The 109,076-nt window shown below is 43.0% G+C and overlaps 4 protein-coding genes and 1 long non-coding RNA gene across 6 annotated transcripts; 4 read left to right on the forward strand and 1 right to left on the reverse strand.

Annotated features, from left to right (window-relative positions):
- The first annotated feature begins 2,660 nt into the window (after positions 1 to 2,660).
- LOC117731842 (copine-8-like) lies at positions 2,661 to 57,271 on the forward strand. The gene is made up of 20 exons (XM_034534350.1): positions 2,661 to 2,764; positions 13,316 to 13,356; positions 19,567 to 19,613; positions 20,652 to 20,755; positions 28,519 to 28,558; positions 33,426 to 33,502; positions 39,857 to 39,920; positions 41,356 to 41,459; positions 42,304 to 42,408; positions 43,307 to 43,348; positions 44,136 to 44,211; positions 46,865 to 46,921; positions 47,384 to 47,445; positions 47,849 to 47,895; positions 49,675 to 49,856; positions 51,912 to 52,039; positions 53,894 to 53,996; positions 54,995 to 55,052; positions 55,670 to 55,743; positions 57,059 to 57,271. Exons 1-20 carry the CDS (start codon positions 2,682 to 2,684, stop codon positions 57,269 to 57,271), a joined length of 1,707 nt encoding a protein of 568 aa, XP_034390241.1. The 5' UTR covers positions 2,661 to 2,681.
- A 13,771-nt stretch (positions 57,272 to 71,042) lies between these two features.
- cpa4 (carboxypeptidase A4) lies at positions 71,043 to 77,783 on the forward strand. Its single transcript, XM_034534338.1, has 11 exons — positions 71,043 to 71,110; positions 71,882 to 71,963; positions 72,746 to 72,880; positions 72,961 to 73,059; positions 74,023 to 74,124; positions 74,228 to 74,329; positions 74,927 to 75,037; positions 75,113 to 75,203; positions 75,292 to 75,491; positions 75,973 to 76,057; positions 77,596 to 77,783. The coding sequence occupies exons 1-11, from the start codon at positions 71,043 to 71,045 to the stop codon at positions 77,781 to 77,783; spliced, it is 1,263 nt and encodes a 420-aa protein (XP_034390229.1).
- An 876-nt stretch (positions 77,784 to 78,659) lies between these two features.
- smc1b (structural maintenance of chromosomes 1B) lies at positions 78,660 to 90,651 on the forward strand. Of its 2 annotated transcripts, none has more exons than XM_034534287.1 (25): positions 78,660 to 78,768; positions 79,153 to 79,341; positions 79,722 to 79,834; positions 80,526 to 80,729; positions 80,988 to 81,226; positions 81,481 to 81,739; positions 82,355 to 82,495; positions 82,738 to 82,820; positions 82,963 to 83,170; positions 83,736 to 83,921; positions 84,052 to 84,243; positions 84,819 to 84,990; positions 85,197 to 85,342; positions 85,480 to 85,596; positions 85,945 to 86,051; positions 86,144 to 86,285; positions 86,495 to 86,640; positions 87,376 to 87,529; positions 87,781 to 87,879; positions 87,982 to 88,138; positions 88,310 to 88,464; positions 88,772 to 88,923; positions 89,723 to 89,792; positions 90,330 to 90,440; positions 90,541 to 90,651. In XM_034534287.1, exons 1-25 carry the CDS (start codon positions 78,660 to 78,662, stop codon positions 90,649 to 90,651), a joined length of 3,762 nt encoding a protein of 1,253 aa, XP_034390178.1. The 2 variants fall into 2 exon arrangements, with proteins under 2 accessions (XP_034390178.1, XP_034390179.1); XM_034534288.1 differs by having other exon boundaries at positions 84,819 to 84,965; positions 85,205 to 85,342.
- On the reverse strand, positions 87,210 to 92,911 carry LOC117731860. Its single transcript, XR_004609561.1, has 4 exons — positions 92,773 to 92,911; positions 88,730 to 89,830; positions 87,758 to 87,924; positions 87,210 to 87,505 (listed from the first exon to the last, which is right to left on the reverse strand). It is a non-coding gene; the product is annotated as an uncharacterized LOC117731860 (long non-coding RNA).
- borcs5 (BLOC-1 related complex subunit 5) lies at positions 91,907 to 95,176 on the forward strand. Its single transcript, XM_034534358.1, has 4 exons — positions 91,907 to 92,360; positions 92,857 to 93,000; positions 93,516 to 93,673; positions 93,910 to 95,176. The coding sequence occupies exons 1-4, from the start codon at positions 92,303 to 92,305 to the stop codon at positions 94,141 to 94,143; spliced, it is 594 nt and encodes a 197-aa protein (XP_034390249.1). The 5' UTR covers positions 91,907 to 92,302; the 3' UTR covers positions 94,144 to 95,176.
- Positions 95,177 to 109,076: the final 13,900 nt, after the last annotated feature.

Consider the following 109,076-nt stretch of genomic DNA (forward strand, 5'->3'; position numbering starts at 1 on the left):
TGTGCCGGTTAATTGAGTTAGTTTCGCTCCTCAGGTGGTCTTTGTCATCCGGCTCTGACACCGGCCTCCGCTGCAGCGACACACCTCTTTTACCTGTCGATGATCAGGGGGCAGAGGAGAAAGAGGGTTGCAGGTATAGTAATGATCTAATGTGCGGCCCAATAGTTAATTGTCAGCTCGACGATTTCACTCTTTCACGGGCATCTTTAACTGTTCCAAAATTAACATAGTTCCTGAACTTATTTTCGTATATTTAAGTCACACTGTTAGTTTTATTACATTGCGTTTATAATCCGAACGAAGATAATTGCATCTTCTCCCACCCACAAAGATAACTCACTTGGCTCTCCAGGGAACGGTGATATTTAGATATCGGAAAGCCAACTTTCTGTTTTATTTGCCTTATTGCAATCATTTTCAAGAATGGTTGTGAGGTATATTAGCTTGTTGGATAATTAGACCTCATCCACTTGATTAGAGGAGCTCATAACATTAGTGCGAACAAGTAATTAAATAACAAAAAGTATCTTTGTTTTTTTATTTAGCAGTAATTATCAACCCACTGCTGGGAAAGAGATAATTGAATTGCACGCCTCAAATCCCACTGAATTAAAAGACAAAAATAAGCAATTTATGACGTCGCTGTTCCAAAACAGTCCTAAAAGTGTGCTTTTAAATGCATGAATCCCAGCTCCAGTGGTAATCAATGAGTTTATTGATCAACAACCTTATCAACCATTGTTTTTCTAAACATCTACTACATTTAACCTTAAGTAAAGTTTCTTCCCAGCTGTCTGAAAGTTGCTCTCTTCCGCGGGGCCTCCAGAAAGCAGTTTTTTCCTAATTGGCAAACAAAACAATAAAACCTGCACACACACATATTGGCTTTGCATTAAAGTGTAAACTGCACCCCCAGGTCTGAGCCCCGAGTCCGTCCACGACGTTCATTTAGAAAAATAACGCAGCGTCGACAAACACGACGGCGACAGAACCTTTTTGGAAAAATAACGATACGTGTGGTATTGGGCACTTAATTTGATGGATTTACTGTACATTGGACACGCAAAGCAGACAGGAAGTACACCCGGCGGCCCTGGAGCAACCCAATTTACGCCAACGCAAACCCCCTGGCGTCTCCGGGGGTGGGCCCCTCTTTGTAACCAGTATAATGGTAGTGTGAAAATATGGTGGAATTAGCCAAATAAACAACGTAACGCTTCATCTACTACGCACTTACAGTGAAGGAAAGCACATGAACAATAAATCACCGTATTTATGAATGGGGCTGATAGCTTAATTTCCGATAAACAGAAAGAAAAGGTTTGTGCTGTGATTGTAACGCTACACTGTCGTTATGCTAAAAGTAAATATGATAGACTTCATGGGTAAAGGTTATTAGCTGATTTGGAGGGCCTTAACCTCCTTTTAATTCGGAGGTAGATTAAACTCAATCACAGAATTAGCCTGGAAAGAATAAGGGTTGATTTAAACTAGCCAGATGGCTTTTTTAAAGACATTTTTAACCATGAAATGTTTTTTTTGTTGTTTTTAATGAACTTTGTAAGACATTTCAATATTAACACCAGCATGAGTGCATGGTGTCGTCAAAGTACAGTCATATAATCTAGTCCATGTGTTTAAGTGTACAATTACTTCGAAAGAAAGTATCTGTATTGTTAAAATTATAAACAAAAAATATCGGAATCCTATCGAGTTAAAAACATTTGGTTTAGCTCATTTGGTTTAGCTCGTTTGGTTTAGCTAGTTTGGTTTAGCTAGTTTTTGAATCCGGCGAACGTTAAACAAAGATGGCCGCCTGCCGCAGACGACTTGAACAAAAAAAAAAGACGCCGGAAGCTCGTTAAAAACCTTTTTATTGTGTAAAGGACGAATAATACAAATATGTTTTATCATCCAGATGATTGGAAGAGCACTCTGAACATGTCCGCAGAGCGACGGTAAGTTTTTTCAACAGCCAATAATATATTTTATATAAACCAACAACGGTTAGCTTATCGAAGGCTAACGTTTACTCCGTGAGCCCAACGGCTGTCAGCACGTATGACAGACAGCCCCGCCGAGACGGGTCGTCTGTCCAGGGGGGTTGGTTGGGGGTTTACCGTGAGCTGACGTTCATCCGTTTTTTTAAATGTGATTTTAACTCGTAAATTCCACAGCCCCGACCTTCTAAACTAATATATTACACGCCACACTAAAATAGCCTCACATACAACGCCGGTCTAAAGAGAAAGGGGGTACATATATTAGTATAAAAAAAAAAGAAGTGTGTAAATACTGCACACTCCCACTTCGTGTGTACCCTCCGCGTATGTTAATGTGCGTGTGTACTTGTGTCCTCCCTCCCCTTCGCACAGTCCTCTCTCCTCCGGAGCACCGAGGCGCACAGAGACGCGACTCCGGCGCGCTGCAGCTCCTCCGCATCCCTCTCTCTCTCTCTCTCTCTCTCTCTCTCTGTCCCTCCGGTGCTTCGGCTCTTTTCCCCAAAACAGACGTCTTCATATCTTCTCGTTGCAAGGGTTCTTTTTCTTCTTCTTCTTCTTCTCTCTCCCCCACCCCTCTCCATTTCCTCCACCCTCTCCTCTCCTCTCGGTTCCTCTCATGCCGCCGCTAAGGCGCTGGATACGGGGCGGTGTGTGAACACGGCAACGCGAAGCAGCTGGATGAATATGGCGTGCATTGGGGACGCGGACCCTTTCACCGCGGCGATACCTGCCACCAAAGTTGAACTCACGGTGTCTTGCAGGTGAGTACAAACTGCTGCCCCCCCCCCAAAAAAACACACACACACATACACACACAGTCTGCAGCTGTCGGAGACGTTAAAAACATGTTTTTACGTGTGAAAATGTTCAATAGTTTTGATGGTTGACACTTAAACTGTCGGTCACATGCGCTGGATGAACGCAACGGGGTCGTCGTCGCTGTTTGTAATGTGTTCATCCCTCTTTGAGGGTCAGTTTTCTCTTTAGTGGTGGAAGTTGAATCATAATTCACTTAAATGGGGAGTTTGAAGGGCAATACCGCTGTTAAATGTTTATTATTATTCTTTTTTGTGTCTGTTGTTGGCAGCAGTTTGCCTTTTATAGGTTGATGCCAAATGTCTTTTCTCCTGCTGTTTTTAATATATCAATGCCACATGCACATCTGGGAATACATGTTCCTTTTCCGTGCCTGGTAATGATAGTAATATTCCTTTAAAAAAAAATAAAATAAAATAAATATATATATATATATATATATATATATATATATATATATATATATATATATATATATATACACACACACTTATGTTTTTCTTCTATTTGTGCATGCAGTTTGGGTGACTGTGTGTTTGGGTGTGTTTGTGGCAGTTTTACTACTGAAGCACCATCCTTTCTTCTTCTCTCTTACTGTAGCACTGATAGTAGAGGGTTGTCCTGTAGATGAGGGAGGGAGGGAGGGAGTATTTTCTGGATGCTGCAACTGGCCAATTAGACTCACCCACTGTATTCACCCCTAATTACAGATTATGTATGTTGTTTTATCTATCCTAATATCTATCTATCTATCTATCTATCTAGCTGTTTGATAACTGATTAACTGTCACTTTTCAATCAAAAACACCAATTTTTGGTGGTGGCAGCTTGCTTAAATTTGAGGATTTGTAATTTGTAATACAAACTAAGGTAAAACAACAACAACGTGTTTTGGTAAGCGACTTATTCTTCTAATGTTCTGTCAATATTAACACAAGCATTTATGTTTTGTCAAAGTACAGCCATATCATGTAAGTTAAATCTTAAAATTCAAACAAAAGTATCGGCATCATATCGAATTCAAACAGTTTGGTGTTGCCCATCCCTAGTATCCAAACCTAGCAAAACAAAGATGGCCGCCCGCCAGATAGGACTTAAAATGCGCACTTCTCCAACCTTTTGAATAATTAAAAAAAAACTTGGGAAACCGGTTAAAAATATCTTCTTTCTTATCGTGGAGCTACATTTTGTCGACATCTAGCGTTTAAATAAGCATGTGCGATGTGGAAATACTGCAATTTATTAAACCATATTCTAAAAGATATATATATATATATATATATATATATATATATATATGTATATATATGTATATATACGTCAAAGAAAGAAGCAACACAATCCTTCCACACATCCAGAAGCTGGAACCGGAGAATGTTGGTGATTCAATTTCTGTGTGATCGAGTCAATTATTCAATGAACTTGTTTTTTTCTCTACCTCGGTGCTCCTTTGAATTGATTCTACAGAGATGAACAACAGTCTTTCAACAGATGTGTTGCTCATTTGGTGTTTTAATGATGATGATGATGATGATGATGATGATGATGGTGGTGGGGGCGCTGGAGAGCGCTGTCCTAACTCATTCCTCGAAAATCTGTCATATATGTGTTAAGTCAGTTTGAGACTTTATTTTATTTTTCATTAAAACCGCGGTTGAATTATTAGTGACAGAAAAGGAAACGACAGCCTTTCTTATGGCTGGTTAATCGTTAAAGTCATTAAAAAAAAAAAAATTGAAGCCAAATGGGATTTTTTTCTTGTTAGTTTTCTTTGATAGAAAATCTTTGATCGTCACCAGGAGACAGTTCACGATATCATAGCTGCTTCTGAAGCTTCCCATCTCAGTTGTCGGGGGATTGGATTGCTATTTTTGAGCACTTCAAGGTGTTCCTGTCAATGTTGGCTTAAAAGCTGACACTGAAATTGAATCCCTGGGAAATACAACGAGAATATCTTTTTTTTTGTTGGCTATTGGCTGGACTGAATAATCTATTAAAGCAACTTCAATTAAAAATAGTTTTAAGGCTGTTTTATTAAACAAAGCATCAGGCAATTAATCAGCAGATTGACGGATCAGAAAATGTTCAAACTATTCACACTACTAACGATCATTTCAAAGTTTCCTCTGTGTAAAATAAGCATTATCGAGTTAGAACTGATGATTATTCTATTGTTTATTTTCTGGAAATTTTGATTCTGTAAAATGTCTGAAAATGTATCAAAATTGCTAAAAAAAACAAACAAAAGTGATGTCTTTAAATTTCTGTTTTTTGTGTCACCAACAGTCCAACACCCAAATAGATGTAGTTATATAAAACAGAGAAAAGCTGTTAAATCCTCAACTGTGAAAAAGTTGGCAATTAGTTTGAAACATTTCTCAAGTAATTAATCAAATATCAATTTTTTTTTCATTTTTAAAGCACCATTAAACCCCAAAAAACTATCATCACTAATATACATTAACGCTGAAAACATAGTATGACATCAATATTCATTCTATAATTTATATTACAGGATTTCGGTGTAGTCAAAACCTCTTTTATTTGATTATTAACTGTTATGCAGCTCCATAGGTTTAGGACTTTAGTCGTGCTTATTTTATGATATATTCTTCTACTGGAAAACAAGGTCCTGTTATTATGAGACAGATAAGGAGCTGAAGAACAAAGACTTGAATTATGTTTTCACTGACCTAATAATATCAGCCAGCTGCTGCAGGAGAGTGAGCTGCTGCTGCTGCTGTTGTTGTTTTATGTCGGCCGAAGATAAAAGCCCGATAATGACTTGAGAGAAGAAGTCAGCCCGGTAATGACCTCGGACATTTTTATAGATCAGAGCCCGTGAAGATGTTCCCTACAAAATGACGAATCCACCATCTGGACAAAAAATAAATAAATAATCGTTTCGAAAATGATGGCATTATGAAAGGAAATAAGAATAAGAAAAAAGTTTACATAAACACCCACACATCCAGGTTAATAATGTAGAAGAAACACGTAAAAGAAAGAGAAGTCTGCACACTAGAAAATGCTCCCGCCAGCTCTCTCCTATTAAGAGTTATGATTCATCTACGCTTTCTTGCAAAGTGCCATTCCTATTCAATCATAAATGTATTCGATCTGCCGCATGTGTCCGTGAATAGGAAGAATTATAGATAATGGATGGAAGGGCCGCGCGGTGACACACTGGGGAAGACTTTTCTCTTTAACGCTTACGAAGGTTTTTTTTTGAGTCACCACATTGTTTCTTTGGCACAGCTTTAAAGTCACCGTTCACAAAAAAGAGAGGAGCAAACTGGCTTTCACCACGGGAAGTTGTGGAGCCCAAAAAACAGTGTCCTCCTCACTACTCGGGATGGGTACTATTTCTCCAGCAAGAAGTAAGCGTCACAGTGACCGCCACAGGATCTCTGGAGTGACGGGCCTCATGTCAGTCGCTGTGAGTAGCACAAACATCCCACTGACCTCCATTGTTTTGAGTCAGCTGGCAGGAATCTCCGTGACAGACTGAGACAATATATTGAAAAAATAGTGCTTTAAAAGCTTTAAAATCGACTTACTTATGACAGAAAACCCTTTTTTTTGAGGGTCTTATGAAAGATGATTGGAATGCCCGCTTTGCATTGTGGGAAATGTAGTATTTAGAATGTTATGGGAGTATACGACTCATAATTAGGGCCTAAAAGACAGGTCTCGTCGATTTTGTACGTTCCTCCTTTTTATTTTAATCTGCCGCTGTGCGTAAAATAGTTATTTTCCAACACATTTGTGATGTTATTGACTTCTTGCCTACAGCTCCAGTGTGGAGAACGTTTCCGACGCCGAGTGAGACCGAAGTGTTGTTGTTGTTTATCTAGCTTAATCCTTGTGCCAAATGTTTAATAGTTACCCGAGTGCAATTTTTGTAAACGAGAGCCCATTCCCGTTGTGTGATTATTCATTCAGGATATTTTTTATTATTATTTCCAAATCCCAAGTCTCAATAGTCCTGAATTGCTCTATTAACGTTCGTACTTTCAGTGGCATGAAATTATCTAAACGTAACGATAATCGGGTTAATTGCAATAATTTCTGGGACAATAAAGCGTATTGTGACAGGCCGACGCGTACCTCTACTTTAGGGAAGTGCCACACTCACTCACTAAAGGCGCTCTGACAGCTGGAAGTCTATCTCCACTCCAGCAGCGATGTGGAAGTGTACTCCAGGGTGTCACTGGGACATCAGTGTTGGTTGTGGTCTGAGGTGCAACAAACAGAGTTGCAACGTTCAGTCGGAGAGGGCTGAGAAACACTGCTTTTCGAGTGAGAAAATCAAACTTATGATTATAATTTTTTTTTGCATATCCGTTCATTGCTTTTTTAAGCTGTATTTTTGCACGATAAAGATCAGGCTATTCGGTGGGATTGTTTCTGAGTCGTGCGATCGAACACGTCCAACTCTAGAGCGTAGTAAAGTCAAAATCTGCCATTTAAATTGCGATCCCGACTACGGATAAAGTACCTCATGCAGTCCCGTTTTTTCCGAGCGCCCCTTCCTCACCAACACCAAATTCACCAGCCCCGAGCGGGTGTGGGCGGTGTGATTTTTCCCACTTTGATGTTCTCCGCATGTCGGCGAGAGCTGCCGAAGCATTCGGACGAGATGGATCACCATCTTTCAGCGAGAGCCCTGCTTCACTCAATAAACCCAAACCCGTGGCCCGGCACTCACCATGTGTGTAGTCGAGCAGAAGAAGTGACAGATTGATTAACTCAAGTCCAATATTGTGCGTCTCTGAGAGGCGAATCCCCCGGTCTGCTGCAACAGCAGTTTGACTGATGAGTGCCTATCACTTCTGATCACAAGGCCTCGATGACACACACACACACACACGCACACACGCACGCACACAGATGGTGTTTCGTTTTTTGTACATGGATAGTAAGCAGCAGTGCCAGCCAGGCCTCTGGAGCTGCAGGCGGTCGTTCCCTCTGAGAATGTTTGTGCACAAAGTGGATCGCTGGTTCACGCCGATGTGGCCGCCGCCGCCTGATCCGAGTGGTCCACAGCGGAGAGATAGCCGTGACCTTTCGGGCACAAAAAAGGTAGAAAGCGTGTCTAGTCGAAGAATTGACGCGCTGCGATGTGGCTGTATTGAATCCGGACGCCGACCCGCTGGGAGGCCGGTCGATGTGTCACGGCCGATGTTGTGCTCTCCACGAGGAAGAGGGAGAGGAAGAGGGAGAGGAAGAGGGAGAGGGAGAGGGAGAGGGAGAGGAAGAGGAAGAGGGAGACAGAAGGACTTGTTGGAGCGGAGGCAGAATGTTTCTTTTGATCGCTGCAGTAAAAAGCAGGTTTAACAGACAAGATAAGGGAATAAAAGAAAACAATCACAGTAGGGCTGCAGTGTAGGATTATACCAATGTTATTTAATGTATCGATTATGTTTTTAAATGAATTGTTTCGGACATAAAATGTCAAAAAATGCTAATTGAAAGTTGACAGAGCGTATGTGCTTAGGTATTGTGCTCTGCGACATTATTCCTCCACCCCCTCCCAATAAAACAACACAACAACAACACCTGCTTTGTTCTTGCGGCCAACGCAGCGAGAGCAGATGTTTTTAAAGCATCGTTATTTTGTGAATGCGAGTAACTCGATCGCAAAAAAAAAAAACGCCACGGAGCCAATCGGTCTGCGGAGCGTCTGTTGGATCGTCAAGACTGCGAATGACCCGGGGAACGAGTTACACTTTCATTCTTCTGAAACTAACCAGAAGCTCTTTGTGGGTCGCTGCTAAACGGCGCTACGGAGGAGCTGCTGAAAGAAAGAAGAAGAAGAAAAGTGAGTTATCGTAATTTGGGCCGCTGATTTAGTCCACTTACAGTAACAACACTCTCGACAGACCAGCAGTAGCTCATTGAGACCGGAATTTAAAACACTTGGCGCACGATGATTGCAACATTTTGAACATGCAGACACAATATACCTATTTTTAGATCAGAGTCAGTGTGGTTTACACTTCCCTTTGATATAATTATCTCAGATGTCGCAGTTAATAATGTTTTTTAAATTTTTTTAAAGACTCCTTTTTTCACTATCACAGTATTCCAGTTTGTACATCCATGGGTACAATGGAAACCAGCACTGCTAATAGCTATTCCGGCATACCGTTAATGGTGGCAATTTGCCAAATAATTGGGGTTGTAGCGCCCACAGCTAACTATGCGGCGTACTTCCTGTTTACATTCCCACGCAGCCTTCCAAATACAGGAACTGTAGTTTGGTGGGGAGTTGGTTATGTCTCCCATCTGAGTGGTAGGAGTTCTGCATCAGGAGGTAAAGCTTATTATTAGAACTATCAACTAATCATGGATCAAACATGTTTCCTCACCTCCAGATTACACAACTCCTTCCCCGTTTAGGTGTAACGGAGCAAAGAGCATGAAACCAGCAGCTCAAAGTCGGTCTCGTGAGGCGGCACCAGTCGGGGTCGTGACGAGTGGACGCATTAATGCAAAGGAGTCGCTTGGCCTTAATTAAGACCCCAGCCAGCCACCGTAGTCTCTCACCTGGTGACCTCACGGAGCAGACGTGGCTCCGTGAGGTCACGGAACCAGCTCACCTCCTGACCCCTCGTTTTCCTACGCTACTCATCTTCGCCTCGCCCACTTTCCCTCCGTCTCGGTGCCGGCTGATTCGAGACTTTCCGCCGATTGGTCGCGTTTGACACCCGTCTCCTCTGCACAATACGGGAATGCGGTTGTTGTGCTTTAACCGTAACATAATCCACAAACTGTCGACTTTGTACGCACAGCGTTTACGTTGTTGTGTGTGGTGAGAAAATGTGCGTTCACAGTGGTGTAACGTAACTAAGTACATTTACGTAAGTACAGTGCTTAAGTAAAACATGTTTACATTTCACACTACTTTATACTACTACTACTAAATATTGTACATTTTCTTACTACACTGCATCTATTTGACAGCTTTAGTTTGTTACTTTGCAGAGTTACATTTTTAATAGAAAATAATAAATCACGATGTTTTAAGCTACCCAGCTGTGATAAAGTAAACTAAATAAGCTCCGCCTTCACCATGCTGCTACAGTAATGAAAGATGACACATATCAATGCATCACTAATTATCATCTAATGCAATATGATTATGAAATTACTCATTCTGCATAATGAGTACTTTTACTTCAAGTACCGGGAGAATATTTTAACCTTCTTGCTCAAGCCAGCGTTTGAATGCAGTACCTTTTTTAATTGTAAAAGCATCGCTTCCCTTCTTCCAAAGTTGCTCTTCATTAACTTCCAGTGCTGATGTCGTGACATTCTCTTGTGGACGTCGGATTCCTTTAGTCGTCTATTTGATGCGCGTCACCTTCCCCTCAGCACGCACGACTCTGAGGAAATCGTTGAGGCTTAAAAGAGTGTCTCAGGTGCGACAAAGGTGGATTGATCGGAACAGCTAAAGAGTTTTCTTCCGACTCAATTGACCCTATTGATCCGGTGCTATCCTCCCAGCATGACGACGAGCTGGCGCTGTTCATTACTGAGGAGTAAAGGGGGGGGGGGGTGGGAGACAACTGTCACCGCGCTAACGGTAAACAAACCTGCACATTGGCTGGAGGGCTGAATGTCAAACCGGTGGACTCGGCTTACGCAACGGGAGTGACCGCCCACGCTGCCATCCGGAGCTCCCCGGAGAAGAAGGGTTTTTCTCTCGGAGAAGGTTTTCCTCGCTGCTCCTTCTCCCACGGAGAGGCCGGCACTCACACCGCCGGGTTTAATGCTTCCAATCCCACTGGAGGGGGGGAGGGCGCCGGCGCCCTCGGGCTAAAAATGTAGGCACTCACGTCCATCTCGTAGGGATGTAGTGTCGGGCCGGGGTGGGAGGGAGGCTGACCGGTCGAAGATTGTCGGTGGTTTGATGTGTACTCATCCTTCGTGACAGGTATATGAACAAATTGGGTGGTGAAAATAAATAGAATATCTTTTCATTATCTGATTTAAAAGGTTTGAAGGTATTTTAAAGCCAAGATACTATTCGATCATTCGTCGAAGATACTTGATGTAAAATATATATATATATATATACATTAATAATTAACAAACCACCATTAGAAAACTTTGGATGCAGTAGTCCCTTTTTTTTCTTTTCTTTACAAGACCACATCTTGGAAAATGTCATCTTTATCCCCCCCCACCCTCCCCTCGGCTCTTCTTCCTCACATACAGGTATTTAAAGCGCCAGCTGCCATGTTTAGGTGCCTGTGATGTAACTGTTGGGATTTCAAATGTAATTCTGGTGTCAAGGAGGGACCGCTCTCGTAAATGTTTGATGAACGACGAGGCACTCTGCTCGGACCGCCCAGACGTTTTTCCAGGGCTGCCCGCGGTGGAAAGGGCTTTTTAAAGAGTCGCCCCGTCTCTATCGGGGCCAGGTGGAAGCTCGAGGGTGCACACGATTCGGGGTGGGATGGGGTGGGGTGGGGGGAGGGGAGGTTACCACATCCGTACACGTGTGTGCACTTTTGCCAACACCCGTCTTTCGTGCACTCCTCGCACTGGTTTTCTTCCTTCCTCTTTCCTTCCTTCAGTGGCTCTTGTCCCCGGCCTCCGCTCACACCCCTCTCGGAGCCAAACACAGTACTGTATTATTATTATTATTTTTTTTTTTTTGTTGGACATTTATCCCACTTGGCAGGTGAAGTCGCCCACTTCTCACTCCCGCACAATCTCTCAGACTCTCCGCCAGTCATGAACGCCGGCCGCGATGTGACTAGGCCCGATTCCATCGCTTATTATCATTTATTTAAGGTCTCAAAGCCGGGGAAAAGCCGGTGGGCGCGCCCTGACAGCGAGGCAGCCGAGCGTGGCGTTTTACCATCTGGGCCACACTGGGATCAGCACAACACGAGTGCCTGATCTAGATACATCACTAGCCATCAACGGCTTCGAGACACTCGCCGCTTGTCATACAGGACGGGCGACAGAACGCCGGCCCCTGCAGCTAGCATGATAGCGGGAGCCTCTCTCCTTCGCTCGTCTCCGTCTTTCCCTGTCGGCGGAGCACAATATGGGCGGAGTCAGGGGCTGCCGCTTAAGATGATGCTCACAATCTCCAGATTAATAATCAAAAGCCGGGGAACTCTCCGTTGCCGCCGACATGGTCGTGAGAAAAAAAAAAAAAGAAGTTAGTTGTGGGATCTCGTGTGAGATCAACGTACATTCATGCCATTAAAAAAAAAAACATGCCCAATACGACGTGTTCATGTTTATTTGACAAGAGCTTTTTGTGGCTGTGCACATTTTCACTGTGGCTGGAAGTAGCATGAAATGCAAAGAGTGCAAAGGATCTGATTTTAGATATGCAAAAGCGTTTGCAAGAAATAATCCTCATAAATCCTCCGTCTTGTGTCTTCATACAGACGTTATCGCCGCGTCAACGTCTCTGTTACCCAGGGCACCGTGCAAAGGAATGCCCTCAGGAAAATCCATAATTTATTTGCATCATGGGTCGTGTAGTACGGGGGACTAGAAGGGAGGACATGTCTGGTTCCGTCAGTAAGGAAATGTGTTCTTTTCTTTTCTTTGGTTGGTCTTTCGTCGTACTGTTTAACTTGAAGACTTTCCCGTTATTGTGTCCACCCTCACCCTGTCCGTCTTCTGATTCAAAACGCCACTTGAGACACATCTTGCCTGTGCTACCTTTTGGTGACGGTGGTGTAAAATTCTTGGGGTAACGTGTCCCGCCTGACTTGCAGAAGGCCAATGCGCTCGTATTATTTTATCTTTCTGGGTTAGCTCCATGAAAGCTTTAATGCGGAGTACAAGAGTACAAGCCGAGCCAGCAAGTGAAGGGTTCCCATCGGCCCTCTCGGGTGTTGTCCTCCACGTCCTCCTTGCTACCGACCGCTGAGACCAGGACACTGTAAGCAAATGAGTTAAAAAAACAACCCTCAAAATGCCGCCACTGACGCAGCAGCCCGGGTTTCCCTTCCCGGAGCCCGAGCTGCCCCCTCGGTGTCTTTCTTCTCTGGTCCCTGGCAGCTGTGACTTGTCTTCCTTCGCGTGCATATTTTAATTCTTTCAGAGCTGTTTAACCGCGGAGTACCTCAGTGGTGCCGAGCATCTGCTCTGCGATGGGACCGCACGGTGCATTTATCCCTCCCCGTGCAAAGACTTGGAGCGTCATGTAAATTTGATGCGAGGCCTCCGCTGTTGTTTTCGGCACCCTGGGAGTGCAAAAAATAGTGCAAAATAGGTCCCATTTTTTTTTTTGCTGTGTATTTTTTAAATATACATGGGCTCCACTTTACAGCTCAATGTTACATGTCTGTTTAATGTTTCTGCCTCGGCGACCGGGATGAAATGGCTTTTGTTGATCCAGTCAGGGGAAGTTTACGGTCTAACAAGATAAAGCTAATTAGGTGAGAATGTAATGATGTAGGAACCACGTGCAACCGTTTCTGATGTCAATGCGTCTCTTTGTTTTTGTTTTTCAGAAACCTGCTGGACAGAGACACGTTCTCCAAGTCTGATCCAAGTAAGCTTGTCTCTCTCACACACACACACACACACACACACACACACACACGTTCTACCTCGCCTGTGTGAATCAGGAGACATTTGCACATGTCAGGGGTCGTATTCGTCACTGTTCTCTCTCTCCCAGTGTGAGTGAGGGGAACCAGATCATCCTCACACACAAACCAGCCACTTCCCTCCCACATAATAAAGCACACACACACACACACACACACACACACACACACGTTCACACATACACACTCCTCACTCCCATGACAGCAGGGGTTCAATTTGGTAACGGGGTCCAGTGGTTTTTAAAGGCCCAGATCCAACGGTAATAATCTGAAACAATAATTAATGGAGAAACACAACGTGTTGGATTTGAAGATGTTTATTTATTTTAAACACGCAAACGGAGTTCTCATTTTAGAAATTCATCCAGCTGTCGAATCCAATTTTAATGCCACAAAACAGGAAAAAGACAGGACTCACCTTCACTGCCCCAAAAAGAGGGCATAAAATAGTCGGGCAAGGTTTTGGTATACTCGCCCTTTTTCAGGTATCGACAGACGTGACCCAGCACCACACGGTACAGACACTTCTCCAGTGTAACGAGTCCTGCAATCGATCTGTTTCTGCGCCCAGATTTGGGGGAAAAAAGGACGTTTAGTAAAGTGTTTGTCGAGTGTTTTTTTATTTTTTGCGCTTGGCCCCCCTCCTCTTCCTCCTCCGCTACAACCCATACAGCTGGTATTGCCGACAGGCTCTGAACAGAGAGATGCCTGAGCCGGCGAGCAGCTCCTGGTGCTAACAACAACAACAACAACAACAACAACAACAACAACAGCGACTGACAGAGCAAAGAGTCTCAACTCATACAAAGTGGTTTTGTTTTGTTACAGCAGCCGCTACACAAGGATGCAGGCTACGTATTTCTTTTTCACCACCATGCCAAAAACATTTAACGCGTCAGTGTAAACCGTTGAAAATGATATATGTTATTGATATGAATGGAATTAACAGGTGTTACCTTTAGTCAGGAAGGGATACAGATCCCTATTCCATCCATAATATATACTTGATATTGCTGTCAAACAACTGTATAAAGATCATGTGTCTTGCCCCCCAAAAATATTTTACAAGATTACAGTGAATGCAACATGGGCCTGAACGCAACATAATGCAACTAAATGGAAGCATATTCTTACTATATATCGGCCAATAAAACTGTACTTCACACTATTGATAGTCAAACTGTGTAATTAATCCGTTCAGATCATCAACAACAATGTTCCGTTACACCGCTAGTTCCCAGTAGACCACGAGAGGACCAACGACTGTGATCCTATTGCACCAGAGTGGCGTCTGGCAGCGTGTCTGAGGTCGATTGTCGTACCTGAGCTACCGTGAGCTGTTTTATTGAGTTTCCTTTGAGAAAAAAAGGCTCCGAGTGAACCTGAGTTCTCTCCGGCAAGCAGTTACGCAGTGTACTGTATACGCCTCGGGCTTTTATTGTGAAAGGTAAGATCCCAGCCTGACTAAACGCTGAGAATAGATCGATCCTCTCATACTCACGTACCCAGGCGCACATGCACACGTGCGCACGCAACCTTGAAGATTGTAAAGTAGTTCCTGGCTGTTTTCTTGCATCTGTCGTGCCGCTTTGTTGTCTGTAACAGACTGTGACAGTCCTGTCTGTTAAAAGCCCTATAAATATAAAACAAGAAGGGAGGAAAATACTCAGATACTGAGGTAAAGATAAAGTTGAAATACATGTATCTTTTTTCTTTTTCTTTTTTTACCCTCTTTTCATCTGGGACCATGCATTTTTGTCGCTTTTTGTTTTTTCAGCACCACCTCTCTCCGTTCCCCCAAATCATATTTGGCACTTTGCCATCCGGGTGCTGTACGGTGAAACCCACGTTGTGTGTGTTTTTTTTTTATCGCCGCCGCCGCCGTGCGTGAACTCATAATTGATGAGCTCCCTGAGAGTCACGGATTGGGCCTTTTAAGTGTCAGACGGTGGGGAGACGAGGACGAGTGTCGCAGCCCGCCCCCCCAACATTCATGCAAGGAGGCACTTGTGCTGCGTCCATGTCTCTGCTCTGCTGACAGCACTGGCCCCAGTCACACAGCATTAGACCGCCTCAGCAGAGACCCACACACACACACACACACACGCACACGCACGCACAAATACACACAAAAAGTGCACACATTCAGGGCCTCGGGCAGGCTCACGCACCATATTCATATTAGCTTATAAAGCTGGGCAACAATCCAGTGTTGTGTGCGTGTGCGTGTGTGTGTGCGTGTGTGTGTGTATTTCAGCCGCTGCAAGAATGTGCTTTGATCAGTTTGCTTAAGCAGATTGGAAAAGGGCATTTAGAAAACAGGAACATTGCACCGTCGGTATCTCCGACATTCGAAACAGAAACCCCCCCCCCTTCCACCACCACCACCACCACATCATCAGAATTGAAGATGGCGAGAGGACGCGCTGCACTATTCGCGGGCACTATTCCCCTCCCTACCACCCACCGCGCTATAACGCAGAGACCATGTGTCATCGGATGCATCATTGTGAGATTACAGGACGACTGTACATTCATCCAGCTGAGCCCCGGCTCGCATGCACACCGCCCACAATGCATCACACATACGACCAATCCAGCATCCATCCAGGCTGACAGGCTGACAGCCAAAACACGGCAACAAGTTTGAGCACCAGACGCACGGTAATTAGGACCTTCGTTGTGTTTGCTTCTTGTTTTTTTTGGGGCGTTTTTTTTTTCTTCTTTCGCACAAACTGCGATTTATTTTTGATTTATTATTTTTGCTCGACACGACTGTGAGAGTCGGGAGAAAACAACAACAAAATCTTATTAATATCATAACTTATCTGGGCTCAGCGGGCGCTTCACTCTAAAAGATGGAAATGTCAGTTTTTCAGGGGGGAAGGGGGGGGGGGGGGGGCATTCATCAGATAGGATGATTTTCACTCACATTCACGACTGTTAATGAATCCATGATTAAATCAGTCATGTCATTTCATCAGTAGGTGGTAGCTCATACATTAACTCAGGCATAAATTTACAATTAATTAATGCTGTAATTAATGATAATGCATGTCGCCTCCATAATCAGATGTCACGAGATCAACTCGAGATCTTTTTTTAGAGAGCCTGATTGCCTCGCGTCTTTTTTTCTTCTTTCTTTCTTTCTTTCTTTCTTTCTTTCAAGGACCCTGATTTTAGAGTTTTTATGCTCCATTTAAAAAAAGATTTTCGTCCCCCGAAGCTAAGTTATTTTTAATTTATTAACGCTGCTGTTGTTGGAAACGGCGTCGACGCGTAGAAGCAACGATCTGTTAATTACAAACACGCTTTTTCTTTCCTCGCACTTCACAATGTAAAGCTTGTGTAACTATAATTGAGACGCCCCCAAATCATGTGGACAATTTAATTGAAATCCGAGGGGGGATTCCCTTCTCGCCATCGGCTACGGCATAATGTAATATTTTTTAATTTAACGCTACGGCCCGACTATCCACGCACTAAAGGTCTTAAAAATAGCATTGACGTCTTTTGAGGCGTTATCTTTTCGGACTATTTCATCGGGCCCCGGCGCGGCAACTTCCTGTTGTCTTATTGTCACCGTGAGGTTGCCAGGCAGCGTTTCTTCTTCCCTTCCTCCTCCTCCGTGCGTCTGCCTCCGACAGGCTCCCATTGATACCAGTAAAACTGACAACCGTGCAACACAACGGGACGCTACCACTGGTAGGAAGAAGAATAAGGAAGAAAAAGTAGAGAGAGTTTGGGATTTAATCTGGAAGCCGTCTGCAGAAAACGACCCTTTAATGTGCGACGGGCCAGGAAATCAGTGTCTTGGGCTGTGTCCAAAATCACTCACTCATCCCCCACTGCTCGCTGTCTAGGGAACGTCTACGTCGAGGGTTTCACCGCGAGCTCATCGCCAAAATGAAAGAAATCCCTGTTTTCAGACACACTTTCTATCCGCTGTTGATTACATCACCGCCATCCTGATACATACAAAGTACTTTGTGGCCGTTTGTGTTGTGATGCCCATATATACATTTGTATATACATTTATACATGTATATTTCTATATATATATATTTTTTTTTTTGTGTCTATTTCTGTGTTTGTACGTGGAGAGCAACGGGAAATCCAGAGTCAAATTCCTTGTATGCGTACGCATTCATGGCCAATGAAGCTGATTCTGATCCCTAACTCCTTTTCTTCAACGCAATGCATGATGGTATATATATATATATATATATATATATATATATATATATATATATATATATATATAGCGCCTAGGTTAGTGACCATTGGTTTCATACTGTTTTTCCCGATGCCTTGTGGGATACTTTGAGTCCACTTTAAAGGGGATGATGATAATTCTCACTTTATATTCGGAGGGCACAACGAAATTGTCAGCTCCCAAAATAGTCAATTTTTGGTTGTCATCCTGGTTGTTGCAGGATTCAAACCTGCGAACCGCCGAGCTGCAGCCCGGGCCGTGGGTTCCGTCGTCGTGGTTACTTAGCTCTCAACGCGGCAGACTAATGGCGGTTGTTGTTGTTGTTTCTTTCAGTGCTGTCGTGCGACCGGATAGGACAAGGACACACAGAGGTTGCCGTTGTGGCCTTTTAGAGTCAGCAGATCATTATTGCTGGAGTGGAATGGGTTGGAAAACGGGTGCCGCTCATGTCCTCCTCGTGGGGAGTGTTTTCAAAAGATTACGCCCAGATAGGACGAGGTTAACACGAACCATACATCGCAGAGCCGCTTGACGTGTCTAATTATCAGTGTCTGGATTGCTTTCTCCATTAACAACTTTATGAAAAATGTATCCAACTGGGTTGGATTGCACCCACTATTTGTAAATCCATTACTGATTTTCCAAAACTCTGGGGGGGGGGGGCGGGGTCATATGCTCCCCGGGAAGAAACCACTGTACGTTTTTTAAAGTTTAAATCCATCAATCTGGTGCACTCTGAGTCAAATTTAGAAGCTGGATCCATGAAGGACTTTGTGCTCTTGTTTTAGCAGTGGGGGAAATGTATATAAGTATATTTACTCGAGTACTGTAATTGAGGCACTTGTACATTTTATGTCACTTTATACTTGTAGCGTTGCACTTTGACCTTCACTACATTTATTGCCACAGTATTTAAGCAATAAGGTACGAGAGGCAGTACTTGAACAGGACATTATTGACGATAACGTCCTCGAGGACCTTATTGCTTTTATAATACGGTTGCCTGCGACATTATAAATAGTAAGTAAATAGTAAGCTGCCTTTCAGCACAAAATAGCTGTAGCCACCAAAACGGTGTGTATCGCGTTTCAGTAGCCGAGAGAAAATAGTCCCCGTGTGCGTTGCTGTTGCTATGCAACAGACAAACGGCATTGTGAACGTCGCGTTTGTTAGCCTAGCTAGATCTCGCACCATCTCATTCATTCACATTGCTCATTTTATAAAAGTTGCCATTAAAATAACAAAGATGACAATGCAATACAATAATATTTAATTTAAAGTAAACAGTAAATAGTTGACATTGGTTGTATTGATATAAATAGTGATCGCGTCACACTCAAGCTTGGTAAACGAGACGGGGGTCCGTGATGGGTTTCGGAAAAAAAAAGCGTCATTTCACTGCAATTTTAAAGGATTTGATCTTTAGTTTAATTATGTAATAGTTCACGTCTAAACGTCAGCTGTTCCGCTGCATTTTACCAGTAAAAACAGATTCCCAAGTGTCCGGTCCTTGGGGTTTTTCTTCTAGATGTGAGTCGCTGCCACATGACAGATGTGTGTGTGAATACAGTGAACGCTGCTAGAATGCAAATGTCACCTTAGTGCCGGCTGATTGCGGCAACCGTAATATAAAAAAAAATTAAAAAAACACTCCGAGACTCCCTCGGACGGAGACGCTCGAATGTCAGTAGGGAAAACTTTCCTCCCCCCACACAGACACTCGCTAACCCCATCCTCCCCCATCCTCCATCCCTCTCTGAAATATCATCATGCTGCAAGGCAAAGTTCTTGTGACATTTAATTAGGTTTTTTTGCCTCTCATCTCGGGGTCCGGGGAAAGAACACCATCTCCTCTGACTTCTCAGCGTTCAATGAGTCTAACCCTCTCTTCTTCTTCTTCCCCCTCCCCCTCCTCTTCTGTTTTCTAATTCAACAGTTTGCGTGCTGTACACTCAAGGAATAGCCAACAGGGAATGGAGAGAGGTGAGTACACGGAGGGGTGGAGGGGTGGAGGGGTGGAGCGGGGGTGGGGATCATTTATAACCAGGGAAAGCTTCCAAGGAGCTTTTGGAGGCTCTGGCCTCGTGAGCCTTACAGAGCTTGTCCGATGATAAAGGTTGTTTTATATTTGCATCCACTGGATCAATGCCTTGGTTTGAATTCATCACATTTTCACCCAGCTCACTCTTTTTTTTTTTTTTTACTGTTTTTTTGTTTACAACTTAACGATCCAGGCGTCTTTTTTTTGTTTTTTTTCAGAAGAAAGTGCAGGCATGTTATGCCGTATTATTCACGTGAACCAGATTAAGTGAATCCCGTGAGAACTAGTGATGCAAATCATATTTATTATGTTGTTGTTCTCTCTCACTTTGGGATGATTGGATTTCGGAGCAGGTTTAATTACCGCCGGGGTCTCTTTCAGATCAGGAGCCCCATTTCACAAAAGTGGTTTCCGAGCACTACTTACATGCAGATTTCAGGCGGTGGCTTCGCATTTCACGAATGAGAGACGCTCGCCAGTTGCGAGCCCTACAGGGTCGCAAATTATTGCAAATTCTGTGAAAGGTTTTGGAAGAATTAACACAAAATAATCTATGAAACCATTAGATGTGTGGATGGATGGATAGTTACTTTATTAATCCTGCAAGGTGACCTTATTTTTTGCAGGTGAATCAATATTAGAAACAAAATCATTGGCTGGACGGAAACCGTAGAGAAGGTGTGGTTATTAATATCCGGCTTTACTTTAAAGTTGGTCCTGAGTGTGGCACTGGGGGAAAGGTTGTGTTGTTGCCCTCATCAAAGTGGTTTACCATCTATACAGTGGCAGTTTTTGACATTTCAGACCCAGCTTCATAGTGTAAATTATGAGCTTCAGGTGAATTTTGTATTGGAAATGTAGCATTTAGCATGTAGCATATTTGCACGGTCTCAAGGGAGTTTTCTGTATTAATGACAGGACTATTCTTCTGCATTATTTTGATGAATGTGTCTTAACCAGACTTCTCGTTTGTCTTCCAGTTTGGCCGGACAGAAGTCATCGACAACACCCTCAACCCCGACTTTGTCCGCAAATTCATCCTGGACTATTTCTTCGAGGAGAGGCAGAATCTACGCTTTGACCTGTGAGTCGACAACTTGACTTATGCGCGTTTGTGTGTGTGTGTGTGTCTTTGTGTATTTTGTGTGTGTTTTGTGCAAGCGTGGGTGCTTCTCTCTGTGCGTGGAGCAAAGTTGAGCTCAAGACTGAAATATTAATGGTCTGCGCGGAGGGAGATGTAGAAGTCTTCTCCCTTTTAAATAAAAGACCAGTTTTCATGGCACTTTTATTTTTTTTCTCTCCACACTGTCTTTTTCCATTTGAATTCATACAATGCGTCGAGACTAAATAGGGCCGTGTGCTCCCAGTGAATTACACACATCGTTGTGAATCCATCGTCAGGTATTAAAAGACGAGTTATTGGAATCCTCGAGCACAAAATCAAGTTATTGTAATCCGTTCAAGGCGCTAAAAATCTGTCGGTTGCATCATACACACGTTTCATACTCAACATCGCTTGTGTTATGAGTTTTGAGTCGTGTTCAGGACTCAGAAAAAAAAAGGTACGTCGACACGAAAAGCAGCAAACGACCTCCCTTCCAACAGCAGATGCAGGAGATCGCTCGGCCTTAATCCTTTTAGACCTAAGTGCGGCTTTTGACACAGTTGATCATACAATTTTAATTGACTGCCTAAAGCACCGGGCAGTGTTTCCCACAGGATTGTGTGAGACTATGGTTTGTGGACCGCAGACCCTCTGTGGGGAGCGGGGTGGGGGGGGATGCTCCTCTGGAAGAAAATGGCGTTTTTTAAAGTTAAATCCTTAAATCTGGTGCACTTTTGTAAACAATGTCGTGCTCTTGTATCTAAACACATTTACTCAAACCTGCACTGTTTGGCTTTACTGTACCATAGTGTTTCCATTTTATAACTTTATACTTCTAGTCCACTATATCCCAGTACGTTTAACCTCATTACATTTATTTGACTAAATCAGTTACTAGTTAATTGATTGATGAATGCATCAATCAATTATTATAATCCAAATATTTAGTCCTGCCGTAAATATATTATTTGAAAAGTGCCATTCTGCATAATTAGTATCCTTTTACTTTTGGTTCTCAAGGTATATTTTGATGCTTATGTACATTTTGAAAGCAGGACTTTTACTTGTAACCGCGTATTTGTTCATAATAAACACATCGGTTGAATAAATAGAGGGTCAGCGTTCCCACTCGTTGAGCGTGAAAATATTTTTGGGTTCATTATGAAACTGTGGCGATACAAAAAAAAGAACCTGCTCTGTTCATACATAAGTCTTCACCCATGGGGTCCCTCAAAGCTAATGTTGAGGCCCCATCATGTCATCTCCCCCCCCCCCAATACATTAATATTAACACATTTCAAGGTGTGTTTCCATTGATATTCAGTAGATTCACAGTTGTATGAGTGTGTGTTGTGTGAGGAAACAGAGACGTAGATATCAAGACGCAAACACACGACTTTCACCCAGGACACCGGTGTTTGTGTCCTGTGTGAAACCATAAGTCAACATATTTATACGAGCCCCAAAACACAATATTTTGAGAAAACTTACCAAGTAGTTGCCTAAACCTGCACGTAGTATGCAGTATCGAATCATGTAAAGGGCCATGAGAGGTTCAAATACTGTAACATTGATATATGCAAATGTTTGTTTGAGAGACACATGTTGTGTCTAGAAATGTTGAAATGTAGCATATTTGTTTGTGTGTGTGTTTTTGAACGTGATAGCTCAGGAACGCCACGAGGGAATTCCTTCACATTTTGGCACAAACATCCACATGTGCTCATGGATGAGCTGATTGGATGTTTGTGGTCAAAGGTCAAAGGTCCCCATGACCTCACAAAAGACAGTTTTGGTCATAACTCGAGAATGAATATGTTCCTTATGTCAATTTGACAAGGTTAGGTTAGGTTATTATCTAATATCTGCATGTTCTCGCGTCCACATCAGAAACACCTGTGTTTTTAAATCTGCTGTTAACATTTAAAACAGTCCTATATTTCCTCTAAAAGTTGAACTGTCCAAGCAATTATGATTATGTGTATTTTTTCAGTTTTATTCCCCGCGATAGCTCATGAATTATGGAACGGCTCTTTTGTTTGTTTACTTGTCAACCACATGCTGCTTACAAGCTGTAGGAGGTTACAGTGAAGGTCAAGGAGAGACGCGAGCTGGGGGGTGTGTGTGTGTGTGTGTGTGTGTGTGTGTGTGTGTGTGTGTGTGTGTGTGTGTGTGTGTGTGTGTGTGTGTGTGTGTGTGTGTGTGTGTGTGTGTGTGTGTGTGTGTGTGTGTGTGTGTGTGTGTGTGTGTGTGTGTGTGTGTGTGTGAGAGACGAGCAGTGCATTGTATTTAAGTTGTATATACTGTGTGAGATAAAGTCTTGTGCGTACCAATTAGGCATGTGTGTTTAAGTATGTAGAGGGTTATTTATGTGTGCTTGTGAGTGTATGGATCTGAGCATATGTTTGTGTTGACTTTCGCCTTCATAAGACGTGTGTGTGTGTGTGTGGGGGGGGGGGGGGGGGAATTCAAGCCTGTTCAACTCATTGTGCTTGGCAAGGCAAGTAGGAATTATTGGTGTGATGTTTTGCATATGTTAGTTTGTGTCTGTGTGTATGTGTGTGCACATGGCTTCATTGTGTGTACGTGTGTGTGTGTGTGTAACCAGCTGAATGTATATTCCTGTGTGCTGGACAAATGTAGTGCAGACTTTTTCCAGAGTATCATGCAAGATGTTTAAATCTGACAAGCACAGTGGGCAGAGGGGATGGAGGATGATGATTCTGTGTGTGCGTGTGCGTGTGTGTGTGTGTGTGTGTTGTGCGCTGTGCGCAAGGCCTGGCCGACTCCCTGTGGGGCTCGTTGTGAGTGGGTGAGCATCAGGCCTCGGTACTTCCTGCTGGGCTGATGGCCCTACAGTCCCTCATAGTGAGGACATTGCTTGTCCCTCCTCTTGTCTGCCTTCAGAAAAAATCTCTGGCACGCACACACACACACGCACGCACGCATTTCCCCTTTTGCTCCTCATGTTGTGCTGCAACACACATGCTGCTCATTACAGAACCAGTGGTTGAGCCTCTGTCATGAGGTCTGGAAGTCTTACTGTTGCCCATGCAGCTCCCTCCTCCATCCCTTCATTACCTCCACCTCCCTCACTCCCACTCAGCGCTCCACATCGCTTTGGGACATCCACACAGCCAGACAGCGCCGCTGAACCATCCCATGCTCTCTTTACCCAGAAGACCCCCAAAGCAACGACACACTTTTGCTTCCTCTGCTGCTACCCGTGGAATCCTGTTAACCCCCATCTCACCGGCGGCCATGTTCAGTGCTCCTCTTTTCTTTTTTTTCTTCTTATTGTAACTTGAGAGGCTCACTGAAGCCGGTGGGAGCTCTGCGGGTGGATAGTCCTCTAATCAAGTGTGGCAAATTGGATCAGATCTTTTTTTTTTTTTAAAGACGTGAAATACACTCCCAAAAGTATTAAAAGAAGAATTTAACTGTAATAAATGAGTTTATTTCACTCGCGTATTGGTAATCAGGAAACCTTTCTTTATTTGATTCAATTTGAATTTCATGAGAACCTTTAAGAACCATTAAGAAACAATTTTTTTTTTTAAACCAAGTGAATGTTGCAGATTATTTATTTTATAGTGTGTATATAATATAAGCCACTCTAATGTAATAGCATTGCATTTTGATAGCTAAAATATTTTTTCAGTTCATCTTTAGTCTTATACTTTGGTTTCTTTCTGTAATAATAATAATGATGATAATAAGGATTAAATAATCAATGAGCTGAATCAGAAACGATGAAATCCAAACCTAATTCAATGCCTTAATTTCCTGTGACTTATAAGTATTGAAAGACAACAATGTAGGTCAAAATGTATTTCAAGCAACAAATAGTTAATTTATAATTTGAATTGTCGAACATCTCACCATTATTTACTATTATTTGCTTGGCCATCATTTGTCGTCGTTAGCAGGTTTTCACCGAGGCAACAATAAGTGGATTTTCCCAAAGAAGCAGCTGCGTGACCTACATTTTCCTCTCTCTCTCTTTTAGTGCAATACTTTTTGGTAACATACCACTTTCAGTGAAACCTGTCAGGACCAATTACAGCGCGGAATATGTGCTAATAAAACATTTGTGCAGCATCTTGTATCAGTCGGTATGACAGGCTTTTGTCAGGTTTTTTTTTAACATTTTTTTTTATGAAGCTGTTAGGAGACGGAGCTCAAGTGTCAGCGCTCTGTCCTCTGTTGTTTGCTTGCCTCTGCGGCCCGGTTTGTTTGTACGCCGTCATTAGTCATCATTGCTCAGTTCAAACGCAGCTCTGAGCAACACACACACGCACACACACACACACACACAGACACACACAGACTCACACTCGGCAAGAGAAATCCTGTCTGGCCCAGTGCCGATGCAGAGTGATGTCATCCACATAAACACACACTCAGTCACACACAGCAGCAAATGTGCACTCACGAGGTGCCGTGGGACGTGCACTCCTGCTTGTGTGTGTGTGTGTGTGTGTGTGTGTGTGGTGGAGGGGTGAACATATATGCTTACAATACATCTTTTACTCTGTCATTTTATACGACATACTGTACATCGCACGTCTGTCCGTCCAGAAAGAGATCCCTCTCTCTCTCTTTCTCTCTTTCTCTCTTTCTCTCTCTCTCTCTCTCTCTCTCTCTCTCTCATTATTAAATAACATTACATGAATCATTCATGAACATTTGGGAGTGACAGAGGCAACGGGCGAATAGAACATGAAGCGCACCTGTGCATTTCGCCGTCGGCGCGTTGCGTAACAGCGGGGTGTTTTGTTGCTCTTATGGAATTACATTAGTATAACATCACTGCATTGGAACCCCCCCCCCCTCACACACACACACACACACACACACACACACACAAGGCCCCCCACCTTATGGCATGCTGTCTGTACACATTCTGCTGCACACACGCACACACACACACGAATATATATGGTCACACACCTGAGACGGCCAGATAGGTGAAGTTGACAGGAAGTAAATAATAAAAGAGTCACATATCTGTCATTACTTTTCAATAAAAATATCCATTCATTCAAATTGGCAACTATAAGTTGTTGTTGGACAACTAAAAGAAAAATGTTGTGTTCTTTAAAGGGAAAAACACCCATTGCACACATCAAATACACTGCATGCGGGAGAAAGAACCTCAGACTGACCTGTTGCATTGTGGGTAATGTAGAAACCAGGTTTTTTTTTTTGACAAAGAAGAAGAATGTGTGGAATGAAAAAGATGATATCTCCGCCGCGTCGACTTTCCATTGTGAGTCAGACAATGCTTCAGGAGTCGAGCAATACGTAATGAAATCATGAAATCAGCTTAACTTCCACGTTTTGTCAATATCAGAATCTTATCGGACGTTTCTTTTGCCAAATGTAATATAAATTGTCATTCTCAAACTAGATTCTGTATTCGTAAACATTTTTTTAACTCTGCCAATCAGGCGATAACTTCTGGTTGTGACAAGTAAGGCTGAAAGCGCCTTACACTTGCATTCTCTCCTCTGGCCATCAGGGGGCGACTCCTCTGGTTGCAACAATAAGTCTGATTGTATAGAAGTCGATGAGAAAATGACTCTACTCCTCACTTGATTTGTTACCTCAGTACATTGTAAACATAGTTCCACGACTTCTTCAGTACACAATGACGTTCTTTGAGTAAATTGTGAACTTACACTCTTTCCCAGTGTGTGTTCAGTTGATGAGTTAATTAATAAACGTCTTGTTCAGTGTCGTGTCACCAAAAAAAAAAACGAGATGGCAAACGCTAAAAAACAAAATGACGAAAGCTAAGATGCTGAACTTGAGGCTTTCAAACCAATGTGTGTCGTCATGGTGCCCACGTCCACTTCCAATTCACAGCCCGTGCTGCCGACTGTCCTTTCCTGTTACAAATAATCAATCAAATTTGTCAAATTAGTTGCCAATTGCGTTGACACGTGCCAGGAACGTGACTCCACTTGCCAGCAGCTCTCAATTCACTTACACGCAGAACAAATATTGCTCCTCATAGATAATCAGACATAACATAAAGGTATTGTGTCAGCAATTGGAAATGAATATAGATAACTAATCAAATCCTATCTTTGGACAAGTGAAAACTGTACATACAGATTTGTGGTCTGGTTTTACTGCTCTGTAGCTGCTATGATATAAATACATATTTGGAATAACCTTTCGGGATGATTGACTATGCACCCACCCACCCATACATCTATTCATTGATCCATCCATCAAGCCATCAACCACCCATCCATCCACCCATTCATCCGTCTCCATCCACCATCCATCTATCTATCCATCAATCCACCCATCCATCCACCCATTCATCCGTCTCCATCTATCTATCCATCAATCCACCCATCCATCCACCCATTCATCCGTCTCCATCTATCTATCCATCAATCCACCCATCCATCCACCCATTCATCCGTCTCCATCCACCATCCATCTATCTATCCATCAATCCACCCATCCATCCACCCATTCATCCGTCTCCATCCACCATCCATCTATCTATCCATCAATCCACCCATCCATCCACCCATTCATCCGTCTCCATCTATCTATCCATCAATCCACCCATCCATCCACCCATTCATCCGTCTCCATCTATCTATCCATCAATCCACCCATCCATCCACCCATTCATCCGTCTCCATCTATCTATCCATCAATCCACCCATCCATCCACCCATTCATCCGTCTCCATCTATCTATCCATCAATCCACCCATCCTTCCACCCATTCATCCGTCTCCATCTATCTATCCACCCATCCATCCATCCATCTATCCATCCATCCATCCATCCATCTCAATCCACCCATCCATCCATCTATCTATCCATCAATCCATCCACCCATCCATCTATCCATTAACCCACCCATCCATCTATCCACCCATCCATCTATCCACTAACCCACCCACCCATCCATCTATCCACCCATCCATCTATCCATTAACCCACCCATCCATCTATCCACCCATCCATCTATCCATTAACCCACCCATCCATCTATCCATCCATCCATCTATCCATTAACCCACCCATCCATCTATCCACCCATCCATCTATCCATTAACCCACCCACCCATCCATCTATCCACCCATCCATCTATCCATTAACCCACCCATCCATCTATCCACCCATCCATCTATCCATTAACCCACCCACCCATCCATCTATCCATCCATCCATCTATCCATTAATCCGTTCATCTATCCAAAATAGTCCAAAATCACAAATGTTCAGTGCATGAAACACAATGTTTTTGCCCGGTGTGCATCCATTTCTTTCCTTTTGTCCCCACTTTCATCATCAGTGTGATATGTTGTGATACATTTTTCAGTGCTACATCTCCTCAATGATCATTTCATTCGTCTTACTGCTTTTTAAAAAAAAAAGTTATATCTTTTATTCAACTGCTACTAAAACATTCATATTTAAAATTGCAAAAAGATGTGCTGGATAAAGCTTTTAAAGCTTTTCACCTTTAACAATACTGAGGCCACTAACGTCGTTGCACCCGCACATGCATGACATCGGATCACCGGAGCCTTCGGTGCCTTAACCGCGAGCCTCCTTTAAACCCGAGCGGCGTTTAGCGGACAAGAGCTTCGCATTAATGGAGGCGACGAGGCAGAGGGGCTTTTGTCACTGACTACTAATTTGTGTTTTTCAGCCACAGACCTGCTGCTCACACCTTTTCCTCTCTCCTCCTCTCTCTGCAGGTACGATTTGGACTGCAAGAGCGACAACCTCTCCAAACACGTGAGTGTCTCCTTCGCCTCAGCTGTTCAGCAATCAGCCGGGCATTCATGGAGATATTATGCAGCCAAATGTTTACCCTTCCAGTACATAAGCAGCCTCGTGTGAATCAGAATGTCAGAGGTAAGAAGAGGCTATTCAGAAAGATATTTCTGGGCCCACGACAACGACGTTCAGAGGGTGTTTTCTGTCCTGCAACACGATAATATATGAAAATATGAAAAACTCAATAGTTTCCTTAACTACAGGAGGGTGAAACTTGAAACTTCTCTCACATACAAAATTGTACAGGAATAACAAACTATACAAATTAATAATTTTTTTCCACGAAATATCTTTGGCTACTTTTTAGCAGTTTTTATGTTTCTGATTCATTATAAATCCAATAAATTCATTTTAAAAGGAGGCTAAATGAAGAAACTCCCAGGACAGTTTTCGTTATATTCCAGTCAAGACCACCATCTCTAACGTCATAAAAGATCTTTTAATCATTTAATTTTAGAGTAGTAATTGTGCTCCATGTAAAGTATCGTCTTCATGGTCTAATTAACTAAATACATCTCGAACAGGCATTTGTTCGGTTGCCGTTTGTCCATTTCTACAATATATATTTTTATCAAATATTTCTTGTTTAAGTTATTCACAAGTTATGGCAGCTTTTTTTTTTTTTGCGTGCACATTTTAAGTCTCAAATTTAATGGACTTTTTTTTTACTAGTGTGTAATCCGAGTCATCCACTAATAATTAAAATAGATGCTTCATGTGTTTTATAGTAAAGAGATTAAAATAAAAACATGTTGCAGCACAAAAGGGAGAAATGGCTCATCAACAATCATCCTCTTAAAATGTATTAAAATGTACCGACATTATCCCCGGGAACTGATGTCAAAGCTCTGCGTTATATAAAATATATAATACTGTATCATATCTATATAAAATATTCATAATATTAATACATCGTAGAGGCTGATTTATGATTATATTACTCAGCATTCACACAGCGTCAGACTAGACTGTTGGCTCCAGTGGCTCCTGAACCCAAACTGCTGTCAGAACTTTGATTTATTGCCTCCATGATTCTCATTCCGGAAAGACGGCGAACAACAAAGTCGCAAAGAAAAACAACAATAACCTTGCAACAGAAAAAAAAAAAAAAAAAGACCCCAAATCCACAGATCACAAATATTCATCACACGACCTACTGTGTTAAATACAGTAAATGTTAATGCAGATCTGCACGGGATTAAGATGACACACAATTATTACAAATCATATCAAACTTAAAACACATTCACATGAGAGACGACTGCCAGCTGACTTTAATAAAGCGATGAGATTATATCAGAGACGTTTTGGTGCTCTTTTTCTCACGAGGGTGCAGTTTTTGCAAACACCGTGCACTCGAGCCGATGATGGATTACAGGTTGAAGTGACTCCCGAAGGGGTCGATCTCACGGGGGAACCAACAGAAACCATTGTTTTCCTGCCGTGCGCTTCACTGGCGCCGTTTAAAAAAAAAAAATCTTCTACTCATCAGCCTCAGGAGTCACACTACTCGTCACGCTTGGACCAGGCGGCCAATCGAATCGAGCAAGAGGCGGGCTTTACTACTTTACCACTTCGCCCCTGTGTCGAGGCAGGTGGATGTAATGGGGCTAGTTCGCTTTTGGACTGTGAGGGAGCTACGGAGCGCCTCGTTTTTGTTTTCGGCCAACCGACTTGCTTTGCCGGGGTGCGTTTCTTTTTTCTTTCTTTTTTTTAGGCCGGCGACCCCGCGGTGAATCATCTCGTGCGCGACCTGCTCCAAACACCATTTTCTGAGCTCGACCTCCTCCTCGATTTTGAAAAACCTGCAACCTCCGATTTCACCGCCCTTCAGCTCCATCCCCGGCTCTCGGGTTCAAACAGAAGCTCCGGCAGACACCCCCCTGCTCCAGTTCCATCCCCCCCCCCCAGCGCTCTTCCTATTACCCCGGCCGACTGCAGGCAGCGCTTCCTCACCGGCCCCGGCCCCGACGTGCCCCCGGGCCCTTCCACTGGAAGCGCTGAGCAATGTGAGCGCAGCGACTCACTCTCAGCATGAAGGCTGAAGACGCTTGGATGCCTCCTGTCGTGGCTGTGGATGTGTGGGATCGGAGATCTGGCATGCAGCGATGGCTCCATTGTCCGGGCGCAGTCCATCCCCAGTCACTATAAATAACAGAAAAATAGAAATAAATAAAGAGTCGCACACGAGTACTGTATAGCTCTCTCCCTGCAGCCACAACGGCAATCGTCTGAGGATGACTCCTTCGTCCCTTCACAGCAGATGTTTTCCCCGTGCCATATGGTTTGCGTACCTTGCGTGCATCCATGGCTGCGGGAGAAGTTGTGCAGAGACGGAGCACACAGAGAAAATCTAATTAACGTCTGCGTATCCTGTTTGCCAGCACATGAAGTGGATGTTGCTTTTTTTTTTTCTGTTCCATTCTGACAGACGCTTGTCACAGCCCCGTGCACAATCCTTTATTTGATACCGCGTTATCCTTCTCACAAACGGTAATCTCATTTCAAAGTCTTTTATTCATTATTTGAAACTCGATGATTAGCAAATGAATCCAGGCAGACAAATCGCTTCTTTGTTTGCAGGCAGTAATTAAGTTAAACTCGCCCGCTCGCTCCCTCACGACTATTTGGAAACTGTCAAGGATTTTAACTTTTTATTTCGCTTATTAAATGTATACGATCGCTCGGCAAGCAGCTAAAATAACCTTTTTTAAAACGTTGTCTTTCGCGTGTGACATTTCCAATCTTAATTGGACTGTTCAAAAATGACGTCACCGGGCTTGGAACCCAAGACGGTGGTTCCCAACCTGAGGTTCAGGACCCCCCCTCCAGGGGATCTGAAGGCACATCTTAGGGGTCGTGAGATGACGCCACACACATGTATCTTGCTTTCTTCCTCCACGAGATGCTGAATGGCTTTGTTCTGCTTTTTTTTCCTTCTGGGTACTCCGATAAGTTTAGAGGGGGAGAAACACTCTGAAGGTGGAACTATTCAAAACTCAGAAGCACAGAGCCTCCAGGCAGCGTGCGTCGCACTGGCTCCCTCGACAAAAAAAGGGCCAATGGGGGATTTTCCATTTTGAATTATTGCAGAAAATAAGCTCCGTTGTAAACAAAAGTTAGTGATACGTATAAATGAACACCCCTTTTTGTGATTTTTGAAGCGTGACTAATGTAATCTGCAGGGGAAGAAAAGCAAAACGTCAGGCTTGAGACAAACTACGCCGCGGTCACATGACCCGTCACCGCCACTGAGCTAAAGGCAGACACGTGTTCAAATGATGAAGCTGGTTAGTAACCACCTTAAAGTCACGTGAAAGCGTCAGAACTCGTGAAACACCTTTTTTTTGCTTCTAGTTTTCATTCCAGCAGCATTCTCTACTGTATGCATCCTATTGAGGGGCATTAACAGAATATATATATATATAGATATACACGTGTGTGTGTGTGTATATTAGATGCCTATGGAGCAGAGGAGACTGCAAGAAGGACTGTAGGGCTTGTGGGATTCAGCTGTGATCTCTTTCACTTGGAGAAACCCTCCTAACCTATTTTGTTTCTTCTTCTTCTGTCTCCTGCCACCACTGAGCCTGTTAATCTGAGGCGGCTCAGCCTCTGGCCTCTGATATCTGAGCAGGCGGGGCTTCGCGAGCTAGCGGCACAGTTCTTATAGAAAAAGGCCAGAGCGGGTTTTTTTTTTCCTTCTGTTTTTGTTTCAAGACCTCGGCTGGAGGAGAAATCTGCTCAGCACCGGCAAAGATGTTTGGAGCAGCTTTCTGCCCGCCGGACTCGACGCGGCTCATCTGTCAAGCACTTTGACACACACACACACACACACACACACACACACACACAGACTAACGCACACACAATCTGGTCGGGGAGGCCTCAGTAACAGTGCGTGAACAATCCCTCCTCGCCTGTAAACATACTTTCCATGCCCACTCCCGTCTCTCCACTCTCTGCTCTTCTTGTTGGCCAGAGGCTCCTCCTCCTCCTCCTCCTCCTCCTCCCCAAACCGAATCCTCCCTCGTGGTCACCCTGCAGTGATCAACAAGGACACGGGATCCTCTGCATGCCAGGCGTAGCTGTCGATGTGTAAAATATGAATGAAAAAAACAGAAACGAGGCTAAAAATATGAATTCTTCACGACAAAAAACATTAAATTCAGAGGAAGAACTTGAAATACTAGCCAAGTAGCTGCAAATCGGAGCCTTCTCTTGTTGTGTCCGTTGAGCCTTTATGGTGCTTGCATGTACTTAAATGGATGTACTTTTATTTAATGAAATGTCCACACATTTGACATTTCTCACAGACAAAAGATGACAAACAAGAACATTTTGTTTCCTGTGACAATGTTGACGGAAATAATTATTGAATAAAATGTCAATATAGTTGCTGATATAGCGCGTGCATTAAGTGGCAGCATCAAATAAAACGATCATTGTGAAATAAATTTAAAAAAAACTACTAACCTTTTGGAAAATCTGAATATTACTGAATTTGAAATAAAACTGTTGGAATGAAATGGAAATGACAATAAACCTTTATTGTGGAAATACGCAGGAAGCAATGAGATCATTTTATTTTACGATAAAGTCATTAATTTAACCTGAAACACTAAACTTTCTGCAAGCGGCGTGTGTGTGTGTGTGTGTGTGTGTGTGTGTGTGTGTGTGTTAACATGGCTCGTTTGTATCAAACATCTATGCTGAATGAAGATATAAAAATCAATGATAATCTTTATGAATATTTCTCCCCTGCTTTCCCACCACTACACGTTCCCTTTGCGTGGGCTCACTCGTATGTGTTCCACACGTGCAGGACTTCCTGGGCCAGGCCTTCTGCACGCTGGGCGAGATCGTCGGCTCCCTGGGAAGCCGCCTGGATAAACCTTTGATGTAAGTAGACTCGTGCACCAACAAACAAACAAACAAACGGGCACAAAGGCGTGTATTGCATTGCTCTAATCAGGGGGGAGCCACTATCATTAGGTGAATGTTAAAAAAAAAAAAAAAAATCATTTCAGATTTTTACATTCTGCTCCATTCGGTGGCGTGAATTGAAAATCAGCGAGTTATTTTAAGATCACTTTGAAGTGAAGCGGAGCGGAGGCCCCTCGTGAAAACGAGCCAAGATGCTGATGAAAGCGTACACGGGTCTCCATCAGCCAAACGAGATGAATAGTTAAACAGCGGCAGGGCTAATGACAGACGGTAAACACGAGCCGAGACGGGTTAGACAGCGAGTAGTGAAAAGGGACAGTTGGCCCAAAGGGGGGAGATGTCAGCCGTGAGCTCCCAGCTCGCTTTTCTGAAGAAGCCTAAACTGAACTGAAGCCTCAACTGGAGCATAAAGAAATAATCAGGGGCGTTTTCATCCGAGCGCATGTCTTGATTTCTGATCTCCACGTTCAACGAAATGAACCTGTAGCCGTCGCATTAAGTGTATGACTGATGCCGCTCCTCCCGTGGTTGGTATGGGGGAAACATCCCGCAGTGCGCAGGAAGTCTCCCTCAGTTTGCGATCAACAAACTTTGACCGACAATCACAGAAAACACAGCATAGCTTCTTCTCCCTGTGCTCAGTGAGGGCGCACGGCTCAACGCTAACGAACCGGGCCGACGTCCAGGCTTTCCGCCAGCTTCTGGTTGCCGAAAACTGAGAAAAAGAAAATGTGTTCGCCGTGTATTTTTTTGGAGTAATTAAGATGCTTGTTTTTGCTCAATAATGAGAACGTGGCACGAAAGAATAATTTTTAAAAAAAAGCCTCGTCGCGATAACCCGGACAATAAACCTGCAGCCCAACAGCTCGATTTGCCTTCGACATTGTCTGTAAAGAAACGGATGCTTTGTGCACGCACGGCTTTGTCTGGTCCCGACTGCAACGGGCAATATGGACATGGCTCTTTTTGTTAAGGATTACAAAGGTATCCAATCTGGGGTGCATGTTTTTCTGGCCCTGATTTTTGTATGTGTACTATTTTCTTGACATGTTTTGAAGTGGCAGACTGAGAGAGAGAGAGAGAGAGAGATCCACATTATGTTTAATCAAAGGATTAAATCTTGAGGATCTTTTAATAGAAAAATATCGTGAACTATGTATATTGATAGTTTGCAAGTTTGTATTTGCAAATCGTGTGACCAAGTAAACAGGGCGGTGCAAGAGTTTAATGAGTTCAAGTCTAATGATACAGTACAAAGAGTAAAACTATTCAGGGTTATTTAACGCCTAAAATATAGAGATACCTGATTAAAATATTGTATAATTGTTTATTAAGACATGAAATCAAATCAAATGTAAAAAAGATAATCGAACACAGTCCAGACTGTAATCACTGAATACCAATCAAACCAAGAAGGATGAAGACGTTTACGTTTTGTAAAGAACACAAACTGATGTAAGAAAGCATCTTGTGCTAAATCCAGTGAGACGTATGGCAAGACATTCGCAAACAAACAAACAAACAAACAAACACACTGAGGGGAGACATTTTACTCTCAAAGCCATCACGGGCTCCTCATAAGACGCCGAGCTGTCAGACAGAAAAGAAAACAGACAACTTTATGATGTCGGCTCTCTGACACACAACACAACACAGCACAACACAGCACAACACAGCACAGCACAACACAGCACAACACAACACAACACAACACAGCACAACACAGCACAACACAGCACAACACAGCACAGCACAACACAGCACAACACAGCACAGCACAGCACAGCACAACACAGCACAACACAGCACAACACAACACAGCACAACACAGCACAGCACAACACAGCACAACACAACACAGCACAACACAACACAGCACAACACAGCACAGCACAACACAGCACAACACAACACAGCACAGCACAACACAGCACAACACAACACAGCACAACACAACCGAAGAGAACAATGTTGTTGCTGCTTTTGTTTTCTCCCGAGGCAGCGAGCCATCAGTAGTCTGACCCTCGCCTCAACCTCTGTCCTGCAGTGTGTGCGTGCATGTGTGTGTGTGTGTGTGTGTGAGTGTGTGAGAGACTGATAGAGACAGAGGAGAGAGAGAGAGAGAGAAAGAGAGACAATGTACTGGCGTCTATATTTATTTGTGTGTGTGTGTGTGTGAGCGTGCATGCTTGTAAGCGTGTTTGTGTGTGAGCGTACATGCTTGTAAGCATGTTTGTGTGTGAGCGTACATGCTTGTAAGCGTGTGTGAGCGAGCGTGTGTGAGTGAGTGAGCGTGTGTGTGTGTGAGCGTGAATTAATTTGTGTGTAACGTGCATGCTTGTAAGCATGTTTGTGTGTGAGCGTGCATGCTTGTAAGCATGTTTGTGTGTGAGCGTGCATGCTTGTAAGCATGTTTGTGTGTGAGCGTGCATGCTTGTAAGCATGTTTGTGTGTGAGCGTACATGCTTGTAAGCATGTTTGTGTGTGAGCGTGCATGCTTGTAAGCGTGTTTGTGTGTGAGCGTACATGCTTGTGAGCGTGTTTGTGTGTGAGCGTATATGCTTGTAAGCATGTTTGTGTGTGAGCGTACATGCTTGTGAGCGTGTTTGTGTGTGAGCGTACATGCTTGTGAGCGTGTTTGTGTGTGAGCGTATATGCTTGTAAGCATGTTTGTGTGTGAGCGTGCATGCTTGTAAGCATGTTTGTGTGTGAGCGTACATGCTTGTAAGCATGTTTGTGTGTGAGCGTGCATGCTTGTAAGCGTGTTTGTGTGTGAGCGTACATGCTTGTAAGCGTGTTTGTGTGTGAGCGTACATGCTTGTAAGCGTGTTTGTGTGTGAGCGTACATGCTTGTAAGCGTGTTTGTGTGTGAGCGTGCATGCTTGTAAGCGTGAGTGAGTGAGCGTGTGTGTGTGTGAGCGTAGATGCTTGTTAGCATGTGTGTGGTGAGCGTGTGTGTGTGTGTAAGCGTGCATGCTTGTAAGCGTATGTGTGTGTGTGTGAGGGAGTGAGCGTGTGTGTGTGTGAGCATACATGCTTGTAAGCGTGTGTGTGGTGAGCTTGTGTGTGTGTGTGTGTCTGAGCATGCATGCTTGTAAGCGTGTGTGTGGTAAGCTTGTGTGTGTGTGTGTGTGTGTGTGTGTGTGTGTGTGAGCATGCATGCTTGTAAGCGTGCGTGTGGTGACAGTGAGTGAGCGCGTGTGTGTACATGCTTGTAAGTGTGTGTGTGTGGTGAGCGTGCGTGCGTGTGTGTGTGTTTGTTTGTTTGAGCGTGCATGCTTGTGTGTGTATGTGTGTGTGTGTGTTTGTTTGTTTGAGCGTGCATGCTTGTGTGTGTATGTGTGTGTGTGTGTGTGTTTGTTTGAGCGTGCATGCTTGTGTGTGTGTGTGTGTTTGTTTGAGCGTGCGTGTGTGTGTGTGTGTGTGTGTGTGTGTGTGTGTGTTTGTTTGAGTGTGCATGCTTGTGTGTGTGTGTGTGTGTGTGGTAAAATCAATGAGCGGCTGCAGCTGAATCGGCTGCAGAACGACACACAAGAAACATGATGTAAGAACGTGTTTCTGTCGCTGTGTTACGTAATCGCCGCGGCCTGCAGTCATCCACACAGTTTGTTTCATCCCTTTTTTTCCTCCTTATATTTTTAGATAGTCTTAATTATTCTATGATGCTTATTTGTAACTTTGTGCAACGTGTTGTGTGTGTGTGTGTGTGTGTGTGTGTGTGTGTGTAGTCCGCTGCCGCTAAGAAAGAAAGAAACACGTCTTAAGTCAGAAGCTTCACGCTTTTCTGCTCAGTCGAGTGGAGGCGGATCACAACAATAAAGAGCACAACTGAGATGACAAACACATCTCAGTTGTGCACACACACACACACACACACACACACACACACGGTGAGATTATGTCACGTTTCGCATCTGATCGAGATGAGCCTCAGCGACTCGGAGAACATTTCACATCCCGAGTCACGGAGATTCTGTCATTAACTTTTGTTTTCGTGTCACGCTCACAAACCAAAGCAAAATGTAGAGCTTTATAAATAAACTATGAACATTTGACAGTCAATTTATATATATATATATATATCTGTGTATTTAATTGTTACATTTAGTTTGGCACAGTTTGGAAAGCAACATTAACTACTTGCTGTGTAAAGACATAGAGAATGAAGTAAAAAAAGTATGTTAAACTAGTAAAGCCCGCCTCCTGCTCGAGTCCATTGGCTGTGGCAGGACTCCACGCCTGGCGCTGAAACGTTGAGAATATTTAAATACGCACGCACAAAACTGTGATCGGCTCCATTTCCTGTCTCATTTCCCGAAGGACACACGCACACATTTTTTTTTACCTCAATTTGAAAAGTAGAAAGGAAATAGGAGGGAGGAAGAGGAAGTAAAGGAGGCGCCACAATGGCTTCTGGCCGGGAATCGAACCAGGGAGCCCGAATACCCGCTCAGCAGACCGAGGGCGTACACTACGGAGAGTAATAATATACATAAAGACGACTCAACACAGTTGTATTTATGTAAACATTTAATGTATGACAACATGCAGCCTCGTCCTTATAGAGGGGGGAAATATATATCTGCTTTAATATGTGAGGTGTGGATTATCTTAGTCTAAAATCACATTTAACATGTGTGTGTCTCTCTCTCTCTCTCTTTGTGTCTCTCTCTCTCTTCATCTTCCTCCTCTCTGTCCATCTTTCTTGTTCCCATTTGCCTTCCCACTCTCTCTCTCTCTCTCTCTCTCTTTGTGTCTCTCTCTCTCTCTTCATCTTCCTCCTCTCTGTCCATCTCTTTCTTGTTCCCATTTGCCTTCCCACTCTCTCTCTCTCTCTCTGTCTTTGTCTCTCTCTCTCTTCATCTTCCTCCTCTCTGTCCATCTCTTTCTTGTTCCCATCTGCCCCCCCACTCTCTCTCTTTCTCTGTCTTTGTGTCTCTCTCTCTCCATCTTCCTCCTCTCTGTCCATCTCTTTCTTGTTCCCATCTGCCCCCCCCCCCCCTCTCTCTCTCTCTCTCTACCTACTCGTATAGTGAATTAATTTCTTCCTCCGTGCATCAAAGGGACGGCGGTCCGTCTCAGGTGACCGGGTGTGGGGGTGTGGAGGGAGGGAGGGGGAGGGGGAGGGGGGTATCAAAGCCTCGCATCAATGTGCCATCAGATTCTCTCCACGTCTGTGGTTGTCCTGGACGGTCTTTATCCAAATGAGATTACGTCTGCCGCCTCCTCGCTGTGAATCAGGCCCCGCGGTCCGTGGCATTCATCATTCGCTCTATTTTTAGTGGTCAGTCTCCCTCGGCTTTATTGGCCGAATATCACGCTTCGCCAGCTCAGGACGTAAACAAACATCGCAGCTGAAATGTCACCGGATGCGGTTACATTATGATGATGAAGTGTTTATTCTGCATACATGAATATTTATTTTTGGACAATCAGGCAAAAAAAAAAAAAAATAATAAATGTGAGTGGAAGAGGGATTTGATTCCAGGTCTGCATGGGGTCTCACTGTTTTAAAAAAAATATTTAAAAAAGTGTCTGTTTGCCTGAAACCGTCACGGTCGGTGGACAAATGCTACACGTAGAGAAAGACATTATTTATAACCGTGGATTGAGAACATTAGACCCCCCCCTTCCTCCCCCGTCTGTGCCACAAAATGCAGTTCCAATGCTCACGCACTCGTAAAGTGCTTACACATACAAATATCCATCGAGATTGATCTTTTAATATACGCGCCTCTTCGTTTTCCACCGCGGGGGGGGGGGGGGGGGGACTCTAAACAAGCCGGGAGCCGCTCCACTGAAGCCGTCAGCTGATCTTATAGCGACCACGTAACGTGTAAACATGCGGATCGCGCCTCAACGGTCGCACTGCGAACATCAAAGCGTGCACGTGGCTTTTTACAAGCTGTGAATGAAGAGATATATATATATTTATTTGATGTTCTTTTTATATGGTTAGGTTAAAGAGTTCCTTGAGAATCTCTTTCAAATCCAAGCAATATTAATATCGTATACCTGAAATATGCCGAGACTGAATCAAATCGTGTTGAAGTGGGATCTTGTGAATCGTAAAAAGGACATCCGTTCAGCGTGTGCAGCAATAATAATCTATAATAATAATTATATATATCGTGCACGTGTGAGATGCAAAAAGTAAAAAATTAACTGTAAGAACTGTTGAACTGCTCTTGATATAATTTCCCTGTAACTCCGTCGTTTGAGGCCTTTGGCTACTTGGATGTCTGGGGAATATTTTGTTGTTGTTGTTGTTTTTTAAAATTATTTTTTTCAATCTCTTTTCTTCTACAGCGGGATCCCGGGGAAGAAATGTGGCACCATCATAGTGAGAGCAGAAGAACTGAGCAACTGCAGGGTAAGAGTCTGTTCGGTTCCCCCGACGACTCATTTGAAGTAGAACTTTCAGATACTTTCCTCCATTTAGGCCAAGCGTCTGTTTCTTTAATATCTTCCACGGTGACACGACGCAAGACGCCGAAAAGCTATTTCACACTAATACAATACATCCCACCGTTATCTCATTTACATCAAACTAGTGGAATCAATAAATCCAATTTATTTTGTCACAAACCGCACATTTGCCTCGGAGGGCTTTACAATCTGTACAAATACGACATTGTGTGTCCCAGGGAGGCGGAACAGGAAAAACTCCTCCCAAAAATCCCCTTTAACAGGGAGAAAAGAAAGTAATAACCCAGAGATCTCTCGGGGCTGTATGTGTGCGACTGCATTGGTTGTTGCCAGGTGTGCCTAATAAACTGGCAGCTTAGTGTATTCATAAATACAGCATTATAAATGTCAACGCTCTTCTTCTATGCATTTCAGCACTGGTACTGTATTGCTCTTAAGAATGCACCAAAGACATTAAATTAGACATTACTTGAGTAAAAGTAAAGATACCTTACTGGAAAAGTCACCTATGAAAAAAAAAAAAAGTAAATAAAAGTACTTAAAGTATCTGATAAGTACTGTACTTAAGTATAAAAAGTAATTTTCTGATATTAAATGTACTGTAAGTATTGGAAGTAAAAGTAAATGCTGTCAATAAAAAAGCAAAGGGTCAGGAATTAGAAGTTTTCAGATCCTTTATTTTCGATAAAAGCACCAATACGACATCTCGAATTCCCCATTACAAGCTTTCCACAACACAATAATTCTACCTAAATAAAAGTACTGAGGTATTATCTTCCAAAATGTTCTCATTCTGCAGGAACATGGTCACGAACAAAAGTTCTGCTACTCAACAGTTTGGTCCGTTTCTCTTTTGCTCTCTTATTTGAAATATTTGATGCTTTTGGATCCCCCGCTCAGCGTCTACGGCCTCCCAGAATATCCCAGAATGCATTGCAGCAATCAGAGAAGTTGATCACGTTTCGCCGTTGGCCCCCCGGAAACGAGGGATAGTTGCTCCATTAGAAGCTGGAACACTGGAATAAATTTACCTTCGCAATCCCTGCATATCATTAATTATACATTCGAGAGGATATCATGGTAATAATCATTTGCAAGTTTCAGAGTGTCCGAGGGGGTCAAATTTAAGCCTGAAAAAAAAAATCTTGATTTTAATCTTCTAATGTCTGTTTTTTTTTTCAGGCTGGTGAAGATCACATTTTTAATATCCAGCTAGTGGGTTGAAAAATGAAAAAAAATTTATACAAATACAGTGCGTTCCATCATTTACATTGCAATATTTACTGCGATATTTAAATATCGAATTACCCCCCCCCCCCCCCCCCAACATGTAAACAACAGCACCCAATGTTACTGATGTTTACTCCCCTCCGCTCCAGGAGTCGGTGATGCTGCAGTTCTGCGGCAACAAGCTGGACAAGAAGGACTTCTTCGGAAAATCGGATCCTTTCCTCGTGTTTTACCGCAGCAACGAAGACGGATCGTAAGTTGATGAGCGGTGGTGTTTCCCACACACACAAACACACACATCAAGTAAACATGCCTGAAATGCATATAGACTCCCGAGTGTGATTTATCACGCTCCAAAAAGCGCCCATACAGCGTATATATATATATATATATATATATATATATATATATATATATATATATATATATATACGGGATGAACTGCCTATGCGACGTTACGTAATTCTCGGCGCTGCGCGGCCGTCCAGACGTTAACAGGACAAAGCAGCCGAACGAGGGATGAGCAGAGATAATGGGACAGGGTTGACGAAGAGGAACATCACGGCAGGAGAGGATGGAGAAGATGGAGTTAAGTGAAAAATGTGTGCGGAGGTCGCACTCTCTCCATGCCCCGCAGACGCTTTTATTCAAGTCGACTTCAGTGTCTCGCTGCACACACACACACACACGCACACGCACACACGTTCTCTCTTCCTTGTTGCAGCTGGGTATTTACTGATGCAGCCTAAATGTTCAGCCTGCCGGGCGCAACGGCAGCAAAGAGCCGGACGAGGTGTCGTCGCCTTGGAAAGAGAACAGGAAGCTGTTGTTTCAGCCGGAAATCGGGCTTCATGAAGCACGTTTAGCGTCGATGAACACAGATGTTGTTTTTTTAACCTTTTTAAAGTAGTTTTTGCGTACACGTCTGCTCTGTTAAAGCTTCTGGGTGAGATATTAATATTTAATATCACTAATTATTATTAATAGACCGGATAGCAGCCTGCTGGTATGAAAACTTTTTAACAGTACAATTAGAAAATGAATAACTTGAAGGTAAACGTGTCCTCTGTTAACAGCTGTGTACGTCTCCCTCTCAGGTACACCATCTCCCACAAAACGGAGGTGGTGAAGAACAATCTGGATCCGGTGTGGCAGGCTTTTAAAATCCCCGTCAGGGCGCTGTGTAACGGAGACTACGACAGGTACGCCGGCGATGTTTACAGCAGGACCCAAAGATTTATACACACTTTATATATACATACTAGTTGACAACCTTCTTTGACTGTAGAAATGTATTGTTGCATCTCAAGCGTTCCTCCCGTTGGATAAAGAGAACACTGATGAAAAGATTAGACCTTCGGCTAACGTTACACTAACAAGTGCTGACACCTTTTAAGGAGAAACTGGGGCTAAGATCTAGCAGTAGAACAAGTTAAAGTAGTTCCTGTATGCACTTGAACTAACACGGCTATGACAAAGCACACTGCGTCCGCATCAACAGAACATCCAGTGTTTGATGTTGATCAAAGAAATTTAGCATGTAGAAAAAAGATATTCAGCTTAAAGATCCAAAATCGCCAAAATCTTCCAATCTTTCAGTTGAGGAAGTTCCTCTGAAGGCTCGTTGTTGATCCAAACTCGGCTCCTAATTATGTCCCCGAAAAAAGAGCAGAGTGCATATTAACAGAAAAAAAAAAAGAGAACATGGACGCCTCACGTCAGCTAAAGTTTGTACGACAGTAATTTTTAATCTCTCTGAATCTTTCCCATCGATACCCGTCGTGAACGCCCGTCACGAGGCATCGCTTTGTTATTTCATTCTGAGACGGATTTAAAAAAAGGGACCGGGCGGCCTCTGTGGTTTTATCTTTTATCTAATTCTTTTCTTATTTGCCTGAGTTACACCAGGGTATACTGATAACTCCCCTCTCGCCGCTACGTAGGCCTGTACACTTTCTCCCCTCCTCCCCCGTCTCCCTAAGCCTTCCACAGACCCTTTTAAGCAGAAAGGCTGTAAATCAGTGGCGCTAATTAGTTTTTTAATGGGATTCTCCTTCCCCCCCCCCCCCACCCCCTCCTCCCTCTTCTCTTTCCCTACAGGAGCATTAAGGTGGAGGTGTACGACTGGGACAGAGACGGCGGGTGAGGGGCAAACAACGCTCTTTTTCTTCTTTTGTCCCGTTATACACTTAATGTCCGCACATCTGCCTGGTATTATCACTTTATTGCCACCCCGCAGTGGAGTAAACACACACACACACACACACACACACACACATACACACATGCACGCATTTGCAACAAGGCCCCGGAGCAAAGTGCGCGGTAATTACTTTATCCTTCTCTTCGCGGCCGTTGTTAAGACGCGACGACGAGAGCATTTTGGGATTAAAGCCACAGATCGCTCTCTAAAATGTTTGTCCTCGTGCACCCTCTTCAGAGCCGATACTGGGGAAGAGTGTCTCCGTGTGACAACCCTCCCTACTGCTTTAAATATAAATTAACTATTAATACCGCTTGAACGGTCTCTCGACAGATAGCTTCACAGAGTCGGTCGGCGGAATAGAGACGATGTTTATCTTCTGGAGCAAGCCGGAGCCCCTTTAGTTCATTTTCACAGGCGGCTTCGTGGCACTTCGAGGGCGTTTTAGAACAAAAAAATGTGTGACCCTGATTCCAACCGCGCTGATTGCCTCCGTGAAATTATGAAATTGGTTGCTACGCCCACGCCTCCGGTATCCAAGGAGCCGGTTGGTGATTCTTGATTCCTCCTGTACGTTCACACGGGTTCTTGTTATCACAGGCTTTTATTTTTGTATTCACGACAGTGCTCCTCACTGTAGATGCAGAACGTGTAGGACAAAATGTGACTCTGTGTGTGTGTGTGTGTGTGTGTGTGTGTGTGTGTTTTGTTGTTGTTTTTATACAGCCACGACTTTATTGGCGACTTCAGCACCAGCTACAGAGAAATGTCCAGAAGCCAGTCACAGTTCCACATCTATGAGGTGATGCTCTACACACACACACACACACACACACACACACACACACACACGTACACACACACACAGACACACACACTCGTACTTCTATCCTCGTGAGGATTTATTATCCTCCAGATCTTTTCCCTTACTCTTAACGTGACCCAAATACAAATCCTCACCTTTTTAAAAAACGAGTCTCAACCCCCAGACAGCCCCCTCTGACAAAGAGAGGACCAGGGACGTGGAGGCGTTAGCACCGTTAGCGCCGTTAGCACCGTTAGCACCGTTAGCCGCTCAGTCAATAAGAATAATTAGACTCGATTTATTATTCATACATTGACACCTTTACTGTTCGGTTGATCGTGACGTGCCACAGAGATGGTTAACGTTTTACTTCAAACTCAAATGCACCCTCGTTCAACGAAGACAAGCAACCAGCTCTTTGACGACACGTGTAACAAAAACCCCCCAAAAATGGTTTAAAACAATCTGCATTTCTCGTGTTGTGGAAACTTCAAACGAATGCGCGTCTCTGAGGCTGAGCGATGAACCCGGGGCTGCATGTCGAGTGTTTTCCAGCGGCAGCTTATTAAAGAGAGATCAACTTCAGGTGAAAGACGATACTTATTTATTGAGGTGAGCAAACCCGAGGAAGACGCATTAAACTCCGTTGGCTCGAGGAACACGAGTAGATCCCCCCCCGATCGGCCGGATCGGAGCGGGAAGAAGTAATAAAAATGTACCAGTAAAGAATTAAAGGCCCAGTATGAGGAAAAATATCTTTTTCAAAGCTTCCTTTAGAATGATAACTACAGACACTCGTTGTTTTGCTTCTTTTTTTTTATACATCTATCTATACACTACCGTTCAAAAGTTTGGGGTCACTTAGAAATGTCCTTATTTTTCAAAGAAAAGCACAGTTTTTTTTCAATGAAGATAACATTAAATTAATCAGAAATACACTCTATACATTGTTAATGTGGTAAATGACTATTCTAGGTGGAAACGCCTGGTTTTTAATGAAATATCTACATAGGTGTTTAGAGGCCCATTTCCAGCAACTATCACTCCAGTGTTCTAATGGTACATTGTGTTCTTAGAAGACTAATGGATGAGTAGAAAACCCTTGAAAACCCTTGAAAACCATTGTGCAATTATGTTAGCATAGCTGAAAACAGTTATGCTAGTGAGAGAAGCTATAAAACTGCTGCAAATGGAGCATTCTTTGATGAAAGCAAAGTTTGAAGAACAAAATTAATATTTCAAATATAAATCATTATTGCTAACCTTGTCAATGCCTTGAGTATATTTTCTATTCATTTTGCAACTCATTTGATAAATGAAAGTGTGAGTTTTCATGGAAAACACGAAATTGTCTGGGTGACCCCAAACTTCTGAACGGTAGTGTATATACTGTATGTGTATATATAAATAAAAACCCAGTTTGCTAATTTTTTTCTGCGTATCAGCGCCGACATTCATCAAATACAAAAAACTCTTAATCTGTCGGTCTTCCCTTCCTGTTTGCAGGCGGTGTCCAGGCACTATTGTAAAATGTGGGCGTGCAGGTTATCTGCTCGGCTTGCCTTCAAATCTTCTGAACTTTTTGGCGTAGCGCCGCCCACACACATGCCGCCCATGATCCCAGGACCAAGGTCCAGAAGAATAACCCCCAAAGACGTGCAACATGTCGGAGAGAAAGACATTTATTTCCCACTGTAATGTGGATAGATTCTCCAGTTGCCTCGGCGAGGGAGGATGTGAACAGCGTACATAAACCACTGAAACGCGAGTACAGTCTGATGCTTGTGGAATGTGTCACATTACCTTGACCCGGTCGACTTTAATTTAGGGCGTTTTTCCAGATCCTCATACTTATTCAGCAGTTTTTTTTAAAATATTGATTTGGAATCGTTGGATGTTTATTTAAACTTTTAAGACCGGCCGTTCCGGTCTACGTTTCCATTCAAGTCCGTACGCGCTGACATGGAGTAACACATCAGCAGTTATATACGTTGACTGATTCACAGGGTGCCATGCCCTTGAGTTGAATATATATACACATATATATATATATAAATATATATATATATATGTGTATACGCCAGCAGCGGTTCCTCAAAAGTGTGTCTTCTTCTAAAAGCTCGCTGACCTGGTCCGTTTTCTGCACACAGCTGAGCGCGAGCAAACCATTAATCACTGAAGGTCAAGAGTCCGTGAATGTGCTTATGAAGCGCACACGTGTGAAATCCTTCCCCTTTTCAATTCAGCTCGCTTTTGATCCAGACTCCTTCAACCGCGACTCAACTCTTAAACGGTCATTTTTGTTAAATCGTTTACCGGCTGTCGGCCTTTACGCGTGAGGAGGAGGAGGAGGAGGAGGAGGAGGCAAAATCTGGCTACGGTCACTTAAAATTTAGGCAAAAAGCAAGAAACCTCAATGGAGCTCATGTCGCGTGAGAAAATCTTTTAATCGCACAAGTAATCGCACGTCAATCGAGATCCCGAATTTTTTGGGCTTCCGACAATTAAACGAACGCGATCGACTGGTGTAAAAAATCAAGCGCTTCCCAAACGGCCATTGAGATGTTTTGGCTTCACCGTTGGACACAATATGTAACCGCCCACTGAGAGACGGCCACGTGGACTTTGAAGCTTCGCTTTTCATCCACAGGTTCTAAATCCAAAGAAAAAAGGAAAGAAGAAGAAAAAGTACCAAAACTCGGGAACGGTGAGTCGACAGCTCCGCATTACATTACATTACATTAACTATTTTAATATGATTTATTTATGAATGTATTTATTATTTATTTTTTTAAACCCAGGCGATCTGAAATATCCATCACAGTAGCTATTGTGCATTAGGCCCCGTTGTCTTTTCATCCTCAGATTTGGTACCACACACACACACACACACACACACACACACACAGAGACAGACACTCACTATTTTTGGGTCGTCGAACGTCGTCCACTGGCGCTCCGGGATGAAGTACCAGTGCTAATAACAATTTAAAACAAACATCTAATGGGATAAAAGTGGCGACGACATTTCGGATGAACTACAACCGTGAACTTTTAAGTACGAGAAAATATTGAGAAAGCATGAAGAAATGTTGAAAAGTCCGACGCCTAAACGATGCCCGTTGCTTAAATGACCACATGGTTGACTGTCCCGGTCCCCGGCCTGCAGGTCACCCTCCTGTCCTGCCTCGTGGACACCGAGCTCTCCTTCCTGGACTACATCCGAGGCGGGTGAGTGAAACCATTCTGCACACCGGCACCGCTCTCGTGGTTAAAATCCAAGAGTCGCTCGGTGCGTCGAGTAGACGAGTAGACTTCGGTGCGTCGAGTAGACTTCGGTGCGTCGAGTAGACTTCGGTGCGTCGAGTAGACTTCGGTGTGTCGAGTAGACTTCACTCGACACACCGAGAGGCTTCAACCGCACCGCAGTTTTACTATTACTTTTTTTATTTTTTTTAATCTCGGCTCCGATATTAAGAGCGACAGCTGCCGCTAACCCGCTGCTTAATTGGCCTCTGCTGCGTGCTTTTGAAACACGCCGCGGTGTAATCTAGCGTGATTGATGGTTCCACGTTACCCCCCCACCCCCACCCCCCCCCCTCCCCTCCCTCATGTGATTTGTCTCCTCTTGTAGGACTCAGATTAACTTCACAGTGGCAATTGATTTCACGGCATCAAACGGTAAGTGTTTAAAAAGCTTTTCTCCATTATCAATGAAATCCCTTAAGTGTGCTTTGCTGGTTAATGCACTTTATTTGATGTGAACTCTTTCGCGATTCCTTATCAGTCTGTTTTTAATTGACTTATTGACTCGTTCCCTTTTTTCCCCCTCTGTTTTGGAGACGGCAAAGTTATGTGAACATTATCTATTACGACTTCCCGAGGAGCTCAGGGGGTTTAATTTTTTTTTGTGGAAGTTTTCTTCAAACACGACTCGTACAATCTGCTCGTTACAGCCCACGCGCGTTTTTTTTTTTTAGAATTACGTTTCCCAAAGACGTTAAACACGCCGCGCATTTGTCACCGACAACAATTTAATGACAAAACAAACGGAAAAACGAGCAATTCGGCGCAGAGGAATTTGTCAGCATTGAGGGATGTTCTCATTTTTATAATGTAGTAAGTTAATATAATACGTAATGCAATTCTGGACGCATTGTTATGTCACAGAAGAGAAATGGCATCAAATCCGTTTTCCACATCCTCGAGATAATAATAATAACAACGGTGATATGTTATTAGTTTTTCGTCGGGCAATATGCAAAATAATTTTCAAGACTACCAATACGTTGTTAGAATATAACGACTTTGTTCTTTCTTTTATAATACTGCATCCAACAGTTAATGAAAAAGGCCCGTCCTAGTAATGGTTTTCCTTTTATTGTAGAAAGAAAAACCTCACAAAAGAATTGATATCCTATAATAAATATCGTCTTTGTGACATTTTTATTCTTCCGTGCCATCGAGCTCTGTTGTTGTTGTTGTTGTTGTTCATTCATTAGCCACACACCATTATGATGAACATGGGAGCTAGGCTGGTACCAACATGTCATTGTTTTACACGATGACATCGTCGCCATAACAACCAGGACTAACGTGGTCACGTGAATGTAACGTTATAACGGCTTCACGCCAACAAATACGGATCGAAGCAGAACAATCCGTGAGATAAAAAAAAAAAAAAACATGTCGAGAATTACATTTTTTCCATAAATTGTTGTCTTTTTGACAAATCCGACGCAGCCACCACTGGTATCTTAAGTCTTCAAATTGTGTAAAAAGTAATAATACTCGTGTAGCCCGATCTCTATCTGCAACTGTGCAGAAATACCTGCTTTAAACAGAACGAATAGACATGCAGAAAAAGAAAGAAAGAAAAAGCTGTGAGGCATTTAAATATTGATTTTAGAATTAAAATGTCAACGTTATGAATGAAGCTTCAAACCAGTCGGTCTTCAGAAAAGAACTATTGGATGAAAGCTCCAGACACCTTATCCTTTAATGACATCACTCTGGTTACAGTTAATTGGATTTACTCTCATGTCTTTATCAGACGGACTCTTGTTTTTACCATTTTTAGCGTCCTTGTTTTTATAGTTTAGCTTAAAGAGCAGCTACTTGCATTCATGGCCAAGAAAAGAGTTTTCAAACAGATGATCTTGCATCATTTCATTCATTTGATAGGATGCTCGTCATCTTATTACTGTTTTCAATGTGGCTTCATGTGACTTAGCTCAGTCTTCAACACTGCCCGCTGTGGTTCGAGGCCACCGATTGAGATTATTTCTGCCTCCTGTGCAGCTGTGCCCCTTCCACCCACTCACCTACCTTTTTTATTTATTTTTTATTTACATTTTAATATGAGTCACAGCCCAGGAGGAAGGGGGGGGGGGGGGTGGTGGTGTAAGCAGGCGTAATTACACTTTGATGCTGATGTGTGTGTTATTTCGGGGTTCGCAGGCAACCCGTCCCAGCCCACCTCGCTCCACTACATGAGCCCGTACCATCTCAACGACTACGCCATGGCGCTGCGGGCCGTCGGCGAGATCATCCAGGACTACGACAGCGACAAGATGTTTCCTGCTCTGGGATTCGGCGCCAAGCTCCCGCCAGACGGCCGGGTCTCGCACGAGTTTGCCCTGGTGAGGAAAAAAACGACTTTCTCCCATCATTTCATACCTTTTTTTTTTATAGATAGTGTCTGTGTGTTTTTCCCTACATGCACCTGCAGAAAACCTTCAAAACACCTGCTCATTTATTCCGAATGTCTCCATAGAGTTGTGTGGTAATCCACCTGGTAGACGTGGACTCATTTCTTAATGGATCATTTTAAAACTTTGAGCGTTACTCTGGGAAACGTGTCAAATTTTGACTGTCAATCGTGGTTCGGATATTTATCGTCTTACGTCACATCAGCGACCAGATCTTTGGAAATGGAGATTTCCTTTGTGACATAAAGCCATAGGGCTCATGTGAAATGTGTGGCGCTAATTTCTAACATTGAGACGAGGAAAAAAACACGCCTGTCCGTCTCAGTCAGAGCTCCTGCGACTCGAGCGAATCTCTCAAAGACGTAAACGTCCGATCTATTCATCTGTTGTGTGGAAACTGTCAGTTTGAGTCTCACTGAAGTGACACGGATTATAACAATCTTATGCCAATCTTTTGATATATCATATCATATGGAAATCATGCACACAGTATACGCAGTAAGGAAGTGGGCTCTAGACGTCCTCAGCGCCCCATAATCCTCTCCCCTGGTCCACTGTCTCCTTCCAGATGTTTGCAGCCATTACAGAAAAAAAGATTGTATTTCTCCGTTGGGTTCTTTCTCTAATGTTGTGAGACGTTTAAAATAACAATCTAAACCTGTTCAGTTGTATAAAAAAAAAACCACAAAAACAAAACGAGCTAAATACTGGACCAATAAAAGTCGCGGTCCACTTCTACACAAAAACATGGTAAATATGGATGATATGGTCCAAGTTGAAGGAAATGAGACACACTGTCACGAGGTTTTTGTCCTCTTGTGACCTCCGTTGACATCAAATCGTTACCAAAATGCCTCTGCCGGTATCCGTTCCTCATTCAGAGTTAAAAAATTGGGAGCCGTCTCGCCTCAGGACATCCTCCACCGAAAGGCTCCAACCGGAGAATTAAACTGTCGACATTTCCCCAAAGTACGTGTAATATATTCCATGTAAGATTGGATTATATGTCCTTAAGGGCCCCGCGACCCTCTGGTGCCTCTTATACCAGGTAAGATGTTTTGATAGTATTGGGGTATTATTGATATTTTGGCCCTCGGGTGGCCAATTTTGGTGTCTCTGCGTATGCATGTAATCCTTTTATCCTGCTATTTGCAGCCGAGATATGCCTTTAAAAAAAAAAAAAAATGTAATTCCATCCCAGCCTTTTTTAGGGATATAAAATATACAAATTTATATATCTTTTTCTTTCCCTCCTTCGGGGTGATGGTGTTCTTATTATTCCTTTCAGCCACACAGTCTCAATATCAAAATAAACTATACTCAAGCGTTAACATGCGCGTACCGTCGGCCCCCACAAGAGACGCGTTATTCTAAATGCCCTTGAATACATTCAACGCGTTAAACGGCTGACGTTAAGCCGGATGTAAACTGTCGCCGTCCCGAAGGAGAAGAACGGATAAATAATCTTTGTACATTTTTTTTTGCTATTTTAAGTGCAATCAAACTCATAAACAACAGAATCAGACCGTTGTTTTGCCTCCTATGAGGAAGTAAAACAAGGACAGAGTAAGATTAATAAAGACCGAAGGCTCTCCCGACTGCGAAGAGACGTTTTTGATGCCGACGTCGTCCCCGATTCCACAGGGATTAATAGACAAAGATAATCCATTTAGAATCGGCACTTTATCTTCAAGCTCACTCATCGGCCGTGAAACGTGATACGGATTTGGCCATCGTGAATTTATGTGTCACATTACGGGATACAAAAAAAAAAAAAATCCAAGGACATTAATATCTTCATTCTTTAATTGGACGAGAAAAAAAAATGTAGTCGCTCTCAAGTGTCTTAAATTCATGTATTTAACTTCAGGGTCCAAGGAAGGCGACGCAACAAGAAATTGAGACATATTCCACATCTTCTCCAGCACTCATTTACGTGTTTTTTCTTTGTGTGTGTGTGTGTGTTGTCTTTCCTGTTTTGTGCAGAACGGCAATCCGCAGAACCCGTACTGCAGCGGCATCGAGGGGGTGATGGAGGCCTATTACCAGAGTCTCAAGTCCGTGCGTCTCTACGGACCCACACACTTCTCCCCTGTTATTAACCACGTGGCCAGGTAGGTCCACTGTCATCACAGCCGGGCGCCACTACAATGCCGACACTTAATTCACAGTTCCACTTAGGAAATCTTAGCCGTGTGTGTGTGTGTGTGTGTGTGTGTGTGTGTGTGTGTGTGTGAGATCTGTGACACAAAGGTAGGGGGATTAAAATAAATATGCGAATAGCTCCGATCTCTGAAGGGGACTCACGACACACTGTTCAGCTGTTAAAGAGGCCGCCTGTTGCTTTTAAAGGCTTAGGGAGGGGAATGAGCGGAGGGCGCTGCTTCTGAATCCTGCCTAGCAACCGAGCGGAATAAGACCAGCTGGCTAACAGCACGGAGAGTTTCCAGAACACGAGAGCTAGTTAGTTGAATATAGTTTAACGCCACGGTCGACACATGTTGACTTTGTTGACACGTTTCGCGAAGCGGCCTCAAGACGATGTGTGTGAGATGATTGGTAGATGGGCTGCCTTCAGGGTCAGGACCATGGCAACCAAGGAAATGAGAAAAAGAAACATCAAATACCCAGCGGTGCTGCGAGCAACAGGAAATGTCTCACCTCCCACCGTTTCACCAATAACCAGTAAATGAAACCAGCGCTTCACTATTAGAAATAAGTCCATTTACAAGAGGCACGTGGGCCTTAAGAGTGCAGTTGCATTTTTATTGGGATAAAACAATAACAATATATTGTAGAGCGACCCTCCACCTTCTCCGGTGTCACGATCCTCCAGATAGATTGTAACCATCTCTTTTCACACCTTTCATCTCCTTCTCTCGCTCCCTCCTTCTCCGTCCGCCCACGCGGCCTGAGAATAGCTGCATTGTTCCGCGCTCACGTCTGACTAAAACCCGGGAAGACAATACTTAAATACATATATATATATATATATATATATATATATATATATATATAGAGAGAGAGAGAGAGAGAGAGAGAGAGAGACGTCAGATTCCTATTTGTCTGACGACATGTTGTCCTTGTCACTGCAAACACTCAACCCTGGTTTTTATTGAACGTAAAAACGTTATGAACTAGTTTTAAGCTAGAAAAATAGACCCGATTCCAAAGTGTATCAGTCTTATTGAAGCATTATTCAGACGCCAATACATCCTGTTTAAATAAATGTTATTGCTTTAAATCTTAATTATCCCAATAACTATAAGAAAACAAGTTGTACACTTTACACGACATTGTCTGGGCACAGCACCGATACGTAGACTGTAATTTACCAACTTTACTCTTAACATTTCTACTTAATTAATGAATGAAATAAAACTTCCTCCTCTGAGTTATTTTTCCTTGTGCCTGGAAGTTTACTCTCAAAATTCTTTAGTAAAGAATGTAAAGAATTCTTTGCCCCAATACTACTAATTAGACCATTTGTCCTGAATAAAGTAAGTTTGTTTTAGTGACCACTGAGGGGTGATCCCCTCACATGGGACACTGTGTCATATATTAATAAATATAGCTCCAAAAACACTGGGGTCCTCCACTTCCCATAATGCAACAGACCCTCCCTGAGTGTCTTTAAACTCTGGGCCTGCAGTTTATTAACGCCGGGCTTTTATTTTCTCAGACTTCTGTGACTCGAGCCCCCCTTCCCAGAGAGACAGAAGATATTATACGGTTTTCAAAGGTTGCGTTGAACTCCACCGCCAACACTTAATTGGTCTTGATGTGTTGAATCAGCGGAGTGCCCTTTCTAAATGATTTAAAGAGGTAGATGTCAGCAGGAAAAAAAAGAAGTCCACATCCACCTTTTAATTTGAATAACATTTTAAAAGAAGAGCCTCTGCCTTTTTTTGTTCTCACTTGACCTTTGACCCCCAGCATCTCTCTCTCTCTCTCTCTCTCCATGCCAGGTATGCGTCGGCGGTGACGGACGGCTCCCAGTACTTCATCCTGCTCATCATCTCCGACGGCGTGATCACGGACATGGCGCAGACCAAGGAGTCCATCGTCAATGTACGGTACCAGATTTAGTCTCCGTCTATGTCCTGTATGTCTGCGTTGGTAAGACTCTGTGTTGACACGGCGTTGTTTACATGCTTTAACAAATAAAAAATCTGTGTACTGTACTCGTACCTCCTTACTGTGAAACATGGGCGGAGCCCTGGAGGTCCAGCTGGGATCAGATCCTCTAATGGAGTCTAATAAAGCAAAACAATGAGAGGGCAGGATATGAGGAGCTGTCCTTCACTTTTAGTGCCTCCCTCTCTCCCTTTCGCTAATCTTCTCCCTAATAAGGGGTGCGAGGAGACGAACCCCCCGCTACGTTCAGCTCTAATAACGGTAATAACTCTGCTTTCTAATTAGAGCGATCAGAGTGGATTCTTTTTTCGTTTTATACATTTGGAGCCTCGGTGCTCTCGCGGCTCCTCGCTCACACATCCTCGCTCCCCCTCCTCCAACGTGACGTAACGTTATTGTAAAGTCAGATTCCAGAGTAATTATTTACTAGCCCGCAGAGGATCCACGACCCCTCTTTCATATCTCGAGCAATCTGGGGCGTTCATCTAATACGCAGGGGGGCGAGTTATGAAACACTAAAACCTCCATTCATCATCACTCCAACTGTACTCGGGCCGAGATTTAATAAACATTATTGGGCGTTTCGGCTGCAGCTCGGGGGGGGGGCGGGGGGGAGCCGAGGAAGATGTAAATGGAGGAAGCCGTCAAGCTATTTTGGGAGATTTATACATTTGTGGATGCATGAAATTAGAAAAACTTCACCCGGACGAGAGCTTTATGAACCCCCCCCTCCCCCGTCTGTCTGTCTTAACAATGTCGCTGGATTCTGTCATTGAGCTTCCATTAGCTTCCAGTTAGTAATTCGCAATGCGGGTTATTTCGCTGACGGCCTGCGGAGGTTCAGATAGCGAATGGTGAAAAAAAGAAAGAAAGAAAGAAAGAAAGAGCGCCTTTTGATGAGCCTGTTTTGTGTCTCCTTCCACCCCGAACAGGCGGCGTCTCTGCCCATGTCAATTATAATCGTCGGGGTCGGACCAGCAGAATTTAACGGTAAGCAGAGTGAAGATCGTGTGTGTGTGTGTGTGTGTGTGTGTGTGTGTGTGTGTGTGCTCTGTCTATTTGCATGCAGTAATCCTTCCCCTTCATTCTACTTCCTATCTTGCCTCCCACATGGTTCAGCCCTTCCTTGTGCAGCTTGCCCCCCCCCCCGCCCCCCCTTCTTGTTCCCCTTCCCCTTAATTTCCTCTTCTGAATCCTTCTTTCCTTCTTTGTTCTCTCACCTCCCGTGTTGTCATTTTAATTCACGGAGCAGAATCCGTATCTTAAAAAAAAACAAAAAAACAAGCTCACTCACGATAAGCAATTAGCCGGCAAAGTCAACAGGATTTCCTTTACGCTCCCGCTCGTGGAGTCGTTGTGCGTTCCCCCCGTTGTTGTTCGCATCGTTGGCTCACGCTTTTCCGCGCAGTCGTTTTTCGCAGCTCACAGCCCCGATGGCTTCACGCTCAGGTGACGCGAGCCCCACGTGTACTCACGCCGCGTTTGGCATCGACCAACACTCGGAGCAGGATGTAACCCAGTTGGCACGCTAATGGCTTCACCCCCCCCCCCCCCCCACACACACACACACACACACCTGACCGATTATGCTTCTTCTCTTCCCCTAGAAATGATCGAGCTGGACGGGGACGAGGAGAGGATCTCATCCCAGGGACGCTACGCCGAGAGGGACATCGTTCAGGTACGGAGGAAGTCTTCGGAGAAATGTGGGATTTAGGATTAATTGAGGAAAAAAGGTCAACGTGCTCTTGTTCTCAAGTCGGCCATTTTTATATTTCTTCCTCCCGCTGAACTACATCCACGTCCTTTTCATTTGTTTTCTTACTGTATCCTCTCCTCTCATTTTATATCCTCTTTTCTTTGTTTCCTCTCCTCCTCTCCTCATTTCCTATTCTTTGTTTCTTTTCGTTTCCTCGTTTTATCTGCTCTGCTCTCCTTGTCTCCTCTTCTTGTTTCCTCTCCTCACCTTGTTTCCTGTTCTCTCCCCATCTCTCACAACTCAATTTTCTCTCCTTTCCTTATCTCCTCTTCTTGTTTCCTCTCCTCACCTTGTTTCTTCTCTTCTCTTTATCTCCTCTTATGGTTTCCTCTTCCTTTTTCCTCTCTCCTCTTCAACTCCTGTCCTCTTGTCTCCTCATCTCCTCTTCTTGTTTCCTCTCCCCTCCTCACCTTGTTTCCTGTTCTCTCCCCATCTCTCACAACTCAATTTTCTCTCCTTTCCTTATCTCCTCTTCTTGTTTCCTCTCCTCACCTTGTTTCTTCTCTTCTCTTTATCTCCTCTTATGGTTTCCTCTTCCTTTTTCCTCTCTCCTCTTCACCTCCTGTCCTCTTGTCTCCTCATCTCTTCTTCTTATTTCCTCTCCTTTTCATCTCCTTGTTTCCTGTTCTCTCCCCATCTCTCACAACTCAATTTTCTCTCCTTTCCTTATCTCCTTTTCTTGTCTCCTCTCCCCTCCTCACCTTGTTTCCTGTTCTCTCCCCATCTCTCACAACTCAATTTTCTCTCCTTTCCTTATCTCCTCTTCTTGTTTCCTCTCCTCACCTTGTTTCTTCTCTTCTCTTTATCTCCTCTTATGGTTTCCTCTTCCTTTTTCCTCTCTCCTCTTCACCTCCTGTCCTCTTGTCTCCTCATCTCCTCTTCTTGTTTCCTCTCCTTTTCATCTCCTTGTTTCCTGTTCTCTCCCCATCTCTCACAACTCAATTTTCTCTCCTTTCCTTATCTCCTTACCTGGTTTGCTCTCCTCTCGACTTCCCTTGTTTCTTCTCTTTATCTCCTCTTATGATTCCATCTCCTCTCCTTCTTTCCACTTATTTTTCTCTCTCTCCTCCTCACCTTATGTCCTCTTGTCTCTCCTTATCTCCTCTCCCTTGTTTCCTCTCGTCACCTTGTTTCTTTTTATCTCCTCATCTCTCTTTAACACCGTCTCCTCTCCTTTCCTTACCTCCTCTCGTGGTTTAATTTCCTCACCTTGTTTCCTTTCCTCTCCTCCCAACAGTTCGTTCCCTTCAGAGACTACATTGACCGACGGGGAAACCACATCCTCAGCATGGCTCGCCTGGCTAAGGAAGTGCTCGCCGAAATCCCGGACCAGTTCCTGTCCTTCATGAGGACCCGGGGGATCAAGCCCGGCCCCTTGCCGCCTCCTTACACCCCGTGTCCTCCGCCGGCTCTCCACCCGCTCCTCTGCAGACGGGTAAGCCGAATCTAAAGGCGGAGGCCGCCTCGCTTCGACGCCGGGCCGGCCGACTCTACTGGTCTCTACTCTCATCTCTCTGCTTCTTCTTCTTCCTCCTCTTCACTGGAAGCTCTTGAGCACGCGGCGACCTTTCGCCCCTCCGCTCTCTTTCATGTCGGGGGAAACGATTTGGCCGCGAGCCCGACGGGCCGTGGCGCGGATTAACCCATCGAGTGGGACGCTTCCACTTTTTTTTTTTTAGAGGACGGGACTTTCCCCTCCCCCCCCTTTAGCGGATGAAGGTGTGTGGGGGTGGGTGGGGGTTTAAAGGGGTCGCGTGGTGGCGGTCTGAGACCATCAACCTCCACCGGGAAGCGTGGACAGGACAGAAAAAAAGACCACTTGAAGCTGTCAGATCGAAAACACTGATCGATCATCTGCTATTTCTATTTCCACTTCCTCTATCTTTCACAAAAATCATATCCCTCGATGTTCAAATGTTTACAAAAATTGAGGACCGGACTTTTCAGGAGGACGTTTATACCAATCAATGTGAAAGACTTTTCAGATTCCTATTTTTTTTTCGGTTTTGACTTTGTACAAAAAAAAAAAAAAAAAACATTTTAGGCCCCGGTGCCACATTCTCCAATACAATGTTCTTTTTGTTTTTTTTAAAATAAATTAATGGAGCATGTGCTAGTTTTAAGAGAAGCATGCACTGTTGTCCTGCACTCAGGGCTTTGTCTCTTCCCCCCCACCCCCCCTCCTCACAGTCACCACCACTGCCATGTTCCATTAAGAACAAACCCATCACCCACCTGATATCTTCCCACACTCCCCGACCTACTGCTCCGTCCACCGGCCTTGACTGGAATGGAAGCTGTGCTCCCTGGGGGAGGTCGGGTCAGGTCAAATGCAGGCAGGGACTTGAACCGGCCTTATACTCTTTTGTCGGATCACATTCACAGGCACCGTGTTCCTGCCGTGGGTTCTGGAAATGTGGAATCTCAAAAAGCCCAGAAGTAAAAAAAAAAAAAAAAACACAACATCTCACAACCGAACCTGACTGTGTGTTTACGTTTACGTTACGTCTTTTATCGTTCTTCAGAAGCATTTTTTATTTATTTTATTTTCTCATGTCTCTCTACCTCTCGCAAAAGATTTAAAAAAACAACAACAAAAAGGTTGTTTAAACTAACACGACGTCTGTAGAGTTCACGGTTTTACTTTTTCTCACGTCGTGAAGTATTTGCCAAACTGTAGGTGGAGAATTGAAGCACTTTGGTAGCTGTCAGATCAGGTGACTCACACACCTTTTTTGTGTTTCGCAACCCACTGTGAATATGTGCACGGAAAAAACAGTGAACCAACCATCCAGAATGGAAAGGTGTTTTTTATTTTAGCTGCTACCCGTATGGATCAAAGTAGTGACTGTGAGCACAGGTTTATTTTTATTTATTTTGACTTCCATAATGTCAAACAAAAAAAATCATTTATAGTCCATGAAGGTGTTAGTACAGTAGCAGGTTGCAAAACACCTCCTTAAAGGAACAGTCACCATAAAACCAAACAACGTGGCTCTGAACACAGATTCAAAACACTTCCAATGGATTCTTGTGGCAGTTTCCCTTGTTTCCCTTTTCTTTAATTTAAATAGATTCCAAATGGAAGATCAAGGATGTCCAACTCATTTTAGATATCAGTATCTTTATGTTTTTGTTTCGCTCAGTTGAGAAAAACTTGATGGCACGTACTTCCACCTCAACACAGCTTCCATTTGTTGACAACATAGTTGGCTGTTTACGTCTGTCGAGTAGAGCTACGTAAACAGTATATTGCCGTTTTTTTTTTTTTTTTAACCACCATTGGAATCCATTGTATCTGTCGTCTGCATGAGAGCAAAACACAAACTTTCCAGCGTCTACGGGTGTCGAGTATTTGATATTCTAGTTGTTCAGGGGGAGGGAGGTATTCCTTTAAAAAACGGGGGAAATACAAATTCCTTTTAAGAAACAGGCGAAATACGTATTCCTTTAAAAAACGGGGGAATTATGTATTCCTTTAAGAAACGGGGGATATACATATTCCTTTAAACAACGGGGGAAATACGTATTCCTTTAAGAAACGGGGGAAATACGTATTCCTTTAAGAAACGGGGGAAATACGTATTCCTTTAAGAAACGGGGGAAATACGTATTCCTTTAAACAACAGGGGAAATACGTATTCCTTTAAACAACGGGGAAAATACGTATTCCTTTAAACAACAGGGGAAATACGTATTCCTTTAAACAACGGGGGAAATACGTATTCCTTTAAGAAACGGGGGAAATACGTATTCCTTTAAAAACGGGGGAAATCCGTATTCCTTTAAAAACGGGGGAAATACGTATTCCTTTAAAAACGGGGGATATACGTATTCCTTTAAGAAACGGGGGAAATACGTATTCCTTTAAGAAACGGGGGAAATACGTATTCCTTTAAGAAACGGGGGAATTATATATTCCTTTAAAAATGGGGGAAATACGTATTCCTTTAAAAACGGGGGAAATACGTATTCCTTTAAAAAAACGGGGGAAATACTCAAACTCAAAACAGGTACTTGCACTGCCACTTTTAGCCAAGTTTTGGGGGCGAAACTCAAAGGCAACCTTGCTGCTGTTTTGCCCCATTTGATGTGTACATAACAAAACTTTTACAGTGTGACTTTAAGCGAAGCACAAACCATTTCCTGCCAGAACACCACTGTAACCAGAGGCCCCTTTGAACCGGACGTGTGAAGAACACCTTCTTTACTACGAACTGTAGATCCCATCCGAACTTTTTAGGGCCCTATTCAGTCGAGGAATCAATGTGGGGAAAAGGTTTACAACATTTTTTCTAAACGTACGCCTCAAAAATCATCCTATACTTCTTGGCTGATGATGCTTAATTACAATATCTACTTATATGAACTGCTTGTAGAACATTTTCTCAGATATTTATACACTGTACAAATTTCTGCCTTTTTTTGTGTATCGGTCAATATACTGTATATGTAATGCTGCTTCTTGACTGCTAATATATAAGTATTACATTTTCTACCGAGGCCTGTAATCATATTTAAATCATGACTAACAGGCCTTATTCGTGTTTATACATAGGTTATTCATATTTAAATCATGAACGACAGGCCTGTATTTTTTATAAGCTAATGGTTAGACGATAATGTTTAAAAGTACAGTACGTAGCAACATTTTCCTGTCAAATGTAATAATGCATTGTTAAAGGGAAAGTTCATATGTTTTTAAAAAGAGGGGGGGGGGGTTGTACGAGGCGCTTATTCACCAGACGTGGATCAGCCCCCAGTTCGGAGAAACAGACTTGAATACCAGCGCAGGAGCAGAGAAATGTACCATCAGTTAAACGCTATAATTAGAATGTTTACTTTGCACTGAGAGCCCTTTATGAACTGAAGCTGTTATATATGCTGTCTTCAAAGCCACTAGGCTCCGTTTACAAAATCCAAACTCCAAAGTCACACAATTAGCATCCCCCCCCCCCCCCGCCCCCAAAAAATGAACACTGTGAGTGGAGGAATTGATCCCTAAAAGCAACTCACTTAAAGAACATTTACACTTCTTCGCTCCCATCTTGTTTTCTCCAAACTGGGGGGGTCGTCATCGACCGCGTTTAAAAACACCGACTGTGGACGAGCACCCCGATGCAACCCCAGTTCAGTTTGACTGAATAAGGTTCCTAGGGGGGGGGGGGGGGGGTCGGGTGGATTTTGTACTCTTCAGGGTTGTTTAATGACCGGATTGCACAATGTAGCACTGGTCTCAGGTCTGGTGCAACACCAGACTGAGCCAGCTCAGATCAGATCAGGCAGGAACAGTCCTTTTATTTATATATATATATATATATATATATATATATATATATATATATATATATATATATATATATATGTATTCTGTATATACTCTGTGTATGTTGGCTCCTGAAACACAAGGCGGGACCCTTTCATTTATTTATCACGACACGATGTCAACTTCATCTCACACCCACACCCACACCCTCACATGTACATCAAGTACATGTATTTATATATGAAACATGCATGACACTTACATAACAAGGCCAGGGTTGAGTGAAGATTAAGCTTCTTTTTCTCAGAGAAACAGCGGTTTTCACAGACGTGACATTTACAGCGTGAGTATTTGCAGCTTTTAAGAGTTCCTCAACTTTGGCATACACGATATTGTTATCTCAGACTGAAGCTGACAGGCCATTAGTAAAACAGTTCGATGTACTCGACGTGGAAATAAATAAACGGTAAATAAGATGCTATGATAACATTAGTTTGTTCTAACGCCCCGCCCCTTAAGGGATTGAGAAGCTCAGCCACTCCACACGACCCAAAGTATTCTTTGTGGTTGCAGCATGAAGGCGTGCAGAAGCCTCTCTTTAACACCCCCCGACCCCCCCCCCCCCCCCCCTTCCCCCCGGGACGAGGAAGTGAAAAACACTGCGTAGTGGGGGAGTCGTAGCACAAACCCGTGGGTTCTGTCACGGTGGTGTGTGAAATCGCTGTTCCTCTGGTGTAGGAGTGACAATCAAAAGCATTTATTGTGCTAGGAGACAACAACCCTGTGCCGCCGGTGGACAAAGTGAGCTTTAAACGGCGTCCGGCTTTACACCTCGCTGCCTCCCCCCCACCCCCAACCGCTCGTCGTTGCCGTGACAGCATGTATTGGAACGGCCACGTAACATCTTCACACGTTCAACATGAAAGTTGTTTACTGTACCGTGTAATATTTACAAAGTGGTTTTCAATCGAATGCTCGTGATGAATATCCTGTTTTACTCTGATGGTTGTTTTTTTTTGCATGTGTAGATTTTTTTTTGTTCTAACAGAGATGCATCAGTGGGTTTAAAAAATAATTGTAATATGACATCTTTACATTATTTGAATTTTTTTTGCCTTAAAAGTCTCACTGATCAATTTTGGAATTGTGCGATGCCTTCAGATGCTTCTTTTGAGGGACTCGTTTCCTCTTCTTCTTCTTCTTCTTCTTCTTCTTCTTCTTCTTCTTCCTCTTCTTCTTCTTCTTTTGGTACGCTCACGCACAGCCATTCATCAGACATCATCTCATAGCATTGTTCTCTCAAACCCGGCAGGCTGAAGTGATGTGAATAACAAGAGGGAGAGCGGATCCGCTTAGGAGGATGTCGTCCTGCCTCAAACAGCCATCTTTAAAGTTACTACCGATCTGCATTTTATCTGAACCCCCCCCCCCAAAAAAAATGTAATTTATCCATTTTTCATCAGCCCTCAAAAACAGTGATTCATGGCTTCTGCATGATTCTTGTGATTACACTGATCATTGATGAATAACATATACTTAATATCAGTTCTTTGGGGTTAGTGATATTGTCAGACAGCACAGGTTTTACTGTTCTAATGGAAGCCACTAAAGATTGATTTAAAAATGACTGTTTCTGTATGAAGTCTTTAAATAAATATTCATATCAAACTTCTTTTTTTTTTTTTTGGTGTGTTGTCTTTAGGGGATCACTGGATCTTCAGAATGTCAGGACACTATATAAAAAAAAAAAGAAAGTAAAACCCGGTTTTGTATCTAAGGATGGTGGCCGTCTTTAAAAAAAATGTTTTTAGTGTGTTAACCGACAAAAACAACTCTGGTTTAGAGACGCTCTCCGCGTTGACGGGCACCTGTCCTGGATGACGATGCCAATGAAAAATGGGTTGAAACGGCGCCAGCGCACTGGAATAGATGTACTTCACACACATTGCACCTTTTTTTTTTTTTTTTTTAAAGTGAGCGTCTCGATGATCTATTGCGTCGTAAACGAGGGTGACGGGCTGTCGCCGTCCAAAACACGCCTCCGAATGTGGCTGAGAAACGCAGCCTTCCTTTTTGGCCGGAACATCGGCTGATAATTATTTTACATGTTTTTTTTTCAACAAATGCCACAAAAAGACCAACACACTACATACACAATAATGGGAGGAGGTGAACGAACTAGTGCTCATCACTCGTTAGTGCTTTTGGGGTGATTTTTAAGTAACAGGACGGCACACACACCTGATACACTCCACCAGGTGTGATGGCCTCCAGCTGCATACAAACCTTTTTATGTTAAAAACTCATTTTTAGAACTAATACTAAAAAAAACGTGTCTGCATTTAAACTCCCACGGGTTCTCTAGTCTAGTGAATCCAAAGAGTTTAAAAAAAAAAAAAAAGTTTTTACCTGACAGCCAGACAGTCGGTGGAAGTGCTGTCACATCGAGCCATCTGGAGCTCACACATGAACGATCCCTCAAAGGCTTTCCACCTTTTTTTTTTTTTTACATCGCATGACGCTGACGTTCTTTGCACCATCACATTTGATGGAATCCCTGCTTCATTATGTACTTTGTGGTGCATGGAGAGAGTAAAAAAAAAAAGAAAAAAGATGGCGCTCGTGCACAAAAGCATCGCGCGTGAATCTTTTTTCTTTTTTTTTTGAGTCATCTTTTATTTAAATTCGGTGGTTTTTCGCTGAACCCGCCCGCCCCGCTCAGAGATGCAGAGGCGACGTCGTGAGCAGGTGCACAATCCAACGGTCCTTTCTGAAAACTGGAGGCTTTTCTGCTCTTATTATCTGGCAAAGTCTCTCATAATGGAAACTAAACAATCGACTGACGCTGTTGGGAATTGATCTGACGCGCTAACAGCGTGGGCTTCTTTGTAAAAAAAAGAAGAAGAAAAGTGACAGTGTGCTAATTACAGCCAGTAGACTTTTTCTCTCTTCCTCGTTCCAGTCCGGTCCAAGATTTTAATGAGGTCTCACTGCTATCTGCTCTGTGTGTTTATCTGCATGTGACTTTTTTACTTTCACGTTGAACTATTTTATTATTACCGCCGCCTCCCACTTGAAGCTATAATCTGAGATTTTAATTAGCATTCTAAAGCAAATACGCACGCACGCCAAAAACATGCAATAATAATATATATATATATAATAGCACATGCAATTAAAAATTCATAGAAAATATATTTGTGCTCTTCTATGTTAGTAACATTAAAAAAATAATAATGACAGGACATATGCAGCATTAAAACAGCTGCAAAACAAAGAAAATATAAGAAATAAAATGTGTACACAGTAAGTAGTGAAATTAGAAAACCACAGTTCAAAGTTTGGGAGGCCACTGAGGGGCCAGAAGTTCATTTATACACTCTGGCGTCAGGCCATGTAAGGTTTTGTATGCGGTTAAATGCAGTTAAAAAAAATGTTTTGCACTCAATGAAATTAAAACTTGGGTGATGTGTGAAAAACGTATTTCTTCTGGTCAGTGGTCGGGCAGCTGAACTACATCGTTGTACAACTTGTTGGGGAGCTCGACTGTAAGCAAGCGAGGCGTAAACAATAATCGAGGCGTGAGGGTACAAAAGCACAATCATCCTCTCTGGTCCTAAAAGACCGATTTACGGTATTCCTCAGTTGATAAAACATGGCTGGACTAATGTGTTGCCGGATGACGGTCAGAGCCTCCAGAATTAGATTTTCAATGTTTACGGCACATCCAATGGTTTCACATCATCTAAGCAGCGACGCGGTGAAGCCAACTTTGCTGTCTGTAGGGTTTTGAATGAGAGAGATAGCGCCGTGTCGTCTGCATAGCGTCGGCATGGAAAGAGGTGTCGTGGTCGCAGATTCGATTATATTCGATTTAGAACAACTTTATTAATCCCCAGTGGGGGGAAAAACTCATTTGCCACCAGAAACTCATACAGACAACAATAGACGAGCTATGTTAATCATCTCTTCCCTCAAGCACGATCATTAACGGACCGATGAAAAAGTATTAACATCGATCTGCTCATCTATCTCCAAGCAACGAGGGGATTAAAGCTTATTTCCCAAACTCCCAACTATTCCTTTAATAAGAACAATGTGATCGATGGTAACAACCGCTGCACTCGGGTAACAATAGTAACACAAGCAGTAAACATAAAACCACAATCTGTGCAATAAAACATACACATAAAAGCATGTCTATAAAAATGTCTATACTATGCGATACTTGCAACAAAAATGTACATCTGGTACGTTTGTGGAACTAAATCAAGGCACAAAGTATCCGTCCACGTAGCTTCTCATAAAACAGCTCAATTAAAGTTGTATAGCTCCATCAGCCTTCGCGTCATCTCATCTAACCGCAAAAAAGTCTTTTTTAAAACGCACCTCTCAGGGAATCGCACATCCCCAAGCTTTCCTCTCTACAGTGACCGCCTGCATTGAGCACCGAGACTCTAAAGCAATAAAGCAGACTTGAACAAGCTCAGCATGATTATAATATCACTTGAGTCGATACGGGGAGCAACTCGAGTCTCCGAGCTGCCGTTTTCGGGGCCAGTTTTATTTCCCTCGCTCCCCCCTTACAAGCTCATCAAATGCAAGATGCCCGCACGCTGGAATAGGGCGGAGATGAGTAATGGAATAAGGAAATAGTGTGTAAAATTTTGATGACATGCACCTCAAAAAAAAAAAAAAAAAAGCAGACAAACACACACCGACCCTGCAGGAGGCAGCGTCTGTCCGCTCGACTCAGAGAGTACAGGGATGGAAACATTCCTGTGAGTACAAGGCACAGTCTTAGGATGAATATGAAAATACCTCCCCGCTGCTATTCTTGGCAGTGGACGCGAGCAGCGTTGCTAAATATAACCCGACCGCTTCGTGCCTGCCATTCTATTTTTACACGCGCCGAGGCCTTCCCGGGCTGTTCTGGTCTGTTTTTAGACTCTTTTTTTTACGTAATAAATAAATCTCGAGGCGTGACGCAATAATGCAGAGTCAGAGCCCCTACAAAATGAATTATTCCATCATCCAGTCACGTTGCTAGGGTGAAGAAGAAAAAAAGAGAGGATGTGCTGAAGGGTCTTTCTGTGAGGCAGTTTGGCTGCTTTTGCAAAAACAAGATTTGCTTTGCTGGAGTCTTGACGGGATTAAATGGCCCAGAGGACAGTTTGTCAGCTCGCTGTTAGCTCGGATAGTTGACAGGGAGGGAAAGGTAATGAGTAAGTCTTCGGGGGGGGGGGGGGGGGGGGGGGGGTTGACATGTCATCTTGTGTAAGCAGAAGCAACATTATTAAAGAGGAAAAAAATGCTGATTTTCACCATTTAAATATCTGCCTGGGAACGGTCGACCATCCCCGCTCGTTCTCATGCGGTGAGAATGGAGCCGGGTTCCCGGGTCTCTGCCTCTGTGATGTCACAGAGATGTACGGCTCCATCGAGACTCGAGTCGGCAAACATGGAGAATGCAAATGTGACAGCGCCATGGAGGCCTTTTTTCCTGGAGACGTGACTCTGTTTCAGAGCTTACGTAATCTTTATGCGCATCAGTGCAAACGCCTGAATGCGTATTTTTAACAAAGTCAGTCAGTCGCTTTCCTCTTTCACCCCCATGTCTCCCAATCAAGTAACCTCTGCCCTTTTGAGCCCCATCCCCATCTCACATTCTCCAGTCTGGATTCAAGGCAGGCCACTCAACAGAGACTGCCCTCCTTGCTTTCTCTGAGCAGCTTCACACTGCTAGAGCAGCCTCTCTCTCCTCTGTCCTTATCCTTCTAGACCTTTCCGCTGCCTTTGACAGAGTGAACCACCAGATCCTCATGTCCTCCCTCCAGGACCTGGGTATCTCAGGCACCGCGCTCTCACTCTTTTCATCCTACCTCACCGACCGCACTTACCGGGTAACCTGGAGAGGATCCATGTCTGAGCCTTGTCCTCTCACTACTGGGGTCCCTCAGGGCTCCGTCCTGGGTCCTCTCCTCTTCTCTCTGTACACCAACTCGACTGCCGAGTTGCCAGGAACCTCGGTGTGACACTCATCAGGAGAATACGTCCTCTTCTTACTCAGAAGGCGGCACAGGTTCTGCTCCAGGTTCTGGTCCAGGCTCTGGTCCAGGTTCTGGTCCAGGCTCTGGGCATTTCACGGCTAGTAACGGCCTCTTTTACCTTATTGCTTTAGCGACAAGCTCATGAGCAAGTTGAACACGTAAAGTCAAAGTTAAAGCTTTGGTGGAGACCAAAACGGAGCTAAAAGCACAGTGAACATTGGACTAGAATCATACAAGATATTAACATTGAATCAATCAAAGTAAAGTGAAAGGCATGTAAATATATCTGAGAAACAAAAAAACATCTTTTAACCTTAGGGACACAGACTGGTACAGATGAATCTTACTTCTCTCGTCACCAACATCCCGATAAAACATGGACAACTGTCACTAACTGCATATAAGTGCATATAAATATCACATTTTTTGGGGGAAAACTAAAAAAGCGATTTCGGAAAGAAGCAGACGGACGGGTCTACAATTTGCATTTTAAGGGATATTTTCAGGATGTCAACCTGATTCAGCAGTGAAAAGAAGATAAAGACAGAAGCTAGAGTGTGTACCGACAGCGTGAAAGGGAACCAACACATCACCTGGCGATCGACACGGAAGACACACCTGTAAAGCCGGGTTTCTTTTCCACTCCTAAAAGTACATTTGTCATTTGTGTTAATAACTGGCTGAACATAAACGTGACGACATCACCGGCACTCGTGCAACGTTTTAAACTACGGGAACGACAATCTGACACATCGACGGTCCCTCCGAGTCAAAGAGCGCCCTTTGAAGCCTCGACGGCGTTCCACCGATGTTTAGTATTCAGCACGCGAGGCAGGTGACTAAATAGACGAGAAAGTTCAGCCGCACGTCACGTTGCATTTTAAATCAGGTCTCACTTTGACTTTTTTCTCACCAGCGAGAGAGAGAGAGAGAGAGAGAGAGTGGAAATGTCACATCGCTCTCACCCTGCTCTCGTTATGTCTGGTTGGGAGTTGTTCCCAGGACAAAGGGAAGTTGGGGTTTTAAACAATGGCGTGAAAAGAAAAGAAAAGGTGACTCGCAGGGGCCGATATCCGCCATTGTGTCGGTGTCAGAGGAGAGATGTTGACAAAGAAGGGAAGTCACAGGTGACTTCTGGACAGACGCAGCGAATAAAAACTCCCAACACACGAGCTGTCGAACCATCTTCTCTCTCTCTCTCTCTCTCACTCCCGTACGGCGTAAAACACATTTAAAAAAAAAGGCTTGACTGTGTTTAGGCAAATGCGTTGTAATGTGAAAGTATATATGTGCAAAAAAAAATGAGACGAACAAGTGAGCAGTAAATGATTAATGGTCAATTTACTGGCGGCCCCTCTGAAATATTGAGAGAGAGCTCAGCCATGAAATGCAATGTAAATGGATCTATTTATAGCAGCAGCAGAGGAAGTCGTGTGGAACAAGCTAGTCGGGGGGGTGCCTTGTTCATATAGCTTTTAGAGGCAAATGACAGGGGGGGGGGGGGAGAAAGAGAAAAGGCGCTCGACAACACCCACATCTGCATGTAAAGCCACTTTTCATGACGATATTAAACTTTTAGACAAACGCAGCAGGAATTGCAATAAATAATTTCCACGTTGAGGAAAGATGGAAAGCCCCGGCTCAACTAAACCCCCCCCAATCTACCCTTTCCCCACTTTGTCTCACGGGACTGTTTGGGGGAGTGAAAAGGGAAGTGACATGTTAAAACCCCTCTTTTTATTAATTCTGAGCGGAGGGGAGGGGTTTGGGGGGGTGTCACAGCAGCTGATGGGAGCCGGGAGGCAGGTGGTGGTGGCACATTCGGATATCAGCCAGCGGATATCAGGACGAATGACTTGACACACACAAAGCCACCCCAAAAAAAAATCCTCTGCAGTCATAAAATAGGATTGTGTTTGCACCCGTGGGGGCTGACTGTGGGATCCCTTTTATTACATTATCAAGTACGAGGAGTTGGCGTAAAGGATCAGATAACACATATTAACAATAACCATATGCTATACTTAAGCTACGCATGGATATGTAAAAGCTGATACTTTTGACCTGTAATTCAATTTAATAATATAATATGTAGAGTTGCAACTAGCTAGTATTTTCATTATCGATTAATCTGCCTCGTAAACGTCTTGTTTTGTCATAACCAACACTCTTAAAATCTAAATATATTCAGGTTGCAATGATGTAAAACTGAGAAAAGAAGGAAACACTCACATTAAGGAAGTGGGTACCGGCAGATGTTTGAAAAGTGACTCAAAACAATTAATCGGATATTTAAAAAAGTACTTTTTCGACTACATGACCCATAATATCAGCTCTGGTCTTATGATGTACAGCTCTAGGTGCCTCCCCCCACTCACTCGTACTCACTCGACTCTAATAAGACCTCGCTGGGTGATCAATAATTTAGGATTCAGGTGCTTTTAGCCATAAAGGGGCTGTGATGTCTTCACCTTGCAGGTTGAAGACGTTTGGGAGTGCGCTGCCATCTACTGGCCACGGTGAGCACGTGCACGTGTTTCCTGAGCCTCCGAGATGAGGACACTCATCATCATGGGCCTTAATCTGACGCCACGACGTCCTCGACTCCTCGGACCTCGGGCTTCACGCTTGAGCCACAGGAGCGTCGGGGACAGTCAGGTGATCAGGTCCGGGTCACAGGTGGATCCGGTTCTGAATGGGGTCCAGGAAGTCAACGGTTTTCTTTAAGGACTTGGCGTAACATTAAGATTTCTCTTGAGGTAAACGTGGGCAGCTTTAACCAAATAAGGTAATAATAATAAGTATTCAAGACTTCATCACCTCTCACAGCCATTGGCTGGGAGACCCGCCCTACTCTGCCTCTGATTGGCTAATACCCGTTGGAAGGTTGGTAGGGTTAATGATTTAATGACCTCATTATGGGGTGAAATGTAAAAAAATGCCTTTTATAATAATAATAATCATCTTTATTTATATTGCACATTACATACAGACTATTAGCTCAAAGTGCTGTACATTTTAAAATTAAAAATTAAAATAAATCCTTTTAAAGAGCATGCTTCTTTTTTTTTTTTGCACTTACATTTTTAGCGCAATTAAATAATTTCAACAGATGAATAAAAACTGGAAACTTTTTACATTTAAAATGCTAAATAAATCAAATTAAAATGTATAGACAAAAGTGTTCAAATACATTAAAAGGTCTTTTGATCATCATCCTATGCACCAACCTTTTTAAAAAAAAAATTCTCTTTGGGTGGGGGGAATTATCTATTTGTTTTATTATATACGTATCTACTTGTGTATTTTTATTTTCTTCTTTTTCCTATCTTGTTGTGTAATTTTCTGTATTGTTTAATGTAGTGTGCTCAGTATGTTCTGCATGTTGTTTTGCATTGTGAAAATATTTGGAAAATAAAATATATTTTTTTTTTAAAAAAGGTCTTTTGAAAGACCGACGTGGGGATCCTGTGGAACGCACATAAAGTGCTGTTTAAAAAAAAAAAGAAAAGAAAAGCTTGGCGAGATAGATATGTTTTTATATGATCGTAAACTTGAAAATGTAAATGGAGGTCGCCTCTCTAATGTTTTGAGGTCGGCTGCATCTCCAATTTTCCTTTCTGAGAGGTTTTGATGTACTTTTGAGCAGTATTTTCACAGCTCACGGTATTCATGCTTTTACTGAAGTATTCTCCTCCCCCCCCCCTTGTCTGGTAACTGGCACAGAATCAAGGGAAGCCACCACAATCTGCAGCCGGTTCGCCACTCAAAATAACTTTCTTTCCCGACAGGAATCGTGATTATCAGCAGACCGGCGGATGGGAACAGACCACCTGTCGCCGGGCGCTTTTTAAGAGGCTGGAGACGCCGAGCCCCAAAACTCACAGTCCGGACCCCCAGACGAGATGAGAGGCCTCTGGCTGCTGCTGCTGGCGCTCGTGGCTGCGGCCGACGCCGAGAGGCTCTTTAATGGGTGAGAATCTGATTTATTAGTCATTAAAGGGCTTCATTTATACAGACACTCATATTTAAAGCCATACATCTTTTCTCCGGCACATGTGTTTTATAAATATATACGTGTGATATATTTTTGCATTATCAGATGTTTGTGGTTCTTGTGTTTTGCTTTTTTTTTCCCTCGTCTCTTACCTGCATTATTTTGACTTTTATGCACCTGAACAACCTTTTTTTTTCTCCTTCCGATTCAAGAATACCAACATGTGCCGTAATCAATATGATTATTACATTATTAGATGAATAAATAAACCAAAAAATGTGTAAACTCTGCAGCTGCTTCGTAGAAAGAGAAAAAGGACATTTTGATTAAGGTGGATAGTGAAGGGTGTTTGTGGAATTATAGAGTACATAACCGTCATACCATAATAAACTACATTTGGACATTACAGTCCGTTAGCTCTGTCGTTCCATTTAATTTAGCATAAAAACATGCGGTCTTCGTAATTTATTACAAATATTTAGAGACTTGATTATGTGGTTTTTTAATTTTTTTATTTCCCTGCTTTGTAATTCAAATAACTATCCAAGTTGAAAAAGTACACTGGTATTAAATGGGCAGGACGTGCTCGAGCTTTTTTTTGTTTAGAGAAAGATTAAATCGTAATTACAGTCGTATTAAAGGTCCGGGCGCCGGCTGCACGATTAACTGCTTTTCATTTTGCCGAGCGGTGAAGTGCCTCAAGTAGAGAGAAACCTCGAATGTGAATAATGATGCTCGGACTTCCAGAGATCAGGTCATCAGGGTCAATGTGCAGTCTGAGGAGCAGCTGCAACTCCTGCAGGCTCTGGAGACTCAACAGGAGTGGGAGGTACACACACACACACACACACACACACACACACACACACAATGAACCTTTCCATGAATACAGAAGGCAAAATCCATCTTTAACTTTAAATAATCCACTTGAGAGTTTTTTTTTCTCGTGGATTTAAAGGTTGCCGGAGTCAGAAAGTCAAACACATCCGTGAAGATGAACCTTTCTTCTTATTTTAATTATGTTTATTTAATGCAGATTTAGAAGCAAGCAAGTACAATAAAAAAAATAATTCTCTGATAGATTACAATTTAAGACGTTTCAGTTGACTTGAACTTGATTTAGATTTATAACGGGACATATAATAGTGATTTAATGCTCTTGTAAAACTTCTATTATATCTCATAATTGTTTTTTTGGAGATTTGAGTTCCACGCTACATGCTATGCAACAGGAGGAACCAGGTCATGTGACTCAACGAATAAATCAACACGGGTGGTGTGAGGCAGTAACGAGTAGTTAAAAAGAAGAACGTGTAAATAATGTACATCATTCTGCAACATCGAACACAATATATGTAGAGAGAGTATATGTAATTAATACAAAATGTGCATTAAACACGCACACAAATATTTAAAAAACAGTGTAAATAAGTGAATAAAAAAATGCAGGATCTATGAAAAGTGTTAAATGTATAAAATAAAAGTCTGTGATTCCTCCTCTTATTGCCAAGATAAGAGGAGGAATCAGAGATAATACTTTCTGAATGAAAAGTGCTTTATAAATAAAATGCATTATTATTATTATTATTATTATTATTATTATCATCCCAGCTGGACTTCTGGCTCCGCCCGGTCTCCACCGACCTCCCCGTCGACATCCGGCTCCCTCGCTCCGCCGTGAGCTCCGTGACGGAGCTCCTCGCCGCCCACGGCGTCCCGTTCTCCGTCATCGTGGACGACCTGCAGGTTGGTAACCGGCCTCGTGCTCGTCCCTGACGACCGAGTTCACCTTTTCACTCCCCCCTCCCCCCCTGTGTCGCGTTCAGGAGCTCCTCGACCAGGAGAAAGCCGAGATGCTGAAGAACCAGATGAAGGAGCGCAGTGGCAGGAGCTTCAACTTCGGAGCTTATCATCCCCTGGAGACGGTGAGGTTTATATATATATGTATATATATATATACACCTTATTATTACTTCATATCAAACACCCATCAGTTACCAGAATATATTGATTGATGACAAATACACAGTGGAGGAAGTACTCTGATTATTTAACTCTGAAAGAGTGTGGTAATACTTTACATATGAAAAAGTACAAAAGTATAAGCCTCAAAATATACTTAAGGACCAAAAGTTTAACGACTTAGGATGCAGAAGGGTTTCAGAATAACATACTGTATATTATATCAATTATTGATCAATTCATGTGTACAATAAACTAAATATAATTACATTTACTTATTGCTGGGTAGCGTAACCTTTACTAATACGTAGTAATGTATTATTTATTTCATATTTTCTATTAATATTAATCTGCAATGTAGCTAAAGCTTTAAAATCAATGTAGTGGAGTATAAAGGTCAATATTTGCCTCCAAAATGTAGTTGAGTAGAAGTATAAAGTGCCATAAAATAGATATTAAATTAAAGTATATCTCAAGATTTTACTTATTCAGAGCCACGATGTGAAGAAAAGATCGATTAACTTATTATTATTATTATTATTATTATTATTATTATTATCTGTCTTTTAACACGGACTCACACACATTTATTTATTATGTCAGTTAGTTCACTAGTCAGTGAAGAGCCAAGAATTTTTTTAGGCAAATTTTTTTGTTTTGTTTAAGAAGGAAAGAATTTAATGTCACATTAAAAACATAAACATTAAGAAAATATCTTTAAGTTTGTTTGACATTGAATCAAGTTGTTGGAAAACTAAACTTGAGGATGAAAAATAACACCAGAAATCTTTCCTTTTTAATAAATATTGTTATTAAGAAGTGCAGCGGTCTAATGTAAATATAAATACATTTATTTCCTGAACGCGTTAACTAACTGTTGTATTTCTGTGTGTTCTCACACATTCATCTCCATGACGACGTCTCAGATCTACAGCTGGATGGACACTCTGGTGGCTCAGCACCCGAAACTCGTCACCAAGCAGGAAATCGGGAGGTCGTACGAGAACAGGCCGATGTACGTGCTCAAGGTGGGAACGCGACTCCTGCACCTCACCACCGTTAATACCGATGTATCTTTTCACGCATTTCTTTTTTTTAAAACAAACTGGATAATTCTGTTTGTTTTCATAGTTCAGCACCGGAGGAAACAATCGTCCTGCCATCTGGATGGACACGGGTATCCACTCCAGAGAATGGGTGTCTCAGGCCACCGGACTGTGGTGGGCCAACAAGGTACAACGGGATTATAAAGACACACTGTTCGATATATATATATATATATAAATATATATACACACAGTGTTCGATGTCCTCCAGAGGCTGCAGACTCTGTCAGAAGAGAAAACAAGATCTTTCCACAAGTTTCTAAATGATAAATAGAGCTGAAATTACTTTTAAACCTTTAAATGTGCTTTTCTTGCTCATATTTCATTGTAAATGGAATATCTTTGGGTTTTTAAAGTAAAAAAAAAAAATCTTTTCAGCAGAAATAATGTAAACTATCTTTAGTGACAGCCCTGCTAATAAATATTCTTTATAATGATGTGTAAGTTGACAAGAAATTAATATATTTATTTTCCCAGAAAGGGAAGATACTCGAAACACATAGTACGAACACGTATAGAGACAAAAGCAGCATAACACAACACAACATAAAGCACACAACAAGTACACGGATACAGCTGGCTGACCCTGAATCCTCTTTTATTTCTCCTCTACTGTTTAAACATTGTTAACTCCGGATAAGAACCAACACGAGACGGTTCAGATTGCTTCCCTTTCATTGAGATCGTCATTCCTACAAAATAAAAGCCTGGTTCTTGTTCTTAGATGGCCGCTGACTACGGCACCGACGCCTCCCTGACGTCCCTCCTGGACACCATGGACGTGTACATGCTGCTCCTGGCCAACCCCGACGGCTACGCGTACACACACTCCAACGTAGGTCACCGCCACGCGTGAGATCACCTGCTAGATCACGCGCTCGACTGACCGAATCTGTGTTCTGACGTGCAGGACCGGATGTGGCGCAAGACCCGCTCCAGGAACTCGGGCTCCGTGTGCCGCGGAGTCGATCCCAACAGGAACTGGGACGCAGGCTTTGGTGGTCCGTGACCTTATTGAAAAAGAATGTGATGAGATACCTTCTGTACATATTGTGTTGACAGGTCCATCTCGTCCACTTTTGCCCCCAGGCCCCGGGGCCAGCAGGAACCCCTGCTCCGACTCCTTCCACGGCCCCTCGGCTCACTCTGAGATCGAGGTGAAGAACGTGGTGGACCTGATCCAGAGCCACGGCAACTTCAAGTCCTTCATCGCCGTCCACGCCTACTCCCAGCTGCTCATGTACCCCCACGGGTACTCCTGCAATGACGTGTTGCATCAGCCTGAGCTGGTAAGGAGGGGAAACACGTGAAGAGTCGGCTACGAGGAGGCAGAATATGAACTATAAATCTGAAAACAGGGAGTTATTATGACCCGATTTGAGAATCTCTGCCTCCTTCAATAAGTTTAGAAAGCAATAACCTGCCTTTTGACTACTTTAACAGCCTTGAGCTGTTACGACTTCTCATCTAGTTCAAGTTTTATTGCTGAAAAATGATCATTTCTACTGCATATGACGAACGATCTTCCTTCACGCTGCGACGCTGCTTCGACAGCTTTAGTTTCTTCTCAGAAGACAGCGTAGGAAACATTTCACTGCGCAATGAGTACTTTTATATTTCATATTTAAGCACATTTCGCTGATAATACTTGCATAATTCCAAGGGTTTGACTTGTAGTGGAGTATTCACACTTGAGTAAAGGATCCGAATACTTCTTCCACCCCTGACCGAGCAGTACTACGGCATTATGGTCCTTGTTGTTCCTCACAGGACTCCGTCGGCAGAGCGGCCGTGGAGAAGCTCACGTCCCTCTACGGCACCAGATACAAGGTCGGAAGCATCTGCAACATCATCTGTGAGTCACTTTGATTTATTTGCAACTTTTACATTGTTTTACTACATTCCTGATACATAATACATCTTTCCATTCAACGTCTTGCTGTTATGAACAGTAAATTACTGCAAAAGACAAAACATATTTTCTCCCCGTGCTGGATGGCTGAATTTTATTCATCAATATATCTCAATCACGTTTATTGTAATTGCAGGAAGCCAAAATCGCGATCACTGTTAATATTTGTTTAACCTCAAATGCAAACGTCAGAGTTACACAGCTTTGATTATACAGGATATATAATGTAATTATAACAAATAACAATGAACTAATACAGCGAAAACAAACTCAAATGTTGTCAAAAGGCCGTGGTGATCTGATCTGCTCGCATCCTCTTCCTCTTCCTCATCCTCTTTCTCATCCATTTCCTCTCTCTCTTCCTCTTTCTCATCCATTTCCTCTCCCTCTCCCTTTTCCTCTCCCTCTTCCTCTTCCTCTTCCTCATCCTCTTCCTCTTTCTCATCCATTTCCTCTCCCTCTTCCTCATCCATTTCCTCTCGCCCTTCATCTTCCTCTTCCTCTCCCTCTCCCTCTTTCTCTCCCTCTGCCTCTTTTTCTTCCTCTCCCTCTTCCTCATACTCTCCCTCTTCCTCTCCCTCATCCTCTCCCTTTTCCTCTTCCACTTCCTCTCCCTCTTCCTCTCCCTCTCCCTCTCCCTCTTCCTCTTTCTCTTTCTCTTTCTCTCCCTCTCCCTCTTTCTCATCCATTTCCTCTCTCTCTTCCTCTTTCTCATCCATTTCCTCTCCCTCTTCCTCCCCCTTTTCCTCTTCCTCTTCCTCTCCCTCTTCCTCATCCTCTTTCTCATCCATTTCCTCTCCCTCATCCTCTTCCTCTCCCTCTCTCTCTTGCTCATCCTCTCCCTCTCCCTCATCCTCATCCTCTTCCTCTTTCTCATCCATTTCCTCTCCCTCATCCTCCCCCTCTTCCTCCCCCTTTTCCTCTCCCTCTTCCTCTCCCTCATCCTCTTCCTTTTTCTCATCCATTTCCTCTCCCTCTTCCTCATCCTCTCCCTCTCCCTCTTTTTCTTCCTCTCCCTCTTCCCCATCCTCATCTTCTCCCTCATCCTCTCCCTTTTCCTCTTCCTCTTCCTCATCCTCTCCCTCTTCATGTCCCTCTCCCTCTTCCTCTTTCTCATCCATTTCTTCTCCCTCTTCCTCTTTCTCATCCATTTCCTCTCCCTCATCCTCTCCCTTTTCCTCTCCCTCTTCCTCATACTCTTCCTCTCACTCTCCCTCTTCCTCTTCATCTCCCTCTTCCTCTCCCTCTTCATCTTCCTCTCCCTCTTCATCTCCCTCTTCCTCTCTCCCTCTCCCTCTTCCTCTTCATCTCCCTCTTCATCTCCCTCTCCCTCTTTCTCTTCATCTCCCTCTCCCTCTCCATCTCCCTCTTCCTCTTCCTCTCCCTCTTCCTCTTCCTCTCCATCTCCCTCTTCCTCTTCCTCTTCATCTCCCTCTTCCTCTTCATCTCCCTCTTCTTCTTCCTCTCCCTCTTCCTCTCAGATCAAGCCAGCGGCGGCAGCATCGACTGGACCTACGACATCGGCATCAAGTACTCCTTTGCCTTCGAGCTGAGGGACACCGGTCGCTATGGTTTCATCCTGCCGGCCAATCAGATCATCCCCACCGCCTCCGAGACCTGGCTGGCTCTGAAACACATCATGGAGCATGTGCGCGATCATCCTTATTGATCACCGGGACCGGTGGAAAGAGGACGCACTTTAAAATCAATCGACACGGAAGTACTTTCTCATCTTTCGCTGCCCATGTTTGACATCTGACTTCAATATTGACCAATAAAATCATCAATATTTTACCTGTCTGTGTTTCAGCGCTTCTTTTTTTAACCATTTTTTATCTTTCTGAATTCAATTTACTTGATAGAGGTGGAGAATACTCATTATGGAGTATGGCTCATTTCAGAATAATATATGTTATATTAGTGGAAGGTGGATTTATTTGATTCACATTTTTATTACATACATATTAATTCTAAAAAAATCAATAATCCAAATCTGCAAAGATAATGTCATCAAGTTATGGGTACTGGTGTAAAAGGTATAGGGACTATAACAATAATAATATTATATATATTATATTATATATATATATATATATATATATATATATATAATATAATATATTTTGAGTTATTATTATGGATTAAAGTACGCAGCAGTATTTATAGTACTTCAAATCAAACATATTAGTGCATCAATTCCTATAATTCAATAATATTACCTGTTGTGTTATTCTGAAATCAGCCATTTAGCATCATAAGTAGTTTTACTTTTAGTACTTGAAGTATATTTCAATGGTAATACTTGTTATACTCGTACTTACTTGTAACAGAGCATTTCTACACATTGGTATTGCTCAATTAAAACATACACATTAGAGTAAGGATTACATTAGTTGTATGTTTAAACATGAATAAATATAGTAACACATCAACTGATCTGCAATCAGTTTCTAAAAAGGGGAAGTTGCCCTCCCGCCTCTGAACTTCGCCCCCTCCACACTTTAAGCTAGCCGAGTGACCTGCTATCCCCAAAGCGGACTCTAAAATGGGCTATCTCAAACAAATTGATATTGAAAACTTCAAGTCGTGGCGAGGAAAAACCGTCATCGGTCCCTTCATGCGATTTAATTGTATAATTGGCACAAATGGTTCCGGTAAGTGGAACTTTATACAGTCAAATGTAGATTAAATATCTAGCGAGCTAACGTTAGCTTCCGATGCTACTCGCACGTTAGCTTAACGGTTTGTCAAGTTAATATTAATAATACAAATGGCGACCCTACTTTTTGTATATTAATCTTCTTTTTCGATATATGACCTATTTATAAATGACTGAATATAAGTGTTTGTTCGGGTAAAACATTTAATTGTGTTTTGCTAGCCTTAACATTAGGGCTAGCTTAGCAAACGAAGCTAAAACACCAGGCCAACGGCTGAAACTGCCCCGTTAAGGTCAGATATTCAGAGACATGCTGAAGGTTTTCAGCATGTCTCTGAATATCTCCCTCCCCCCCCCCCCCCCCCCTCCTCCACACTAGGCAAGTCCAATGTGATGGACGCCCTGAGCTTTGCCACCGGGGAGCGGGTTGCCTCTCTGCGGGTGAAGCACCTTAGGGACCTGGTCCACGGAGCCCACATCGGGCGGCCGGTCCGCGACACTGCCCGCGTGGCCCTGCGGTGCTGCGACGACGAGGACCAGGAGACCGTCTTCTCCCGGAGCATCTTAGGTCAGTTCAACGGATTTAGCTTAGCGAGTATTTAGTTACATATTATTTATAGTTTAGCTATTTAGCTAACTGTTGAGGAAGCTTCGGTGATTCAATGGAGGGCAGGTTGTCTAGAAAAAAAAGCTACCTATATGTAATAAACTCATAATATTTAACGTCACATGACCTTATTCTAGTGGATACAATTACTCGATATATGTATTGTCTATGTTAGGTAGATTACAGGTCTGCACAATTCAATTATTTGTATTTTAATTCTATTAAACAGATTTGCAAAATAATGGAAAAACACGTCTTCCCAGGTGCCCCCAGTGGTATCGAGTAGAGATACGGACAGTAGTTTAATTTGTCTTATATCTCCCTTTACTGTGTTTTTGAAGGTGACTCCTCCCAGTATCGCATCGATGATGTTCAGGTCACACTGACCAAATACATCGAGGAGTTGGAGAAGATCGACATTGTGACCAAGGCTCGAAACTGTCTGGTGTTCCAGGTAAACACTGGCGTAGACACACACATGAAAACATGCTGTGGTGTAGAATACTTGGGAGACGGACAGATGAGCAGACGCAGATGTATATATTCTCATTATATTAATGCCCAGACAATGTTCATTCATTGTGGGGACTCTGTAGCTGAATGAATGTAAAGTGCTGTGAATACATGCGTAATAATAAATAAAAAAAACACTTTATATGGGCACTAAAACACAAAAATGCATGGTTGAAAGATAACGAGATGAGGATACAGGACACCTCAGTTCATATCACAGATAGTACTATATTTTGAAAGACATAGATAGAGATAGAAAGAAAGATATTTACTTTATTAATCCTGCAAGGGGAAATATTTTCCCTACAGCAGCATTTATAGATACAGGTAAAGCAATATTAAATATAAATAATGGTCAATATCAAAACAAATTTGAATAATATTAAATTAACTAACAAAACAATAGTGCAAAGATCTAACCAAACAAACAACAGTGTAACGGTGTTACAGTGTACATACACAGTACATACAAAGTCCCTATTTTAAAATGAAACCTGTAGGGTCGTATCAATCGCATGGGATCCCAAACATACTAATTTCTGTTAAAGAGTTATGTAGGGACTTACTATTATAACGGCTGGTAGTAATAATGCCTTAAAAACAAGTCTGTTATTCATTATCCTCCTCACCAGGGGGCGGTGGAGTCCATAGCTCTGAAGGACCCAAAGGAGAGGACCAAGATGTTTGAGTGCATCAGTCAGTCGAGAGAGTACGCTGCAGAGTACGAGATGAAGAAGAAGGCCCTGCTGAACGCTAAAGAGGATACACAGTTTCACTTCAACAAGAAGAAGTCAGCTACCGTCGAGAGGAAACAGGTTTCCCAGGAGAAAATAGAGGTAAAGTCACACCCAGCCACAGTGGCTTGTTCCCCTAAATCCCCAAAGTCAACACACACAGGCAGTCATTTTACCTTTATACTCGCCTCCGTTCTGGGATGTGGCCCAAGCTTTCTCCATTGATGTAGCAGCAGAAATAGGTTCACAGGAATTAACTATTTAGCATCAACTGAACTGTAGTTCAGTGGCCTTAGTTTATCATTGTCAATTCATTAACTGGTCCGCTTCCCACACACACACACACACACACTTTACCAGGCCCAGAAGTACCAGACGCTGCTGGACAACCTTCACCAAAACCGCCTGCAGCTGAGCCTGGCTGAGCTCTTCTGTAATGAAAAGGGCATCAACGTCCTCAGCGACATCCTGAGGGAGAAACAGCTGGCTGCAGCTGCCAAGAACAACACACTGGTGAAGGAAGAGCAGACGGTCAAAACCTACAAGAAGGAACATGGACGTCTCACCAGAGAGCAGCAGCACATAGAGAAGGAGATCCGGTTTGTGTGGATTTAAAATTATACCTGGGGGGGAGAGAATATTAACCAGTACATCAGAAACTACCCTAAAGTATAGCTAATAGATACACTTCCCTCATCAGCTGTTTTATTACTCGATGTAGGGATGTGTTTAAGAAGTCTCCAACGATAAGCACAAGTTTAGCCCTAATGGATCTGGCTTATATTTTTAATAGATTGGTGGTCTGTGCCAATAACTTGAATGAACTTAGGTCCCATCTAACTCTGTCACTCAGTGCCCAGGAGCATGTCCTGTCCCAGTGTCGATCCCAGTACATCAAAGCCAGAGTTAACACCTCCCATCACATGAAGAAGGCCGGGGAGGTCCGTGATGCCCTGAGGAAGAGCCAGAAGCTGATTGCTATTAAAGAGCAGGAGCTAGCCGAAGAAAGGCAGGAGATCTCTGAACTGGAGAGGACCTGGAGGAACTATGAGAAGGAGCAGAAGAAGAAGGGAGCCTCGCTGAAGAGAGACATTCAGCTGGATGAGGATCAGGTGAGTCTGTGTCAAGACGGCTCTTTTCTTGTCATTTGACATGATCTTGAATATCGAAGGATGAAGGTCAGGTTCAATGTTTGGTTTATTAAAATTAACCACATAACCTAACTGCAGATACCGTTAGATCACAAGGGAAAAAAACTGACAGTTTCATAAATTCCTTTAGTTATGTTTGCATATAAGTCTGCTTTGGATGTCTTGTTACCAAATCAGATCAAAAATTCTGAAAAGGTACCGTAGCTACAGAGGAACAGGGCTCAAGACTAATGGCGTCCCATAGCTAATGTTACTGATAATGCTACGTTGAAATCAGCAGGAGGGTTAGCTGTAAGCCGATGGGCCAAGTCCTGCTAGGCTAAATAAGGGAGCTAACGGCTATCGTTTGCATTGCGTTACTTGATGCTTTCAAGCTCTATTCAGTAAAAATGTGCATTGGCCGAAGGTAAATTATAACATTATTGTGTTTAAATTTAATCTTTAGTTAAAATGTAGTTTTTTGCAAGAAACAAAAAACAGTATGCAAACGGTATTAAAGGAATTCTTCGTACAAGAATTGTTGAAATTCCCTGTTATTGTTATACTAGACTACTAAATCTTTGTTTTCTGCCACAGCTGGAGCGATACAAAGAGCTGAAGGAGCTGGCCCGAAAGCAGGGGGCGGTCCTCGGCCAGCAGGCAGAGAGGCTGCACTGGGAGGTGACAGCGGACAACGAGAAGATGGCTTTCGACCAGCGGCGTAAGAAGGAAGTGGAGGTACTGTCAGCGGCACACATTTTTCCAGCTGTAAATCCAATTATTTTAGCTCGGTTTTTGGTCTCCTGAGGGACATTTTTTGCTACTACATTCTGCACCAAGTTCACCAGCTAGTCGCTAACTCCGTCTGTAAGAGTTAGACATCTTTATCCTGAAATCAGCTGCGAGCGGTGAGAATGAATCAAAACAATAATAAATAATTATTGTCGCTTTAATTTCTCTTTGAATGTCATCCGTTGTAGGTCGCCGTCAGGAACAACCAGACTCAGCTGGAAGATTTGATACGCAGAGCAGATAAGCTCGAAGAGTACACCAAGACCTGCAAGTACGACATGTTTCAGGGAGCTGTTGATTGAATTTAACGATTATTTATCAATGAAAAAAATTCTATACCTCCTGAACTCGAGACGTAACATCCCAGAGTGGAATCCCAGCAAACTTTTACAGAGTCACCGGGTGTGTTTCAGGTCGTCCCTTGAAGAGTACCGTCAGCTGGAGGAGAGCCTCAGTGCGGAGCTGCAGCGAGGCCGCCAGCGCAGCGAGGAGCTGAAGCAGGAGCTGGGCCAGGTGATGGAGGAGCTGGGGAACGCCCACCTGGACAGCCAGGAGAGCAGATGCCAGCAGCGACGCAACGAGCTGCTGGACAGGCTCCGCAGTCTCTTCCCAGAAACTGTGGTGAGAGACAGAGGAGCACGAGGAGCGAGGCTGAGAGAGCAGTGATCCGCAATGAAAGGCAGGAGACTGAAGATGCGCCAAAGGAATTAATTTAGCTCGAAAAAAAAAAGAAAGATCAGCGCCTTGGAGAGCGCTGACATCAGTCAACGCCTTGATGTCGTACACCTCTCATGCACAATTCAGTTTCCCGGAAGACGATAATGAATCCCTACATATAATCTCTATAAATCTAAATACTTTTTTTCCTTCAAGCATCGTTAAAATATACAGTGGCTGTAAATCCACACGGGAGTCATTTGTCATGTAGATCTTAATAATTTCAAGTCCCTCGTCTGTCTTCATGCTTACTGAGGGCATTTCTTTCTGTGCAACTCATAATGTCTAGCTGCTTCTTTAGAGAGCATTTATATATTATTTCATTTGTAAACCTTGTGAACCATCATTATCTACAAATATCAGCCATTATTCACTATTTTTTAGGTTCATTTAGCCTTTAACTTTATCAGTGTAAGTGATCCTCAAACCGTTTCTTCGTATTTTCTTTTACTTCTCGTTCCTGTCCCAGTTTGGCCGTCTGTCTGACTTGTGCAGCCCCGTCCATAAGAAGTACCAGCTGGCTGTCATCAAGGTGTTTGGCCGCTTCATGAACGCCATCGTCGTGTCCTCGGAGAAAGTGGCTCGTGAATGCATCTCTTTCATCAAGGAAGAGAGAGCCGAGCGCGAGACCTTCCTGCCCATCGACTACTTGGATGTACGTAATAATTGTTACGGCTGAAAAATATGTTTTTTTTTTCAGTACGCAGGATCATTTCTCTACCATTCATAGTAGCGGCCATAAACATGCATGTGTGATAGCCAAACACCACTGTGCGTGTGCCCAGATGAGTCCTATGAATGAGCGGCTGAGGGAGATGCCCGGCGCCAAGATGGTGGTCGATGTCGTACAGGTTAACAATGCCACCGGCTCCGCTCAGCTCAGGAAGGTGGTGCAGTTTGTCTGCGGTAACGCGCTGGTGTGCGAGACCATCAAAGAAGCAAGGAGCGTGGCCTTTGACGGACAAGTGCGCCTTAAGGTAAGCCCTCTGTGATTTATAGTATTCATATAAGCCAAAAATATGTACCACTATATGAGAGATTGCAAGAAAGGCAAGAAGCATGAGACGCAAAGTCAATTGTCACTCCTCAGTTCTCTTTTCTAGTTCCATGGTGAACTGAACACGAGCATCCCTTCAGTTACTGCTGGGGTTGAGGATATACAAAAGATAGAAAACATTGCAGCTGAGAATGATGTGCATTGAACTTGTCTCGGTTTAGTCCTAATTGATTTGCATGAGCTACAGTACCTTGCAACAATCTTCTGGCAATAATTGGACATTTTAGTCTGGAAAAGGGAAATTGAAATTGTGTAGAAACCCCAATGCAGCATAACAGAACAGTTGTTGTTGTCTTTCATGTCTTAATCCATTCGTTGTTCCTTTATAAATACATTATGCCGGTTCAAATAACAAATGATGCAGGTAAAAAGGAATTACTTGAAAGAGGCAACATTATGAATCTCCCAAAATCCAACACGGGCTTCTCTAATATTTACCACCTGCAGCCCCCGAGCTTGCTTACTGCCTGAAATGATCAGGTGTGTTTCCTGTAGACGGTGGCTCTGGACGGGACGCTGTTCACAAAGGCAGGCGTGATCTCCGGAGGCTCCAGTTCCCTCCGGACCAAAGCCCGGTGCTGGGACGAGAAGGACATGATGCGGCTGAAGGCGCGCAAGGACCAGCTGACGGCAGAGATGCGCGTAAGTCAACACACAAAATATCAGGACAAGGGGAGGAGGGAGAGTTACAACATGCTCTACGACACATATGTCACATATTTTCGGAAAATCATACCGCGTAAAAGGTTTATTTAATGTAAATTACACATGACTCGAAAAGGTTTTTGTGTTATTGCTACATGCATTGCGTCATTGTATTTTGTCAAGAACCAGACATACAGATCACTTTTCAGGAGTGCATAATTTATTATTTCACTCAGGATTTGATGAAGCTGAAGCGGAAGGACTCAGACCTGAAGCAGACGATTGCTCAGGCTCAGGGCGCTAAGACCCGCCTCAAATACTCCAATGCAGACCTGGATAACATTCAGAAGAAAAACATCCCTCACTGCCAAGCGGTACAGAACCGTGACTCATTTGAACATTATCACGATTATCAGTGTTCTTTTGGCCGGTGGATCAGAGCCCCAAATCACATGAGATGTACCCGATTGAGACACAGGAAGCTGACATCTCCTGCCGCATCTGTTTTCAGGAGATTTCTCGTATGGAGAGCGAGCTGGCGAACCTGGACTCCCAGATCCAGATGCAGCAGGAGAGCGTGGAGGCAAAGGAAGACGAGATGAAGAGCATCAGAGACCGGATCGACCAGGTACTGCGGTCGGCACACCGTCATTAACGGTTTCAGTTAAAACACCTCAATAAAAGTCGTAACGTCATCGCTCTCAGCGACATTTTGAGGTCTTGACCACGAGATAACAACAGAATTACACGAACCAAATAGGATCTTTCAAGTATTTCACTGACATCTGCCAAAGCTATCGGGCGTTGCCTAATGACTTGTGCATTTGTTTCTCATACTGTAATTTTACTATGTTGATTTATTCTGTGAATCGATTGCTTTTCGCTTCATTTTCTTTCTTTTCTCGTTTTTATTTCTGTATCCCGAGCGATGTTCTTTGTGATTTTGTGATATTTTTACATTCGATGTGACATTCAGATGGAGGACACGGTGTTCTTTGACTTCTGTGCTGAGATCGGCGTGGACTGCATCAGAGAGTACGAACAGGAGCACCTGAAACAGCAGACGGAGCTCGACAGGAAGCGGTATGAAAAAAACACCACACACGGCGGTGTCTTCATCGATCTCCTACGTTGAGTTTTACAACTTGACCGCCGTGACGTGACTCTCTTCTCAGGCTGGAGTTTGAGAGTCAGTGCACCCGCTTGAATGCACGGCTGGAGTACGAACAAGACCAACTCACACAGCAGAGGAAGAAACTCCAGAAAATGGAGGAAACCATCGACAAGGAGGAGAAAACCATGGCCGAGCGGAGGGAGGTAGTCGACTCGGGCATTCGTTACCGCGTTCTCACCGTCAAACGGGTCAAATGTGTCCAGAGGGACGGGTTGAATTGATCCTTTTCTGGATTATCCATTTCCTCCAATGGAAATTTAAGAAGTCCTGAGTTTTGGGGACATTTCAGTGGCCGGTGTGAAATAAAAACAATTCAGCAGACTTTTTCAGCCTGATGTTTCCAACCCTCAAGGATGAGGAGAAGCTTCTGGCAGCGGTGGAGGACGGTCAGAAGAAACAGCTGGAGCTGAACGACCAGCTGCTGTCTCAGAAGAGCCAGGTGGCCGCTGCCAAAGCTGAGCTGGACCAGAAAACCCAGAGCCTGAAAGAGACCAACAAGTAACCCTAACACTACAGACTGCTTTAGGGATCGTTTTCTATCGCTAAGCTCTCTTATTTTGTCAAACTGTATGTTGTTTAAAGCAGCACAAAATAGAATGTAAACAAAGGTTATATTAATATGAATAATATGAACTCAAACGTCTGTTAGACAAGTCTGTTGTCAACATGACCGAAGGGTTCTGGCTCTTTTCTTGGAAACTTATGTATATATAAACTAATATAAATATATATATAAATTAATAATATATACATTATAATATATATATATATATATATATATATATATTATAATATATAAAAAATAATTATATATATATATATATTATATTATAATATATACATAAACATATTAATTAATATATACAAATAGAATAATATATATAAATAGAATATATATATCTAATTATATATATATATATATATATATATATCAATATAATAATTATATATATATATTCTAATAGATATATATTATAATAAATAGATATATATTATTATAATATATATACACACACACACAGTATTACAAGGACATTTCAGCAAACCGTGTGTAATTGTGTGTGGAAGTCCAGTTTGTGGTCACCGGGCCTGGACTTGGTTAGGATCTATCCTGCTTTCTATTCCTGACAGTAGAGAGATATGCTGCCAATTCATAATCTCTGTTTTCAGGGAAAACATAACATTCCAATCTACTTTTGGCTTTCAGTTTTCTCTTCCCGATCTCCCTCACAGAGAGTTGGTGAAGCTCCAGCGGGAGGTGATGTCTGCAGAGTCGGCCTTGGAGCAGAAGCGCTTGGCCAGGCACAACATGCTGCTGGCCTGCAAGATCCAGGGTCTGCCCATCATTCTGCTGTCGGGGAACCTGGATGAAATCAGTGAGATGCAGGTAAGACAGTAAGAGGATGAACGGTTCTTTGTCTCTTTTCAAGACCCCCGCAGCTTTCAGAAAAAGCACCGGACATTAATTTCAAATGATCATCTTTTGGAGAAAAAAAAGAGAGAATGTAATAAAAGAAGCGGTAGAAACTCATCAGAGTAATAAAGTCTGAGGAACCCAGCCGGTTTTTGAGGAACTACAAAAAAGTAATAAAGCGACTTTTCGTGTCGGTCTAACCTGATTTTCTCTCCGCCGTGCAGCTGGACACTGAATCTGAAAGCACTTCAACCACCTTGAACATCTTCGAGAGAGAGGCACGACTCCTCATCGACTACTCTGGCCTGGACGCAGAACTCACGGTCGAGACATCGCGCCTCATCATCTCCTCTCAGTGCCGTCTGTTCCTGTGAAATACATCTATATGACATGCGTTGAATTTGTGTGTGTGTGTGTGTGTACAGAGTCTGCAGACGGAGAAGGAGGTGGAGGCCTTCTTGGAGAAGCTGAGGGAGTCCGTCTCCTCCGTAGAGGGAGTGCTGCATCGCACCACGGCCCCAAACCTGAAAGCTCTGGCCAAGATGAGGGAGGTGAAGGACATGTTACAGGGAGTCACAGACGGTACTCACGTTTTCTTTATTAAAATGATAAAGTCTTGATGTTAATGAATGTTTTATATGTTAAACATCTCTTCTACAATGTCTGTATATATGTTGTGGCATTAATAAAGGTGTAAGGCTTAAGTTGTAGTACGATAACTAAAGTCACATTGGTTTCCTGTCCCTTGCTCAGCGTTTGAAGCCAGCACCAAAGCAGCCAGAAAATGCAATCAGGAGTTCGAGCAAGTCAAAGACCGACGCTTGAACCTCTTCAACCGGTGCTTCGAACACGTGTGTGTCGTAATCGATCAGATCTATAAAAGGATATGCAGGAACAACAGCGCCCAGGTGAAGCAACACAAACCTCAACCACGGAAACACGCTCTCGGGGGTTTCTCTGGTTTTATTGAGTCGTTTTTTTTTTCTTCCCTCCCTCACGTTCATGTTTGTATAAAAGTACTTTTAACGTAACCTTTTACGGTACTTGAATATACTGAAACATAACCAACCCTTCGGTGGTTTGTGCGCTCTTCAAATGTGATTTAATCTACATTATAGTAGTAAAAGTACGGGGTAAACCTAAAAAGTGTAAACTACACATAGTTCTCATTACCACTGGGCTCGAATGACCAAGATCCTGCCATCTGTGCTCCAGGCCATCCTGAGTGCGGAGAATCCAGAAGAGCCGTATCTCGGAGGCATCAACTACAACTGCGTGGCGCCGGGGAAACGCTTCATGTCCATGGACAATCTGTCCGGTGGAGAAAAGGCCATCGCCGCCCTCGCCCTGGTGTTCGCCATCCACAGGTGTGACGCTCACGTCGAAGAAAACAATATATAATACAAGATATGAGATTATGTTTGTTTTTTTTGTTACGTTTTTCCCATCCGAGGGTCCCAAGGACAGAGGATGTTGTGCACTGTACAGATTGCAACGCCCTCGGCTACACGAATGCTTTAAAATTAAATTATAATAGGGGAAACTGGAAACTGTGGTTAGTGTAAAAGCAGAGGGTAAACATCAACTTGACATACAAAGAATTGCACATAAAAGCACCAAATAACAATTAATAAATCTGTACTGACGGATTGAATCACCGAGATCCTATTTCCCCCAAAATCATTTAACAAAAAAAAAAGTGTGAGCTGGACAGCTGGATAGTTACGTCTCCTAGCTAGAAAAAAGCAACACAAAAAAGGAATTAGCACAGCTGTTAACGCCACGAAACATCTTACAGAAACTTTTCGGGGGGGAAGAAACCAGCAGACTTTGGGTACTTTGAGTTTTTAAACTGATGAATGGACTATTAAAGTAAAGGTTATGATATTTGGAGAGCCTCTTGATCCTCTCCTCTTGCACACACATTAACTTTATGCAGAGAACTCTTTTCTAAAGAGACACTGGGAATCTCCCAGTTGCTGCTACTTCTGTCCAATTTTCTTTTGTACTAAAAACCTTTTGGCAATGAACTGCATCTCCTCTCCTCTCACTTGTTCCATCTTTTCTAATACTTGTGTTAGTTTTTAACGTCTGTGGCTCTTAACATGTGACCTGGGTCACCGACTCCGTACAAGCTTGACACTTGTTTGGTGTTTCGTCCTTCAGCTTCCGTCCTGCTCCCTTCTTCATCTTGGACGAGGTGGACGCCGCGCTGGACAACACCAACATAGGCAAGGTACGGTTCCAGCTGCGCCCCGGGGTAACAATGAATGTCTACAATAGAGTCGAAGAAATTAATCAAATAAGCAATTTACTATGCAAGTAATTTATTCGTAAAGAAATGACAATATGCTTTGATTCCTTGCTCAGCAATGTGAGGACCTGTCTACCTCATTTTAAGGAGAATTGTGGCTATTATACACTTTTTCTGACATTTCATATAGTAAAAGATAAATCGATTAATTACATAAATGAACAGGTGAACTGATAACAAAAATAATCTACATTATTCACATCCACACATTGATATGAAATGCTGCATTGTTTAGTTCTGGCACAGCTAGTGCTCTTTGGACTTCCAGAATAACAACACCTGCAGACAGAAGACTTCCTATTAACTTTATTTGTGTTGTGCACAGCATTATGGACCTAATGTATTGTCATACATCACACGTTACATCGGGTAATCGTGAAGGTTTGACTGTGTACAACTGTGCACGCTAACGTCGTCTCATCTTTATTACGTATATATCCGTGTTTCGTTTGCGTCCAGGTGACCAGTTTCATCAGAGAGCAGTCTCGGGAGAACATGCAGATCATCGTCATCTCCCTGAAGGAGGAGTTCTTCTCCAAGGCCGACGCTTTGCTGGGAGTCTACTCGGACGTAAACGCACTTTATTTATAACGAGAAGAAGAAGAACTCGCATTCATTTCTACATGTCGTGACGGTACGGTGACTACAGCTAGCGCTCTCTTCTTCACAGTTTGAAGAATGCATGTTCAGCCGCATTCTGACCCTGGACCTGCGACCCTACCCTCTGGTTGACGAGGACAGCGAGAGGCAGGCGGACGTTGAGAAGACGGGACTCGTGTAGCCTGGAGTCACCTGCACGAAGCCCCTTTGTATGTATGTCTCTTTCTTTTTTCGTTCTTCAACCGTTCCAATGGTTCCGTGTTCTCCGACGCGGGAGTTATCCTATGCATTTATCATCATGTTCAATTTCAGGCCGTTTCACTAAATAGATTGTTGTACGTTTGTGAGCCTGTTTTTGTGTTTATATCTTCCTTTAAGTGTTGTCAATATCATTCTGCAGTTCTACTTCTACAAACTGACGCATTCATTAATTCGGTAAAAGAGAACGAGAGATTTCTAGTTGTTGTTTGTGTCCAAGCTCCTTCCACAGTGACACAAGTTGGTATATTACTTGTTTTTGTTACTCAAAGTGTTTTTTTTGTATTCCAGTTGTGCTTTTAAGCGTGGCTTTTGGCCTGTTCATTAAATCTACAGTGTTAAAGATGGCTTTGCATATCTGTTGTTTTGTGTTATTGTGTGCGGGGGGTCTGAATTGGCCACACAGGGGCACAATTACGCATTTAACATTTAAAAGCTGTGTCGGAGGAAATATTATGGTCTTTTATTGAAGTAAAAATAACTATACCACTATTTCTGTTACAAGTAGAGCTTTGACATCTTACTTATGGATTTATGCAGTTGATGCATGACAAAAGTTTCATTTTTCATGCAAATGTTTTAGTACTTTTTTATTGTGGTAATTATATTATTATTTAGTTTTCGTTACGACACAGATAAACAAGACTGATAAATATGTGTCAACACTTTAAAAACAAGTTAGAAATAAAATAAACAACAAGGGGAGGAATACATTTCTTAAATGAACAACAGTATATACACGTACTGTATGCTTACATACATATGCACACACATACATATATTCATATACACCTACATATACTCAAATCATATCAACTTGTATAGATTCTACACTTTTAATTCAGAGATATGCTCTTAACTGAGTATATTCCTGCTAAATAAAATCAGGTATCTATTTAGTCTTAATCTCAATTATGTATATAACGTAAACTAAGCCGGTCTTTCTTAAGCCTCTTTAGGTTAAAGTCTTTTTACATGCCACTAACAAAAATACCCTCAACTTGTATTTATCTTGCAAAGCTTCGAGACATTGTTGTATTTATACTTTTAATTACTCTGGTAAAATATGTGAATACTTCCTCCACCTATGACAATAATTGTTTTGCCGTGTCTTGTTTATTTTCGGCCAGCAGCAGGGGGCGGTAACGTTTCAATGATCGCGCGCAGGAAGGAAGACCACGTGGTCAATATTTACGGAAGTGGTGCCTGTCATTTCTGTCGCGTCACGTAAACATCGGCGATTCTTCACTTGGTTTCACTCGGTTTCACTCGCGCAGACGGGACGCCTGCTCGGCTCTCACGTGGCTTCACGTGCAGCTCTGCTCACGTGCGAGCTGCTACGAGGCACGAGCGGACCGACGTCAGCTAACACAGCGAGCTAGCTTGAAACCGAGCCAACAACAACAACAACAACAACAACTGCAGCAACCTTCCAGGGGCGACATGGTTGTCTCGTTGTGAGCGCGCGGGAGGGCGTCCGTCTGAAGTCGTTTGCAGGATACTTTTAATTAAAACGTTATCGCGTATTTTTGAGTTTCCGGGACACGTTAACGAAAGCTAACCTAGCTAGCATCATGGGAGCCGAACAGAGTGGAGACGCGGAGCACAAACACTCCGACTACAGCTCAGCGGGTGAGATGACTCCTGTCACATTAAAGAGAATATACCATGTAGTCATTTGCATAGAGATGTGAACTACGGTAGAGTAGTAGCTTAGCTTGTTATAAGAGATGGAAAGTAATATAATAATGTGATTAAATGCACTAAAGTAACCTTACTTTGAGCATTTCTTCATTTGAGGTTGATATACATCTCGAAGTGATTGTTGGTATTTCTTACTCACACTATTTACCCATAACAGTTACGTGCTTGTACTTAAATAAAATAAATAATACTTATAATTCTCATGTTACTTTATTGAAGTCAAATAATGGATATAGTTATTGTTGTGGTGTATTTTTTTAAACATTGTGACTACTTCTTTTACACCAGGAGCACTTCTTTTGGAAAAAAATAAACATGCTAAAAACCGTATTATATTTACCAGCTAGTGATCTGATTGCAACAGGATGAGGCGACGTGAAGTAACTACTGCCTGTCGGTGTTAACGGGGGTTCTGTCGTTGCAGTGGTGCCGTCTCCGGCGAAGCAGAAAGCCAAGATGGACGATATCGTCGTCGTGGCTCAGGGGACCCAGTCGATGCGGAATATCCACAACGACCCGGATGTCATCAAACTTCAAGAGATACCCACCTTTCAGCCACTTCTAAAAGGTAACTTGTCTTCCAGCTCCTGAAAAGAATTATAGTGTCATCTTTTAGACCGATAGTTAAATAGATTGGATTAAATATATACTTTATTCATCCCTAGGGGGACATTTGTTAAATAACTATCCCATGTTCTCTAACAGAAGACAAATGTACTTATATAGAGCCTTTCCAGACTACATATTATTCACCCATTCATACACTGATGGTAGAGATCTACCCAGCAAGGTGCCACCTGCTCATCAGGACCAACTAATCCATTCAGGCAACATTCACACACTGTAGGCCCAGTTTACAGGAGGAATTTGGGGTTGAGTGTCTTGCCCGAAAATACATCGACATGGACTAGTTGCTGCGACCCATTAGCACTGTGTTAAAATGTGTATGATGATGCACACTCCTGAAATACCAATCCTGTCCGATCTTTTGCATCACTAAATAAAAAATAATTAGGCGTCACGCAGTTGTCAAGTGTCCCAACATGTCTGTGTAAGTCCTTTTTGCCTTTTTGCGCTCCACAGGAGTGCTGAGTGGCCAGACGTCACCCAGCAGTGTGTGTCTGGAGAGGCTCGATGCTGCCCAGGTTCTGCAGCTCTGCCTCCGCTACCAGGACCACCTGCACCAGTGTGCCGAGGCCGTGGCCTTCGACCAGAACGCCCTGGTGAAGAGGATCAAAGAGGTGAGGCTGCAGAAGTACAGCATGATATATTAACCATTACAGAGTTTCTAATTTCTCAAGCACAAAACAACCATATGAGCTATCGTCAATAAAGAGGGTTAAGAAACATGAAATTACTTTAAATGGAAAGAAAATGGAAATATTCATGATATTACTGAGAGATGCTTTTTATCGCATTAATCATATTCATGCCTTCGGTGTTGTAGCTGATGTCGAATTGTTTTGTTCCCCTCCAGATGGACTTGTCCGTGGAAACGTTGTTCAGCATAATGCAGGAGCGCCAGAAACGCTACGCCAAGTACGCCGAGCAGATCCAGAAGGTCAACGAGATGTCCATGATCCTGAGACGCATCCAGATGGGCATCGACCAGACGGTGCCGCTGATGGAGCGCCTCAACAACATGCTGCCCGAGAGCGAGCGCCTGGAGCCCTTCAGCATGAGGCCTGATGGGGAATCTGCCACCAAGTAGCCCCCCCCTTAAAGCCAACACGGCTGCATCCAGTCCTTCAGGGCCAGGAGGCAGTGCAGGTCTGTCCAGCTGTGGGGGATAAGCTCGTAAAGTTTTATTTTTTGGGGGTTTGCAGAGTAGACGTACAGCGGAGGTGTAAATGTGTGAGGCTGCACTAGTCGGACAGTTCTTTTACTTCGTGCTGCTAAACACGCGTTCTTTATCAGCGACATCATACTTACTATTGCATACTTGCTCAACACACTCACGCTTTCATACACCTCACCACAGCCCTCTGCTCCCTGGCCACTGAGCAGCTCCACTGGTGCAGTTGCCAATTTATGAAGGGCTGCAATCAAATTCAGAGGGCTCGGAGAGCATTACATCTCCCCCTCACTGAGGGGAATCTAACTGGCAATCTTCCCAGGCACACACTTCCCCTTACCAATCCCAAGGCAGGGGAGGAACAAACACTTTTGATTGAGTAGGAATGAACTCTGTGTGTTTTTTAAAAACTCGTCCCGCAGGTTTTAGGAACTCAAATGTGTGTGAGCGAGACGTAAATGTTTTTTTTTCTGGTGCTTTGGTGGGAGATTTTTGCGCAAACCTCCCGGGAGCATCAGAGCCGCTCACCTCTTAAGTGCTGTGCGTTGATTTTTGATCAAATATATGTCTTTTGTGATCCTGATATTCCTCTCGCTCCCAACGCCGGGTGTCTCGCAGTTCATGGAAGATCCCTTCCAGGAACTGCCTGCATGCAGATGGGACTGCTTTTAATTTTTTTCTGAACAATATCGTCGCACCATTTTTGGAATATTATGGCGGATTATTGCCGTTGGATTACACGCGCAAGAATTGGACGTACTGTAAATATATCCTCATGAACTTCAGTTTTGTGATGAGAAGACTTGACTTTTAATTTATTTTGGATTCTACGACACAGTGATGGACGTGTCACTGCATTAATAACTGTGTGTGTGTTAGCTTTGTCATCGTACGTGCCAAAGATTCACAAGTCCTCAGTTTTCGTAAATAATAAACGGCCCGAACAGTCGCACCTTTTTTGGTCTCTGAGGAAACTGATCAAGTGGACTTCATTTTCTCTTTTCTCTTACAAGAGGTTTCTCATCTGTCTTTGCGCATGGTTTTGGTTTTATTTGCTCTGACTGAAATCTTATCAACACAGAAATAAATAACTACAAGACTCAACCGAAAAACATCTTTGGAGAAATGCTTCACCAAAACACACTATCGAGCTCCCAGACAAATAACATGTAATAACAGTATTTTACCAAGTTTTTGGCTTCAACAAACAAAATAATACTTTAAAATATGTATATGTGTAAAATAATAGAATATAATTCTTTACAAACCAAATGTAAACTGTCTCATAAGAGAACTAAGAAATTGTTGAGTGACAAAATAGACATAAAAATCTATGTACACGCAAGAGGAGTCATCACCATTTCTAAAAGTAACCAGGACATTGTTTCTTAAAGACAACAAACTTTACAAATATTTAAATCACCTTTGTTGTATTTTGGTGGCAGCAGAAATCGTGCAAAAAAATAAATAAAATGCAAACTATTTTTGCATTTAAATCACTCTGACTGTCTTTTTTTTCTTCTTTTTTTTTTACTAATTCGGGTAAACAAACTACCAAAACTACCAAATCATTTGTCGGTTTGCAGTGTGTCAATAAAAGATAAGACTATTTAAATAAAATAAATGAATTAGATTTATTGCAGTCGTTTCTTGAGTGTGGGTTTTTGTTAAACAACCACTAGGTGGCGTGAGAGATAAATCAACAGTCTGTGGCTTCTTGACACATTTTAAGGTTAAAACGTCTCCAAACAGCTGTTTCATGCTGAAGGACGTTTGGGCGAACGCCAGGAATCAAACCGTGACGATATGAGCTGCGACAAATATCGTTGATTTAATCTATGGAAAGAAAATTAATCCACATCTGTTTTGATAATTCATTAATTGACATTTTAAATGCACAAATGCGAAAATATTTGCTGGTTCCGACTTGTCATTTGGGTGAATTTGCTAATAAATACCAAACCAAGTATTTTGAGGATGTCACTGTTCAACAATTAATTGGCAGAATAAATAATAATCTGCATATAAATCAATAAGCAGTCCCAACACACGTATCCTATGACAACCAGCAACAGCAGCTGTCATGTGATTGGCTGTGGGACAAATGCACATTTGGGGAAAGGCTTTTTAGGACGGTAATGTTTTTATATTCATAACTTACTACTTCCATCTTGATATGTTAATGCTTTTTTTTTTTTTTTTTTTTTACTTTACATTGCCGCACTTATGGCCAGTCCTCAAAAGCACCCTTGGGTGCCATGCCATTTTAGGGAATGACTCAGTTTCTCTGTGAAAAACCAAGCAGAATTAGCCCACTTCGTAAAAAAGGGACGTAAAAACACAAGATTTCCTCTGAATTTGAAGCAGGGCTCCTTTTGATATGTTATCGTCTTTCATGTGTAAATTTAAAACGTGTAAAAAAAAAAAAAAAAAAACCTAAATGGCCTTTGGGGGGTATTGTTTGAACATTGGGCCAGAAATGGAAATTAACATCGCATTCTGTGGCGAGGAGGTGTAGAGAAAAAAAAAAAAAAGCTCCCGACGCTCAGAGCTGGATATTAACGCCACGAGATGATACAATGCGATCCGCCACCAGGAAATTCATTCTCTGAAATGAAAGAGAAATCCAATTTCCCCCTGTATACTTCTCATTTGAATATAAATCAAAAGTTGGTTTGCTCTCTTTTTTTCTTCTTTTTTCTCCTCCCTCCTGTTTTGCCCACTCAAAATTGGAAACATGAAAGTAACTCTGAGCTTCTTATCCGTGTCATCTTTTAGGGTAAAACTAATAAAAAAAAAAAAAATACCTACGCTGGTTGTTTTTCCTGCGATAAGAGTCAACATTTTGAGTTTCCAGACAAACACATCACACTTTAATATAAGAACCTTTCATCCCCCGTCGGAGGTCAGAAGAGAAAACAAGTGATGCCAAACATGCCGTTGTTTCGGCTTCCCATTCGTGATGATAATTATTTATGCGATTTTGAGACTTATTGTCTCTTTGTTGTTGTTTTCAACGGGTTGACGGTAAAAAAACGAATATCTTAATATCCGATATTTGGAATAAAACTGTAATGATTGTCTGGATTCAAGGCAGGCCACTCAACAGAACACCCAACTTATCCTCTCGTTTCCCCAATCTGAAACACAGGTAGCAGCACGAATCTCTGCCTGTCTGACTGACATCTCTCAGTGGAAAATTAACCCGAACAAGACTGAACTTCTCCTCCTTCCAGGAAAAGGCTCTCCCACCCACAACCTAACTATTACCTTCAACAACTCAGTGCTGGTTCCGACTCCGACTGCCAGGAACCTCGGAGTGACGCTGGACAGTCAACTCTCCCTGACTGCCAACATTACCACAACAACACGCTCCTGTAGGTACATGCTGTACAACATCAGGAGAATACGACCCCTTCTCACTCAGAAGGAGGCACAGGTTCTGGTCCAGGTTCTGGTCCAGGCTCTGGTCATCTCACGGCTAGACTACTGCAACTCCCTCCTGGCAGGTCTACCGGCTAATGTTATTCAACCTCTACAGCTCATCCAGAATGCAGCTGCTCGACTGGTCTTCAACCTTCCTAAATTTACCCACACTACTCCGCTCCTCCGCGACCTTCACTGGTTACCGGTGGCCGCCCGCATCCGCTTCAAAACATTGGTACTTGTGTACCGTGCTGCGAACAGATCGGGTCCGGTCTACATCCAGGACATGGTCTAACCTCACACCCAGGACATGGTCTAACCTCACACCCAGGACATGGTCTAACCTCACATCCAGGACATGGTCTAACCTCACATCCAGGACATGGTCAAACCACACCCCAGCCCGTTCACTTCGCTCGGCTTCTGCCAATCAGCTTGTAGCTCCTTCACTTCGAGCTAAACACTCAACAAAGTCACGACTGTTTGCTGTGCTTGCTCCTCATTGGTGGAACGAGCTCCCCATTGACATCAGGACAGCAGAAAGTCTCTACACCTTCCGTCGCAAACTAAAAACACATCTTTTTTTACTATACCTTGAATAGGGAAGGTAGAGCCGTAGTAGCACTTTAGTAGCACTTAAATGTCTCTTACCGATAGCACTTTGTAGTTTAACACTTTAGTAGCACTTAAATGTCTCTTACTGATAGCACTTTGTAGTTTAACACTTTAGTAGCACTTAAATGGCACTTACGGATAGTACTTTGTAGTTTAACCTTATTGAAGAAACTGTACTTGCTTGATTCTTGTTGTTCTGAGTTTGGACTCATGGTTTAATGCACTTATTGTAAGTCGCTTTGGATAAAAGCGTCAGCTAAATGACATGTAATGTAATGTAATGTAATGTAATTGAAGCGACAGATTTTTTCAGTATCTCGTTGCCGTTGATAGAAGCATAGTTTTGCAAAGAAATAGTTAAAATGTTTTGGGGGGTTGTTGTTGTTTGTTTTTTGTGTACGCTGAATGTAGAGCTGCAGCCGGTTTGCTTAGCTTAGCACAGAGAATATTATGAAGCCAAGCCCTAACCGACTTACAAATCTATCTGCTACTTCAGCACCACAGACAGCGTCATGGCTTTATATATATATATATATATATATATATATATATATATATATATATATATATATATATATATATATATATATATGCTGTGAATACAGTAGCAGCGAGTGTCTTGAGGAAAAGGTTCCTTAGATGATTGCCCGCATCGACTGTATTGACTTTCATCCTGTAAAATTACCCAGCACTGCTATTTTATTTGACACCCAGTCACCTCCAGTGATGGATACCCAGTATATTACCCCCCCCCCCCCATCCCCCCACCTCAGACCAGATCTATCGGGGGACCTCTAATAAAGCACTTTGTTGCTTCAATGCACAGTTCACGTTCTCAAGGACACGGCGCCGCGACAGCGTACCGGCCTCTCGCTGAGGTTCCACTCCTCTAGTAGTGGTCGTAGTCGTTGTTAAAGAATCTGCTCAAGCAGCAGACATCCCAGGATATTAAATGCTATACTTTGTCAGAAACTGCTTGTATTGAATAGCTTCAGAATCCCTACGAACGTCATCTCCATATTTAAAGGACACCGTGAACTCCCTCTGGTCTGTGAGGCCTTTCGGATCAGATATGAACATTTGATTTGGTCGGACGCCCTGTTGTTCACTCGTATATCTAAAGCCAGAGTTATACTCTCCGTATCCCTTCAGCTGGAGTCAGCAGGAGGTACGTTTTCGACGTAGATGGAGGCTCCGGACCGACGTCTGCGTAGACCTCGTGGGCTGCAGGCCTGCTGCTTTTTTGGGGGTTGTAACGGCCGTAAAACAGCTCATACATTTTGAGTCCCTCCTCGTCAGATTGTGGGTCGAAAAGCTCAGAAAGCCTCGTAAGAGTATCTTTTGAACGGTAAAAAGACACAAAAAGCTGCACATGACATAAAAATAATCTCCATGGCTCAATGTAAACACTGGCTCGGGCTGTAAGAACCCCCCCCCCCCCTCTCTCTCACCTTTTCCTCGTTAAGATGTTTACCGCTCAGGTGTTGTGTAGTGACGGGTACGATAAGTGCCTCCGCGGATGCACTCTTGTCATCGCGAATTAGTGCCAAACTGTGTGTGGGCGGCCGAGTAAATCTGAAACATTGGATGTCATAACAAAGATGCTTCTTTTTTTTTTTTGCCAGAACATTTAAAAATAAAATAAAAAGCACAAGTAAACAGTTTAGTTATATAGAAGCCATCAAAACATGTTTGAATAAAAAAACCTAAACGGGAGCGCGTTCCAGAAAAAGCATTGAATTGTATTTTTTTTTTTACTCGTTGCAACCCTTCAACGTGGGTCTTTTGACGATTGATTTCAACACATTAAACTCCCAGTAAACTGCACCGCTCTAGGCCGTCTGGTTGAGGGTCAAAAGCTATAAATGTATGTGCCCTTGAGCATGGCACTTTGCCCCCCCCCAACTTGCCCGAGCAAAGCTGCCAGCGGCACATCATTATCATTGCAGATTGCAGCTGTTGTGGTATTAATGTGTGTGTGACACGCGCCCCCCCCCCCATACGAAGATGCCCCGGACGGATAAAGGTTTTAACGGAGGCAATAAAAAGAGGAAGAGATATACAGCCGTTAGCATGAAGACGAGAGATAACTGGAGGCTGTCGGGGAACTTGCCTCCGATCAAAGCGGCGAGAGAGGCTGAGGTGGTGATTCAGTGCCGCGGGGGCCGCCGCCGCCATCTGAGTGACAGCGTCGTGTCTCATCGGGGGGGGGGGGGGGGGGGGAGGGGGAGAGACGGCCTGCAGCCAAACAAACAGCAGCTCATTACAGTTTGGATCGCATGCTCCGAACAGAAGAGAGGTGACATTGCCTCATAATGTGTGTGTGTGGGGAGGAGAGAGAGAGGGGTGTGTGTGTGTGTGTGTGTGTGTGCGTGTGTGTGTGTGTGTGTGTGCGTGCGTGCGTGTGTGTGTGTGTGTATTGCTGCCACAAATGCTTATTTACGTCTCCGTGGCCCATAGAACCGAAGAGGTACTTGAACTTTGGATGCACTTTTACTTTCCGAGTGTCGGGTCGACCTCGCCGATCGTTCTGTTTGTTGGGAGAAGCGATCCAGACGTGCACGCCGTGTCCAAGAAGCAGCACTTCCCCCACCGGCATCGGGCACTCGGACGACGAGTGAGGGGGGCGGGGGTGAGCTGGAGCTGTTTCTCCACTTGTGAATTATAATCCTTAACGTTTCCAGACCTTCCATCTGTTTTATAATTATTTTTCTTGAACCCCTTCGAGAGGCACCGTCCTGATTTTCAGGCGCAAAACATGGAAGTGAAACATTGAAGCTAGTGAAATTAAACGATTCAACCACTTAAACCCCCCCCCCCAAACAAAATATATCTTTAAAATATTTCTTTATTGATTTTCTGATACGTGACGGTTCGGCTGGGATTAGTCGTGGTTCTGATGGTGAAAATCGCTCTTAACATTCATGGTGTGGCACTCGGTTGTCAACACAAAAGTAATAGATAGATAGATAGATAGATAGATACTTTATTAATCCCACAAGGGGACGATTTTTCCGCGACAGCAGCATTTATACACACAGGTAAACAATAAAATATTTTAAAAAAAATGCACAATACAAAAAAAAAAAAGAACAGAATAATAAGAAAAATGCACATTATATACAAAACATTTAACAGAATAATATTAAATTGCATTAACGAACAAAGCAAACAAAACAATAGTGTAACGGTGTGATAGTTGATTTATTATATAGTCTCTAAGTGGTGGAGGGTGAGTGGTCCGGGTTATCCAGTGTGGATAATACATTCTTCAGTGTCCTCCTCTCCACCTTCTCAAAGAGGCCTTTTTGGCTGTGATTAACTATGGTGGCAGGGTCCTGGTACCCTTTTTTGGCACTGAGAGATACTTCTTCTCCTCCTTTTAACGAGTCAAAAAACGTCCATCGTCCCCGAAAACGATATTGAGAACCGTCTCTCTCGCCAGATTCACTTCTTACGAAGATGCTACGAGACGGACCGACAAACCCCCACGCTGAGACGTTTTACACGACCGTAAAAATGTGTCGCTTATTTAAAAAACAATTAAAAAAAAAATAAAAAGCTCCCCGATGCGGCAAAATGGCGACGCTTCTCCAACAATACCCAGGGAACACGCGCACTGCTTCACTTACAATAACAAGTGGGAGGAATTCATCATTCACTGTTATTCATATGCAAATTCTAACTTAGGCTCCACTTTGCAGCAATGCTCCAGCTTTGTGTGTGTGTGTGTGTGTGTGTGTGTGTGAGTGAGTCTATGGTAGAGACAACAAAAAAAACAAAAAAACATCCCATCCTATATCAATTATGTTGAGTGGCCTCTTCACATTGATTACCAGATAAGAGGTCGAGCCAAATGCTTTGTTCCAGGGACGCACGGTGGGCAGATGAGTCGGTGGAAAAAGGTTTTCGAGGACCATCGAGGGTTTTTTTTTGTGACGAGAACAGAAAACTCGGCGAGCGTTAAGTGTGTCCTCTGCGTATCGTCCGTTTCCTACAACTCGGGACGAATTTCCCGACGTCATCTGCAGCTTCTGTTTGTTGTTTTTTTTTTCTGTTGTTCAGCTGTTTCGTGCCAAACTTCACCGGACGGTGTTTTCAAACGTGGATCAGAGAGCGTTTGTCTGGCCGAGGTGAATTTTTTTTTTTTTATAACCCACGTTGTAGTGTAGTGTGTGTGTGTGTGTGTGTGTGTGTGTGTGTCTTGGTAGGCACAGGACGATGTGAACAAAAGAATTGCGAGTCACGATATGATCCAGATAATCATTAAAAATGTAGAACACACTGGGAATCCCTCCACCTTACATCTTGTTAACAAACAATGTTTTTTTTTTAGTCCCTTTTAAACATGATCCTGCCACCCGAAAATACCCACGAGAGCACTAAATGTGTGTTAATCCACAGCAGAAAATAGTCCCCAACAAAACACTCTTATTCACTTCCTGATTGATTAATGTCTGGTAATACAGAGCCAATACATATTACAGACAACTAAACTTTTTAGAGATTGACGTCTTAATTTATTGGTCTCAAGTGCCACTGACGGTCTTACCCGTTAAATTATTCTAATAAATATTAATGACTGCATATTTTTTCTGTTTATCTTTGATGACTCAGGTGTGTCATCAGCAGCTCATTTGGGTTTTTTATCTCAATTTTTTTTTCCTGTCACTTACTGGAAATATTTTGCGAGTCGTGAAGTTGATTAGAAAGTCTGTGCTGTATTTCTATTAATAATAATAATAATAATAATATTATTAATATTTTCCCAACACAACAGTAGAAGTTCACAGTGTTGGTTGCTGGAAAGAAGGAAAAAGGCATGTGTTATAAAATTGGGAGATTTGTAGTAAAAAAAAAATTAAAAAAAAAGATAGCAACAGAACAACGTATAATTATCACTTAACGCCTCAAAACGAGCCGCGATGTGCCGGTGAGGGTGACGGCGAATTCATCAGCAGCCAGATTCAGTTTAATCTTTTTTTACATCACATGACCAACGAGTCTCTGGGGTCAGACAGAAGCTTCAGGAAGGAGGACGGTGAGCCTCTGACTTTACTTGTGTGTTGGTCATGTGACTTCCATCAGACTCGTACCCTTCCCTTTTTAATAAAAGCTGCTCTTTTTTTAGTTTAAAAACATTTCACACGATGGAACAAGTAAAAGTTATGGATTCAAAACTTTAGCATAAGTACTCAGCGGGCAGTTAGATTTTACTGTCATATAGGATGTTTATTTATTTACCAGGGATGGTGCAGCTCAATGTAAATGTGTACACGACACAATACGTGAGTACATAACAAAAGTAGCACATGTGTCAAAAAAACAATGAGAATATGTAACATTGAGTTTGTTTTGCTTTAAGTTTTGCTCTTCAGTTTATTGTTTAAAGTTTAGGTAGTTAGTGATCTCTCTCTCTCCGGTAGTGAACTGGAAGTTAAAGAAGAAAATGCTTAAATAAAAACACATTTTGGATCCTCAGGAACTCCACATGGATTATCAGATTATCAATTTTATCAAGCCTATTAACTTAAATATGTAGGAAACAAAGAATAATTAGGGTTACAATGATTCATTTCTAATAGCAGTCAATCACCGGCCGGGATCCTTTTATTGACCTCCCCCCTTAATAAATGTCAATTAGATGGTGATCTGTAGGAGGAATAAAGAAAAACAACGTGCTTTGCATTAATCATCCGCTTATGGTGATCAATATGACCCGGGCCGCTGTACATCTATAGTCTGTGTGAAGTATTTTTGCATAAAAGCCGCTAAAGCAACCTCGACTTCTTCTTCAAACCCGCCTTCACCTCCAGGTCGTCTCATAGTGACCACTATTTCCATCAATTAGAGATGGGGGGGGGGGGGGCTCCAGGTGAAGAGGAGCAGCTCACATCTCTCCCCCCCCCCCCCTTCTTCGATGGCGCCTTTCATCCCGTTCCAACAGGTTAAAGCTGTGAGTTGCACACTGAATATTCAATAGTCATGCTGGGAGCTCCTGCAACCCCTTCAAATGATCGGTTATGAAATATTCAGACCTCATCTGGGAAGGGGGGGGGGGGGGGGGGGGGGGGGGGGGGGGGGGGGGGGGACGCAGCGGGGGCTTTCGACAGCCGATTGGGTGACAGAGAATACAAAAGCATGTTCTCTGAAATGTTCTTAATCCAGTTTAGTACCTGACTTCCGTGTCAATACACAGGAATCTTGTAACAGCCTTGAAACCTCTGACTTCCACATTCGGTCCGACTCTCTGCAGGAACCTCGGCTTTCACACTCGAGAGAGAGAGAGAGAGAGAGAGAGAGAGAGAGAGAGAGAGAGAGAGAGAGAGAGAGAGAGAGAGAGAGAGAGAGAGAGAGAGAGAGAGAGAGAGAGAGAGAGAGAGAGAGAGAGAGAGAGAGAGAGAGAGAGAGAGAGAGAGAGAGAGAGAGAGAGAGAGAGAGAGAGAGAGAGAGAGAGAGATATTTCAAAGTCAACGGTTCACAAACTTCGGCTCCCCTTTTTTTTTTTCTTAAACAGCGTCTATTTGTAAGCCGTTATCACCTGGAACCTATTTCTTCGATCTTTCAGTCGAGGACTCCTGCTGCGGCATTGTCTGCAGACATCATTCATCCAGGATCCCTCGCTCTTCCTCCTCCTCCTCCTCCTCTGCGGTGCAGCTTCACCTCCTTGTCATCGTCCTTGTTTCACATTCTCAGCGCGAGATAATAAACGTAGCTCATCGTCCTCGTTCTTCACCCCCCCCGAGCGACAACGACCCGTCAGCAGTAAACGTGCGACTGCGGCGTTCGGTTTAGTTATTTTTGTGACCGTCTCCATTTTCAATCACCCGTCACTTACTTAAAGAACTTAAAGTCGTGTTTAAGCTTCTCTTCGTTAGCTGGAACAATTAAGACATTAATTCAAAAATGTGAGTCAGTTTGGAGGGAAATGGGGAAAACAGACTTAACAGACTTTAACGCTTGTTCGCACCTGAATTCTAATTCACAAAAAAAAATCAAACCGAACTCGAAAAGGCACGGGGCTGCGTCGCCACGGCGATAAATAATCGAGACGGATGAATAATTACGGCGAGAGGGGGGGGAATCGATTCCAATTCAAAGTTTCTGACAAGCTAACGGATCGGCGCTCGGGGGGGGTTCGGCCCCGACGCGGTTGATGTAAAAGGCGCCGCCAGGTGATGAAGGCAACAAAAAAAAAAAAAAATCTCAACCGCTGCCGTGATCCACGGCGTTCAGTCCGTGATTGGAAATCTCGTGATGTATGGAGCAGGTGAGGGAACGTATTGACCTTTTTTTTTTTTGCACAATCACCGCTGTGCATACATCTCGAGGTCTTTGTATTAATCATTCATTGCCTTCGGGAATTAATGTTATTTTCAGAGATGGAAGCAGAGATTCACTTAACCAATAATACAACAAAGTAGAAATACGTCCCGCATTTAACGTTCTACGTCAGCACTTAAGTGTTATTTGCTAAATGTACTTAAAGGTACACGCCCGAGTAACTCGTTTATTTCTTTGTATTGCATTAGTCGATTGTTAAAACTGTGCAACAAATGTGTAAGCGGCACATTTACTTTTTTTACAAGTATTTTATAATTAAATCAGCGGTTCCTAACCGCCTCCAAAGATCACAAGATTAATCTATATACTCTTTCACCTCTTTAGGGCCTCAAATAGTTATTTAAATAAAAGAACTTTCCCATTTAGATTCACTCACACTGTAGAACCTCTTAAATGTGACCAGGAGACACGACCAGACGCCTTTTGTTTAAATTAATGTAATTTATATGATGAACAGAAAAGTCAGATTAACGGAGTAAAAAGTGTAAAGCAGCACCGAATGGATAAAAACAGAAGTACCAGGACAGTAAAGTACTTAAACGAATAAACTTTTCTTTTTTATTTTTTTTTTAATATATGTGAAAGACAGAGAGCCAAAAAAAAAAAAAAAAGGTTCAAAATCTCAAAATCTCTCAGCGATGACACGAATGAGGTGAAAATCATTAGATTGTGGCTGTTGCACCGAGTTATAGTCAAAGTCCCGACTTTGTTTGGCAGCTGCATATGATAGGATCTTCTTTTTAATGCGTTCCAGATGGAGCAAACAGCCATTTGCATCCGTTATCAGCGGGATGAGACGAGGCTGTGTCAAACCGCTGAGGAAAATTCAATCTCTTTCACCCCCCCGCTCTTCATCCTCCTCCTCCTCCTCCTCCTCCTCCTCCTCCTCCTCTTCTGTCTCCGCGATGGTCTAAAGTGTCATCTGTCGACCTCAAATTGCTGTCGGAGCAACTTGAACTTTTAAAACAGTTAATTAAGACTTGTTCTGACACGTCCGGCGCCGATTTCTCAGGCAGGAAAATCCATATTCATATCTCAGAGAAGAAGGTCATGCAGGCGCAACGCCAAGAGACCGGTCACCCGTGGATGTCTTTGAGCAGGACTTTGCGTCGCCTCATCAATTTCTTATTGATTTATTCATCTATTCATGAATTAGCTTAGCATGAATATCTAAAGTACCCCACCCCTAGACCCCCACCCCCCCCAGATGTATTATTGCATTCCTCCCTCGGTGAATCAATAGTCAGATGACTTGTCACTCATCATCGCGGCGGCTAATGGTTCAACGCCACTTTCGCCACTTAATAAAGTCGTTCCCCAAAAAGAAGATTGTCTAAAAAAAAAACAGCTGAGTTTCCCCGAGACGAAACCCAGTGAATGGTGGCTTTAATCGGGCTGATGCAATCACCCCCCCCCCCCCCCCCCCCCCCCCGTATCTGTAAGGACTGTCATCATAAGAGACACCTGACTACCTGCGTGCACTCTGGGGAAAAGCCACGTTCAGGGTGTCCTTAATTTAATCACAGAGGACGGGTTCACTTGAGCCGTGAACAATCTACATCGCGCTCATATTAAGTGTCTTTGGGTCATTTTTTCTGAGGACTTAAATTAATAGAAACAACAAGTGGCTGCTTAGAAGGTAGGAAATATTCGAATAACAGGGAAAAACAGAAAAAAACATGGTAGTTAACATGTTTCCATATGGCCATAGTTGTTTGTATTTATATGTGTGTATATATATATATATATATATATATATATATATATATGTATGTATGTATGTATGTGTGTGTGTTTCTACAGTAGCCCAGGAGGGACAAATCAAACACTGGCTCGAGAGAGCGTTTTTTGACGTTACTCTTCATTTCGGGTGCAATCCACAATCTCACCACTAGAGGCCACTAAATGCTAAACACTGCCCCCTTTTAAGATAAATACAAACATAAGATGCCCAAATGACAACAACAGCAACAAAATGATCGCGCCTGTGACGGTGAACATATCTTCCAGGAAGCAGCAACATAATAATATAATAACATCCACCGGTCAGTAGCCGTGCAAATCAGCAATACTGTTAATTTTACATATGTTAACCCCCCGATAATATTCATCTAAACAAAAAAAACAACCAATAGAAATAGTTTAAAAGTCAGTAAGTTCTTCACTAAACCAGCACACAGTTATACTGTAATTGTCCTGTACATACTCGGAGCAGACCATCTGGCAACAGGCGTAAGACGGTAGAATACAACAGAGGAAACAGATGGCAAATATATTTTGTGCATTAGGAGTGAGAGTAATAAAAGCCCTTTTTGGTTTTTATTTCACATGCCAGAAGAGCACGAAGGCTTCTTTCTGTGTGCGACGTCCAACTTTGATTACAATTGTAATAAAAACAACAAAAAAACGTTGTAAAGTCGCTCGAGCGTTGTCACAAGGTTTATAGCTAATATCAGATAATGTGTTTAAGGGCCATAAAGGTTTTTTTTTTTTTGTGCACATTAACTACAGATTGCTTTCGCGTTACATTACTGCTGGCGTCTTTCCAGAGCAAACCTTTGCTCATGGACGTGTGGCAGTGCCAGGATTCAGCTGCCTGAGATGATCAACTCGCAGTGACTTAAATGTGCTTCAGATACACATCACACATCTCAATTTATAATTATTTATCTCCTAGGTTTGATTTACAGCCCATGAAATGCAATGCGTTGCTGCACGGTGACTCAAATGTTAGCTCGCATGCGTAGCGTGTCTTTGAATGCATCTCCAAGGGCGGTTTGACTCAAAGTAAAATCTGGAAAAAACTGGAAAATAATTAAAACAAGAAGTGGCCGTTTAGATGGTAGGGAATAAATCCAACAACAGGGTATTCTATGGGGGGGGGGCACATGATAAATGTGTTAATGTCTACAATCTTTGTTCAATTTCCCCAAAGACCTCATTCATCACCGGAACTCGCTGCGCTTTTAGGAAGATGAAAAGATACTAATCTTTAAAATATCACACAGCTGCTCGAAAGTCAATAATAATTGTACAATAATGGTTTTATTACAACACCTACAGAGGCCGAGCTTCCTCTCGGACGAAAAAAAAAGATACATCTGATACTTAAATGCATCTCTTAATGCAACAATATCCAGACAGATCTGAATGTTTCACACCAAATCTCTCTCTCCGGGTTTTAATTGTATTTTCTTGAGGCCGATAAACAGACGAGCAGCCAGAGAGCGTCGTATAAACCCCACAAATAAACCCCACAAATAAACCCCACAAATAAACCCCACAAATAACGGCTAACAAGCAGGACGATAAGACGGCTGCTCGCCGCTCGACACCCAATAAGAGACCAACAGATGTTCGTATCCGAAGCTGCTGCACTCGAACTGAGGAGTATTGTAACAGCGGGCAGCCTGTGTTGGTTACACGGTGGGATCTGAATGATTTAGGGCCACTTACGTTATAAA

Source organism: Cyclopterus lumpus, chromosome 6 (genome assembly GCF_009769545.1).
Source record: "Cyclopterus lumpus isolate fCycLum1 chromosome 6, fCycLum1.pri, whole genome shotgun sequence".
Lineage (NCBI taxonomy): Eukaryota > Metazoa > Chordata > Actinopteri > Perciformes > Cyclopteridae > Cyclopterus > Cyclopterus lumpus.

Coding starts and splice junctions, on each gene's coding strand:
- cpa4 (XM_034534338.1), top strand. CDS start 71,043: ATGAGAGGCCTCTGGCTGCTGCTGCTGGCGCTCGTGGCTGCGGCCGAC. Junction 74,330..74,926: donor GACTGTGGTGGGCCAACAAG/GTACAACGGGAT, acceptor TCTTGTTCTTAG/ATGGCCGCTGACTACGGCAC. Junction 75,204..75,291: donor CTGGGACGCAGGCTTTGGTG/GTCCGTGACCTT, acceptor TTTTGCCCCCAG/GCCCCGGGGCCAGCAGGAAC.
- smc1b (XM_034534287.1), top strand. CDS start 78,660: ATGGGCTATCTCAAACAAATTGATATTGAAAACTTCAAGTCGTGGCGA. Junction 79,835..80,525: donor GAAACTGTCTGGTGTTCCAG/GTAAACACTGGC, acceptor CCTCCTCACCAG/GGGGCGGTGGAGTCCATAGC. Junction 88,139..88,309: donor GTTACAGGGAGTCACAGACG/GTACTCACGTTT, acceptor TCCCTTGCTCAG/CGTTTGAAGCCAGCACCAAA.
- borcs5 (XM_034534358.1), top strand. CDS start 92,303: ATGGGAGCCGAACAGAGTGGAGACGCGGAGCACAAACACTCCGACTAC. Junction 92,361..92,856: donor CTCCGACTACAGCTCAGCGG/GTGAGATGACTC, acceptor CTGTCGTTGCAG/TGGTGCCGTCTCCGGCGAAG. Junction 93,001..93,515: donor CTTTCAGCCACTTCTAAAAG/GTAACTTGTCTT, acceptor TGCGCTCCACAG/GAGTGCTGAGTGGCCAGACG.
- LOC117731842 (XM_034534350.1), top strand. CDS start 2,682: ATGAATATGGCGTGCATTGGGGACGCGGACCCTTTCACCGCGGCGATA. Junction 33,503..39,856: donor CGCCTGGATAAACCTTTGAT/GTAAGTAGACTC, acceptor TTTCTTCTACAG/CGGGATCCCGGGGAAGAAAT. Junction 42,409..43,306: donor TGTAACGGAGACTACGACAG/GTACGCCGGCGA, acceptor CTTTCCCTACAG/GAGCATTAAGGTGGAGGTGT.